This window comes from Arvicanthis niloticus, chromosome 6, assembly GCF_011762505.2.
Source record: "Arvicanthis niloticus isolate mArvNil1 chromosome 6, mArvNil1.pat.X, whole genome shotgun sequence".
Taxonomy (NCBI): domain Eukaryota; kingdom Metazoa; phylum Chordata; class Mammalia; order Rodentia; family Muridae; genus Arvicanthis; species Arvicanthis niloticus.
The window spans coordinates 27577868-27720020 of record NC_047663.1 but is presented as its reverse complement, the minus strand read 5'-3'; the positions used below and the strand labels follow the sequence as shown (position 1 = coordinate 27720020).

The 142153-nt window shown below is 46.1% G+C and overlaps 5 protein-coding genes and 1 long non-coding RNA gene across 8 annotated transcripts; 2 read left to right on the top strand and 4 right to left on the bottom strand.

The window, feature by feature from the left end:
* Positions 1–38482: 38482 nt before the first annotated feature.
* Positions 38483–77980, top strand: LOC143442694 (uncharacterized). 3 transcript variants are annotated; one of them, XR_013111090.1, is made up of 4 exons: positions 38483–38601; positions 39989–40149; positions 54668–54828; positions 69545–71818. It is a non-coding gene; the product is annotated as an uncharacterized LOC143442694 (long non-coding RNA). The 3 variants fall into 3 exon arrangements; XR_013111089.1 differs by lacking the exon at positions 38483–38601 and adding an exon at positions 76480–77980 and having other exon boundaries at positions 38954–40149; positions 69545–69705; XR_013111088.1 differs by lacking the exon at positions 38483–38601 and having other exon boundaries at positions 38958–40149.
* Positions 44572–50129, bottom strand: LOC117709866 (transmembrane protein 92-like). Its single transcript, XM_034504271.2, has 5 exons — positions 49781–50129; positions 47875–47897; positions 47312–47395; positions 46972–47170; positions 44572–46825 (listed from the first exon to the last, which is right to left on the bottom strand). Exons 1-5 carry the CDS (start codon positions 49859–49861, stop codon positions 46724–46726), a joined length of 489 nt encoding a protein of 162 aa, XP_034360162.1. The 5' UTR covers positions 49862–50129; the 3' UTR covers positions 44572–46723.
* Positions 59105–64991, bottom strand: LOC117709841 (transmembrane protein 92-like). The gene is made up of 5 exons (XM_034504235.2): positions 64673–64991; positions 62764–62786; positions 62201–62284; positions 61861–62059; positions 59105–61714 (listed from the first exon to the last, which is right to left on the bottom strand). Exons 1-5 carry the CDS (start codon positions 64751–64753, stop codon positions 61613–61615), a joined length of 489 nt encoding a protein of 162 aa, XP_034360126.1. The 5' UTR covers positions 64754–64991; the 3' UTR covers positions 59105–61612.
* A 1468-nt stretch (positions 77981–79448) lies between the features above and the next one.
* Positions 79449–95252, bottom strand: LOC117711987 (transmembrane protein 92-like). Its single transcript, XM_034507958.2, has 5 exons — positions 95172–95252; positions 81729–81751; positions 80482–80565; positions 80142–80340; positions 79449–79995 (listed from the first exon to the last, which is right to left on the bottom strand). The coding sequence occupies exons 1-5, from the start codon at positions 95250–95252 to the stop codon at positions 79894–79896; spliced, it is 489 nt and encodes a 162-aa protein (XP_034363849.1). The 3' UTR covers positions 79449–79893.
* An 18170-nt stretch (positions 95253–113422) lies between these two features.
* On the top strand, positions 113423–116995 carry LOC117710238 (transmembrane protein 92-like). The gene is made up of 5 exons (XM_076935199.1): positions 113423–113503; positions 115548–115570; positions 116045–116128; positions 116269–116461; positions 116609–116995. Exons 1-5 carry the CDS (start codon positions 113423–113425, stop codon positions 116678–116680), a joined length of 453 nt encoding a protein of 150 aa, XP_076791314.1. The 3' UTR covers positions 116681–116995.
* Positions 116996–137133: 20138 nt separating this feature from the next.
* On the bottom strand, positions 137134–141126 carry LOC117710236 (transmembrane protein 92-like). Its single transcript, XM_034504990.1, has 5 exons — positions 141046–141126; positions 138270–138292; positions 137729–137812; positions 137383–137587; positions 137134–137235 (listed from the first exon to the last, which is right to left on the bottom strand). Exons 1-5 carry the CDS (start codon positions 141124–141126, stop codon positions 137134–137136), a joined length of 495 nt encoding a protein of 164 aa, XP_034360881.1.
* Between the last annotated feature and the right edge of the window lie 1027 nt (positions 141127–142153).

Here is a 142153-nt window from a genome sequence, read left to right as displayed (position 1 = left end):
TGCCTCGAAAAATAAAACCAACCAAATAAACTAATACTCTGAGCCCCAAAGTTCTCTGAAGGCTGAGTACTGTGGTGTTTTGAAAAAGAATGGCCTCTACAAGCCCATTTTATTTGAATACTTAGTCATCAGGGAATGGCACCTTTTGAGAAAGATTAGAAGATGTGGCCTTGTTGGAGGTAGGGTGTCAATCCTGGTGGGCTTTGAGGTTTCAAGAGCTCACATGAGGCCCAGTGTTCTTTCTGCCTGTAGATCAGGATGTACTGTTTCAGGGCCATGAGTGCCACCATGCTCCCACCATGCTGATAATTGACTAACCCTCTGAAACTGTAAGCAAACCAACAATTCAGTGCTGCCTTTTGTAAGAGTTGCCTTGCTCATGGTGTCTTTTCACAGCAATAGAACAATCACGAAGACAGGTACTCTTTCTTTTCTCTTTCTTTGATGTATGACTTCCAAGCAAACATCAAGGACTTTATGGAAGAGCCAAAGGAACCTTAACCTCTCTATTTGACAAGTGATGCTAGGTATCAAACCTAGGTCCTAATGCTTGCTAAACATACACTCTACCTTTGATTTAAACGGCAGCTCTCAGGGACACAGCAAGGCATAAAGATAGGGTGTGTGTGTGTGTGTGTGTGTGTGTGTGTGTGTGTGTGTGTTTGCTGTAAAGCTCAAGCTGACTTCAAATTCACAATCCTGCTGAGCATTGGAATTACACATGCACCATCAAGCACCACATCTGACCCTGACCAGTCTGTAGAAAGCCATACAACCTGAATATTTCAGTGACGAATTAAGCCTGGGCATTCATGAACATAAAATGATGTTTGGAGGATTCAGCTATGAGCTACTGACAGCTAAGTCAAGCCAAGCCATTGCTTATACCTCACAGATAGAAGCTCTCAGCTCAAAGCTTGCAGCTTTGAGAATGGACACCATGGTACATACCAGTGACCATGGACAAGAGACCATGGCCCAGCAGAAGGCAGAGGAAGGAAAGGTTCTAGGTTCTTGGTGATCTCCTTGAAGCTACTGGATAAAACCTTTCCTGGAATGGCATCTCGGCCACACTGTTCAGCTAAGCACACAGGTAAGCTCTTGTTCAAGTTGTGTGTTGAGATTTCCATCCCTTCCAATGTAAGGATTATCCACAAATACAAGTGGGGACATTAATAGTTTTATCACCTTTTAAAATAAGAAGTTCAGTCTGTAAGTTGGAAAAATTTATTGGTGGAAAAAATTTTTTGTATAAATTAATGATTCCTTTCTTGACATATACCACTACATAAATATATAGCAAGAATTACTTATGAAAATATTTACAAGCTCATACTGCTATAATTGGTGTTTGAGCATTTCATTAATATTTAATTTTTCATCAACCAAATTAATATTTAATATTTCTTGAACTAATTTATTGGCATATTTTCAACATTCTCCCAAAGGCACATGACATAAATCATATTAATAATATATAGCATGAGAGCTTTTCATATTTCTTTTCTGAGCTATCATTTAAAAATAATTTTATCTGACAGGAAATTCTAAATGTACTATTTATTGAAGGTAGAACTCTTGTGATTGGCTTTAGCAACCAACAGGAACTACAATGTGATTTTAATTATAGCTATGTCTTGGTTTTTGACACAATGCTTTTTGTTTTTAACTCTTGTGAGGGATAACATTCCACGAAGTATTTCAACCGTCCATGACAGAACAGGCCAGAGCTTGAAGCTACAATAAAAGTACAGGAGACAGCTCATCAGATGAGACTGGATGTTCCCCTGTGGGAATGAGGGTAGGCTGTGTTTGTTGGAGTGGCAAAGACCTCAGTTTTTCAGGTGACCGATATTTCTGTTGTCACAGTGTCCTGCTCCATCTGTCACTTGATGGCTCTTTAAACAAGTCACACTTATCAATAAATAATTCAGAACTTCCATGTAGTTTTTTTCTTTTGTTTTTGTTATGTTATTAGTTTTTTGTTATTTTATCCCAGATAGGATCTTACTATGTAGCCCAGGCCGGCTTTTAATTCTTGATACTCTGGCTCCAGCCTCCAGATTAAAGGTATGCAACAATATACCTGGCCATTCATTTTTTCCTTTTCCTTTTTTTCTTTTTAGTGCAGAATTCCACCAGACTTTTCTTTTATTCTTATTTTTTAATTAATTAATTATTTTATTTGTTTATATTCCAAATGTTGCCCCATCTCTTGGTCCCCCCTCCTAGAGTTCTTCCTCACATGCCCTCCTTTCTGCCTCTTAGAGGGTACCCCAACTCTCTGGGCATCCCCCTTCCCTGAGGCATCAAGTCTCTACAGGATTAGGTGCATCCTCTCCCATTGAAGCCAGACAAGGCAGTCCTCTGCTATATGTGCTGGAGGCTGGCCATTCATTTTGGAAAATGGCTTTATGTGTGGGAAAAACAAAATGCGATTAGTCACCAGGAGCCTAGCTTTTCATGTCTGTTGTAAGTTAGAATGAAGAGGCAGAATTTTGACCACAACCAAACAGAACAGAACAAAAGCACTGCCTTTTAAAATACTTTAAAGTTCTACCAAAACACCGTGGCAAAGCACTTGGAGTGGATGTTAAAATTAAAGGCAAAACAACCCTGCTCCACTCTGATGCTCCTCAGAGAACACTCCAGATGCATTTGATTGCAGGTGATAAAATGCAACATACAAGGCAGTGGCCGTTGGAATACTCAAACAATGTCTATGAAATTACACAGTAAGAAAGAGAATTTTTCCTTGCCTGCATCCCATTGCCAGCCTGCAGGGACTCTTGAGGCTGAGATAACCTCAGGTTTCCTGTGCTGTTTGTTGGCAGCAGTCCCCTTTCCCTTGGAGCAAATTCACCCACTCCTAGCATTCCTGGGGGTGTTGTCAGTCTCTGCCCCTCCCCACCTCTCCACCCCACTCCCGATTCAGAGTCTACATGTGACCCAGGCTGTGCTATATCCTAACATCTGGATTCTTCCCTCCCATTCTAACATCTGGGTTCTTCCCTCCCACCCCCCAATTACTTGAATTTGCGAAGTCGCAGCTGCTCCCCGAAGCCAGAAGAGCAGAACCCACAAAGTCCCCCCGATGCTTAGCCTGCTCTGGGTCGAGAACAGCTTGGCACCACAGGGCCATCTGAGGGGCAGCTCCTGCTCCCTCCCAGGCTGTCTAAATGCACCCCCACCATCTGTCGGATGATTCACGCCCTGCTGGATACAAACTCGGCTCAATTTGGGTCTTTGGTTTTGAGTTCATTCTGAAATCAAAGGTGTCGTGAGCTTTGTCTGACAGGCTTGGTGGCCTCAACATCTCAGCCTCATTTTGGAAAATGAAGATGACGCATGTATCTTTCCACCTCCTGACATGCTTTACCATTCCCTGAAAAAGCAAAGCAACTTCAGAGGACCTAGAATGAGTCCCCTTGCCTCCTGGGCTATGCATCTCTGGACCAGACTGGGCACCCCTGGATGACTCCTGCTCACACCATCCTCCCCCCACTTCCTTCCATGCCCCATTTTCTTGATTCAGATGTGCAATCTGAATTCATTATGTGCCTCAGTTCATGGCACTGTAACTTCCATAGTCTACCTAGACGCCTCTTAGACGTGCAATTATTCTCTTTTTTCTGTGTACTTCATAGTACCTACCGGCTCCCCATTGTGGTGGTTTGAATAACATCTCCCATTTATTGCTATGTATTTGAATGTTTGGTCCCCAGTTAGTGGAACTATTTGGGAAGGTTTAGGAGGTGTGGACTTGTTGGAATAGGTGTGTGGCCTTGTTGAAAGAGATGTGTTACTGGGAGTGTGGGCTTTAAGGTTTCAAAACCCCATGCCAGGCCCAGTCTGCCTGCAGTTCAGGAACAATCTTAGCTATTGCGCCAGCATTATGCCTGTATGCTTTCCAGCCACAATGGTCATGAACTAATGCCTTAAAACTGCAGGCAAGCCCCTAGTTTAATTCGAGTTGTCTTGGTCATGGTGTCTCTCCACAGCAATAGAACTGTGACTAAGACATTGCTAGACACATGTCCTATTAGGCAAGTTTTTTGTTTGAATGTGCATTTGTTAAGAGTGCTGTTCACCCTGTGACAGACTTGTGTGGCCTTGAGCTCCTGGACACTACCAGTGTCTGCAGGAAATAATCTCACTCTTTCTCCTCAATTCTGGTCCTTTCAAGTTTAAGGCAGGCTCCTCTAGGCTGCAGTCTCTGGTAAAAGGATTTACCATTCTTCCCTTCCTCCCTCTCTACTCTCTTTCCTCACCTCTCTCTCTCTCTCTCTCTCTCTCTCTCTCTCTCTCTCTCTCTCTCTCTCTCTCTCTCTGTCCTTCTTTGGTGGTTGCATTATGATCCGTACAGAGCCTTAAGCAAGCCAACTGTCTGTTCCCACCCACAGCCTGCTTCCTACCTTTTATCATCCTGATCTTTCCTCTCTGTGACCCTACAAGTCTGTGTAAGGTGCAGCGGCAGGAGGCAACGTGGTGAACTTAATCTTTTTGGAAGGCTGTGGATGGTCCTGAGATGGAATGTTTCCTGTGCTAAGGGACGATATCAGCTTTAAATGTGTTTCAGGTCGCCAGAGAACATCACTATAGAGCCTTCCTACTTTTCCTCCTCTGTCTCTGTTCTTGACTGGGATCATATAGGAGAAGAAGAGGAGTCAGGTGAAGGACCTGGATACATCTCTGGCGTTGACTTCTTTGGCTAACAGAGGCAGGGATAGAGTTCACCATGGGAGGTTTTATCAGAAATAACACCTGACTAAGGGGAGGGGAGGGACTCTACTGTGTAGCAGGAGTGGGTAAGGATGTCTCTAGGCAGATTTTTGTTCCATGGTAAACTTAGACATATCTGAAATTCAATGAGTTTATTTGAGCATTCAGTGCCCATGAATCAAGCAACACCAGACAGAAAGTGTTCGGGCTCCCTGGAGCGGGTGGGCTGAGAAAGGTTTTAGAAGGGATTTGTGGAAACAAGACAAAGAGTATATTTGATTGATTTAAGTGGAAAAAAATCCCTTAGTTACAAGTTAGTGGGTGGCTTCTGATGGAGCAAATTTACACTGTATTGCTTTGGGTGTCTGTCTGCTTACCTGGGAGTCTAAGACATTGTAGGTGCCATAGCTACACCTCCCCTCCCAAACAGCTATTTTACAAATGAAAACAACAACAACAACAACAGCAACAAAAAACATTTTTTCTGTCCTTGAGTATAGGTCCAATGAAATGAGAGATGGTCTATGTTGGGGCAACTCCCGCAGAGAGATGGGAGAATTCCTAGGAGTTGGGATGAATCCTGCTTAAAGGAGTTTGGGGACAGTCCATTCCAGTCCCACCATCAAGGAGGAAGCAAGCATCTTGAACAAAGCCTCATGTATTTTTAGAGAAGGGATAGGACAGAAGACAGGAAAAAAAAAGAAGGTAGGAGTCTCAAGGGGTCAAAAAATCATTGGGAAAGCAAGGAGATGGCAGAGAAGGAGAGTTAGGGACACTTTCTGTATAGAGTCCTCTGGGCTGGGAAGGGTCTAGAGTTATCCCTGGTTATCAGCTTCCATTTTCCAGGAGAAAGGAAGTAGGAGGAAGTAGGAGGACATAATAGGAGGAAATGGGAGGAAGTAGAAGGAAATGGGAGGAAGTAGGACCTTTGTCAATCAGTGTATGTCCCAGGCTAAGGATGAACCTCCATTGGTTCATTGCAATGTGCAAAGCCCTGGGTTTGACCCCCAGCACTGCAAAAACTTGACATGGTGGCACATACCCAAAATCCCAACATCAAGGCAGAGGCAGGAGGACCAGGGGTTCGGCTACATAGCAACTTGAGGCCAGCTTAAATCAAGGAGACTATCTCTAAACAAATGAATAAGCAAGCAAACAAATAAAATGCCCATTGGCAAGCAAGGGGGTTCGGAGAACAGTCAGACTGACATAGCTCATCTTATTGTACCCCTCAAATACTGTGGTGGTGTCTTATTTTGCTCCCCTTCTCCTCCCCCAATTAGAGGGCTGACAGCACCCTGCGTGGGTGTCTGCCGATGTCTTTCTGATCCCAGGTGTTCTCTTTGGGTCTTAGTGACTCTCACAGAGTTTCAGAGTTTTCCATGATTGCTGTATTTATCACACTGACCTGCAATCAGTGATTTTTGAAGCGACCACAGTTGCTTTGGGGTGCTACAGACTGTGCTCACACCCGGCAGAGGAGTTAATGGATAATCACTCTGTGTGTTCTGACGGCTCCACCTACGGTTCCCTCCCCCTTCTTCTCTCCCTCCCCTTAGGCCTCCCCCATGCCAGACACAACAAAGTTGAAATGAGGTCGATTAATAACCCTATGGTGGCCTCCAAATGCTCAAGGGAAAGGAAAAGCCACACGTCTGTCACTTCAAATAAAAAGCTAGGAATGATTAGGCTTAGCGGGGAAAGCATACTGACGGTTCAGATATCCAGAAAGCCAGGCCTCTTATGCAAACAGCCTAGTTATGGGTACAAAGGAAGAGTTTGGAAGGAAATTAAGAATGCATTTCCAGTCAACGTGGCCACGATAAGAAAGTAGGACAGGCTTCTTGCTGATGAGTGAAAGCTTTAGTGGTCTGGGTGGGAGATAAAACCTGCCAGAACATTCCCTCGGTGTTCAAGCCTAATCCAGATCAAAGCCATACCTCTCTTCAGTTCCGTGAAGGCTGGGAGAGGTCAAGAAGCTTCAGAAGAAAAACCTGCTTCATGAGGTTGAAGCAAAGCAACTGTCTGCAAACAGAACTGAGCAAGGCAAGGCGGGAAGCCAATGGAGAAGCCTCAGCTCACTACCGGGAAGTTTCGGCTAAGAGTGTTGCTGCACGTGGCTGAACCACACCTCGGAATCTGGGGAGTATGTTCAAACCACGCTAAAATAACTTAAAAATATTTGAGATAAGGGCTTACTGCATAGCAGAGGCTGGCCCCAAACTTGGAATCCTCCTGACTCAGCCTCCCAAGCACTAGAATTACAGGTATGTGCACAGTTCTCTACTCAAAATACTCTCTCTCTCTCTCTCTCTCTCTTTTTTTTTTTGGACACAAGAGTCACTATATAGTCCAGGCTAGCCTCAAACTCTTGATCCTCCTGCCCCAGCCTCCAGAGTACTGGGATTATAGGCCTGTATACTTTCTTATTTCTTTCATATTATACTTCCAGTTAACACATGTGTGTGTGTGTTTGTGTGTAGTATATACAATGTATATATGTATGTATATATGTATATATGTATGTGTATGTATATGAAAAATAACCTTTAATCAGCACTGGAGCTGGGCAGATATCTACCCTCTATGCTATTATGGCTACTGTCCAGCCAATAACCCCTTGGGGGGGGGAGGTTACTTAGCATGGCTTGGGTCTAAATGAGAATCTCCTGGTCTCTGGGAGCAACCAGGGCCAATACTTAGCATTATGATAGATAGCAACAGACTGAAACATCAACAATCCAGAACATGCCCCATAGACCTGCCCACAGGCCAATGAATAGAGGCGACTCCACAGTTGACCTCCCTTCCCAGGGGACTGTAGTTTGTGACAACACAGTACAGGCTAACCAGCACTAATACCAACATCCCTGTAATATATTTTTAATGAATTTTGCGCTTTTTTTTCCCCCTAGACAAAATGCTGTTTCACACTTAGCTGACAACCGCGTGGCATGAGCAGGAGATTTGTTTGTTTTGTTTTAGGGAACAAAAACATTCATGTGGCTTATTTTACTATTTGCTTTACAGAGACTTGGAACAGACTCTCATTATCTCCTGGGTATGTCTGAATGTGTTTCCTCTCAGCTATCTGTAGCTCAAAATAATTCTTAGGCCCAAGAGACATACTGGAGGGCTTGCCTAGAAGCCCAGTATGCTGGGCTTGGGCCTCAGCTTGGGCGTGGCGGTGGGGGTGGGGGTGGAGGTGGGGGTGGGGGTGGGGGTGGAGGTGGGGGTAGGGGTAGGGTATACTCTATGATGATGCAAAGAAGCATCACCCCGATGGAGAACTGGTGCTTTTCTTCTTACGTTTCACAACTAACTAGATTCACAACTAGTTAGCTTTGTTTTGTGACCTGAAGGAATAGTGTAAGATAACCAGCCCGTGCCTGGGCTTTCAACCAAGATCTGGAAGAACTGACCTGGTAGAATGGAGAGGCAGTTAGCTAATGTAGCTATAGCATAGATGATGCCATTGGACAAAAAACTACCTGGTTCTTCATAATAACAAAGTGAAACAAGCCCTCCGTGAGACAGATCAGCTGTCCTCCTGTGCAGTTTAACAGAGGTTAAAGGGAACTACACCTTTAACAGGAAAAAGTATTAAGGCAGGCTGGGATGGTGGGAGCCTGCCTTTGTGTGTGTGCCTAAAGATAAACACAGCTGCTTTTAGATGAAGGTAAACATCACACACAGTGAAGAATGGAAGGCACCAGTGCAACAAGCCCAACAGTGCAGGGGAGAGTCCCTCCCGCCCCCCCGCCCCATCTCTACATGATCAAGGGGCCCCTTGGAGATTAAGGTTAAACCATCCTGTCAGCCACATAGAAGTGTGGGATGATTCTAGCAGAGACAGTCCCTCTCTGAGGGTGTTTAGATATAGTCTGTTGCTTAAAGAAATGTGGTTTGGGATTTTGCAGAGCAAGGTCAACACCTGTGTGTGAATCAGCTAAGTGGAATCTACCCAGAATGCCCTGGGCTAGGCTGGAGAAACCACTTCTTGTGGAGTGGTTGGGGTGGTCACCCAAAGTCTCCTCAGACTCCAGAGGTATAGCACATCAAACACTGATGCTGCGTATTTGTGCATTTCCAAGCTTTATAACCCTCCGTGTGTGTGTGTGTGTGTGTGTGTGTGTGTGTGTGTGTGTGTGTTCATATACGTGCATATACATGTATACTCCAGAACACCTGGAGGCCAGACCAGAGGTTGACTATTCATGGTTTTCTCCATTTTTCTCTGCCTTATCTTTTGAACCAAGATCTCTCACTGAACCTGGAGCTCACCAGTTCGGCTGGCCAGGCTGGCCAGTGAGCCTCGAGATCCTCTCTCTCTAGCACTAGTATTCCAGGTACACATTGCTATTCCTGGCTTTTCTCTGTGGGGTCTGGAGATCTAAGCCTAGGTCCTCATGCTTGTGCAGCAAACACTACTGACGAAGCCATCACTCCAGTGTGCCGCGTGTTTCTTTTTCATAGATTTTTAAAAACAGGTTCTTTTCCTTCCTTCCTTTTTTTTTTTTTTTTTTTTTTCCTTTTTTTTTTCTTTTTTGGTTTTTCGAGGCAGGGTTTCTCTGTGTAGCCTTGGCTGTCCTGGAACTCACTTGGTAGATCAGGCTGGCCTCGAACTCAGAAATCCGCCTGCCTCTGCCTCCCAAGCGCTGGGATTAAAGGCGTGCGCCACCACCGTCCGGCTCCTTCCTTCTTTTTAAGATTTATTTATTTTACATATATGAGTACACTGTCGCTATCTTCAGACACACCAGAAGAGGAGATCAGATCCCATTACAGATGGTTGTGAGCCACCATGTGGTTGCTGGGAATTGAACTCAGGACCTCTGGAAGAACAGTCAGTACTCTTAACCACTGAGCCATCTCTCCAGCCCCCTAGATTTTTTTTTTTTTTTTTAATTTTAAATTATGTGTGTCTATCTGCACATGAGTATGTACCCGTGAGTGCAGGGGCAGGCCAAGCCTAAAGTATCAAGTCCCCCAGAGCTGGAGTTATAGGCAGTCGCGAGCCACTCGAGAGCGGGGAACTGAACTAGGGTCCTCTGCTCTTAACCAGTGAGTTGTCTCTAGCTCTTTCTTTGCATGCATGTCTTAAGGTTTATTTTATTTTTATTTTATACGTATGAGTGTTTTGCCTGCATGTGTGTCTGTGCACTATATGTGTGGTTAGTGCCTGTGGAGGTCAGAAGAGGGTGTTGGATCCCCCCTAGAACTAACTATTGTGAGCTGCCATGAGGGTGCTAGGATTCAAACCCAGGTCCTCTGGAAAACCAAGTGCTTTTAATGATCTCTCTAGCCCACTTTTTCTCTCTTTGTAAGACACGGTTTTTCTCTGTAGCCCTGGCTGGTCCAGAACTTAGTGCAGCCTTGGAATTATGCCCATCCACTTGCCTCTCCTGAGTGCTGAGATTACAGGCACTGGCTACTGTGCATGCCCTGGCCTCTTTTCTTGAGGTTATCAGTTTGGGATCATTTTGGTGGCTTCTGAAACTTCGCACATGGCTGTCCCTGTCATCAAGAAGGGCAATGATCACATTGACATTCTAAGACAAAGCTCTTAAACCTAAAACCTTCTGATTGGAATGTAGTCATAACAGATGGAGCACAGGGGATTTTTAGGATAGTGAACTAGTCTGATACTATTCTGGTACACACCTGTCTATTGTCAAAATCAGTGAGAAGACTGGATTCTGAGTAAATCATTGACTTTGGTGGTAACAGTGTGTCAACACAGGATCAGCTGTAACAAAGGCTCCACACCTGGCATATTTGGAAAACTCCTTGCCTAGGATATGTGAGGCCCTGGGTTCAGTTCCCAGCAGTAAAATTATCTATCTATCTATCTATCTATCTATCCATATATTTATATACATTTTATATATACACACACATATATCACAAAGGGAAAATATTAATGAAAGAGGAATATGTGCATGAAGGTAAAGATATAGAGGGGATTATCTTTTCTTGCCACTAAATATTTCTGTGCCCTACTCTAAAAATAGCCTGTCTGGTGCTTTAAACACTACTTTAAATGTTGTCAGTTTAGTGACCTGAAACAAATCAATTTGTGTAAGAACATCTTCCTAGTCTCCTCCAATTATTATTTTTTACGATTAATATTATTTGTGTGTTCACACACGAATGTGCCATGGCATATGTATAAACACGGCTTTCCTTCTATCCACGTGGGTTCCAGGGATGGATCATAGGCTTGAAGGCGGGTGCCCTTACACACTGAGCCAAGCCTCTAACGCTACAACTATACATTTTTACAAAGAAAACCATCCACCATTCAGCACAAACAATACAAGTCACACTTCCACCACTGTTGAAATTCGTCCTGTACACACAAGCTTTGACAGACCCACACACTGGTCCCACATACCAGGAATCTTCCAAAGTTTACACTGTCCTCGTTTTCGCAGCTCCAACAATTCAATTATTTATTTTAGGAAAATGCCAGAGCCATATGGAGGAGCAGCTTCCCTTACGGGTTTCCATCTCTGGGTTGCCTCCTTCCCAGAGAAGGATGACATTCTCTGCCAAATAAGTCTTGACTCCACTTGAAAGAGAGACCATTTATAAACAGACAGCCGAGTGTTTCACGGGCTCCCACTGTTCTGAGATCTCAGCTGGAGTTCCTTCTCTCTGCCCTCTCACTGCAGGAGTCTCTGGGTCACACTCCAGGGTCTCTGCTCCAGCTTGTAGCAGGGGGCTTGAGGCAAGGAGAGGTAGCCCCTCTTGTAGCTTTGCCAAGATGGATGTCTGTGCCTTTTGTAGCCTGGGCTGGTACCTTGTCCTGTTCCCTTCTTGGTGGACCTTCCTGCTGCAGGTTGACACACAGATCCAAAGCTTATCAACCACTCTCCTATGTAACACGTTTTTTTTTTCTGCTGTAAGATTTTTATTATATATATATAAGTGTGTGTGTGTGTGTGTGTGTGTGTATGTGTGTATAACATTTTATACACACACACATATTATATATAACATTTTACACACACACATATATACATATATATATATATATGTTGTACACATTCAATGTCCAAGGAAGCCAGAAGAGAGAGAGTTGGATATTCAAGAACTGAAGTTCTGGGCACCATGAGCCACTGGACAGGATGCTAAGAGCTGAATGTGGGTCCTCTTGAATAGCAGTAAACACTCTTAACAGTTGAGCTATCTCTCCAGCTCCATAACCTTCTGATTTTAACAGCCACGGAGCTGTTTTTGCTGCTCTGTCTGTAAAACTTAACCCTGCTTTTCCTCCCAGCCACATAGTTACACTGCCACCAGACCGTCCTCTTCCAGAAACACAGCAGGCAGAGGAACTAGATCAATGGCCAGAGGGGTTGGAAGCCATTACACAGTCACATCCCATCCTGAATTCTCTTTCAGATTGGAAATTGAGGCCCAGAGATCATGTTCCTTCTCAGAAGCCCCAGGAGGTGTTAGCACTTATGTTCACTGCAGACTCAAGAGCACTTTCCCTCCGCCACAGCCTGGAGGACCACAAAGCATCCCATCCTGCTCTGAGTTCTGGAAGCAGACCTCCTGGCTCTTCCAATCTTCAAAGTCTTAGCTAACTAAGTTGGGGCCTTAGCTTCCGTGCCTGGTTATGCACCAGGAGATGCCTGCTCAGCACAAGGCTTGGCCTCTGCTTTAATGCCAGCCATTGGCAATCAGTATTCCCACTATATTCTTACTGGTTCTCAGGAACTCGCAGGAGCTACATGGTGCCTTGCTGGACTAGGGAACAGGGAAGCCTGGGCTGCTCCTCTGTTGCTCTATGTACCTCAGAACGTTGACACTCGCACCTAGGTTATTGCGGCTAGGACAAGCTCTTGACCCCTGAACTATGTCCCAGCTGTACTAGTCAGTTGCCAAGCGGAACAAATTATCTGACAGAAGCAACTTCAGGAAGGAAGGGGTTTCTTTGGCTCATAGTTCGAGGGTGCAGGTCATCATGGTGGAGAAGGCATGGCGGGAGTTTGAGGCAGCTGGCTGAGTGGCATCTGCAGTCGGGGAGCAGAGAGAGGTAGCCTGCCGCTCAGCTTGCCTTCCTTTTTCTATTCAGTCCTGGACTCTAATGCATGGGATGGAGAAATCCAAATTTAGGGTGAACCTTCTGACCTCAGTTAATTCCATCTCCAAAACTCGCAGTCATGGCCAGAGACGTGTTTCTAAAGTGATCCTAAATCCTGTCTAATTGACAAGATTAACCTTCACACCAGACCTCTTTTTTTAACTCCTGGTTTGGGTACAGAAGGGGGGGAAATATGCCTTAAAAAAGATTTCAGTTTTGTCCTATATTCTAATGCATTAACAGCACTTTTAGAAGGTTTAAAAAAAAAGGGGGGGGGGTCTTATGTAACCCAGGCTAGCCTTTACCTATAGCTGAGGATGACATTGAATTTTTGACCATCCTACCCTAAGCTCCTGAATGCTGGGAATACAGACATGCACCGCCATACCTGGTTTATGCCACGCTAAGGATGGAACCCAGGCTTTCATGCATGCTAGGCAAGCCTTCTACCAACCAAGCTACATCTCTAGCCCCAAGTAGGCACTTTAAATATCACTATAGTCTTCATACTCCATTTTCCCCATTAAAAAAAAAATTTGATAGACACACATAAATTTTTCATTTTACATCTAGGATGTAGAACATTTGCTAAGAATATTAAAACCCCGGCATTGGTCCCTAGCAACACACATACATACACCACACACACACACTACACACACCACACATACACACCAAACACACCACATACACATACACACACACACCACACATACCACACACACCACACACCCACACCACACACCCACATCACACCCACATACACACACACACACATACATACACACACACACCACACACCACATACACACACACCACACACACACACCACATAAACACACCACACACACACACCACATACACACACACCACACACACACACCACATAAACACACCACACACACACACCACATACACACACACACACTTCATCTTAACCACTTGGACATATGGGAGTTGGTGACACTAAAAACACCCATTGTCATGGCTGTCACCACCATCTCCCAGAACCTTTCCATCACCAGAAGGGAAACCCCATGGGCATCCCCAGCCCCGTCAACTTCAGATCCACCTTCTCTCTTCATGGATTCACCTCTTTGGGAAATTTTGTATAAATGGAGTCAGGTAATACATGACCTCTAGCATAGTGTCCCCAGGGTGCACCAGCATCCCCGCAGGGGTCAACTCCCCATTGCTTTGGATGAAATGACATTCCACTATACAGCTGGTGATGCATGTTGTTTTACTTACTTGTTGGAACTGGAGAGTATCTTTCCCCTACACTTTAAGCTATTGTGAACAGCATAGCTGTGAACACGTAGGGGCAAAATTTGGGGGAACACCTATTTTAAACTCTTAGTTAGGGTTTTACTGCTGTGAACAGACACCACGACCAAGGCAACTCTTATAAGGACAACACTTAATTGGGGCTGGCTTACAGGTTCAGAGGTTCAGTCCATTATCACCAAGGTGGGAACATGGCAGCATCCAGGCAGTCACAGTACAGGAGGAGCTGAGAGTTCTACATCTTCATCTGAATACGGGAAGCTAGCAGAATCATGGCTTCTAGGCAGCTAGGATGAGGGTCTTAAAATCCACAGTGCCATGCCTGCTCCAAAAGGGCCACATCTATTTGAACAGGGCCACACCTTCTAATAGTGCCACCCACTTGGGGGGAGCATATACCAACCATCACAAATTCCCTTTTTTGGTACAGATGGAGGCATGGAATTGCTTGGTCATGCAGTTATTCTGTATTTAGCATTTCCTAATATGGGGACAATTAGGCCCTTCCTCACTGCCTGCATGGTCCCCAGCTCTTGGAACCAAGCTTACTTCTGGACTGGAATGGCTTATCTCCTTTCTTCCAGGCTGTGAGCTATTTGTAGCAGACATTCTGTCCTCACTGTTTCCGAGGTACACTATCAGCATGGCACCTGGCACACTGGTAGTTCTTAGTCTATGTTTAGTTAGTTCATTTGCTCATGTATTAGTTATCTAGTTCATTATTTTGAGACAGGACCTCATTTTGTAGCCCAGGTTGGCCCAGAAGTCACTAGGTAGTTCAGGCAGGCCTTAAACTTATGACCCCTCCTACCTCACCCCACCCAGCTCAAGCCTACATTTTGCATCACCCTGTAAAGGATGACTGCATCATCCTGTAAAGCCACCTGGGTAAATTCTATTCCACGTGGCCTCTCTAGAGAGAAGTAAAGACACAGGAAAACGTGGGGCATTAGATGCTTGAGCACAAGAGTCCTCCCCACCAGCCATGTACCAGCCAGCAAGGTTGAGCTGGGTGCCAGCTCTTGGAAGAAACTCTCCCTTGCTAGAAACGCTTTCTGCAGAGCAGCGTTGCAAACACCCCAGAGAGATCTCCTACAACTCGGTGGCTCTGAATTAGAACCTTCCCATACAGCAGAGGAGAAATTCCAGCCAAATGCACATTGGAGGACCCCCAGAATCTCCCCCATTCCTTTCAGTCTGTCAGCAAACATTGATTTAGCATCTACAACCTGCTGGGCTCTGCACTCCACGCGCTACTCTTAAATGAGTTCTTGACCCAAGGGACGCACGTGTCCTGCTTTTATAGACCGCTGAGTTTGATGGATGAGAAGAACATGAACAAATGCTTATTCAAATAGAAACTGAATGCACTGTGCTAAATGTGACCAAAAGTGGGGACGCCAGGGTGCTGTAGGAAGAGAAATGCCAAGGGAGCCTACTCTAGGTTGGGATCAAGGAGAGCGTTCCTGGGAATGAACATTTCAGGCTGAGCCTAACGGTGGACGGGAATCATTGAGCAGGAGGGTAGTGTGTGAGAGCAGAAGGGCATTCTGGGAAGGCAGAGGACTTCAGCGAAGCTCTGAGAGTGCCCTGGTGCCTCAAGTCAATGAGTTGAGGGAGGCATGGGAGCAGGCCGTGAGGTGAGGCTGGGAGGCTCATGGAAAGCTCAGGGTGGGGTCAGATTGTACGGTGCTTTGGAGATTATATCAAGGTTTTGTCCTTTATTCAAGAGGCCATGGGAGACCCTGTTCATTTTTATGTGTGTGTTCCCAAGAAGACTTAATAAAGTGTCTGTCTGATCACTCACTGAGTCTCTCCTTTAAGTTTCATGGTTTTTTTTGTTTTTTTTATTTTTGTTTTTTTTAGAGTCATTGTCAATTAATGGAGCCTCCGAGATGGCACCCACCAATCCTTACTGCCTGGTGTTCTTACCCGTGGGGGAGTCGGCTCCCCACCTTCCCATTCAGGACTGGTCTGGGATATCAATAGAATATGGTAATACTGGTCATATGTCACTATATGCTAGGTCACAAAAGACTCCCATATTTATTTCTTTTGAGTTGTGTGCTGTTATCAGGACACCCAGGCTGCTTCCAGAAAGGCTCATGGTGAGAAACAGGGGTCTCCAGCCAGCAGCCATGAAGGAGTCTAGAGCCCTCCTGCTTTTCAATGGTCACAGCCTACCCCATGGCCAGACTATGACATGTTTTTTTTTTTGTTTGTTTGTTTGTTTTTGTTTTTTTTCTGAGACAGGGTTTCTCTGTGTAGCCCTGGCTGTCCTGGAACTTACTCTGTAGACCAGGCTGGCCTTGAACTCAGAAATCCACCTGCCTCTGCCTCCCAAGTACTGGGATTAAAGGCCACCACTGCCCGCCCGGCCAGACTATGACATCTTTAAAGACCCTCAGTCACACAACCAGTCTCAGCTTAAGCCATCCCAGGATGCTGACCTCAGAACCATGACAATATGATACACATTTGTTTTAAATTGCCAAATCTTATAGCACAGCAACAGCTAACATAGCTGCAAGTGTTTCCTACTAATTCAGGTTCTTTAGTTAACAACTGAACAACTGCTGCTACCAAAGAGAAATCACAACTAAGAGTTTTCTTTCTTTTCTTTTTTCTTTTTCTTTCTTTCTTTCTTTCTTTCTTTCTTTCTTTCTTTCTTTTTTTGACAGTGCCTCATGTACTCCAGGCTGGTCTCAAAATCTCTATGGTAACATTGAACTGCTGATTCTCCTGCATCTACTTCCTAAGTGCTGGGGATTACAGATATGGAACACTCTGCTGCATTTTTGTGGTGCTGGGCAATCAAACCCACAGTTCCAGAATACTAGGCAAGCACTGTAGCGACTGAATGACATTTCCAGCCCCTAACCTTTGATCTCTATTTAAAACTCTTAAGATATATTAACTAGGTTGATTTAATCATTCCATATTATGTTGTGTATTAGTCAAGGCTCTCTAGAGTAACTGAATATATATATATTACACACATATATATATATTACACACACATATATACATATATATGTATATATATATATATATTCCAACAATGGCTGACTGTGACTTCTGAAAAGTCCAAGAATACAGTAGTTGCTCAGTCCACCAGGCTGGATGTCCCAGCTGGTCTTCAGAATGTGCTGGAATCCTGAAGAAGTAGGCTCTAATGGCAGTGAAGGAATAGATGTGCTAGCAAGGCAAGGGCAAGTGGGCAAAGAGAAACTCCAAATACTCGTCCTGTAACAAAGCCACACCTCTTAATCCTTTTCTAGTAGCACCACTCCCTTATGACTAAGCATTCAAATATGTGAGCCTATGAGGGTCATTCCTATGCAAACCACCACACAGTGCTACTCACTCTTAAGATCATTTTGTACCTGCTGGGTATCCTAGTGCATATCTTATATCCCAGCACTTGAGGCAGAGGCAGGAGGATCTCTCTGAGTTCCAGGACAGTCTGGTCTACATAAAGAGTCCCAGGCAGCCAAGGCTACACAGTAAGACCCTAAACAAGGGACTGAAGGAGAAGACCCTTGGCTGCCTTTCCGGAGGACCTGAGGTTTGATTCCCGGCACCCACATGGAAGCTCACAACTGTCTCTAACTCCAGTTCCTGGGGTCTGATTCCCTCTTTCGGCCCCCATGGACACTGCATACATGTGTTCCACGTAGACAGAGCACCCATACACATAAAATAAATGTAAAAAAATAACACTTTATATTCCATAAATGTCTCCGTTTTGGAATTTACAATTTAAAAAAAAATTATACCTGTTTTATTTTTTCTATATGAGTGCTTTTGCCCATATGAATCCGAATCCGTGTGCACCATATGCGTGCCTGGTGACCACAGAGGTCAGAAGACAGCATTAGGTCCTTTGGAACTGGAGTTACAGATGGTTGTGAGCCACCATGTAGGTGCTGACAACTGAACCTGGAACCTCAGCAAGAGTAACAAGTGCTCTAAAAACTGTTGAGCCATCTTTCCAGACCCTTAAAAATAATTCTTAAGGGGTGGGGATGGAGCAGGGTGCTTGCCTAGCATGCAGAAGGCCTGGGTTCAGTCTCCAGCATCACGTGACCAAGGACGATGGCCAATGCCTGGTATCTCAGCACTCATATACAGGCAAAAAGATCAGAAGTTCAAGGGTCATCTTTGGCTACAGAGAAAGTTTAAAGCCTGACCCAGGACAAGATATGCGAGACAGACAGAGAGCAGAGAGAGAGAGAGAGAGAGAGAGAGAGAGAGAGAAAGAGAGAGAGCACATAGGCTCTAAGTTTGAGTCCCAACAGTTAAAAACAAAACAAAGCTATGTGTGGTGGCACACACCTTTAATCTCAGAACTTGGGAGGCAGAGGCAGGCAGATTTCTGAGTTCAAGGCCAGCCTGGTCTACACAGTGAGTTCCAGGGCAGCCAGGGCTACACAGAGAAACCCTGTCTCAGCCCCTCTACCCCCAACAAAAGAAAATTGAAAGAAAGAAAAAGAAAAATCAAAACAAAGAGGGTGTGGGGGCTACCATCTAATTTTTGTAAAAAACATGCATGCAGATGTGTACAGAAAATATTAGGGTGAGACTTCGCACAGCAAGGTGTCTATTGCTTTCTTGAGATTGTCCTATACTGTCTGAATCTCTCTTCTGTCGGTGTGTAGATGCTTTATAATGCTCTTCTACCACACCAGCTCCAAAACCATAATAGGGCTCTGAAGAGAGCTGTAGGCACAGTATTCAAAATGAACCCTTAACATTCTTTGCTTGGGGCTTTAGAACATGCTAGCTCAGTGCATACCCAGAGACTCCTGAGCCCTTGCCTTATTTATTTATTCATCATCATCATCATCATCATCATCATCATCATCATCATCATCATCATTTTATTGGTTTGCCAAGCAGGGCACCATAACCAAGGGCATGCACCTGGTGTGTAGGCGGTTCTACTACAGTCATACACGCAGTCCGTAAATCCTGAAATTCTCCCAAGTCTCCAGGTGCCCCAGAGGCTGCTGCTGCTGGTCCAAGGGTTTCACTAGGATCAAGGTTCAGAGGAGCCCTGGATTTAGATCTCAGGGTTCTGGGAGTAAATCCTGACTTTGTTCCTAAAGTATGGCTCAGCTCAACCTTGGGAAATGCACTTCTCTGCTTTGATCTTGGGTCTCTGTCTGCCGGGTGTGAAGACACAGGTAGAAGTGTTAAAATGTCCCCTAGGGCTTAGAGAAAAATGCTCCTGACAGGTCAGGAGCATTGGCTGCACTTCCTGAGGACCCAGGCTGGATTCCAGCGCCTGGTGGTGGCTCATTTTAACTCCAGTTCCAAGGGATCCAACGGCCTCTTCTGGCCTCTCCATACACATGGTGCATAGACAAACATGCAGGCAAAACACTCATACACATAAAACAAGAAAATAAAAAAAAATTAAAAAGGAACAATCCCAATATTTAAAAATAAAACAAAACCTTGATGTGACAGTGCACACCTTTGATGCCAGGGCTCAAGAGGCAAAGGCAGACAAACCTCTGTGAGTTCAAGGCCAGCCTAGTTTACATAGTGAGTTTCAGGACAGCCAGAGCCACATTGTGAGACCCTGAGAATCAATCAATCAGTCAGTCAATCAATCAATCCAGGTGGTGGTAGTGCATGCCTCCACGGGTGGAGCTCTGAGTTTATCTACTGGGGGAGTTCCAGGACAGCCAGGGCCACATAGAGAAATCTTGTCTCAAAAACTAAATTTAATTAATTAATTAATAGCCTCATGGTCCCTCAGCCTCTTTACACACTGAAAAGGCCCTTTAAATGGGTTTTTAGGTCATTCCCCTGAGGCTCACTCGCCGCCCCTGACTTATTCCTTGTTGAGTTCTCTGCTGTGTCTCTGTCATCCCTATTACCACCAGCAGATGGCAGCAGAGGACTACCAGGAGAGTCCCAGAGGGCGGCTTCTAGCTGATTTCTTGATGTGTGGGTATTTGTTATTTATTATGGTTAATATTTATTTGATATGTTTTTGCCTGTATGAATGGTCTGTGCACAATATGTGTGCATGGTACATTCAGAGGCCAGAAGATGGAGTTGGAGCAAATAGGTGGGTATTTGTAAAGTAAGTGTGTGTGTGTGTGTGTGTGTGTGTGTGTGTGTGTGTGTGTGTGTTTGAACCAAAGATTAAAAATAGGGCCTCTCACAACCAGGCAAGCCCTTTACTATTGAACTACATTCTCCAATCCTTTAAAAATATTTCAATTTGAGAGTTCACTAAGTTGCTGAGGTTAGCCTTGAACTGTGATTTCTGCTTCAGCTCACTAGAAACTGGAATTTCAGGTACGCGTATCAGTAAGCCTGACTTCTTTTCCTTTCTCTCATTCATTCCCGGACAGAGTTTCACTATGCACCCACACTGTCCACCAACTCTTGGTTAGTCCCGAGTAGCTGGGATTTCACACATGCACCACAACTAGCTATTAGCAAACAGTTTAAGCTCTCGTTTAGCAAGTTCCAAGACAAACTTCACCATTTCAAGTTCCCATTTGCTTTACTTGCGTAGGAGCTAGAATCCAGCGTTTCGGTGTTATGTTCCAGGCAGAGCTCGGAACTGAAAATAGGTCATTGTGAAGCACCGCAGTACATGTCTGCTGGAAGCAAATATTCTTGGTAACGCAAAAAGAAACACATGAACAAAGCGAAAGAAATTCATCAAGGCCATTGCTTTTTGTGAAAAGGGTACTGCGCAGCAGAAACCAGGCAGGCAACACACTGTGGCAGGAAGTTCCCTTAACTTTTGTTTCAATGCAGGCGATAACTTGTTTCTTTGTCTCATTGGCAGGGGTCTGACCTCACCGTCTTTTATGATTGGCTAGTTTTAATAGACTTGGCAGCCAGGGTTGGGGGTGGAGGTCTTAAATTCCTGTAGAGGTGGGGAGATCTCCGGGACTTCAACTTGGTCTGCATATCGATCTCTAGGACTGTGTCCAAGAAGGAGGTGGTGGTGGAGGAGGAGGAGGAGGAGGAGGAGGAGGAGGAGGAGGAGGAGGAGGAGGAGGAGGAGGAGGAGAGGCACAAAGGAAAAGAGTTGAGGACTCCAGGCCACTAAGTTTATCAAGTTCCCAGAATGGGGGAGGGGCTTTTCATAAACAACATTTTTTTTTCTCCAGGGTTTGGACTTCTTGTTTTGTATTTTGTTTGTGTTTTGAGTCAAGGTCTCTGTGTAGTTCTGGCTGTTCTGGGATTTTCTTTGTAGATTAGCCTGTCTTCAAACTCAGAGATCCCCCTGCCTCTGCCTCCCCAGTGCTGGGACTCATGTGTGCACCTCTACATACCCCTCTCCGACTTTTTACTTCAGTTACTTATCTATTGTTTGTTTGGTTTTGGTCAGGGAGATTCAAAGACTCAAATTCCTTTGCATAGAACTTTTACACAGGCCTGGAGAAATGGCTTAGTGGATAAGAGCACTGACTGTTTTTCCAGAGGTCCTGAGTTCAATTCCCAGCAACCACATAGTGGCTCACAACCATCTGTAATGGAATCTGATGCCCTCTTCTGGTGTGTCTGATGACAGCGACAGTATGCACATATACATAAAGTAAATAAATAAACCTTTTGAGGAAGAGAGAGAGAGAGAGAGAGAGAGAGAGAGTTTTACACAGTGAAGGATTTATGTACGGAATACTGGCCCTCAGTGGGGTAGCCATCTTTGATAGAAAAAAAAAACCTCATTTATCAAGACGTCTGTTATCCCATCACTCAGGAAGCTGAGGCTGGAGGATCAAGAGCTTATGGCCAACTTGGGCCATGTAGAGACTCTGTCTCAAAAGGTAGAACTGAGCAGTGATGGTGCAGCCTTTAATCCCAGCACTGGGGAGGCAGAGGCAGGTGATCGTTGTGGGTTCCAAGTCAGTTCTGAGACCCTGTCTCAAAACCCTACAAAGGCCTTATCTGGCACATAGCTCACTCTCAGGTGCTGACTTTAGTGTTCAAGTCTCTAAGAAAGTCAAACGAGAAGCACCCTGGGTATTAGAGCCTTTGAATCAGGCTGCAACTGAACCCACCTGTTTCTTTTACAGCCATGGTTACAATCTGAAGGGGGCAGAATCCTATTTTACACACGTGGAGATAAATCCACTGAGGCTGGCTTCATGGCACAGTCCTTATCTTGTCAAGTGACAGGGTAGGGGCTCCTGGAGTGAACTCCACATCCCTCTGCCTCCTGCTGAGTGGTCCTTGGTTTATTTCAGGCTGAAGACACATTCTCACAAGGGGGCAGTGTTTGCTTCCTTGGTTCTCCTGTCCCAGGGCCTAGCTGATCAAGAGTGTGTACATTAAGGTGACCTGGGGCCAGAATGATCAGTGGACTCTTAGACTGTCAGACATTGGACCCAGACAGACCACTGGTTTGGTGAGAGCTGAAGAAAACAGAAAACTTAGCATTTTTAGTGTTGGAGGTGGGATCAGAGCCTGTCTGTGCTAGGCAAGTGCTCTACCACCGAGCTACCCAGCCCCAAATGGAAATTAATTCACTGAGAGAAACTGCTCACAGGCCTCTGTTTCCGTCCTGCACCCAACCACACCAGGTCTGCTCCTGCTGTCCCTCAGTCTGTGGCACACTTCCTCCTCTCTGAGGTGGCCTCAAGCCTCTGCTCAGCAGACTGCCCAGACCACCATGTACCTCCCAGTTAGGCTAAGCGTGGACTACCTCTGTCTGTCAGCCTCTTCATGGTGTGAGTCACCCACTAACACGCTACATATCTGTTTGTTACACTTATATCTGTGGGTCCTATGTTGCTAAGATTGTAGTTCCTGTCTTGAACACAAGCTCTGCTTTCTTCATTGCTATACCCACAGAGCCTAAAGGAATGACTGTTGCAGTAGGAACTTAGTACTAGCCAGTCAATGGTCACATATGTCTTTAATCCCAGCACATGGGAGGCATAGGCTGGTAGATGTCCGTGAGTCAGAGACCAACCTGGTCTACAGAGTGAATTCCAGGACAGCCAGGGCTATATAGAAACACCTGGTCCCAAAAAAAACCTCAAAAAGCAAGAAGGGGGAGAGGGAGGAACTCACTACCGAATTAATGAGTGAATGAATGAATGAGTGAATGCACGAATGAACACACAAACTACCTTCATGGTTACAAGTCATACACAGACTGGACCTACATGGTAAATATTGTCCCACGGGTGAGTGAAAGTCAGGCCCTGACATGTGGAGACATGAGACCAATCATGACAGGCACTCTACCAAAATGTGACAGAACATGGAAGGAAGCATGCAACGTGCCAGCACACACATATAGTAAGTGATGGGATATACCACACATACAATGGAAATATTCAGGCAGTCCAGGTGAAGGGCGCTTCCCACTCTTCACCTGTGGGACCTCCCAAGCTCTTTCAATATTTATTTATTTTAGAGACACAGCCTCACTATGTAGTTCTGATTGATTGGCCTGGAACTCTCTATGTGGACCAGGCTAGCTTCAACTCACAGAGATCTGACTGCCTCTACTCTCTGAGTACTCGGATTAAAGGCGTGGTAGGTGCCTCCATGCCCAGTAGAGGCATCTTTGGGTATCGTTCACCTCAAACAGTGCTTGCTTTCCTTGGTCATTCTAGCTAAAAGTTTGCTAGTTTGTTTGTTTATTTACTTATTGGGGTTTTATTGTTGTTGTTGTTGTTTTGAGACAGGGTCTCTCCGTGCAGCCCTGGGTGTCCTGGAACTCACTGTGTAGACCAGGCTGGCCTCAAATTCAGAGATCCACCTGCTGGGGTTAAAGTTTTTGCTTCTTAATATTTAGTAGGTGAGATTGGGGATGAATTCAGTTGGCACATAGAGCTCTGCCTTTGATTCCTAGCTAGATGTGGTGGCACAAGCCTCTAATCCCACCATTTGGGAGGCTCCAGAGCTGTAGCCCAGCCTGGTGTGCAATGGTGTGCAGTGTTGTGGTGTGCAGTGGTGTACAGTGTTGTGGTGTGCAGTGTTGTGGTGTGCAGTGGTGTGCAGTGGTGTGGTGTGCAGTGGTGTACAGTGGTGTGCAATGGTGTGCAGTGGCGTGGTGTGCAGTGGTGTGGTATGCAGTGGCATGGTGTGCAGTGGCATGGTGTGCAGTGGTGTGGTGTGCAGTGCTGTGCAGTTGTGTGCAGTGGTGTGCAGTGGTGACTCATGAGTTTAATCACTCAGGAGGCAGAGGCAGGGGCTCTCTGAATCTAGGGCCAGCCTCCTACTGAGGGCTTTCCAGGACAACCGAGGCTGTTCAGTTTCAAACCTGGGACCCAGGGCTGAGGTGCTTATTTAACACATCAAAGGGAGCTGGCCTCCAGGCTCTCCCAGCATCCCTCAGTTCCTACTGTACAGGCTTTGGCTGAAGTACCCAACCCTTACCCAGAACTTTCCAGCCCAGGGGCTGGGCCGACCTTCCCCCAGAGGTTCTTCCTTATATAATCCAGGCATTTGATTACCTGCCCCTTTTTGAACCTTTGACCTCCTGGCTTCTGTACTTGTTTTTTTTTTCTCTTCCTTCTCCCCCCCCCCGCCCCCCCACGTTTCTCCACATGGCTCAGAGCCCTGACCACTCTGGACTCATTTGTTCCCCTCTGGCTATGCTCTCCCACATATCTATAATAAACTTTCTCCTCCGCCATACCTAAGAATAATTATGCCTCTCTCTCTCTCTCTCTCTCTCTCTCTCTCTCTCTCTCTCTTCTTCCTTCCTTTCTTCATTTGAAAGCTAAACAGAAAAGCCCTGTTTCAAAAAACAGTAACAACAACAAAAAATAGGTTTGGGAGGGTAGCACATGGCTTTAATTACATCACCCTTGGGAGGCAGAGGCAAGTGGATCTCTGTCAGTTAGGGCCAGCCTGGTCTGCATAGGGAGTTCCAGGACAGCGAGGGCTACATAGTGAGGCCCTGTTTAAAAAGCAAAAGAAAGGCCAGGCGGTGGTGGCACACGCCTTTAATCCCAGCACTTGGGGGGCAGAGGCAGGTGGATTTCTGAGTTCGAGGCCAGCCTGGTCTACAGAGTGAGTTTCAGGACAGCCAGGGCTACACAGAGAAACCCTGTCTCGAACAAAAAAAAAAAAAAAAAAAGCAAAAAAGCAAAAAAGCAAAAGAAAGAAAAAAAAAGATCAGAATCAGAACTTTGAGTTAAGGGAATCTTCAGAGTGGGCTTCAGGCCACTCTGGGACCCACAGGAAGGGAGGAGAAGCCCAGATGTACTGGGGCCTGTTGGGTAACCCACCCCACACATATTGTATTGACTGGCTATGAAGGTATGTGTAAGCAGCGGGTCCTTAACAGAGCTGACTCCATATTGTAATAGGAAAGAAAACAAGTCTGGACAAGTCCAGAAAACTAGTTTGGACATGTTTTAAAGTATTATGATAACCAAAAGTCCACCTGCAATGAAGTCATAGCCCACAGAAGTAACCCCAATTCAAGCATAAAAGAGGAGCCCCCGGCCGGAGCACTTCATCACACTGGTAGCCATGACTGGCTAGCGTGATCCTCTATTCAGGCCTCCTCTGCAGCCAAGAGACCGAGCATTCTGCAGCATGGATCATCAAAGCAGCAGTCGAGAGACCAACGCCCCTATCTTCGTGGTCAAGCACTCTCCAGACCTGAGCTGCTGGAAACTGCAGTCATTAAGGACTCAGGTCGTATAATTCATGAATAATGATGTACTTATTGCTATGCTTATTTCTTTGGTAATTAGCAACTTATTATTTATGTTTATTGTACTGACATTGATAGAGGCAATGCATAGGAAATGTGGCAATACCTCATTGTTACAATAGCTTTGGCATTGGTGATAATACATTGTTTGCTGTGTATTATTAAAGAGCAATTAAATATCAAAACTCTGTCTCTGGCATATTCTCTCCCCTCTGGTGGAACTGACAGTCTCACAGTCAATCCTGTATACGATTCCTGAGTGGAGAGGACCTGTCGCTCCTCTCCCCACGGGGACCCTAAAACCTCATCACAACCTACTCACGACAGATAACATACTGGGCTCTCGACAGTATGCCCCTGTGTTAATTGTTAATTGCTGTACTGGTGGTGCTAGACTGGCAGGATGTGTAAATGTCGCTTCCTCGAAGAAGCCAGAAAGAAAGGCAAGCTGCCATAGGGGAGGGATCTCTTCCACTGTACTAACTTTTTTGTATGGGTAAGAAGGGTGGGTGGTATTTGAGCAATAAAGTGCTGGCTGCTGATGCTGGGGCTGAAAGAGAACGAGAGAGGAGGGAGAGGGAGAGGGATAGAGACAGAATGGAAGCAGGGCAGAGAGAGCAGGTGGAGAGGGTAGCGACAAGGTGGCAGGGTAGTGCCTGTGTCTTTCTCATCAAAACACAAGCAGGACCCCAGAAAGCCCCACAACAAGGGCCCCTCCAGATGCTTAGAGTGCAACAGCTAGGGATGGTACAGCCCATCATACCATGCTCTGAGGTGAGACTGGACATTCCTTGGGGCCAGGCTTTGAGGCTGCCTCCCCAGGTTCCCTGCATCAGCACCATTATGTCTGGCTAGGAACTATCGGGACTAGAGCCTGTGGTTCCTGTGCATTCCTGGGTGGTCACCATGACAGTCTATCTGGCCTGGGTGAACACCTAGTAATAAGCATTTGACCACTGTGAGGAGGCTCACCTTGTGTCCCTCAGACACCTCCTTCTATTGGACACAATTCTCTCATGGGGTTGCAAAAGCTGCCTTTTTGGTGAGTCAGGCCTGGGAGTGCTCCACTCAGGCTGTGGCTGCGGAGGTGGGAAGACCTGCCCATGGTGGATGGAACCATTCCCTGGCTGAGATGCTGGGCTGTCTGCACTACAGCATGTATTCATTGCTCCTCCTATTTAACCCAGATACAGTGTGGCCAGCATCTTCAAGCCCCTGCTACCTTGACTACCACTATGATAGACTATACCTCAAACTGTGAAGCGAAAGAAACCCATCTTTCTCTGAGTTGCTTTTGTCAGAATATTCTATCATAACAGAAAAAATAGCTACGACATCTGGCCAATGCCTGAAGGACCGACTGCACCTCTCTGTTGCCCTGGGTTTTCAGGATGACTTGCGGCAGCCCTATTGGCATGCTGGGGGCACTGTAGGGAACCTAGAAGGAGGGCTGGGTCTAGCAAGTGAAGGAGTTGGGAGCAGGAGAGGTCAGGTGGCATCAGGTGCGGGAGCTAAGGGTACCTACAGGGAACTGCACAGTTCTGCAGACAAGACACCTGGCCTCTTCCATAAGCCATCTGATTTCTGTTCAAAAGGAACGGTGAACCCTGAGGTCAGCTAGGCGTGGGAATCCACAGGCAGCCAGCACCTGCATGTGTCTCTGATCTCTTTTTAGCTGTGCTTAGGAAGACCTTTATTGGCTCCATTTCATGTGACTCCTGCATGAAGGTTTTGCAAAAGAGGTAAAGACCCACTTTCCTGCTGTCTTCTTTGTGTGAGAGCAGGGCCACAAATGGAGAGTTCTGTCCTGCCTCACACAAGGTGGACATTATTCTCCATTTCCTGTTCCAATTCTCAGGTCCTGGGTCTCCAGTTATATTTCCATGGTTACTTTTTTTTTGTTTGTTTGTTTTTGTTGTTGTTGTTTTGTTTTGTTTTGTCTTTTGTTTTGTTGCTAGGAGGAAGTAGTTTAATCTGTAACCTCCAGACCTTAGTAGGTCCCCAGACCTTAGCACAACACACTCCATGATAGAAGTATCAGTCAGGCTGTGGAAAACACTGTCTGCCAAAACTAAAACAAAGGCCCAATCCATCAAAGTTTATATAATTCTGAAAAAGTCTCAAAGTGACTAACCTTGCATTTTAGCTTCTGCAGCTCCACTTCTAGCTAACTGTTCTTGTTAACTGAAGTATGTCAACCGAGAACATGGCTTTTGTGTTTAAAAGCTCACCCTGAGAAAGACTCATTGCTACACTGAGCTGGCTGGTGGTTCATAAAGACTTTCTATTGACTTAAACCCATGTCTGAGAATTTTTTTCCCCACAACATCTCTGGCGGTCCCACTGAGATCTCAGAGACCAGAACTCGAGATATTGTGGGCCTCAGAGCAACTTGGAGAAAGATCGTAATGTGGTGGTCAAGGGACTTCTACAGGGTGTGCAACCTGAGATGCTCCAGGTCCCAGGACTCCCTTTGATCAAGCAATGCCTAACATTTCAGAGGGGTCTGGCATCACCACCCCAAAAGGAAACAAATTAAAAAGGGGCCTGGTCTGTCACCTCAGGAGGTAAATCTGGTTAAGAAGCCTTCTGTTTGAATACCGTATTGGCTGGTTTTGTGTGTCAACTTGACACAAGCTGCAGTTATCACAGAGAAAGGAGCCTCCCTTGAAGAAATGCCTCCATGAGATCCAGCTGTAAAGCATTTTCTCAATTAGTGATCAAGGGGGGGAGGGGGGGGAAGGGCCCATTCCTGGGCTGGTAGTCTTGGGTTCTATAAGAAAACAAGCTGAGCAAGCCAGTGGAAGCAAGCCAGTAAGTAACATCCCTCCATGGCCTCTGCATCAGCTCCTGTTTCCTGACCTGCTTCAGTTATGGTCCTGACTTCCTTTAGTGAAGAACAGCAATGTGGAAGTGTAAGCTGAATAAACCCTTTCCTCCCCAGTTTGCTTCTTGGTTATGATGCTTTGTGCAGGAATAGAAACCCTGACTAAGAGAGATACATAGAAGAGGTTGAAGGGTCCTTGGAGGAGGATGCTGATACAGCATCTGGGATCCACGAGAGATGTTACTGGTGATCCCCCTATCTGTTCAGGTATATGAATGTGTGGTGACCACCTCTGGTTGTCTTTACTGTGTGTGTGTCTGTGTGTCTATGTCTCTGTTTGTTTGCCTGTATTGACCAGTGGCTTTCTCTGGTGTGAGAGCCTCCTGGATTAAGACCTGTGTCCCATTCTGTTGGGGACCTGAATCCTTTTGGCTCTGCCAGGTCACCCAGAGAATCAAACACACAAGCCTGTCCTACCTCAGGAGCAGGAGTCCTTCCTTACTTGTTTTGTTGCTTGACTCCTGCTCATAGTCAAGGTTGGTCCCTGGGTGAAGCTGGAGCGGGGCGGGGCCTCCCATCCAACACCCCAACACATCTAGGTGGAGTGCACAGAGAGAGGAGGAAATAGTTGCCTCAGGTGAGCTGTCCCTCCTCTGTGCCTGCTCCAAGCAGTCCCAGGGAAGGGGAAAAGTTCCCCTGGGATGAACCCTAAGGAAAAGAGAAAGTTCCACTCCTTTCTCCTTTCTCTTTCATAATTTATGTCTGTAAAACCCACCATTCTCTGAAATAAACAAACAAAAACAAACAAAGCAAAACCAAAAAGCCTTAAACACCGCCCCCCCCCCCCCCCCCCCCCGGGTCTGGGCAGGGGGATTGTTGTCTGACAATGCAGCCTGGACAGAACAGATTTTCCCTTCTGTCCAACACTGACCAAGGAGACTTTAAACAATTTCACAAGGTCCGTTAGAAAGAGCAAAGACAGCTGCTAAAATCAATTTCCCTTGTCACCCAGTCAGTCCCAGATATTAGGAGAAAAAAGTTACAAAAGTTAGAAAAATGTAAAGGTCTAAATAGGTCCCAGTTGCTAGATGTAGCTTAAAGGGTGGGTGGCAACAGAGACCTGACTGGGACTGATCTTTTGCACAAACTGAAAGCATAGTCACAGTCTCCCCGCAATTAGACTTACAGATACCCAGCAAAATTTTGGTGTCTCACTCACTCTGTCAGACGAAACCAACAGCCCAGGACTCACCACCCAATGCTAAGCACCTATAATTGTTCGACTAACCAGTTCAGTTCCCTCTGTCCAGATTAAACAATACCCAGTGACCCTGGGAACAGAAGGGGAAATTTCAGTCCATATTACCTAGGTTGAAGAGACAGTTATCATGGTGCCCTGTCAGTTATCCTGCAATCTACCTCACCTGCCTGTGAAGAAACCTGGGACCTCTGCTTCTCAGGAGTCTGATTCTTCCAGAGAAACAAGTGCATGCTGTTTCAGACCTGACAGATTTTTTTTTCAGCCTCCTAGAAACAGACTTGAACAGAGGCAAGTCAATCCATCTTTACTAGGCTGGGCAGTGGTGGCACACACCTTTAATCCCAGCACTTGGGAGGCAGAGGCAGGCGGATTTCTGAGTTCGAGGCCAGTCTGGTCTACAGAGTTAGTTCCAGGACAGCCAGGGCTACACAGAGAAACCCTGTCTCGAAAAACCAAAAAATAAAATAAAATAAAAAAATCCATCTTTATTTTTAAATGGACAGTCCCAGTGGGAGGTTCCAGTGTACAACATACCTGGACCAGGTTGCCCTAGGATTTAAAGACACTAAATGCAGATTTACTGCCCTTTCATCAGAAGTTTCCTGGGAAATAGATTTATCCAAGGGCCACTGAGAGATTGCTGTAAGAGTTACAGACCTTGGGCTACAAAATCTCAGCTAAGCAAGGCTAGCTTTGTACATCAGAGGCTACCTATCTTGGCTACCAGCTGAGGGAGCAGGATTGCTTCATCCTTCAGATCCCAACTCCAAAGACAAAGAGACAGGTTTAAGAGTTCCCAGAGGCAGCTGGGTAATGCTGCTTGTTTTGTTTTGGTTTGGTTTTTTTGAGACAGGGTTTCTCTGTGTAGCTCTGGCTGTCCTGGAACTCACTCTGTAGACCAGGCTGGCCTCGAACTCAGAAATTCACCTGCCTCTGCCTCCCAAGTGCTGGGATTAAAGGCGTGTGCCACCACTGCCCGGCTATACTGCTGCTTCTGAATGCCAGAGTTTGTGGAGTTACCAGTACCTCTATATATCAACATGGGAGGCAGACACTAAACCCCTAATTTGGATGAGACTAAACCAAAGACAAAAGAGGTTTTAACCCAAACTTTGGGGCCATGGAAATGCCCTGTGACATACCTGTCCAATTGATAGGACCCTGCAGCCACAGGATGGCCCACCTGGCTAAGAGCTGTGGTAGCTACTGCTAGTTTAATTAAGGAAAGCAAACAAGTTACCTCTGGGTTGTGATCTTATACTAGAAGCACCTCACAGCATGGTTGCAGCCCTCCTCTGAGGACCACAAGAACACTGCCTGTCTAATAACTGTGATCCTGTACCAGTCCTAGTCCTGATCTACCCTTGAATCCAGTTTGAAAAACCCACTGCCATCAATCCTGCTACCCTCTTGTCTGGTGATGCAGGTACTCATCCAAGACTGTTGAGATGGAAGATAAAACTAGGTACTCAGGAGAGGCAGTGGCTACTTTAATGGAAACAATTTGGGCCCAAGCCAGGTAACTCAGCCTAGAGAACAGAACTGATTGCTCTGACTCAGGCTCTCCCATGGAGGAAAGGTAAGTCCACCAACATATTCACAGACCAACACTCAGTTTGCTTTTAGTACCGGGCATGTCCACAATACAATTTGTAAAGAAAGAGGGAGTTTACAGTTGTATATATGCCTCCTGGCTGGATCCCTTGGTTGCCAAAAATTAGGAAGTTTTCATTGCAAAAATTGGGACTTCCTAAAAAACTGAGGCTTCAAAAAAAAAAAAAAGAATTATTTTATTTTAAAGGTGTTGGCATTTGGAAAACAGGAAAAACCTGGGGCATCAGACTCTATGTCACAGGAAGATTTCCTGAGGATAGTCAATCATTCCTAGGCAGAAATCAGCCAGGATTGCTGGTTATGCTTAGACACCTGGCTCCTGTACCGCACAGGGATAGAAACTAACCAGACTGTCAGGCCATTGACTAACCTAACTCACTGTGACTGTGGGCAGCCCAAATTAGTGTTAGAGAATTTATAAGGAGCTAAAACTTGTCTGCTATCCAAACCCTTTAACCTAAGCGCTTGCCCTTATTCCGATGCCTGCTATTCTGCCTTATGGGTTAACTCAGATGGATAACAACAATATGACTGGGCCTCTGAGACTACTTTGTGGGTATATACTAATGGTTTGACTAAATATGCATCTTCTGATGCTTTCCAAACTAAGTAGAAAGGCTGATCACGATCTAAAGGCATTAAAAGTTTCAGTTTCTGAATTAAAACAACAGTAGATCCCCTTGAAGGAATGGTCCTACAAAATTGGAGAGGCTTAGAGTTTTCCTGGATAAAGGAAGAGATGTGTGGTGGCTCACAATCATCTGTAACTCCAGTTCCAGGGGATCTGTACCCTTATAGACATACATGCAGGCATTGAGAGAAATGTGTTGTTTCTATGATTGATCAAGTGTAACTACAGAAAATCCTGCCATAAGAACCCTTATTAAATGTAGGTTGCAAAAGATTTCTGCCTACATCACTGGGAAATTTATGACTTGAGGCTGTCAAGTAGACTTGTAGACTTGAATCTAGCCTATAGTTGCTGAACTGAACCCTACGGAACCCAGGGCTTCCTCAGTGTCCACTGCTTCAGCTAGAAAGTGAAGATGTTCATCTACTTGACTAGTCTGAGCTCTTTGGGTTGCAAGTGTCAACAAACCAACTCAAACCAGCTGAAGCGAAGTGGAAGTGTGTTATTCTGGTTGCCAAAGAAAGGCAGAATAGCCTGGCTGTGGTTAGACAGTTAGATCCCAGGAACAATCTGAACCAGATGGAAGAATGCCATAGAACTTTCTCTCTCCTGTGTTTACTTGCCTCCAAAAATTGTCTGCCCTCCTCATTCAACCAGGCTAACAACATGGCTGCCTCTAGCTTTGGTTCTCCATCTGACAGACTATTTACAGGAGGCAGTATGGAGATTGACTGTTCTCAGGCCCTGAGCTGTCAGTATAAAAGGGATTTAGAAGGGATCATAAGTAGCCCAGGTTGGATTATTGCCAACTTTAAACCAGTCTACCATGACCAGAGAAGCAGAGCCACACTGCAACAGTGATGGCCATTGGTCTCCTAGTGATGTAAGGCAGCTGGGGATGCAGAGGAAGGCGAAGAAGACCGTGTGCTCTTATAGCAATCTCCAGACTGACTTGTCAAGGCCAGTTCTGCTACTGCTATGTCCAGTCTCTGAAGTGGAAACTTTAAGGGTTCTTTGGAGAGTCAGTTGTGTCATTGGATGGTGTTTTGCTGGGGCAAATATGAGAAGGAGTGTTTTCCTGAAGTGGGCCCAGGTGAAAGACTAAGGCAGACTTGTGAAGGAACATTTCCCTGAAGCAGACACAGGAGAAAAGATATTCTGCTAAAGCGAAGGACATATGATAAAGGATTCATTACTAGCAACACGCAAGGTATTGGTCTGCCTTACATTGCGCAGTTGGGCTCCATTTGTCAGGTCTCCTTAGACTCAGTTGATTGGATGCACATGCTAAGACAAGACCCATGCTGAAGCAAGGCACGTGGAGGACATGTGATGTTTAGAGGGTATAAACAGGACTCGATGGACAGTGATGGAGGCTGAGCTTGGCTTGCTGGTACAGCTAGCTGTGCAATACTTATGGGTCTCACATCTTCACTCTTCTTTGCTTCCATGAGAGAGGCACGGCTGAGAACTTCTCCTGGTGTTCCTGCCAGTCCCTCTTGCTGACTCGAGCCAAGGCTAAGGCCTGGCTGTCTCTGCTAGGTCATGCATGTCACCGCTGTTGCTAACCCGACTCTACCAAGCTGGACTGCTGGTGTATCCATGAGGTGTTTGCAAGTGGATCGAGCTATGCCACCTGCTAGCCTGTGAACTGAACTGCTGATTTCCAGACAACACAGACAGGAGCTGCTCTAAAGAACTTTTCTAAACAGATCCACTACTCCATATCCTTTCTTTTCCACTACCTCTGGTGGGTGGTGGTTACAAAGGAGGTTAAAGAGTTTAAGAACCATCATTAAAAATCAGATGAAGAAACTGAAGTTACAAGTCTCCAAGGGAAGCTTTTGACAGCCTCTCTCTGTGAAAATGGCAGGAAACCAATTGCATTTGGATTCAAGCATTCACCCGGACCAGCTAACACACATGAGTTTTCTCAAATGGGTAAAATTAAAATATAATCCCAGTTGAGCAAAGTAGTGCATGCCTGTGATCCCAGCTCTCAGAAGGTAGAGGCAAGAGAGTCACATGGGCACAGACCCTAACATGGGCAACACTGGGAGACTGCATCCTTAAAGAAGAGGAATTTCAGGGCTAGGGAGATTGCTCAGTTGGTAAGTGCTTGCCCTCAAGTGTGAGGACCTGAGCTTTGGCCTCAGACACACAGAAAAAAGCAAAGGACAGTAACACATGCTTGTAATTCCAGAACTTCTGGAGCTTGTTGGCCAGCCTTCCTAACCTACTTGCCCAAGGCTCCAGACCTCTCTCTCTCTCTCTCTCTCTCTCTCTCTCTCTCTCTCTCTCTGTCTCTGTCTCTTGTGCACACGCGCACAAGAGACACGGACAGAGAGAGAGAACTGGGTTGGGTACAATGGCAAATCCCTGTGATCTAAGTCCTCTGGAGGCTAAGACAAAAGGACAATGAATTTAAGGCTAGCCTGGGCTACATAGTGGGATTGTGTGTGTGTGTGTGTGTGTGTGTGTGTGTTCTCCAACTACATGGTGGTCCAGTGCCACCATCTCAGAGACTGAAGTCTTCTCTCCCCCAATCCTCTCTGGTGTGAGCAAGAGTCATGTGCCTAGACCTGAAGGTGAGTATAAATCCATTATCTTTCATTTATCTATGCAATGAAACATCAACTAATTCTCTCTGTGACACCAAAATTCCTACGATTTAAATAAAACACTTTCCTGACCAGGAGGAACAAGATCTGCATTCACTCAAATGGTCTTTGCTAGAATGAATAGCTCTTGAGCCCAATGGCAGAAAACTGAGTTATTAAAAACAGACTTTTAGGAGCTGGAGAGATGGCTCAGAAGTTAAGAGCACTGGATGCTCTTGCAGAGGACCTGGGTTCAATTCCCAGCACCGACTTGACAGTTCCCAACCATCTATAACTCCAGTTCCAGGGGATCCGGATTATCTTCTGACCTCCCTGGGCATCAGGCATGTGGTACACAGACATATGTATAGTCAAAATACCCATACACAGAAAATAATAATTATTATAACAGTAACAAAGCATTTTTAAAACTACTAATGTTTAAAGTCAGTATAGTGAAGCAAGTCATAAGACAGGATAACAAGCCAGCAGGTGACAGGACACACCTTTCACTTGGCTTTATTCCCACTATTCCATCTGAGAGGGCAGGATTGAGAATTCAAGGTCAAGCATCTGGACCTTGAGTAATCATGACCCAGCAGAGCTTGCTTTGGGGAAAAGTGTTTCCTGCACAACTGTGTGTGTGTGTGGGGGGGGTACTTTGGATTCCCAGCACCCAAGTAACAAACTGATCATGGTCACACAAATTTATTAACCCAGGTGGATCCCAGATTCTCCCTGTTCAGCCAGCTTATCTGAAATAGTCAACTCTGAATTCAATAAGAGGCCTTGTCTCAAAAATAAGTAAGTAAATAAATGTATCTAGATGGAAGAGAAGAGGGCATCTGGACAGCCCTCTGACCTCCACATGTAACCTTGAGTGGGCATACACATGCACAACACACATGTGCACTGTCCCAGCTTCACAGGCCGGTGCCTGAGCATCCCCATCTGGTTCCCGGAGCAATCCTGGACAGCTGCTGATCTTCAGTCAACCTGTGAAGCCAGAAGAAGCCAATTCTTCTGAATATCACTGAAGGAACCAGTACAGAGACAGCAACTGGGTAGATGAACTGCCCAGAGAGAGTGAAGGGCAAGAAGTATAAGGCAAAGCTTGTCTTCTTTCAGCTTTTTTTTTTTTAAATTTGGGCTGCTACAAGCAGGTGCCACTCCCATTTAGGGTGGGCCATCACCCTCCAATTAGTGTAAGACAAGTCCCATAGTCCCACCCACAGGCTAGTCTGATGTAAACAACCCTCTCTGAGGCTCCTCCCTGTGATTCCAGTCTATATCAGTTTGACAAAACTATCAAAAAATTATATACACTACACCCACACATACAACACACACACACACATATACAACACATATAGACAACATAGAGACAGCACATACACACATACAACATACATATATATACATACAAAATACACACATATACACACATAGTCCCAAGCTCCATTTGCCCAGCTTCTCCCACAGGTTACACACTTTTGGGGTGTCAACATCAGGAAACTACATGGCTACAAACTATCTATAATTCTACTTTATTTTCTGTCATATAGATCTCTCCCTACACACATCCTTTCTCTCTGTGTATTTGTGTGAATTGTGTTTGTTTCTTTGTTTGATGAAGGATCTCACTATGTGGCTCTGGCTAGCCGGAAACCTACTATGTAGACCATGGAGACCAGGTTGGCCTTGAACTCACAGAGATCCACCTGCCTCCCTTCCTCACTGCTGGAATTAAATGCATGTACCACCATGCTAGGATCACATCTGGAAACTTAGGTAACTGCTACAGCAATTAAAATACATGATGACAGAATGGTTCAGCACACAGAGCGAGTTCCAGGACAGCCGGCGTTACACCACACACACACACACACACACACAAAATGATTCAAAGCTGTCACACTTCCTCAAAGCTCTCTCTGGTACACATTCTGCCCAGTAGCACCCACTCCTCCACCTCTTAATAATGTCTCCTTCTCTGTCTCTTGGAGGAGTCTGAAGCCCAGCTCTCCCAGTGGCCACTGAGAATGAGGCAAGGCCACAGTCCACCCATGTCTCTGTGGAATGAGGAGAAGACAGCATTCCCTAGGGATGAGGGAAAGGAAGATGGGATTTTATGGTCCACTCACACAGGAAAGGGCTATATGACAGAAAAATAAAGTGGTTTCCTTGCTGTGGCCAGCTCTTCAGCTCAGGTGAGTCAGGTATTTTCAGAGTGAGCTGATTGCATTGTCCCTTCCCAGACTTATGTGAATGGGGAATGTTTCCACTAGCCCTTTGCAGGAGTCAGAGTTCTCTAGAGGAACAGAAATGATATAATGACTCTATATATTAAAAAGCAATTTATTGGAATGGCTTACAGGCTGGAGTTCAGCTAAGCTAACAATGGCTGTCTAGCAATGGGGAGTCCAAGAATCTAGTCAGTTCACAAGGCTAGATGTCCCTACTGGTCTTCAGTGTGTACCAAAACCCTGAAGAAGTAGAATTTAATGCCAATAAGGAAAGAATTTGTTCAGATTTAAGGTGCATCTTCCTGCCTCAAAAATATCTCTATTAGGGGTGGTTCTTACCACTTCGATTGATTTAAGGAAAAAAAAAAAAATCTCTCACAGGTGTATTCAGCCAGCTGGAATTTAATTAATCCTAGATGTAGTTGGGATTGATGAGTTGACAACCAAGAATAGCCATCATACTATAGGGATGGCAGAAGGTGAGGTGGGAATATACTTTTATTTTGTTTTTGTTTTTGTTTTTGTTTTGAGACAGGGTTTCTCTGTGTAGCCCTGGCTGTCCTGGAACTCACTCTGTAGACCAGGCTGGCCTCGAACTCAGAAATCCGCCTGCCTCTGCCTCCCAAGTGCTGGGATTAAAGGCATGCGCCACCACTGCCCGGCGAATGTACTTTAAAAAAAAAAAAAAGACATATTTATTTATTTTATGTATATGAGTACACTGTATCTGATTTTAGACACATGAGAAAGGGCATTGGATTCCATTATAGATGGTTATGAACCATCATGTTGTTGCCAGGAATTGAACTCAGGACCTCTGGAAGAGCAGTCAGTGCTCTTAACTTTTAAGCCATTTCTCCAGCCCGGAAAGGTACTTTAAGATATGCTGTTTTGGGTGTTCTTTTGGATCCTTAAGAGGTTTGCTTATTTTTATTTATGTAGATTCTAGCTTTTGCCCATGAAAGAGTTAAAAATCTTTTAAACTTTTCATAGATGGAGTCAAGAGTGCAGATCAGCTTGTTCTGCATTCTGGGTCCTAGGAAACAAGCTATCCACAAGACAAAATAGATGATAGATTGAATAGAGTTCAGAGCTGGGAGTTCAAGATAGCGTGACCAAGCGCTATGGGTACCAGGAACTAAAAATATGGTCATAAGATAGATTGAATAGGGTTTGAGCTGAGAGTTCAAGTTAGCATTCCTGTGCACCCTGGATACCAGGAGAGTTTGAGTTCTGCACCCTGGATACCAGGAGAGTTTGAGTTCTGCACCCTGGATACCAGGAGAGTTTGAGTTGAGAGTTCTCAGCGTGCCTGTACATCCTGGATACCTGGATACTTGGCTGATTATGTATAGGCTCTTAGAGAATAGCCTGTTCCTTGTGCCCTGTCACAAACTGAATAATGGGCTGGGACTTTCGACAGGTGCTCTCCAATAGCCCTCCCTTACTCCCCCTGTGTTGTGGTTCCCCCCCCCAGTTGTGGTTATGGGCTTTAAATTCTGTTTCCAAAGCTCCAGGGTCAGACCCCATTGCCCCTGCGTGGGCTACAGGTCTTGACCTCAGTATACTGATTAAAATATGCCTCTTGCTGATTTCATCAAGTTTGGTGTCTTGCAGTTATTGGGGTGGCCACGAATTCCCGAGGCTTGGGTGAGTTCCTCCATTCTTGGGGGCCTTACATCCACATGTGCATGTGAGCATCAAGTGCCTTGGGACTGGTACAGAGAATTAAACATATGCTCTTAACCACTGAGCCATCTCTCCAGCCAGCTAAAGTCCTTGTCAAAAATATCCGGATGTAACTTCTTTTCTTCTCCTTCTCCTCGATTCTTCCTCCTTCTTCCTTCTTTTCCTTGTTCCTTCTTCTTCTTCATCCTTCTTCTACCTTCTTCTGCCTTCTTCTTCTTCCTCCATCTCTCCAGCCTCATTTTCTCACTTCTTTAGCTCCTTAAATTGCTCCCTGAAAGCTCAGGATGAGACCTCTCACGTGTGATAAGTCATCTGTTATGTGACACTGTTCTTGGGGATCCATAAGCAAACATCTACTTTTCTCAGATAGAGAATTGAAGTAAGGACACCACCAAAGACCAGCTTGGCAAGCCAATTAGTTTTATGGTGGTTACTGACAGAAGTCGGGATGAGGGATGATTTATAGGAGCAGAAATGGCTCAAAGACAGCTGCATTACCTGAAGTCCACCCCAACATTGTAATGGCTCACAAAGGCTGGAAACCTGTAGCCCAGTGCACATGATGTGTGCAGCTCAGCAGGTTAGAGAGTGTCTCTGTCAGGGTGCTCAGCTGCTGGACTGAGCCTCTCTCTTCAGGTAGCTTTGCTGGTCTGAAAGCAACTTTCAGTTGTCCTTCCTGCTTACCCATGCTTAAGGAGGAAGAGTCCAGTGAATCTTGTCACTTTCCAGGACTTTCTGAAGCCTTTCAGTTGTTTGCTTCCCTGCATAGAAATTTCTCTATCTTAAAAAGCTTCCAAGCAGAGGCCTAACTTAAAGGAAACTGCCACACAACAGGGTCCTTGTATTAAGTAATTAACAGGAGGATCTGGTTGGGGTTGAGAACTCAGTGCTTGTAGAATGTCCTTATCAGACAGATTTTGCAAGGTCAAAGGTAGAGGTTTGAGGACAGTTCCCAGCTCAGGGACAGGAAGGATTGGCTGGCCACCACTCCCAGAGTCTCTGAAAGGAGCAACCAGGGCAATACCTTCATGCCACACCTCTGCTGCTCAGAACTGAGAAAGCAAGCCCTTTGATAAGGATTCTGGGGTTCTGAGGCCAGTCTCCTCCAGGTCTTTGCAAACCAACTTTGACCCTGGTTCTTTGCATGACACACTCTGCTTCTCCTCTTCTATAATTAGTTCAGTGTTACTTCCTCAAAGAGAACAGGCCTGGCCTCCTTATCTAAGCAGTCTCAAGCCCCACCCCCTCCAGGCAAGCTCTCTAGAGTCACCTGTTTGGTCCTTTTGTCCTAGAGCTCAGCATGCACTAGAAGCAGACTCCCTTGTTGGGTTGTGTGTGTCTTTCACAGGGACAGGAATGGTGTCTGCTTGAGGTACCTCCTACCCTGCAACCACCACTGCTCCCCTACAGTGTCTGGTATTTTTGGAGGGGCTCACTGAGAACTGACTGAAGAAATGAAGGAGGAAGAAGAAAGAGGAGGAGAAAGTGTGCTTGCACATGCAGTGAAAGGTGAGTGACTAAAGAGCCCCAGGCTTGAAACTCCAGACTCATCAAGAAGACTGAACACCCACCTGACAAGAGTATCAACATAGAGATAAGACCTGAGGCACTGAGGGGTTCTGAGAAGAAAGTCAACCCTTGAGAAAGACCTTGTCTGGCATTTTACAACCATTTTACTCCAGGAAACAGATCTGTAGATGGAATTTTCCTACATCAAAAGTTTCCTTTCTTTTCTGCCCTCTAAAAGCCTCAAGCCCCCTGTGCCTCTGCACTGAGTCTCCCCTGCCACAGGGAAACTGCTGCCCTTCAGGTTCTGATTAGTAAACATCAGCTTCCAATAAAGGATGGGGTCCCGCCCCACTTTTTTTATTTCCATGTTACTTCCATCCGTCCCCTCCTCATGACTGGGGACCAAAGTTATAGATGGTACCAGGTGTCTCCAGAGCCATTTCCCCCACAAGACATTTCTGGCTTTTCTTTTGAGTTGCTCATGGCTGCTATGCTCCACAAGAAGTTAATCATCAAGGTATGATACCCACCATGGACTGGTAATACCTAGTAATGACTCTGGACTGCCTTGTGACAGTGGTGGGTCCCTCCTTGAGAGAGCTTGGGTGCAGAGTGGATAAATACTCAAGACAACACAAAGCAAGGCAATTTTAGAAAGAGATGGGGCTCCTTTCTCTGCAGATGAAGAGAGGTCTCTCAGAGAGGGAGTTAGGGGGGCCTGGATGATGGAGAAAAGCCCCCTGGGTAGATCCAGTGCTAATAGGGAGTGAGTTCAAGTTTCAGCAAAAGATCAAATCCCCAGAGGCAAGCTATGACCAGTGTCACTTCAGTTGAGAAAGAAGCCAGACTGAGGCTGGAAGGGAGAGACCTCTTTTAAGTACTGCTTGCCATGGGCAGAGGTGTGCTGTGTGCCCCAAGGGAGGGGTTGGGCACACCACAGGACTGACCACTGAATCTAAGCTAAAGAAGGATAGCCTCAGGAATCTGCTCAGATGTGTTTGGTTAGCACACTTGAGGCCAGAGGCTCAGTCCCCAGCAGTGTGTGTGTGTGAGGGGATGGGGGAGTGGATAGCCAGGCTTGGTGGGCCATACTTGTAATCTCAGTAGTTAGGAAGCTGAGGCAGGAGGGTCTCTCTGAGTTCAGTGCTATCCTGGGCTACACAGTGAGTTCTAGGCTAGTATGTGTGTGCTCCCAGTGTTGAGATCTAGTCTCCAATTTCTAAAAAGGGAAGGCCACCCTTAGTGTAGTGCACAGCATGACCTGCAGGGGGCAGGATGGAGATTAGAGCAGAGGCAGAAGTCTGCTCTTGTCCCAAACACAGCCTAGAGACAGTCCTCAGCATAGCCTGGAGTGGCCTGCTATGGAGTGTGACCCTGAAATAGGGAGAGTTAGATGTGGGTCTGCTTTGGGTACCACTAAGAAGGGTAAGAGAAGGAGGAAAGAGAAACCAGAAATCACCTCTGCTGTTGTTTGTTTTTAACCTGAACAGCTAGGTTTTTGATGCCCCATTTACCTGTGACATCAGGAAGGATGCACAGTGGAAGGGCAAGAAGAAGCCAGAGCTCACTTTTGGCCTTGAGGTCCTCCACTGGCTCCAGGGGGCGGAGCTGTGTGGTGAAGTCTGTCTAGTGTGTAGCTGCCTGAAGCCAAGAATCAACTGGGTTCACCTGAAAGGGGGGCTGGGAATGAAAGTGGACAGAGAGTGCAGGAAGAGATGAAACCAAGACAAAGTTCTCTGATCCAGGCTCAAAGCTTTAATCTTCAGCTCTCAATTTAAAGGTGAAGGCCCAACCCTGAACCCCTCCAGGTTTCAGCCGGAGATGGGTGGGATAATCCATAATCTGTTCTTGGTCTGGGCCGGAGATATCTCAAGGCAAGCCCAGAGGCAGTTCTTCTTCTAAGTTCCAGGCAGCCAAGATGGGTAACTCCACCTAGAGCCTATCACTTGGTCTGTTGTGGTAAGCAAGGTCTCACTGGCCTGCTCAAGGCTGGGGGAAGGGCACATAGAGTTCAACAGGGAAGGCTTGGCCAGAGATGAAGATCCCAGAGTCAACAAACAAAACAGTCTGTGATGTAGGAGGAACTGAACAGTATACAATGATGTTAAATATCTCCTCACTCAGAACATAGAAGTGGATTTGTCTACAGGAGCACTGGAGGCCGGGCTGTATAGTAACCAGGCTCCTTAGAACCCAAAGGCACAAAGAATGGGTGTGTCTAACTTAGTAAATTTAGTCTCAGAGTGAAACTATGAGCCAGTGGCGAGTGCAGTGAGAAAACCGAGGCAGAGAAGAGATAGACTGCATCTCAGCAGGCAGGGGCCTCCAACAGTTCCTTGGGATGAAGCTTAAGTACATGAAGGGGTGTCGGGGGCAGGGAAAGCGAAAGCGGGGCAGTGGTGGTTTACACCCTTAATCCCAACACTCAGGGAGCAGAGGCAGGTGGGTATCTTGAGTTTGAGGCTAGCCTGGTCTTCCAGGACAGCCAGGGCTACACAAAAAGAGAAACCCTATCTAGAGGAGCTGGGGGAGGGGGACATGCACCTACACAGAGGCCGCTACCAGGAAGTTACAGTTATGGTTTGACTTTAAACAGGGTGGGTCCTTTCTGATACCCCAGCATATTGTTTCGACATGTGAACCAGACTGGTCAGGTTGTGACCAAGAATTATGTATGGGTTAGGGTCTATTACCAGGTATAGCCTGACTCAATTCCTCATTACCGGAGGCTATTACCCAACATTTCTGTTCAGGGCTGGTTTCCTCTTGTATAGTAGCCAGAACTAGTCACCTGGTATAACAGTTTCCTTTATTATCTCTTGTTATCTCTAAGTACTCTGACTGATTTCTCACTGGGGAAGTTAATTAGTTCTGTGACAAAGTCACAGGAGGTATGACAAGCACTGTGGGAGTGAGCACAGATTAGGACAAAGAGCCTCAGGTCCACTGTCACTCAGAAGTGACAGAGGAGGTGGAAGATGCAGCCAGTGCAGTAGAGGAAAGCGAGGCAGAGTGGACTCAGACATGTATAGGGGAGTTGTTGGAGCAGGAACACTGGTCATGTGGGTCAGATGCCACTGAGACATGAGATCAGGATACAGACATTGGCTTCATCAGAATGGAGGTCACATGACCAGGATGGAAGTGATGTCCTGGAATAGTGGGAACAGAAGGGGAGAAAAGATGGAGAGGGGAGGTAGGCCAGCAGGACAGGGGACCGAGGTTTTCAGAGAGGTTAGTGCAGTTCCTCCTCCCTCTGTCCCTGGAGAACGCTGGCTCCCTTAGCTCTCCTCACTGTGTCTCCCCAACATCCTTGGGCAACTCCTATGAAGGAGATCCCTATGTCAGCTCAAAGGGCTGCTCCTAGTGCCAACTAAGCTGCAAGATTCTGCACAAACACTTAGTGGAGGATCTCATTCACAACACAGGCACACACACACTTCCTCCTTCCTTCACTGACTGTCATTCATCATTCATTCACAAGTTTGATCTACTCAGTCTCCATAAAGGATGATTTGTCAGTCATTGGTAAACAGCTCACCCAGCCCCCAGCTAACCAGGCTGCAGCTCAGTTTCTCCTCCACTCTGTACCCAGAGCTCATGAGTCTCAGAGGCTGAGAACATGGGCACCAATGTTTTGCCTATGTCCCCAGACATCCGGGCCTTTCCATAGACACTGCTTACTTATTCCTCAGCATGGTATAGATGCCATGTATGCCACCCAGCCTTCTTACTTATCTGTCTTCATAACAGGGCTGGAAACTCTACCAGTTGTCCTTGTTCAAATTTCACTTGGTATTTTTTTCTATTGCTAATGTTTGAAGCCAGAGCCTTGAACATGTTAGACAGGACAACTGAGTTGTATCTCCAGCCCTTCATAACCTACATCTGCCTATAAACAAATACTATAAGCAAAGCCATCAAACCTACAAAAACAAGGCTTATTCATTGGGGAAAAATACCTCAAGCAATGCTAAAGCATAGAAAATATAAAGTTTGGGCTGGAGAGACGGTTTAGCATTTGAACACCGGCCACTCTTCACAGGATCCAGGATCAACTCCCAGCACCCAGTGTGTCTCTTAACTGTTGGAGCCCAAGTTCTAAGAAACCTGATGTCACTCCAGCCTCCTAGGGTATGAAATGCACATTGATATACAGATACACATGCAGGCAAAGCATTAATGTAGATTAAATATAACTTATATTTAAGCCGTGCAGTGGAGGTGCACAGATTTAATCTCAGCAGTTTGGAGGCTGAGGCAGGTGGATCTCTGAGTTTGAAGTCAGCCTGGTCTACAGAGGGAGTCCAGGACTGCCAGGGCCACAAAGAGAAACCCTGTTTTGAAAAGATTTTTTTTTAAATCCTCTCAGTAAACCACCTGCTTGCTGCTCCCAATAGATCTCACCCCCTCCTAGAATTTTTGGGGCAGCCACTGGGGACTTAACTCCGGGTCTTTCACATCCTGGGCAAATTCTCTACCACTGAGCTACATTCTCCATCCCCACCATGGCTTTAACTCATTGTGACTCAGATCTGTCATCCTCCTGCCTCACATTCCTGACTAACTTGAACTACACCACAGCACCTGGCTCTTCTAGATCAGAATGGGCATGCAGAGAAACACAGACACACATTTATAAAAATGTAACTATGAAGTTTATTTTACAAAACTTTTCTTTCCCCCCTATAAGAGAGACACAACATAGGTTGTCATGACAGATCCTTCATTCTTAGGGAATGGGTATACAGTGTGGGTGCCTGTCTGACAGAACAAGCTCCCAGAGGGCAGTGGACCAGTGTTTCACACCCCACGGTTCATTGCATCAGAAGATGCCCATCTGCATCTTTGTGAGCTTTGGTGTGTGGGCCTCTCTGCAGGCTTATCTTCAAAAGTGGCACTGTACCTGATCCTATCCTGGATACTCAGGACAGGAAGACTAGAGTAGCAAATTTAACAACATTGGTGGAATGAGCAGTGCAAGGTCACCTCTGAAATCTGTGACTCTCACCCACTGTAATGACTACACTGAGTGGGAATAAAATCACTCAGAAGACTGGAGAGATGGCTCAGTGATTGAGAACACAGGTAGCTCTTCAGGACCTGGGTTCAATTCCCAACTCCCACGTGGCTACTCATACACCAGTTCAAGGATCTGACCCCTCACAGAACACTGATGCACATTTTAAATATAATAAAATATTTCATCCACTGACTGTCAGAAAATCCACTCTCTGTAGGACATGACACTGGAGTAAAAGCCCTATACCATCTTCAATGTCTGGTAGGTGACAAGCAGGCTGAGGTGACTTCCTCCTACAGGGAAAAGCCCAGCTCTCAGAGCCCAAATCTAGGTGGAATCTCTGTCTTGCCATCCTCTGTGGTAGCCCAGGAATTCTGGGGATTCTTGAGGATCCCCAGTTTGAAGCCAGCCTGGTCTACAGAGGGAGTCCAGGATAGCCACACCTGCCCTGCCTGCACACCTAAGCACTGAGTTTTGGTAGTGTTGTCTGTCTGAAGGGAAATGTTGGCCTTCAGCCCTCTGCAGCACACACAGTAAAGACAAGGATAAGGTGCCAAGGCATTGGCACCAGGAACTGTCTTCAATGTCCTGTCTCCTGCACAGTCCAGGCTCCAAGCTGTACTCAGTCGCCCAGTCACAGGACAAAACCTTCTTCATTCAGGAGTTAATGGTCAGGGATGGGCTGTAGAGCCTGGATCCCAGGCTTAGAAGGAGGAGCAAGGCTGGGTCTGCCTCCCCTCCCCCTGCAGGGAATTCCTGGAAAGGAATGAGGAAGGAAATGTTCCCTGGCCTGACTCCACACAAGTCTAACCATGGCTGCTTCTCCAGGTTTTCTCCCCACCCTACCTTCTCCTAGAAGGCTGTTTTCTGGCTTGGATCTCTAATAGGAGTCCCATGCTTCATCAAAGTTTGGTGTCCCAGGAAAGCAGGTCCCAGGACTAGAACAGGATCCCAGGGGCTTTTCAGTTCATGTCTTTGGTGGGCCCAAGATCCAAGGAAGCTGAAGGTCTAAGCATTCATTCCCATCTGGGATGCTCAGTGCTCCCAACAGGTGGGCAGTGCAGTCAGTCACCACTGGAAGAAGCTGCAAGTGTTTCCTGAGCCTCTGAACTTGTCTCCATCACCACTTAGCAGCCAGCCATTGAAACTCAGTGCCTGTGTTGTTTGCATTGCTATAGAGGTCCAGCCAGGTCCTCTCTGCCCAGGTATGGATGGAAGATGACTCAGAGTCTGTGCAGGTCAGTCTTCAATCTCTTCCAGAAACAGAAGTGCTTCTGTAGGATGGCAGAGGGAGCTGTCCAGGCAAGATTGGCAGTCCACTAGCAATGATCTCTCTACATTCACTAAGGCATCCCCAAATCTTATAAAAATTCCAATGGGCTTTAGTGTGGGTCAGAGACCACGGATCCAACAACTCAGCTCTCATGACAAAAGGGGAGAGGGCAGCAGTATATAAAAACAATAAATTAAATCAAAGGACAAGAGACATGATGGGATAGGCAGTCATTCCTGGGTCCTGTATTGATCCAAGAGGTTTGTGTGTGAGGTAGCTCAAAGCGTATCATAGCCAGCTCCTCTCATCTGGACAGCAGGGCCCTCAGGGCTGAGGCTGTAGGGAGGCGGTGGTTCTATGGGAGTTGACTTCAGTACAACCTGCAGGAGAAAAGGGGTACTTGTGTTATTTAGGGTCTGGGTAAACAATGACAAATATGGTTGTCAGAGCCCTCCCCAATCCATTATTTAAACAGGTTGGACAGCCAGCTTTGAAACACATTAGGTATTAGGACAGAAAGAGGCACCTGACTGTAGGGTGGTGGGGGATCCAAGGATGTGACCCAAATGCTCTCTAGAGGAGCAATGGAGGGTGGGTCTGGAGGTGCCTGATGATCTGATGTCCTGACATCATGCTGTAGTTTTCTGCAGTTGGGACAGAAGCGCCTCACTAGGCCACAGATGCACAAGAGAGGGAGCATGATCAATAGGATGATTAACATGATCCTACGGAGAAGGGGGATGGTTTGTGATAAGTGCCCAGGTCATGCTCTCTTGTCATACCTCCTCCATCACCCACCCCCACCCTGTTTCAGGTGAACCCAGACCTCAGTGAAGGATGTCCAAAAATAGTGACCTTGGGCTTACCTGAAGGGTTCATTTTCAGGATTCCAGACCTTTTTTTCCAGACAGCATTCATTGTCACAGCATAGGACTCCTTTGGGACAGTTTCTAGAAATACACATAGGCATAGGGAGAAACTGATGGCATTAGAGTGTCCAAACAAAGGGTCCCTGCTCTCCTAGACACTTAGATCCTCAGGTTGCCAACCACCCTTAGTGGGTGTGAGGTTTAGATCCATCCTGGGTTTACTGGGAGGAATTGGGGTCTGGACTTGAGACCTGAGTTCACAGTTCATCAGAGCAGTATGCCATTGTTCCTCAAGCAGAATGGTCATAATGCTGATCTTACATGGGAGGCAGGAGTGGGACATCGCTCATTTGACTCTCCCTCCTACCCAAGCAGTGAAAGGTTGGGGATTATGAGCATACAGATCCTGTAGACTCTGAGGCTGGGTAAGTTGAGAAGGACTATGTTTTCAGCAAAAGTGATATAAATTAGGTGTCTGTACCCTTATCCATGGCAAAATCTGAACACACACACCCATTCCCTGCCTTTACTGATAATTATTGACAAAGTCTCATACTTACAAGATGTCACATGTGTTTAGAGTCTGTGGAAGGAAAAAGACAAAAGTTAGAGCTCCAAGCCTGGGAGTTGGGTCTCAGAGGTTAGAATGCTTGTCCAGCATGGCAACAAATCAGGTAGGGGTGTGTAAACCAGTGGTGCATGTCCATCAGGACAGAACTCCAGAGAAGGCAGAACTCTTCAAGGCTGTATAGCCAGTTTGAGGCCAGATTGGGAACAAGAAACTCTGTCTCAAAAAGAACTGGAGGCTAGTCTCTGCTCAGTCATTGTCCAGTGGGGCTCAGATTCTACCTCCTTCCAACTACCATCCATGCCTAGGTTCAACAACTGGAGCCTACTGGAGCCTACCCCTTCCTCCCCAACTGCTGGGATTAAAGGACAGATTGCTAAGGAATTTCCTTCACCTTTTTTCTTTTCTTTCTTTTTTTTTTTTTTTTTTTTAAACTGAGACAGGTAAGGTTCTCACTGTATTGCCCTGGATAGTCTAGAATTCAGAGTTTTACCTGTCTCTGTCTCCAGACCACTGGATTAAATATGTAGACCTCTATATCTGGCAGGCACACACACACACACACACACACACACACACACACACACACACACACACAAAATTTCAGAATGGCCTAGGAAGGCACCTTTAGTGGATCCTTAGCTTCAGAGTCCCCCAGAAAGCAACCTAAGCACCCACTTTCCCTACAGCCATGACCCAGTGTCATAGGTAGAGACAACTCTGGGAGTTCACTAAACAGACTCAGGTCCTATTCACTCTCAGGTCAATGATGGAAACGCCCTGCCTGGTAGCCTTCAGTGTTTGGAGGCACCCAAGGTCTGCATACAGCATTCCATGCTATTGATAACAGTACTGTCTAAGCTCTTAATTAGGACTCTCTTCCCCCAGGCATCAAGACATTGCCCTCTCTGGCTACTTCACTTAAAATTACAACCAATGCCAGGGGTGATGGTGCATGCCTTTAATCTCAGGACTCCATAATTTCTAGGGTTCCAGAAGTAGACACTGTCTCAACAAATAAGGTATAGGTTTTGGCTTTGCTAAAGAACCTTACAATAGCATTTCTTTTGCTAAAGAAAAGAGAAAGGACAAGTGACAGTCACAGCTGGGATCATTCCTTCTCTTTGCTCACAGTAGCTCAGATGCATAGGTACATAACCACTTAGCTATCTCTCGAGTCCCCAAGATTGTTAATTTAACTGCTGAGTTGAGGCCAGCCTGGACTATAGAACTCTAGGATAGCCAGGGCTGGAGAAACCCTGTCTCAGAAAAACAAAACAAACAAAAATATATTGTGTTTAAAAGGCTTGTTCTGACCACCTCAGGAAAACCTGCCAACCCAACACACTTAGAGTTTGAATATGAACAAGAGGTCCAATCCTGCCTCCCAGGGATCACAACATGAGGCCACCCAGCCCAGGCAGCCAGGTCTATCCCAGATCAAATTGGAACTAATCAGAGGAGTGAAAGCCTCCACTTCCCTGGTACACAAAGAGATAAGTCCCAGAGAGGGTCAATAAACTACACCCCAAGGTCACCAGCCATGGAGGAAGAGGGAAGGAGAGACCTTAACCCACACAAGCAAGACCTCAGGTTCCTCAGCCTGACTCAGAGCTTAATAAGACATGCCAAGATTAAAGCAGGGGTCAAAGTTCCTATTCAGGGCTGTGGTTGGGGCCAGTTCCCAGTTAACAACACAACTCTGCCAAGACCTGGGCCCAGGTTTCCCCAGGGCCTCACTCTGAGGTCCCTTCTTCCACTATCCCCAAACAGAACAGAAAGGAAGTTACCAATTGGCTGTGGTTAAGGGAATTCCTGACAAGTTAAGGTGGGCACTGGGTTCCTAGACAAGCCTCTGCCCCATAGGGTTCTCCAAAATAAACAGAAGTCTTACTTACCTCATTGGTGCTTACTCCTTGGAGACTGGAAAGCAGACCAAAGATCAAGGTGAGTGCACCCAGGACCCAGGTGTCCTGCATCCTGGCAAGGGAGCCACTGAGCTTCTGTGTGTAAGGACAGAGTGACAAGGCAAAACCTTTCCAACTTCTCTCCACCTATAGGGCCCAGCCTCAGGATAGGGGCGGAGTTAAGACACAGGAGTTGGGCAGGACCAGGGCTTTGAGCCAAGCTGGAGTTCTGGGAAGAGAAGTGGGGAAGAGCTGGCCTTGCTTGAGCTTGAGGAATTGGGAATCCAGAGGTTAGAAGACAATTGGTTTACCAACTCTGTAAGTTGGACACATTGGAGCACTCTGGAAGTCCCTCTGCTGGGCTGAGTTTAAATAGTGGTTAGAGGAGGGCGTGGTGACACAACCTTTAATCCCGTCAAGGAGAAGGCAGACCTCTGTGAGTTCAAATTAGTATGATATAATTAGTGACATTTTGGCTAGCCAGGATTAAATTAATAATAATTAAAAAAAAAAAAAAAAAAAGCCAGGTGAGGAAGCACAACCCTCTAAATCCCAGCACTCAGGAGACAGAGGCAAGTGGATCTCTGAAGCTGCCTGGTCTACAGAGGGAGTTCCAGGACAGCCATGACTACACAGAAATCCTGTGGGGGTCTGCAGGCACCATAGTTGGGGAGGTGACTTAGAAGTTAAGAGCTAACTGGATGATCTCCTGGCCTCCCTGGACGTCAGGCACTTGGTGCACAGGGGTATGTGTAGTCAAAATATCCAAACACAGAAATAGTAATTATTTTAATGGTAACAAAGCATTTTAAAAACTACTAATGTTTAAAGTCAGTATAGTGAAGCAAGTCATAAGACAGGATAACAAGCCAGCAGGTGACAGGACACACCTTTCACTTGGCTTTATTCCCACTATTCCATCTGAGAGGGCAGGATTGAGAATTCAAGGTCAAGCATCTGGACCTTGAGTAATCATGACCCAGCAGAGCTTGCTTTGGGGAAAAGTGTTTCCTGCACAACTGTGTGTGTGTGTGTGTGGGGGGGGGGGTACTTTGGATTCCCAGCACCCAAGTAACAAACTGATCATGGTCACACAAATTTATTAACCCAGGTGGATCCCAGATTCTCCCTGTTCAGCCAGCTTATCTGAAATAGTCAACTCTGGGTTCAATAAGAGGCCTTGTCTCAAAAATAAGTAAGTAAATAAATGTAGCTAGATGGAAGAGAAGAGGGCATCTGGACAGCCCTCTGACCTCCACATGTAACCTTGAGTGGGCATACACATGCACAACACACATGTGCACTGTCCCAGCTTCACTGCTGTGATAATTACCCTGACAAAAGGCATCTTGGAGGACAAAGGAGTTTATCCTGCTCACAGCTCAAGCTTAGGGTCCATCCTGTAGGGAGGCTACAGTAGCAGGAACTTGAAGCAGCTGCTCCCCTTCACAGCCAAGAGCAGAGAAAGGATTGCAGGTATGGACCATTCACACATTTACTTGCTCAGTCCATGGGGCTGGTGCCTGAGCATCCTCATCTGGTTTCCAGAGCAATCCTGGACAGCTGCTGGTCTTCAGTCAACCTGTGAAGCCAGTGATATTCTTCTGAATATCACTGCAGGAGCCAGTACAGAGGCAGCAACTGGGTAGATGAACTGCCCAGAGAGAGTGAAGGGCAAGAAGTATAAGGCAAAGCTTGTCTTCTTTCACCTTTTTTAAAAAATCAGGGCTGCTACCTGATGGTGCCACTCCCATTTAAGGTGGCCTGCATCCTCAAGTTAATTTAAGACAACTCCCATAGTCCCACCCACAGGCTAGTCTGATGTAAACAATCCTCTCTGAGGCTCCTCCCTGTGATTCTAGGCTATATCAAGTTGGCAAATCTAACAAAAAATTATATACACTACACCCACACATACAACATAAACATATACAACACACACAACACATAAATACATACAACATATATACATATACATACAAAATACATACCTATACACACAGAGTGCCAAGCTCAGTTTGCCCAGCTTCTCCTACAGGTTACATTCTTTTGTGGTGACTGAGGGTTACATGTTGTGTAAAATACCAACATCAGGAAACTACATTGCTACAAACTATAACTTTATTTTATGTCATATAGATCTCTCCCTCCACACATCCTTTTGTTTTGTACTTGTGTGAGTTGTGTCTTTTGTTCCTTTGTTTGAGGAAGGGTCTTACTATGAAATCCTGGGTGGCCTGGGACCTACTATGTTGTCCATGTAGCCCAAATTGGCCTTGAACTCACAGAGATCCACCTGCCTCACCTTCCTAACTGCTGGAACTAAATGATCACATCTGGAAAGTTATGTAACCACTGCAGCAATGAAAATACATGATGACAGGATGGTTCAGCATATAGAAGAAGTTCCTTGAAAGCCAGGGCTTCTCTCTCTCTCTCTCTCTCTCTCTCTCTCTCTCTCTCTCTCTCTCTGATTCAAAGCTGTCACACTTCCTCAAAGCTCTCTCTGGTACACACTCTGCCCAGTAGCACACACTCCTGCACCTCTTAATAATGTCTCCTCTGTCTCTTGGAGGAGTCTGAAGCCCAGCTCTCCCAGTGGCCACTGAGAATGAGGCAAGGCCACAGTCCACCCATGTCTCTGTGGAATGAGGAGATGACAGCATTCCCTAGGGATGAGGGAAAGGATTTTATGGTCCTCTAACACAGGAAAGCACTGTATTACAAAAAAAATAAAGTGACTTCCTTCTGTGTCCAAGTCCTCAGGTCTTCAGCTCAGGTGAGTTATTGATTTTCAGGGTAAACTGATTGCATTGTCCCTTTCCAGACTTACGTGAATGGGGAATGTTTCCACTAGCTCTTTGTAGGAGTCAGAGTTCTCTAGAGGAACAGAATTGATATAATGATTCTATATATATAGAAAAGGGATGTATTGGAATGGCTTACAGGCCTGAGTTCAGCTAAGCTAACAATGGCTGTCTACCAATGGGGAGTCTGAGAATCTAGTAGTCAGTCAGTTCACAAGGCTGGATGTCTCCATTGGTCTTCAGTATGCACCAGAATCCCAAAGAAGTAAAACTCTAATGCCAATAAGGAATGAATTTGCCCAGATTAAAGGTGTATCTTACTGCCTCAAAATATCTACATTAAGGGTGGGTCTTACTACTTCAATTGATTTAAGAAAAAATTTCTCACAGGTGTACCCAGCCAGTTGGATTGTAATCAATCCCAGATGTAGTTGAGTTGACAACCAAGAATAGCCATGGGGATGGCATGAGGTGGTGTTGGAATATATTTTGAGATGTGCTGTTTTGGGTGTTCTTTTCCGTCCTTAAAAGGTTTACTTATTTATTTTAAGTGAATTCTATGTTTTGACCACATACACATCTAGGCATCATATACCTTGCTACTGGTGCAAAGAATCAAACTGAAGACAGGGGAAAGAGCAACAGGTGCTCTTAACCACTGAGCCATCTCTCCAGCTAGATAAAGTCCTTTTTTCTCTTGTCGGGAATATCCAGTGGTTTATGCTTTTCCTCCTGCTCCTCCTCCTCCTGGTCCCCTTCCTCTTCCTCCTCTCCTCCTCCTCCTTCTTCTTCAAATTATTTATTTATTTTATGTATAGGAGTAGATTGTCACTGTCTTCAGATGTATCAGAATAGAGCATTGGATCCCATTACAGATGGCTGTGAGCCACAATGTGGTTGCTGGGAACTGGACTCAGGACTTCTGGAAGAGCAGTCAGTGCTCTTAACTTCTGAGCCATCCCTCCAGCCCCATTTTGTCACATTTTTAGCTCTCTAAATATCTCATTAGAGACTTAGGATGAGATCTCACTTGTTATAAGTCATCTGTTATATGACACTGTTCTTGGGGATCCATAAGCAAACATCTACTTTTCTCAGATAGAGAATTGAAGTAAGGACACCACCAAAGACCAGCTTGGCAAGCCAATTAGTTTTATGGTGGTTACTGACAGAAGTCGGGATGAGGGATGAGCAGAAATGGCTCAAAGACAGCTGCATTACCTGAAGTCCACCCCAACATTGTAATGGCTCACAAAGGCTGGAAACCTGTAGCCCAGTGCACATGATGTGTGCAGCTCAGCAGGTTAGAGAGTGTCTCTGTCAGGGTGCTCAGCTGCTGGACTGAGCCTCTCTCTTCAGGTAGCTTTGCTGGTCTGAAAGCAACTTTCAGTTGTCCTTCCTGCTTACCCATGCTTAAGGAGGAAGAGTCCAGTGAATCTTGTCACTTTCCAGGACTTTCTGAAGCCTTTCAGTTGTTTGCTTCCCTGCATAGAAATTTCTCTATCTTAAAAAGCTTCCAAGCAGAGGCCTAACTTAAAGGAAACTGCCACACAACAGGGTCCTTGTATTAAGTAATTAACAGGAGGATCTGGTTGGGGTTGAGAACTCAGTGCTTGTAGAATGTCCTTATCAGACAGATTTTGCAAGGTCAAAGGTAGAGGTTTGAGGACAGTTCCCAGCTCAGGGACAGGAAGGATTGGCTGGCCACCACTCCCAGAGTCTCTGAAAGGAGCAACCAGGGCAATACCTTCATGCCACACCTCTGCTGCTCAGAACTGAGAAAGCAAGCCCTTTGATAAGGATTCTGGGGTTCTGAGGCCAGTCTCCTCCAGGTCTTTGCAAACCAACTTTGACCCTGGTTCTTTGCATGACACACTCTGCTTCTCCTCTTCTATAATTAGTTCAGTGTTACTTCCTCAAAGAGAACAGGCCTGGCCTCCTTATCTAAGCAGTCTCAAGCCCCACCCCCTCCAGGCAAGCTCTCTAGAGTCACCTGTTTGGTCCTTTTGTCCTAGAGCTCAGCATGCACTAGAAGCAGACTCCCTTGTTGGGTTGTGTGTGTCTTTCACAGGGACAGGAATGGTGTCTGCTTGAGGTACCTCCTACCCTGCAACCACCACTGCTCCCCTACAGTGTCTGGTATTTTTGGAGGGGCTCACTGAGAACTGACTGAAGAAATGAAGGAGGAAGAAGAAAGAGGAGGAGAAAGTGTGCTTGCACATGCAGTGAAAGGTGAGTGACTAAGGAGCCCCAGGCTAGCTTGGGATTCCGGACTCATCAAGAAGACTGAACACCCACCTGACAAGAGTATCAACATAGAGATAAGACCTGAGGCACTGAGGGGTTCTGAGAAGAAAGTCAACCCTTGAGAAAGACCTTGTCTGGCATTTTACAACCTTTTTACTCCAGGAAACAGATCTGCAGATGGAATTTTTCTACACTAAAAGTTTGCTTTCTTTTCTGCCCTCTAAAAGCCTCAAGCCCCCTGCACCTCTGCACTGAGTCTCCCCTGCCACAGGGAAACTGCTGCCCTTCAGGTTCTGATTAGTAAACATCAGGTTCCAATAAAGGATGGGGTCCCGCCCACCTTTTTTTATTTCCACGTTACTTCCATCCATCCCCTCCTCATGACTGGGGATCAAAGTTATAGATGGTACCAGGTATCTCCAGAGACATTTCCCCCACAAGACATTTCTGGCTTTTCTTTTGAGCTGCTCATGGCTGCTATGGTCCACAAGAAGTCAATCATCAAGGTACAATACCTACCATGGACTGGTAATACCTAAGAACAACTCTGGACTGCCTTGTGACAGTGGTGGGTCCCTCTTTGAGGGAGCTTGGGTGCAGAGAGTGGACATAGTCCATAACACACATGACAAGGGGCTAGAAAGATATCTCAGCAGTTAAGAGCACTAACTGCTCTTCCATAGGTCCTGAGTTCAATTCCCAGTTACCACATGGTGGCTAACAACCATCTGTAATGGGATCTGATGCCCTCTTCCAGTATGTCTGAAGAGAGCAACAGTGTACTCATAAAAATAAAATAAATAAACATTAAAAACAAAAAAACCACACATGACAACACAAAGCAAGGCAATTTTAGGGCTCCTTTCTCTGCAGATGAAGAGAGGTCTCTCAGAGAAGGAGAAAGTGGGGCCTGGATGATGGAGAAAAGCCCTCTAGGTAGATCCAGTGCTAATAGGGAGTGAGTTCAAGTCTCAGCATAAGATCAAATCTCCTGAGGCAAGCTATGACCAGTGTCACTTCAGTTGAGAAAGAAGCCAGACTGAGGCTGGAAGGGAGAGACCTCCTAATAAATCCTGCTTGCCAAGGGCAGAGGTGTGCTGTGTGCCCCAAGGGAGGGGTAGGGCACACCACTGGACTGACCACTGAATCTAAGCTAAAGAAGGATAGCCTCAGGAATCTGCTCAGATGTGTTTGCTTAGCACACTGGAGGCCAGAGGCTCAGTCCCCAGCAGTGTGTGTGTGTGAGGGGATGGGGGAGTGGATAGCCAGGCTTGGTGGGCCATACTTGTAATCTCAGTAGTTAGGAAGCTGAGGCAGGAGGGTCTCTCTGAGTTCAGTGCTATCCTGGGCTACACAGTGAGTTCTAGGCTAGTATGTGTGTGCTCCCAGTGTTGAGATCTAGTCTCCAATTTCTAAAAAGGGAAGGCCACCCTTAGTGTAGTGCACAGCATGACCTGCAGGGGGCAGGATGGAGATTAGAGCAGAGGCAGAAGTCTGCTCTTGTCCCAAACACAGCCTAGAGACAGTCCTCAGCATAGCCTGGAGTGGCCTGCTATGGAGTGTGACCCTGAAATAGGGAGAGTTAGATGTGGGTCTGCTTTGGGTACCACTAAGAAGGGTAAGAGAAGGAGGAAAGAGAAACCAGAAATCACCTCTGCTGTTGTTTGTTTTTAACCTGAACAGCTAGGTTTTTGATGCCCCATTTACCTGTGACATCAGGAAGGATGCACAGTGGAAGGGCAAGAAGAAGCCAGAGCTCACTTTTGGCCTTGAGGTCCTCCACTGGCTCCAGGGGGCGGAGCTGTGTGGTGAAGTCTGTCTAGTGTGTAGCTGCCTGAAGCCAAGAATCAACTGGGTTCACCTGAAAGGGGGGCTGGGAATGAAAGTGGACAGAGAGTGCAGGAAGAGATGAAACCAAGACAAAGTTCTCTGATCCAGGCTCAAAGCTTTAATCTTCAGCTCTCAATTTAAAGGTGAAGGCCCAACCCTGAACCCCTCCATGTTTCAGCTGGAGATGGGTGGGATAATCCATAATCTGTTCTTGGTCTGGGCCAGAGATATCTCAAGGCAAGCCCAGAGGCAGTTCTTCTTCTAAGTTCCAGGCAGCCAAGATGGGTAACTCCACCTAGAGCCTATCACTTGGTCTGTTGTGGTAAGCAAGGTCTCACTGGCCTGCTCAAGGCTGGGGGAAGGGCACATAGAGTTCAACAGGGAAGGCTTGGCCAGAGATGAAGATCCCAGAGTCAACAAACAAAACAGTCTGTGATGTAGGAGGAACTGAACAGTATACAATGATGTTAAATATCTCCTCACTCAGAACATAGAAGTGGATTTGTCTACAGGAGCACTGGAGGCCGGGCTGTATAGTAACCAGGCTCCTTAGAACCCAAAGGCACAAAGAATGGGTGTGTCTAACTTAGTAAATTTAGTCTCAGAGTGAAACTATGAGCCAGTGGTGAGTGCAGTGAGAAAACCGAGGCAGAGAAGAGATAGACTGCATGTCAACAGGCAGGGGCCTCCAACCGTTCCTTGGGATGAAGCTTAAGTACATGAAGGGGTGTTGGGGGCAGGGAAAGCGAAAGCGGGGCAGTGGTGGTTTACACCCTTAATCCCAACACTCAGGGAGCAGAGGCAGGTGGGTATCTTGAGTTTGAGGCTAGCCTGGTCTTCCAGGACAGCCAGGGCTACACAAAAAGAGAAACCCTATCTAGAGGAGCTGGGGGAGGGGGACATGCACCTACACAGAGGCCGCTACCAGGAAGTTACAGTTATGGTTTGACTTTAAACAGGGTGGGTCCTTTCTGATACCCCAGCATATTGTTTCGACATGTGAACCAGACTGGTCAGGTTGTGACCTAGAATTATGTATGGGTTAGGGTCTATTACCAGGTATAGCCTGACTCAATTCCTCATGACCGGAGGCTATTACCCAACAATTTCTGTTCAGGGCTAGTTTCCTCTTGTATAGTAGCCAGAACTAGTCACCTGGTATAACAGTTTCCTTTATTATTATTTTTTATCTCTAGGTACTCTGACTGATTTCTCACTGGGGAAGTTAATTAGTTCTGTGACAAAGTCACAGGAGGTATGACAAGCACTGTGGGAGTGAGCACAGATTAGGACAAAGAGCCTCAGGTCCACTGTCACTCAGAAGTGACAGAGGAGGTGGAAGATGCAGCCAGTGCAGTAGAGGAAAGCGAGGCAGAGTGGACTCAGACATGTATAGGGAAGTTGTTGGAGCAGGAACACTGGTCATGTGGATCAGATGCCACTGAGACATGAGATCAGGATACAGACATTGGCTTCATCAGAATGGAGGTCACATGACCAGGATGGAAGTGATGTCCTGGAATAGTGGGAACAGAAGGGGAGAAAAGATGGAGAGGGGAGGTAGGCCAGCAGGACAGGGGACAGAGGTTTTCAGAGAGGTTGGTGCAGTTCCTCCTCCCTCTGTCCCTGGAGCACGCTGGCTCCCTTAGCTCTCCTCACTGTGTCTCCCCAACATCCTTGGGCAACTCCTATGAAGGAGATCCCTATGTCAGCTCAAAGGGCTGCTCCTAGTGCCAACTAAGCTGCAAGATTCTGCACAAACACTTGGAGGCAGATCTCACCCATCCCACCCCCAAACACAGACTTCCTCCTTCCTTCACTGACTGTCATTCATCATTCATTCACAAGTTTGATCTACTCAGTCTCCATAAAGGATGATTTCTCAGTCATTTGCAAACAGCTCACCCAGCCCCCAGCTAACCAGGCTGCAGCTCAGTTTCTCCTCCACTCTGTACCCAGAGCTCATGAGTCTCAGAGGCTGAGAACATGGGCACCAATGTTTTGCTTATGTCCCCAGACATCCGGGCCTTTCCATAGACACTGCTTACTTATTCCTCAGCATGGTATAGATGCCATGTATGCCACCCAGCCTTCTTACTTATCTGTCTTCATAACAGGGCTGGAAACTCTACCAGTTGTCCTTGTTCAAATTTCACTTGGTATTTTTTTCTATTGCTAATGTTTGAAGCCAGAGCCTTGAACATGTTAGACAGGACAACTGAGTTGTATCTCCAGCCCTTCATAAACTACATCTGCCTATAAACAAATACTATAAGCAAAGCCATCAAACCTACAAAAGCAAGGCTTATTCATTGGGGAAAAATACCTCAAGCAATGCTAAAGCATAGAAAATATAAAGTTTGGGCTGGAGAGACGGTTTAGCATTTGAACACCGGCCACTCTTCACAGGATCCAGGATCAACTCCCAGCACCCAGTGTGTCTCTTAACTGTTGGAGCCCAAGTTCTAAGAAACCTGATGTCACTCCAGCCTCCTAGGGTATGAAATGCACATTGATATACAGATACACATGCAGGCAAAGCATTAATGTAGATTAAATATAACTTATATTTAAGCCGTGCAGTGGATGTGCACAGATTTAATCTCAGCAGTTTGGAGGCTGAGGCAGGTGGATCTCTGAGTTTGAAGTCAGCCTGGTCTACAGAGGGAGTCCAGGACTGCCAGGGCCACAAAGAGAAACCCTGTTTTGAAAAGATTTTTTTTAAAATCCTCTCAGTAAACCACCTGCTTGCTGCTCCCAATAGATCTCACCCCCTCCTAGAATTTTTGGGGCAGCCACTGGGGACTTAACTCCGGGTCTTTCACATCCTGGGCAAATTCTCTACCACTGAGCTACATTCTCCATCCCCACCATGGCTTTAACTCATTGTGACTCAGATCTGTCATCCTCCTGCCTCACATTCCTGACTAACTTGAACTACACCACAGCACCTGGCTCTTCTAGATCAGAATGGGCATGCAGAGAAACACAGACACACATTTATAAAAATGTAACTATGAAGTTTATTTTACAAAACTTTTCTTTTCCCCCTATAAGAGAGACACAACATAGGTTGTCATGACAGATCCTTCATTCTTAGGGAATGGGTATACAGTGTGGGTGCCTGTCTGACAGAACAAGCTCCCAGAGGGCAGTGGACCAGTGTTTCACACCCCACGGTTCATTGCATCAGAAGATGCCCATCTGCATCTTTGTGAGCTTTGGTGTGTGGGCCTCTCTGCAGGCTTATCTTCAAAAGTGGCACTGTACCTGATCTTATCCTGGATACTCAGGACAGGAAGACTAGAGTAGCAAATTTAACAACATTGGTGGAATGAGCAGTGCAAGGTCACCTCTGAAATCTGTGACTCTCACCCACTGTAATGACTACACTGAGTGGGAATAAAATCACTCAGGAGACTGGAGAGATGGCTCAGTGATTGAGAACACAGGTAGCTCTTCAGGACCTGGGTTCAATTCCCAACTCCCACGTGGCTACTCATACACCAGTTCAAGGATCTGACCCCTCACAGAACACTGATGCACATTTTAAATATAATAAAATATTTCATCCACTGACTGTCAGAAAATCCACTCTCTGTAGGACATGACACTGGAGTAAAAGCCCTATACCATCTTCAATGTCTGGTAGGTGACAAGCAGGCTGAGGTGACTTCCTCCTACAGGGAAAAGCCCAGCTCTCAGAGCCCAAATCTAGGTGGAATCTCTGTCTTGCCATCCTCTGTGGTAGCCCAGGAATTCTGGGGATTCTTGAGGATCCCCAGTTTGAAGCCAGCCTGGTCTACAGAGGGAGTCCAAGATAGCCACACCTGCCCTGCCTGCACACCTAAGCACTGAGTTTTGGTAGTGTTGTCTGTCTGAAGGGAAATGTTGGCCTTCAGCCCTCTGCAGCACACACAGTAAAGACAAGGATAAGGTGCCAAGGCATTGGCACCAGGAACTGTCTTCAATGTCCTGTCTCCTGCACAGTCCAGGCTCCAAGCTGTACTCAGTCGCCCAGTCACAGGACAAAACCTTCTTCATTCAGGAGTTAATGGTCAGGGATGGGCTGTAGAGCCTGGATCCCAGGCTTAGAAGGAGGAGCAAGGCTGGGTCTGCCTCCCCTCCCCCTGCAGGGAATTCCTGGAAAGGAATGAGGAAGGAAATGTTCCCTGGCCTGACTCCACACAAGTCTAATCCATGGCTGCTTCTCCAGGTTTTCTCCCCACCCTACCTTCTCCTAGAAGGCTGTTTTCTGGCTTGGATCTCTAATAGGAGTCCCATGCTTCATCAAAGTTTGGTGTCCCAGGAAAGCAGGTCCCAGGACTAGAACAGGATCCCAGGGGCTTTCCAGTTCATGTCTTTGGTGGGCCCAAGATCCAAGGAAGCTGAAGGTCTAAGCATTCATTCCCATCTGGGATGCTCAGTGCTCCCAACAGGTGGGCAGTGCAGTCAGTCACCACTGGAAGAAGCTGCAAGTGTTTCCTGAGCCTCTGAACTTGTCTCCATCACCACTTAGCAGCCAGCCATTGAAACTCAGTGCCTGTGTTGTTTGCATTGCTATAGAGGTCCAGCCAGGTCCTCTCTGCCCAGGTATGGATGGAAGATGACTCAGAGTCTGTGCAGGTCAGTCTTCAATCTCTTCCAGAAACAGAAGTGCTTCTGTAGGATGGCAGAGGGAGCTGTCCAGGCAAGATTGGCAGTCCACTAGCAATGATCTCTCTACATTCACTAAGGCATCCCCAAATCTTATAAAAATTCCAATGGGCTTTAGTGTGGGTCAGAGACCATGGATCCAACAACTCAGCTCTCATGACAAAAGGGGAGAGGGCAGCAGTATATAAAAACAATAAATTAAATCAAAGGACAAGAGACATGATGGGATAGGCAGTCATTCCTGGGTCCTGTATTGATCCAAGAGGTTTGTGTGTGAGGTAGCTCAAAGCGTATCATAGCCAGCTCCTCTCATCTGGACAGCAGGGCCCTCAGGGCTGAGGCTGTAGGGAGGCGGTGGTTCTATGGGAGTTGACTTCAGTACAACCTGCAGGAGAAAAGGGGTACTTGTGTTATTTAGGGTCTGGGTAAACAATGACAAATATGGTTGTCAGAGCCCTCCCCAATCCATTATTTAAACAGGTTGGACAGCCAGCTTTGAAACACATTAGGTATTAGGACAGAAAGAGGCACCTGACTGTAGGGTGGTGGGGGATCCAAGGATGTGACCCAAATGCTCTCTAGAGGAGCAATGGAGGGTGGGTCTGGAGGTGCCTGATGATCTGATGTCCTGACATCATGCTGTAGTTTTCTGCAGTTGGGACAGAAGCGCCTCACTAGGCCACAGATGCACAAGAGAGGGAGCATGATCAATAGGATGATTAACATGATCCTACGGAGAAGGGGGATGGTTTGTGATAAGTGCCCAGGTCATGCTCTCTTGTCATACCTCCTCCATCACCCACCCCCACCCTGTTTCAGGTGAACCCAGACCTCAGTGAAGGATGTCCAAAAATAGTGACCTTGGGCTTACCTGAAGGGTTCATTTTCAGGATTCCAGACCTTTTTTTCCAGACAGCATTCATTGTCACAGCATAGGACTCCTTTGGGACAGTTTCTAGAAATACACATAGGCATAGGGAGAAACTGATGGCATTAGAGTGTCCAAACAAAGGGTCCCTGCTCTCCTAGACACTTAGATCCTCAGGTTGCCAACCACCCTTAGTGGGTGTGAGGTTTAGATCCATCCTGGGTTTACTGGGAGGAATTGGGGTCTGGACTTGAGACCTGAGTTCACAGTTCATCAGGGCAGTATGCCATTGTTCCTCAAGCAGAATGGTCATAATGCTGATCTTACATGGGAGGCAGGAGTGGGACATCGCTCATTTGACTCTCCTTCCTACCCAAGCAGTGAAAGGTTGGGGATTATGAGCATACAGATCCTGTAGACTCTGAGGCTGGGTAAGTTGAGAAGGACTATGTTTTCAGCAAAAGTGATATAAATTAGGTGTCTGTACCCTTATCCATGGCAAAATCTGAACACACACACCCATTCCCTGCCTTTACTGATAATTATTGACAAAGTCTCATACTTACAAGATGTCACATGTGTTTAGAGTCTGTGGAAGGAAAAAGACAAAAGTTAGAGCTCCAAGCCTGGGAGTTGGGTCTCAGAGGTTAGAATGCTTGTCCAGCATGGCAACAAATCAGGTAGGGGTGTGTAAACCAGTGGTGCATGTCCATCAGGACAGAACTCCAGAGAAGGCAGAACTCTTCAAGGCTGTATAGCCAGTTTGAGGCCAGATTGGGAACAAGAAACTCTGTCTCAAAAAGAACTGGAGGCTAGTCTCTGCTCAGTCATTGTCCAGTGGGGCTCAGATTCTACCTCCTTCCAACTACCATCCATGCCTAGGTTCAACAACTGGAGCCTACTGGAGCCTACCCCTTCCTCCCCAACTGCTGGGATTAAAGGACAGATTGCCAAGGAATTTCCTTCACCTTTTTTCTTTTCTTTCTTTCTTTTTTTTTTTTTTTAAACTGAGACAGGTAAGGTTCTCACTGTATTGCCCTGGATAGTCTAGAATTCAGAGTTTTACCTGTCTCTGTCTCCAGACCACTGGATTAAATATGTAGACCTCTATATCTGGCGCGCGCGCACACACACACACACACACACACACACACACACACACACACACACACACATAATTTCAGAATGGCCTAGGAAGGCACCTTTAGTGGATCCTTAGCTTCAGAGTCCCCCAGAAAGCAACCTAAGCACCCACTTTCCCTACAGCCATGACCCAGTGTCATAGGTAGAGACAACTCTGGGAGTTCACTAAACAGACTCAGGTCCTATTCACTCTCAGGTCAATGATGGAAATGCCCTGCCTGGTAGCCTTCAGTGTTTGGAGGCACCCAAGGTCTGCATACAGCATTCCATGCTATTGATAACAGTACTGTCTAAGCTCTTAATTAGGACTCTCTTCCCCCAGGCATCAAGACATTGCCCTCTCTGGCTACTTCACTTAAAATTACAACCAATGCCAGGGGTGATGGTGCATGCCTTTAATCTCAGGACTCCATAATTTCTAGGGTTCCATAAGTAGACACTGTCTCAACAAATAAGGTATAGGTTTTGGCTTTGCTAAAGAACCTTACAATGGCATTTCTTTTGCTAAAGAAAAGAGAAAGGACAAGTGACAGTCACAGCTGGGATCATTCCTTCTCTATGCTCACAGTAGCTCAGATGCATAGGTACATAACCACTTAGCTATCTCTCGAGTCCCCAAGATTGTTAATTTAACTGCTGAGTTGAGGCCAGCCTGGACTATAGAACTCTAGGATAGCCAGGGCTGGAGAAACCCTGTCTCAGAAAAACAAAACAAACAAAAATATATTGTGTTTAAAAGGCTTGTTCTGACCACCTCAGGAAAACCTGCCAACCCAACACACTTAGAGTTTGAATATGAACAAGAGGTCCAATCCTGCCTCCCAGGGATCACAACATGAGGCCACCCAGCCCAGGCAGCCAGGTCTATCCCAGATCAAATTGGAACTAATCAGAGGAGTGAAAGCCTCCACTTCCCTGGTACACAAAGAGATAAGTCCCAGAGAGGGTCAATAAACTACACCCCAAGGTCACCAGCCATGGAGGAAGAGGGAAGGAGAGACCTTAACCCACACAAGCAAGACCTCAGGTTCCTCAGCCTGACTCAGAGCTTAATAAGACATGCCAAGATTAAAGCAGGGGTCAAAGTTCCTATTCAGGGCTGTGGTTGGGGCCAGTTCCCAGTTAACAACACAACTCTGCCAAGACCTGGGCCCAGGTTTCCCCAGGGCCTCACTCTGAGGTCCCTTCTTCCACTATCCCCAAACAGAACAGAAAGGAAGTTACCAATTGGCTGTGGTTAAGGGAATTCCTGACAAGTTAAGGTGGGCACTGGGTTCCTAGACAAGCCTCTGCCCCATAGGGTCCTCCAAAATAAACAGAAGTCTTACTTACCTCATTGGTGCTTACTCCTTGGAGACTGGAAAGCAGACCAAAGATCAAGGTGAGTGCACCCAGGATCCAGGTGTCCTGCATCCTGGCAAGGGAGCCACTGAGCTTCTGTGTGTAAGGACAGAGTGACAAGGCAAAACCTTTCCAACTTCTCTCCACCTATAGGGCCCAGCCTCAGGATAGGGGCGGAGTTAAGACACAGGAGTTGGGCAGGACCAGGGCTTTGAGCCAAGCTGGAGTTCTGGGAAGAGAAGTGGGGAGGAGCTGGCCTTGCTTGAGCTTGAGGAATTGGGAATCCAGAGGTTAGAAGACAATTGGTTTACCAACTCTGTAAGTTGGACACATTGGAGCACTCTGGAAGTCCCTCTGCTGGGCTGAGTTTAAATAGTGGTTAGAGGAGGGCGTGGTGACACAACCTTTAATCCCGTCAAGGAGAAGGCAGACCTCTGTGAGTTCAAATTAGTATGATATAATTAGTGACATTTTGGCTAGCCAGGATTAAATTAATAATAATTAAAAAAAAAAAAAAAAAAAAGCCAGGTGAGGAAGCACAACCCTCTAAATCCCAGCACTCAGGAGACAGAGGCAAGTGGATCTCTGAAGCTGCCTGGTCTACAGAGGGAGTTCCAGGACAGCCATGACTACACAGAAATCCTGTGGGGGTCTGCAGGCACCATAGTTGGGGAGGTGACTTAGAAGTTAAGAGCTAACTGGATGATCTCCTGGCCTCCCTGGACGTCAGGCACTTGGTGCACAGGGGTATGTGTAGTCAAAATATCCAAACACAGAAATAGTAATTATTTTAATGGTAACAAAGCATTTTAAAAACTACTAATGTTTAAAGTCAGTATAGTGAAGCAAGTCATAAGATAGGATAACAAGCCAGCAGGTGACAGGACACACCTTTCACTTGGCTTTATTCCCACTATTCCATCTGAGAGGGCAGGATTGAGAATTCAAGGTCAAGCATCTGGACCTTGAGTAATCATGACCCAGCAGAGCTTGCTTTGGGGAAAAGTGTTTCCTGCACAACTGTGTGTGTGTGTGTGGGGGGGGGGTACTTTGGATTCCCAGCACCCAAGTAACAAACTGATCATGGTCACACAAATTTATTAACCCAGGTGGATCCCAGATTCTCCCTGTTCAGCCAGCTTATCTGAAATAGTCAACTCTGGGTTCAATAAGAGGCCTTGTCTCAAAAATAAGTAAGTAAATAAATGTAGCTAGATGGAAGAGAAGAGGGCATCTGCACAGCCCTCTGACCTCCACATGTAACCTTGAGTGGGCATACACATGCACAACACACATGTGCACTGTCCCAGCTTCACTGCTGTGATAATTACCCTGACAAAAGGCATCTTGGAGGACAAAGGAGTTTATCCTGCTCACAGCTCAAGCTTAGGGTCCATCCTGTAGGGAGGCTACAGTAGCAGGAACTTGAAGCAGCTGCTCCCCTTCACAGCCAAGAGCAGAGAAAGGATTGCAGGTATGGACCATTCACACATTTACTTGCTCAGTCCATGGGGCTGGTGCCTGAGCATCCTCATCTGGTTTCCAGAGCAATCCTGGACAGCTGCTGGTCTTCAGTCAACCTGTGAAGCCAGTGATATTCTTCTGAATATCACTGCAGGAACCAGTACAGAGGCAGCAACTAGGTAGATGAACTGCCCAGAGAGAGTGAAGGGCAAGAAGTATAAGGCAAAGCTTGTCTTCTTTCACCTTTTTTTAAAAATCAGGGCTGCTACCTGATGGTGCCACTCCCATTTAAGGTGGCCTGCATCCTCAAGTTAATTTAAGACAGCTCCCATAGTCCCACCCACAGGCTAGTCTGATGTAAACAATCCTCTCTGAGGCTCCTCCCTGTGATTCTAGGCTATATCAAGTTGGCAAATCTAACAAAAAATTATATACACTACACCCACACATACAACATAAACATATACAACACACACAACACATAAATACATACAACATATATACATACAAAATACATACCTATACACACAGAGTGCCAAGCTCAGTTTGCCCAGCTTCTCCTACAGGTTACATTCTTTTGTGGTGACTGAGGGTTACATGTTGTGTAAAATACCAACATCAGGAAACTACATTGCTACAAACTATAACTTTATTTTATGTCATATAGATCTCTCCCTCCACACATCCTTTTGTTTTGTACTTGTGTGAGTTGTGTCTTTTGTTCCTTTGTTTGAGGAAGGGTCTTACTATGAAATCCTGGGTGGCCTGGGACCTACTATGTTGTCCATGTAGCCCAAATTGGCCTTGAACTCACAGAGATCCACCTGCCTCACCTTCCTAACTGCTGGAACTAAATGATCACATCTGGAAAGTTATGTAACCACTGCAGCAATGAAAATACATGATGACAGGATGGTTCAGCATATAGAAGAAGTTCCTTGACAGCCAGGGCTACTCTCTCTCTCTCTCTCTCTCTCTCTCTCTCTCTCTCTGATTCAAAGCTGTCACACTTCCTCAAAGCTCTCTCTGGTACACACTCTGCCCAGTAGCACACACTCCTGCACCTCTTAATAATGTCTCCTCTGTCTCTTGGAGGAGTCTGAAGCCCAGCTCTCCCAGTGGCCACTGAGAATGAGGCAAGGCCACAGTCCACCCATGTCTCTGTGGAATGAGGAGATGACAGCATTCCCTAGGGATGAGGGAAAGGATTTTATGGTCCTCTAACACAGGAAAGCACTGTATTACAAAAAAAATAAAGTGACTTCCTTCTGTGTCCAAGTCCTCAGGTCTTCAGCTCAGGTGAGTTATTGATTTTCAGGGTAAACTGATTGCATTGTCCCTTTCCAGACTTACGTGAATGGGGAATGTTTCCACTAGCTCTTTGTAGGAGTCAGAGTTCTCTAGAGGAACAGAATTGATATAATGATTCTATATATATAGAAAAGGGATGTATTGGAATGGCTTACAGGCCTGAGTTCAGCTAAGCTAACAATGGCTGTCTACCAATGGGGAGTCTGAGAATCTAGTAGTCAGTCAGTTCACAAGGCTGGATGTCTCCATTGGTCTTCAGTATGCACCAGAATCCCAAAGAAGTAAAACTCTAATGCCAATAAGGAATGAATTTGCCCAGATTAAAGGTGTATCTTACTGCCTCAAAATATCTACATTAAGGGTGGGTCTTACTACTTCAATTGATTTAAGAAAAAATTTCTCACAGGTGTACCCAGCCAGTTGGATTGTAATCAATCCCAGATGTAGTTGAGTTGACAACCAAGAATAGCCATGGGGATGGCATGAGGTGGTGTTGGAATATATTTTGAGATGTGCTGTTTTGGGTGTTCTTTTCCGTCCTTAAAAGGTTTACTTATTTATTTTAAGTGAATTCTATGTTTTGACCACATACACATCTAGGCATCATATACCTTGCTACTGGTGCAAAGAATCAAACTGAAGACAGGGGAAAGAGCAACAGGTGCTCTTAACCACTGAGCCATCTCTCCAGCTAGATAAAGTCCTTTTTTCTCTTGTCGGGAATATCCAGTGGTTTATGCTTTTCCTCCTGCTCCTCCTCCTCCTGGTCCCCTTCCTCTTCCTCCTCTCCTCCTCCTCCTTCTTCTTCAAATTATTTATTTATTTTATGTATAGGAGTAGATTGTCACTGTCTTCAGATGTATCAGAATAGAGCATTGGATCCCATTACAGATGGCTGTGAGCCACAATGTGGTTGCTGGGAACTGGACTCAGGACTTCTGGAAGAGCAGTCAGTGCTCTTAACTTCTGAGCCATCCCTCCAGCCCCATTTTGTCACATTTTTAGCTCTCTAAATATCTCATTAGAGACTTAGGATGAGATCTCACTTGTTATAAGTCATCTGTTATATGACACTGTTCTTGGGGATCCATAAGCAAACATCTACTTTTCTCAGATAGAGAATTGAAGTAAGGACACCACCAAAGACCAGCTTGGCAAGCCAATTAGTTTTATGGTGGTTACTGACAGAAGTCGGGATGAGGGATGAGCAGAAATGGCTCAAAGACAGCTGCATTACCTGAAGTCCACCCCAACATTGTAATGGCTCACAAAGGCTGGAAACCTGTAGCCCAGTGCACATGATGTGTGCAGCTCAGCAGGTTAGAGAGTGTCTCTGTCAGGGTGCTCAGCTGCTGGACTGAGCCTCTCTCTTCAGGTAGCTTTGCTGGTCTGAAAGCAACTTTCAGTTGTCCTTCCTGCTTACCCATGCTTAAGGAGGAAGAGTCCAGTGAATCTTGTCACTTTCCTAGGACTTTCTGAAGCCTTTCAGTTGTTTGCTTCCCTGCATAGAAATTTCTCTATCTTAAAAAGCTTCCAAGCAGAGGCCTAACTTAAAGGAAACTGCCACACAACAGGGTCCTTGTATTAAGTAATTAACAGGAGGATCTGGTTGGGGTTGAGAACTCAGTGCTTGTAGAATGTCCTTATCAGACAGATTTTGCAAGGTCAAAGGTAGAGGTTTGAGGACAGTTCCCAGCTCAGGGACAGGAAGGATTGGCTGGCCACCACTCCCAGAGTCTCTGAAAGGAGCAACCAGGGCAATACCTTCATGCCACACCTCTGCTGCTCAGAACTGAGAAAGCAAGCCCTTTGATAAGGATTCTGGAGTTCTGAGGCCAGTCTCCTCCAGGTCTTTGCAAACCAACTTTGACCCTGGTTCTTTGCATGACACACTCTGCTTCTCCTCTTCTATAATTAGTTCAGTGTTACTTCCTCAAAGAGAACAGGCCTGGCCTCCTTATCTAAGCAGTCTCAAGCCACACCCCCTCCAGGCAAGCTCTCTAGAGTCACCTGTTTGGTCCTTTTGTCCTAGAGCTCAGCATGCACTAGAAGCAGACTCCCTTGTTGGGTTGTGTGTGTCTTTCACAGGGACAGGAATGGTGTCTGCTTGAGGTACCTCCTACCCTGCAACCACCACTGCTCCCCTACAGTGTCTGGTATTTTTGGAGGGGCTCACTGAGAACTGACTGAAGAAATGAAGGAGGAAGAAGAAAGAGGAGGAGAAAGTGTGCTTGCACATGCAGTGAAAGGTGAGTGACTAAGGAGCCCCAGGCTAGCTTGGGATTCCGGACTCAGCAAGAAGACTGAACACCCACCTGACAAGAGTATCAACATAGAGATAAGACCTGAGGCACTGAGGGGTTCTGAGAAGAAAGTCAACCCTTGAGAAAGACCTTGTCTGGCATTTTACAACCTTTTTACTCCAGGAAACAGATCTGCAGATGGAATTTTTCTACACTAAAAGTTTGCTTTCTTTTCTGCCCTCTAAAAGCCTCAAGCCCCCTGCACCTCTGCACTGAGTCTCCCCTGCCACAGGGAAACTGCTGCCCTTCAGGTTCTGATTAGTAAACATCAGCTTCCAATAAAGGATGGGGTCCCGCCCCTTCTTTTTTATTTCCATGTTACTTCCATCCATCCCCTCCTCATGACTGGGGATCAAAGTTATAGATGGTACCAGGTATCTCCAGAGACATTTCCCCCACAAGACATTTCTGGCTTTTCTTTTGAGCTGCTCATGGCTGCTATGGTCCACAAGAAGTCAATCATCAAGGTATGATACCTACCATGGACTGGTAATACCTAAGAACAACTCTGGACTGCCTTGTGACAGTGGTGGGTCCCTCTTTGAGGGAGCTTGGGTGCAGAGAGTGGACATAGTCCATAACACACATGACAAGGGGCTAGAAAGATATCTCAGCAGTTAAGAGCACTAACTGCTCTTCCATAGGTCCTGAGTTCAATTCCCAGTTACCACATGGTGGCTCACAACCATCTGTAATGGGATCTGATGCCCTCTTCCAGTATGTCTGAAGAGAGCAACAGTGTACTCATAAAAATAAAATAAATAAACATTAAAAACAAAAAAACCACACATGACAACACAAAGCAAGGCAATTTTAGGGCTCCTTTCTATGCAGATGAAGAGAGGTCTCTCAGAGAAGGAGAAAGTGGGGCCTGGATGATGGAGAAAAGCCCTCTAGGTAGATCCAGTGCTAATAGGGAGTGAGTTCAAGTCTCAGCATAAGATCAAATCTCCTGAGGCAAGCTATGACCAGTGTCACTTCAGTTGAGAAAGAAGCCAGACTGAGGCTGGAAGGGAGAGACCTCCTAATAAATCCTGCTTGCCAAGGGCAGAGGTGTGCTGTGTGCCCCAAGGGAGGGGTGGGGCACACCACTGGACTGACCACTGAATCTAAGCTAAAGAAGGATAGCCTCAGGAATCTGCTCAGATGTGTTTGCTTAGCACACTGGAGGCCAGAGGCTCAGTCCCCAGCAGTGTGTGTGTGTGAGGGGATGGGGGAGTGGATAGCCAGGCTTGGTGGGCCATACTTGTAGTCTCAGTAGTTAGGAAGCTGAGGCAGGAGGGTCTCTCTGAGTTCAGTGCTATCCTGGGCTACACAGTGAGTTCTAGGCTAGTATGTGTGTGCTCCCAGTGTTGAGATCTAGTCTCCAATTTCTAAAAAGGGAAGGCCACCCTTAGTGTAGTGCACAGCATGACCTGCAGGGGGCAGGATGGAGATTAGAGCAGAGGCAGAAGTCTGCTCTTGTCCCAAACACAGCCTAGAGACAGTCCTCAGCATAGCCTGGAGTGGCCTGCTATGGAGTGTGACCCTGAAATAGGGAGAGTTAGATGTGGGTCTGCTTTGGGTACCACTAAGAAGGGTAAGAGAAGGAGGAAAGAGAAACCAGAAATCACCTCTGCTGTTGTTTGTTTTTAACCTGAACAGCTAGGTTTTTGATGCCCCATTTACCTGTGACATCAGGAAGGATGCACAGTGGAAGGGCAAGAAGAAGCCAGAGCTCACTTTTGGCCTTGAGGTCCTCCACTGGCTCCAGGGGGCGGAACTATGTGGTGAAGTCTGTCTAGAGTTCAACAGGGAGGGCTTGGCCAGAGATGAAGATCCCAGAGTCAACAAACAAAACAGTCTGTGATGTAGGAGGAACTGAACAGTATAAAATGATGTTAAATATCTCCTCACTCAGAACATAGAAGTGGATTTGTCTACAGGAGCACTGGAGGCCGGGCTGTATAGTAACCAGGCTCCTTAGAACCCAAAGGCACAAAGAATGGGTGTGTCTAACTTAGTAAATTTAGTCTCAGAGTGAAACTATGAGCCAGTGGCGAGTGCAGTGAGAAAACCGAGGCAGAGAAGAGATAGACTGCAGTCTCAGCAGGCAGGGGCCTCCAACTGTTCCTTTGGGATGAAGCTTAAGTACATGAAGGGGTGTTGGGGGCAGGGAAAGCTAAGCGGGCAGTGGTGGTTTACACCCTTAATCCCAACACTCAGGGAGCAGAGGCAGGTGGGTATCTTGAGTTTGAGGCTAGCCTGGTCTTCCAGGACAGCCAGGGCTACACAAAGAGAGAAACCCTATCTAGAGGAGCTGGGGGAGGGGGACATGCACCTACACAGAGGCCGCTACCAGGAAGTTACAGTTATGGTTTGACTTTAAACAGGGTGGGTCCTTTCTGATACCCCAGCATATTGTTTCGACATGTGAACCAGACTGGTCAGGTTGTGACCAAGAATTATGTATGGTTAGGGTCTATTACCAGGTATAGCCTGACTCAGTTCCTCATGACCGGAGGCTATTACCCAACAATTCTGTTCAGGGCTGGTTTCCTCTTGTATAGTAGCCAGAACTAGTCACCTGGTATAACAGTTTCCTTTATTATCTCTTGTTATCTCTAGGTACTCTGACTGATTTCTCACTGGGGAAGTTAATTAGTTCTGTGACAAAGTCACAGGAGGTATGACAAGCACTGTGGGAGTGAGCACAGATTAGGACAAAGAGCCTCAGGTCCACTGTCACTCAGAAGTGACAGAGGAGGTGGAAGATGCAGCCAGTGCAGTAGAGGAAAGCGAGGCAGAGTGGACTCAGACATGTATAGGGGAGTTGTTGGAGCAGGAACACTGGTCATGTGGATCAGATGCCACTGAGACATGAGATCAGGATACAGACATTGGCTTCATCAGAATGGAGGTCACATGACCAGGATGGAAGTGATGTCCTGTACTAGTGAGAACTGAAGGGGAGAAAAGATGGAGAGGGGAGGTAGGCCAGCAAGACAGCGGTTTTCAGAAACATTGGTGGCAGGGCAAGTTATAAAGTGTCTAAGCCTCCATATGGCAATGAAATCACAGGAGTGAGTCCTGGGAGGGAGTTGGGAATGGGAGGGGCACCCAGGTGCCAGCTGGGTTCCAGGGCAGCATATCTGTGCAGGTTGGGGCAGAAATTACATAGCCTTGGTGAGATAGTTTTCTTTGTTTGGTTTGTTTTGTTTTGAGACTGGATGGGTTTTCCTATATATAGCCTTACCTTGCCTTGAAGTTGATGTGTAGACCAGGCTGGCCTCAAACTTTCAGAACTGCCTGCTCCTGGCTCTTAACTCTTGGGACTAAAGAAGTGCACTATCAGACCAAGATGACATCCAGGCTAAGATGAATTTGAGACTGGGGTACAAGAGGCCTGAGAAGGCAGGTCTGGATGAGTTGCCTTGAGAGACTCTGGAGTGTGTTGGAGAAGTGGGGGCCTCGGGGTACACCTGGACTGGATTTGAAAGTGAGTCTACTTACTCAGGTGTACTGGTTCTTGGGCAAAAGACCAATTCATCCAGAGTCTGGATTCTTCCTAGATGAGCAGGATGGAGGAAGAGTCAGGAAGACTTTAGATGTTGGACAGTTGTAGTTACAATGAGGTAAGCGAGCTGACTCTCAAGGCATGAAGGTGGGGGTCTGGAGGTCTTGGAGAACAGACAGTATGGAGGTTGACTCACCTAGACCATAGCAGCAGATGGTGCTCACAGTAAGAGGTAGGAGGTTAGAAGGATGTCCTAGTTAGGGTTACTATTGCTATGATGAAACACCATGACCAAAAGCAAGTTGGGAGGAAAGGGTTTATTTGATTTACATCTCCATGTTATAGTCTATCGCTGAAGTGTTGGGAGCTGCACTAGCCCCACGTTCAGGTGGCCAAAAATGTCTCGGCCCCGAGCAAAATGTTGAGGCCCGGGCTGCCCCACGTTTGGCGGCCACTGTATCCCGGTCCAAGCTGCCACTCCGGTTCGTGGGTCAGGGTACAGCAAGAGAGAGAGAGTGAGGACGGACTCGAAGAATGGAGACCAGACAGAGTGTGTTTCAATCCCGTTTATTCTTCAGTCTCTCTTCCTCTAAGTGTCTCCTTCTCTACCGGCTGCCTCTGCCTTTTATATGTCTCACTTCTAAGCCATGCCTTTTGGTCACACCTTTAATCATGCCCTTAGGTCTTGTCTCTAAATCTGCTCTCTACACTTCTAAATCATACTCTTAAGTTACACACCTTTAATCTCACACACCTTTAATCTCACACACCTTTAATCTCACGCACCTTTAATCTCAAGGTATCTAAACCAAGATTATCGGAGTGTGCTCAGCTGTTGTAGGCTATTGTAATCCAAGTCTCATGTCAGGGTATATGGCTCAATATGGCTGCAAAGCTGATAGCCGCTTTCTGCTAAAAGTCAGCCCCCAACACTGAAGGAAGTCAGAACAGGAACACAGACAGGGTATAAACCAGGAGGAAGGAGCTGATGCAGAGGCCATGCTGGGGGTGCAGCATACTGGATTACTCTTTATGGCTTTTTCAAAGTTCTCTCTCTCTCTCTCTCTCTCTCTCTCTCTCTCTCTCCCTCCCTCCTTCCTTCCCTCCCTCTCTCCTTCCCTCTCTCCCTCCCTTTTTCTCTTGTATGATGGAGGAGGACGTCCACTATAGACAAAAAGTAAAGCATAGACAGAGATAGGAACATCTGGGAAAGTCCAGAGTCAAAGTGACCCTGAGCCATGTGGGGATGGTGACAGAGACAGGGGAGCAGAGCACCAACACAGGACAGGAGGAGGAATAGGTGAGTCAGCCAAGAGGAGAAAGGTACAAAAGAATCTGGTAACTAAAATGGCTGGATTATAAAGGAAGAACGTCTGGAGGAAGTGCAGCCCAGCTCTGCACAGCAGAGTTCAGGGCAGAGGGCTGGGTACCAACCACACCCTGTAACAGTAGGGACTAAGGCATGCTGGGAGAGCCTGAAGGCCAGCTCCACATTAATACATTACATAGGCACCTCAGCCCTTTGTCCCAGGTTTGAAACTTAACACTTCTCTACTGCCCTCCCCCTCAGACTGGGTTTCTCTGGCTGTCCCAGAGCACTTGGTTTGAGGCTGGCCTTGAACTCACAGAATCGCTGGCCTGCCTCTGTCCCTGGTGCTGAGATTAAAGGTATGTGCCACCATGCCAAGCTCAAATTGATGTTTTTGTTTGGTTTGTTGTTTGTTTGTTTGTTTGTTTGTTTGTTTTGTTGAGACAGGGTTTCTCTGTGTAGTCCTGGCTGTCCTAGAACTCACTCTGTAGACCAGGCTGGCCTCGAACTTAGAAATCTACCTGCCTCTGCCTCCCGAGTGCTGGGACTAAAAGGCGTGTGCCACCACTGCCTGGCTCAAATTGATTTCTTATAGAACTCAGGACCACCAGCCCAGGGATAACCTCACTGGCAATGGGATGGTGTTGCGGCCCGAGCTGCCCCATGTTGGACACCAAAAATGTTGCGGACTGCTCTATCAGTGTTGGAACTTGCACTGCCAAAAGCCTTGGGGGCTAAGTTGTTAGGGCCTGCACTGCCCCCAAGCTGCTCAGGTCCACGGGTCAGGGTTCAGCAAGAGAGAGAGTGAGGACGGACGGGAAGAATGGAGACCAGACAGAGTGTGATTCAATCCCATTTATTCTTCAGTCTTTCTTCTTCTCTCCAAGTCCCAAGTCTTGAGTTCCTAGTCCCTAGTGCCTCCAAGTTCCAAGTTCTTTCTGCCAAGTGCTAAGTGCCTAATGCCTAATTCTCTGTTCTTCCTCCAAGTGCCAAGTGCCTAATAACTACTAAGTCTTCTTCCTCAATGCCTAATTCCTACTCCAAGTTGTACTCTCTAACCTAATTCCTAGTTCCAAGTTGTACTGCCTAATGTTTAATAACTAACTCTCTGTTTCAAGTTGTACTCTAAGTTGTACTCTCTAACCTAATTCTTAGTTCCAAGTTGTACTGCAAGTTATTCTCTTTTGCCTGCCTCTCGCCTTTTATATGTCTCACTTCTAAGCCATGCCTTTAAGTCGTGCCCTTAGGCCTTGTCTCTAAATCTGATCTCTAAGTCATGCCCTTGAGTCACTCACCTTTAAGTCTCACACACCCAAGGGAACATCCTGGGTATCTAAAGCATGATGTTATCAGAGTGTGCTCAGCTGTTGTAGGCTCAAGTCTCTTGTCAGGGTATATGGTTCAAGATGGCTACAAGGATGATAGCCACATTCTGTCAGCTCCCCACAGGCTGGGCCCTCAATCGATTTATTTTTTTAAATGTCCTATAGGCTTGCCTACAGCCAGATGTTACAGAGGCATTCTCTCAACTGAGACTCTTTCTGACAATTCTAGATTGTGTCCAGTTGACACAAGTGAGGGGCACAGGAAAAGTTGCTAGGCTTAAGGTGATTGCCACATCCTCCCACACAGCCATTCTCAAAATAAAATCACAAAAGTATATTCTTAGCTGGGTCTGGTTACACACCTTTAATCCCAGTACTCAGAAAGCAGAATAAGGTGATTTCTGAGTTTGAGGATAGCCTGGTCTACAAGTGAGTTTCAGAAGAGCTAGGGCTATACAGAGAAACCTTGTCTTGAATAACAGAGAGGGTTGGGGTCAAAGATAGAGAGGGAGGGATGGAGGGAGAGAGAGAAAGATATAATCTATCAGAGACATGGAAAGGGGCTAATTGCTAATCTTTTTCCTGCACAGTGGGAAAACAGACCTGGTGGTGTTTGCTGCAGGAAGTAAGCAGCAGAGCCCTGGATCTCAGCCCTTCCTGCTGCTGTCCTCTCTCCCCTTTCCCAGCTGCACCAGTTCCTCCCCACTCTGTCCCTGGAGCACGCTCACTCCCTTAGCTCTCCTCACTGTGTCTCCCCAACATCCTTGGGCAACTCCTATGAAGGAGATCCCTATGTCAGCTCAAAGGGCTGCTCCTAGTGCCAACTAAGCTGCAAGATTCTGCACAAATACTTGGAGGCAGATCTCACCCACCCCACCCCCAAACACAGACTTCCTCCTTCCTTCACTGACTGTCATTCATCATTCATTCACAAGTTTGATGTGCACATTCTTCATAAAGGATGATTTCTCAGTCATTGGCAAACAGCTCACCCAGTCCCCAGCTAACCAGGCTGCAGCTCAGTTTCTCCTCCACTCTGTACCCAGAGCTCATGAGTCTCAGAGGCTGAGAACATGGGCACCAATGTTTTGCCTATGTCCCCAGACATCCGGGCCTTTCCATAGACACTGCTTACTTATTCCTCAGGATGGTATACACACCATGTGTGCCACCTGTCAGTCTTACTTGTCTGTCTTCATAACAGGGCTGGAAACTATAGCAATCGTCATGGATCAAGCTTCACTGATTTTCTTTCCCCGTGCTAGTGCTAGAGGCCTTAGCCTTGAACACATTAGACACTCTACCACGGAGCTGTATCCCCAGCTCTTCATAAACTAAATCTGCCTATAAAAGCATTCTGTAAACACATCCACCAAATTTCCAAAAGCAAGATTTGTTCACTGGAGAAAAAAGCCTCAAGCAATGCTAAAGCATAGAAAATAGAAAGTTTGGGCTGGAGAGATGGTTTAGCATTTGGAACATTGGCCACTCTTCATAGGACCCAGGATCAATTCCCTGCACACACAAAGTGTCTGGAGGCCAAGGTCCAGGGGATCTGATGCCCACTCCAGCCTCCTAGGGCACTGCATGCACATTGGTACACAGATACACACACAGGCAAAACACTAATATAGATTAAAAAATAAACTCTTCAACTGGGCAGTTGTGGTGGATAGCCCTAGCCTCTTGTTGTCATGGTAACTCCACTCCTGGGAGGGGCTGCGAAGGAGGAGTGAATCTTGTAAACCTTCTGTCCAATCAAACTTGTTAAATAAAGGCTACAGCCAGTGATTGGGCAGTGGAAGAGGAGTGGGAGGAGCCAGAGGCAGGAAAAGAGGAAGACGAGGAGAGCCGGAGGAGAGAAGGCGGCGCGGCGCGGAGTGGGCAGTTGGCCAAAGCTAGAGGGCAGTTGGTCGAGAGAGAGAGAGAGAGAGAGAGAGAGAGAGAGAGAGAGAGAGAGAGAGAGAGAGAGAGAGAAGACGAAGAAGACCTTGACCTAGGAAACCGCAAGTTGTTAAGGGATCTCATAGCCGGGGAATAGTGTAGTTTAATGGTAAATCTGCCCAATCTAGGCATGCAGCATTCATTTGATACTTATTGACTTGTGTCGTTATTCTCTGGACTCCCTGTGGGCAAAAGATTTACCGCAACAGGCAGTGGTGGTACACACCTTTAATCTCAGCAGTTGGGAGGCTGAGGCAGGTGGATCTCTGTGAGTTTGAAGCCAGCCTGGTCTACAGAGGGAGTCTGAGACAGCCAGGGCTACACAGAGAAACCGTGTCTTGAGAAGAGATTTCTACCATGGCTTTAACTCATGGTACCTCAGGCTAGACTCAGATCTGTAATCCTCCTGCCTCACATTCCTGACTAACTTGAAACTACACAACAGTATCCAGCTCTTCTAGATCTTAATAGACATGCAAAGAAACACATACATTTATAAAAAAAATCTAATGATTAAGTTTATTTTACAAAACTTGCCTTTTCCATAAGACAGACACAATGTAGGTTGGCATGACAGATCCTTCATCCTTAGGGGATAGGTGTTCAGTGTGGGTGCGTGTCTGACAGAACGAGCTCCCAGAGGGCAGTGGACCATTGTTTCACACCCCACAGTCCATTGCATCAGAAGATGTGCATCTGCATCTTTGTGAGCTTTGGTGTGTGGGCCTCTCTGCAGGCTTATCCTTAGAAGTGTCACTGCACCTGGTCTCATCCTGGATTCCCAGAGCAGGAAGACTAGAGTAGTGGTGTTATAAATATAGACATTTATAACAATGGACACTACTGCCGGGCGGTGGTGGCACATGCCTTTGATCCCAGCACTTGGGAGGCAGAGGCTGGCAGATTTCTGAGTTCGAGGCCAGCCTGGTCTACAGAGTGAGTTCTAGGACAGCCAGGGCTTCACAGAGAAACCCTGTCTCAAAACAAAAGAAAACAAAACAAAACAAACAAACAAACAAACAAAAAAGAATGGACAGTGCTAGATCACTTTTGAAAACCTGACTCTCATACACCATAGTGACTACAATGAGTGGGAATAAATTTACTCAGGGGACTGGAGAGATGGCTCAGTGGTGAAGAACAGACTGTACTTCCGGAGCCCAGTTCAATTCCCAACACACACATGGCAGCTCATAACCATCTAGAACACCAGTTCTAGGACCTCATCCCTCACAGTACCTTGATGCACATTTTAGATATAATATTTCATCCACTGACAGTCAGAATAGCCACACTCTGCAGGCCATGCCACTGAATTAATAGCCCTACACCATCTTCAATGTCAAGTAGGTGACAAGCAGGCTGAGGTGACCTCCTCCTACAGGGAAAAGCCCAGCTCTGGGACTTTATTTTGAAAGCCACCCACATCAACACAAACACCTGTCTGCCCACCCTGCCTCCATTATGACTGTATTCCTTTCCCTGAAGAGCACCCTCCTGCCAGCACCCACTTCTCTCCCTCTAAGCATTCATTCCCATCTGGGATGCTCAGGGCTCCCAGCAGGTGGGCAGTGCAGTCAGTCACCACTGGAGGAAGCTGCAAGTGTTTCCTGAGTCTCTGAACTTGTCTCCATCACCACTTAGCAGCCAGCCATTGAAACTCAGTGCCTGTGTTGTTTGCATTGCTATAGAGGTCCAGCCAGGTCCTCTCTGCCCAGGTATGGTTGGAAGATGACTCAGAGTCTGTGCAGGTCAGTCTTCAATCTCTTCCAGAAACAGAAGTGCTTCTGTAGGATGGCAGAGGGAGCTGTCTGGCCAAGAATGACATTTCACAACAATGATCTCTTTAGATCTACTACAGGCACCTCTAAATCTTCAGAAATTCCAATGGGCTTTAGTGTGGGGCAGAGACCATGGATCCAGGTCAGCTCTGATGACAAAGGGCACGAGGTAGCAGTATATAAAAACAATAAATTAAATCAAAGGACAAGAGACATGATGGGATAGGCAGTCATTCCAGGGTCCTGGACTTGATCCAAGAGGTTTGTGTGTGAGGTAGCTCAGAGAGTTGCATAGCCAGTCCCTCTCATCTGGACAGCAGGGCCCTTAGGCCTGAGGCTGTAGGGAGGCGGTGGTTCTATGGGAGTTGGCATCAGAACAACCTGCAGGAGAAAAGGGGTACTTGTTTTATTTAGGGTCTGGGTAAACAATGACAAATATGGTTGGCAGAGCCCTCCCCAATCCATTATTTCAACATGTTGGACAGCCAGCTATGAAACACATTAGGTATTAGGACAGAAAGAGGCACCTGACTGTAGGGTGGTGGGGGATCCAAGGATGTGACCCAAATGCTCTCTAGAGGAGCAATGGAGGGTGGGTCTTGAGGTGTCAGATGATCTGATGTCCTGACATCATGCTGTAGTTTTCTGCAGTTGGGACAGAACTGCTTCACTAGGCCACAGATGCACAAGAGAGGGAGCATGATCAATAAGATGAGGAACAGGATCCTAGGGAGGAGGGGGATGGTTTGTGATAAGTACCTAGGTCATGCTCCCTTGTCACACCTCCTCCATCACCCACCCGCACTTTATTTTAGGTGGACCTAGACCTCAGAGAAGGATGCCCTGAAGTAGTGACCCTGGGCTTACCAGAAGGGTGCATTTTCAGGATTCCAGACCTTTCGGTCCAGACAGCATTCATTGCCACAGCATCTGAATCCTTTGGGGCAGCTTCTAGAAGGACTAACAGGATGGGGAGTAACTGATAACATCAGAAGGTCAAACCAAAGAGTCCCTGCTTCCCTCGAGACTTAGACCCTCAGGTTGCCAGCCACCTTTAGTGGTTGTGCGGTACAGATCTGTTGTGGTTAATATTTTTAAAAGGCAGCTGGTGCAGGCTGACTATATAAGCGGCAGTGGCTCTGCTTAGCTCAGGCTCTGTGGTCCTCAGCCAGAGCCAAGCACACCACAGCTGGAAGCCCACAGTGGCTTCATGCGCCAAAACTAGACCTGGGAGATCACTGCTTGGGCAAGCCAGAAGCACTGGTCCTGGCACCCAGGAGATGCCATCGTGATTGCCATCAGCCAATCCACCATGCAGTTGACAATGCTTGGCTGAGCCCAGATAATACCCGACATCCCACGGTACCCGGTAGAATGAAGACTTTTTCAAGACAAGGTTTCTCTGAATAGCCCTGGCTGTCCTGGAACTCATTCTCTGTAGACCAGGCTGGCCTGGAACTCAGAAATCCGCCTGTCTCTGCCTCTCAAGTGCTGGGATTAAAGCCGTGCACAACCACTGCCCGGCAGAATGAAGACTCTTAATACTTAACGGCTATCCAATTAGTAGATGTATTTGGAAATGCTCAATTAACAAGATGCCCACACAATTAGAATCATAAACCCAATTAACTAACCTAGATTACAAATAATTACCCGAGACTGCTAAAGACACCGGGATGTCTCCAGCCATCTTCTCTCCTGCTACTCCCACAAAGCTCCTCCCCAATCACCATGCTTTATTGCCAATAATGTAGCAGCAGCACGAAACCATCCTGCTACACAGATCCATCCTGGGCTCACTGGGAGGAATTGGGGTCTGGACTTGAGACCTGAGTTCAGAGTTCATCGGGGCAGTATGCCATTGTTCCTCAGGCAGAATGGTCATGATGCTGATCTTACATGGGAGGCAGGAGTGGGACATCACTCATTTGACTCCCCCTCCCCAGCTATGAGAGATTGGGGATTAGCAGCAGTTATGAACAGACAATGGTTTCAGCAAAAGTGATATGAACTAGGTCCTATTATCTAGGCCAGAATCTGAGCACACATCCAACTCCAACCCCCCCCCCCCCCCCCCGCTTTACTGACAATTATTGACAAAGCCCCATACTTACAAGATGCCACATGTGTTTACAGTCTGTGGAAGGAAAAAGAGAGAGGTCAGTGCTCCAAGCCTGGGAGTTGGGTCTCAGAGGTTAGAGTGCATGGCAATAAATCAGGTAGGGGTGTGTAAACCAGTGGTGCATGTCCATCACAATAGAATTCAAGAGAAGGCAGAACTATTCCAGGCTGCATAACCAGTTTGTGGCCATATTGGGAGCAAGAAACTCTGTCTCAAAAAGATCTGGAGGCTAGTCTCTGCTTAGACATTGTTCCAGATAGTGGGCCTCAGATTCTCCCTCCCTTCAACTACCATCCATGTCCAGGGTCAACAACTGGAGCCTACTGGAGCCTACCTCTTTCTCCCCAAGTGTTGGGATTAAAGGCACAGATTACCAAGGAATTTCTTTCACTTCCTTTTATTTATTTATTTATTTATTTATTTATTTATTTATTTATAACTGAGACAGGTTAGGGTCTCACTGTGTTGCCCTGGTTAGCAACGAAGGTTAGAATTCGAAGTTCTACCTGTCTCTGCCTCCAGACCCCTGGATTAAAGGTGTAGGCCTCTATACCTGTCTCCGTCCCATACAAACACAATTGGAGATTGGCCTAGGAAGGCACCTTTAGTGGATCCTTAGCTTCAGAGTCCCCCAGAAAGCAACCTAAGCCCTCACCTTTTCTAAACCCATGACCCAGTGTCATAGGTAGAGACAACTCTGGGAGTTCACTAAATATACTCAGGTCCTATTCACTCTCAGGTCAGTGATGGAAACACCCTGCCTGGTAGCCTTCAGTGTTTGGAGGCGCCCAAGGTCTCCATACAGCATTCCATGCTATTGATAACAGTACTGTCTAAGCTCTTAATTAGGACTCTCTTCCCCCAGGCATCAAGACATTGCCCTCTCTGGCTACTTCACTTAAAACCTTTGGCAGGTGTGGTGCTGCATGCCTTTAATCTCTGGACTCAACACTTTCTAAAGCAGCCAGAACTGGACCCTCTCTCAGCAAACAATAGGAAGCCAGCTTTTGGCTTTGCTAAACATCCTTACAACAGCATTTCTTTTGCTAAAGAAAAGACAAAAGGGACTCCCGGCCTGGAACACTGGTTCCTTCCGGTCTGGGCCAGAGCACTGAGCAGACCTTGGGTGGCAGCTCTGCCCCCAACATCCAAGAACCCAGAGGAAGCAGGGATCCCAGGCGCTCTAATTTGGACAGTGTCTTAGAAACTAGTTCTCAGATCTGAGGCCTAGATCAGACTTCTGCCAGGTCTGCTGTTGTGTGGACCCCGGATTCCACCTGAGACATACTGGAAGTTCCACTCAATCCAGATCCACAGAGGAACAAATGAACTCAGAGCTTCAGACAACGTTTCCTGAGATATTCTAGAGGAGACACTGCACCCAGAACAGCAGACACCTAGCTGGACTACTACCTTGGAGGCACCATATCCTGAGGCATCCTAGAGGTACCACTATAATCAGTGCAGCTGGAAAAGATCACAGAGACATCTGGACCCCTAGGAGATCAGACACAAGCTAGATAACTAGAAAGACAGGCTTCAGTCAGAGACAGCAAGTACAGGCAGCACTAGAGTTAACCAGATGGCAAAAGGCAAGAGCAAGAATGTAAGCAACAGAAACCAAAGTTACATGGCATCATCAGAACCCAGTTCCCCCATCAGAGCAAGCCCTGAACACCCCATCACACCAGAAAAGCAGGAATCAGAATTAAAATCACTTCTCATGATGATGATAGAGGGCTTTAAGAAAGACATAAATAACACTCTCAAAGAACTTAAGGAGAGCACTGGTAGACAGATAGAAACCCTTAAAGAGGAAACACAAAAATCCCTTAAGGAATTGCAAGACAATGCAACCAAACGGGAAAAGGAATTAAACAGAACCATGCAGGATCTAAAAATGGAAGTAGAAACAATAAAGAAATCACAAAGGGACAATACCCTGGAGATAGAAAACCTAAAAAAAACGATCAGGAGTCATAGACACAAGTATCACCAACAGAATACAAGAGATGGAAGAGAGAATCTCATGTGCAGAAGATACCATGGAAAACATTGACACAACTGTCAAAGAAAATGCAAAATACAAAAAGCTACTAACCCAAAATATACAAGAAATCCAAGACACAATGAGAAGGCCAAACCTAAGGATAATAGGTATAGATGAGGGGGAAGACTCCCAACTAAAAGGACCAGTAAATATCCTCAACAAAATTATAGAGGAAAACTTCCCTAACTTAAAGAAAGAGATGTCCATAAATATACAAGAAGCTTACAGAACTCCAAATAGTTTAGACCAGAAAAGAAATACTTCCCGCCATATAATAGTCAAAACATCAAATGTACAAAACAAAGAAAAAATACTAAAAGCAGTAAGGGAAAAAGGCAAAGTAACATATAAAGGCAGACCTATAAGAATTACACCAGACTTCTCACCAGAGACCATAAAAGCCAGAAGATCCTGGACCGATATCATACAGACCCTAAGAGAACACAAATGCCAGCCCAGACTACTATACCCAGCAAAACTCTCAATCATTATTGATGGAGAAACCAAAATATTCCATGACAAATCCAAATTTACACAGTATCTCAACACAAATCCAGCACTTCAAAGAATAATTGGTGGAAAACTCCAACACAAGGAGGGAAACTACAACCTAGAAAAAGCAAGAAAGTAATCTTCCAAAAACCCCAAAAGAAGAGAGTTACACAAACATATCTCCACGGATGTTAGCCCAAAAGCTTGGATTATCGAAGACTCAACCCACAGACCACATGAAGCTCATGAAGAAGGAAGACCAAGAGGGGATGCCTCAGTTCTACTTAGAACGAGAAATAAAAAATGCTCAAGGGAGCAAATAGGGAAACAAAACATGGAACAGAAACTGAAGGAGGGGCCATCAGGAGACCTTTCCACCTGGGTATTCACCCCATGTACAGCCACCTAATCTAAACACTATTGTGGATGGCTGGAAGTGCATAATGTGAGGAACATGATATAGCTGTCTCCTTAGAGGTCAGCCAAAGACTAAAACACTCAGAGGACAATGTTCACAATTAACCACTGATATGATCAGGGGTTTCCCAATGGAGAACTTAGTGAGAGGACTGAAGGAGCAGAAAGGGTTATTGACCCCAGGTGGAAAGCAACAATACCAAACAACCAGAGCCCCCCAGGGTCTAAACCACCAGCCTGGGAACACATAGGGAGGGACCCAAGACTCCAGAGGTATATGTAGGGGAGGATGGCCCTGTCAGACATAGGTGGGAGAGGAGTTTCTTGGTCCCATAAAAAAAAAATGAATGAAAAATGAATGAATGAACACACAGTGGGGGGGGATGTGAGGGCGGGGAGGGGATAGTGAGGGGGGTAGGTGTGGTCACTGCCTCATAGAAGCATGAGGAGGGGGATGGGATAGGTTTCTGGGTGGTGGGAGGAAGTAGGCTAAGGGGATAAAATCTGAAACGTAAATACTACAACCAATTTTAAGAAGCGGGGGAAAAAAAAGTCTTCAGAACCAACATCTTTAAAAAAAAAATGTCAGCGCCCTGGGGGTGGAAATTTTTTTTTTTTCTTGATACTAAAACTTGTTCTGAGAATTGTATATTGCAGAATACACAGCCTTGGTGTATCTACTCATCAAGCATACTGAGCAGACCTGCCCAAACCTCTGATGTCCTGGAATTCCATCTGGATTCAGTGAAGACACAGCATCAGAGGCTTATCAACTTACTCTCCCCCCCACCCCTCTTCTAAAATCTCAACGCCCTTAATCAGCTTGAAGAAGTTAAAGAAGAGTCAGCGCCCCTATTCCCTGAGCTTGGGGACTAATGTGGTTAATAATGGTCTGTCTTTCTAGGGACAAGTAGTGGTTTTGTTGGAACAGGGGGGATTAGCTAGGACTTACTGCATAGCCATAACCTACTGGTAGAAATCTGTATACTTATTATCAAGATGAAGTTATAAATTCTTAAATGGTACAAAATTTACTTTGATCTCAAATTTAAGGTTTTCATTGGTACGAGCCTCTTATTAATATAAAAATGAGATGAATATTGATACACTCATGGGCATTGTGCCTGTATAACACATTTAGGAATACAATGCCTAGACCCAGCCCTTTTTTAACTTTTTTAACTGATTTGGGATGGTTAACCTATGAGTTAAGGGACTATAGCAAATTCATATCTTAGAGTTTATTGTTAGGGTGCTTTCCATATTTTACTTAGAAATAGCTGAGAGGAGTTAACAGAAAACAGTCCAGGTTACCTTACATGGATAGTTGGTTTTCAAAACATCAGAAGTCCATAGAACTGATGCTACAAATATTTATATATTAATGTTCATATTGATTAGAGACCTGTCTGCTCCTGAAAGCTTCCTGTCGTGGATTCTAAGAAGAAATTGAGCATCCTTGGAGTTACTCCAGTTGTGTGGTAACAGCGACTAGGCAAGAATTGCCTCTCTCCATCTACAGACAAATTACTGTCCAGAAAAGGACACACATGCAGAATAGTCGACTGATTATATCTGCCTAGACAGAGTAATCAGTCCTTAATAATCCTGCATCACCAAGGTCTGTCAGATGATTCTGGGCCAGAAGGCTGAAGATTTGATGCTCCAACGTTCGGTAGTATAGGGGCTTTTCAGGTGTTCAGAGGTCTCTATAAATTGACTAAGTTTTAGAAGCTATGCTTTGTGCTTCCCACAATTATAGTTAACTCAGTCATTCTGGATTTCTGACGGGGTTGAAAACTTATAGCTATTTACCGTAAGAGAAAAGATTTGAGTGGATGGTAGTCAGCTGACATTCATCCTAAAGCCAGGTTCAGAACTAAATGTTTTAGTTAGGATAGATGACAGAGGTGCTGGTTAGTCAACAAAATGATGGACTGGATATTAGGACTATCTTGTACCTCACTGGTACAAATTGGCATAATTATGCTCTAATTGTATTTTGAGAGAAAAGTTTCATTTTAACAGGAAGGGTGATGTGTAGGAAGAGCTAAGGTAGGAGGAGTACTGAGAGCAAGAAAAGGAGTAAGAAGAGGAGGAGAAGAAGGATAGGAGAAGCTAGGTGATGAAAGAGAGAAAGAGGGGGGAGACAGGGAGGCAGATACTCATGTATCTCCACCAGTCAAAGATAGTTGTTATATCTAGGTCGGTCAGTGGGTTACACCTCTGATTGAACAATTCCAAACTTATAACGCTTATGATTAACATTATTTAAAAAAAATGTATAAATGCAAAAAGGAAAAGGGGGCATCTGATAGGGGTTTTCTAAGGGGGGTGGGGGGGGAATGGGGAAAGGGGATGGCATCTGAAGTGTAAATAAAATATCTAATAAAAAAAAGAAAAAAAAAAAAGAAAGAAAAGACAAAAGGACAGGTGACAGTCGCAGCTGTGATCATTCCCTCTCCATGCTCACAGAAGCTCTGTTCATTGGTAAGGATGGGTAGGTACAATAAGCTAAAGAAACAAGGAGCACAGGATCTCTCTCTCTCTCTCTCTCTCTCTCTCTCTCTCTCTCTCTCCTCCCCCCCCCATCTTCCAAGTATCAGACTCTTGTCTTGGACCATATTTGTATTTTTAACAGTGTTTCTCTGAGGATTCCTGGCTGTCTTGAAACTGTCTCTATAGACCAGGCTGGCCTTGAACTCAGATCTACCACTTCTGCCTCCTGATTGCTGGGAGTAAAGGTGTGTGCTGCTAATACTACTGGGCTCCTAAACTAACCACTTTTTTTGGCCAGGCAAGGTGATTCCTGCCTTTAATTCCAATGTTGAGGTCCCAAAGGAGATCTGTGTTGAATTCAAGATTACTTTAATCTATATAGTGAGACCCTGTGTCAAAAACAGAAAACAGAAAACAGTTGACAAGACTGATAAACTGAACCAGGATTATTCCCTGTCCCATCTTTAAAAGGAGGTTGGATGTTTGGGAGCCTGAGTTTTAGTAAACATGGATTTATTAGATCTGATTGGGTGGATTGGCAGTACCTACACTTGGGACTGTAGACATATATGTCATACACAGATGCAGAGTCCCAGATGGGACGTGTCTTGGCCCTTGGTTCACTCCTGCATGGCCTTGGATGGGGAACTACAGGTTCCAAACAGTGGACACTGTACTGGGGAGCAGACCTGGGACTTCACTTACCACCTCCACCATCGCCCATAGCAGATTCCCAATCAAGAGTGTAAATTTAATCTCTGTGTAGCCGCCCGTGGCCACAAGTCAACTGGATTCACCTGAAAGGGGGGCTGGGAATGAAGGGGGAAGGAGGGCGAGAAGAGATGAGGCCAAGACAAAGTTCTCTGATCAAGGCCCAAAGCTTTAATGTTCGGCTCTCAATTTAAAGGGGAAGACCCAACCCACAACCCCTCCTGGTTCCAGATGGGTGGGATAATCCATAGTCCATTCCAGGTCACGGCCGGAGATGTCTCAGGGCAAGCCCAGGGGCAGTTCTGCTGTGTTCCGGGCAGCCAAGGTGGGTAACTCCACCTAGATCACTTGACCTTGCTGTGGCAACCAAGGTCTCTTCAGTCCTGCTCATGGTGGGGGGGAAGGTACAGTTTCCCCCGTTTTAGTTAACTTAAAAAGAAAAGAGAGAGGTGAAGCAGGAATAGGGTCGTCGTGGTGGTATCTGGCTACTTCCTGCTGACATTGGGGGCGACGTGTCTCTAGGGGGAACCTAGAAGAATGGGTATGGGGGATGTAGGAGAGTTGGCTGTGTCCTGCTGTCCAGGGTTTATGGAGCCCATCTGAGGATAGGTCAGGAGGAACAGGTCCAGTAGAAGCAGCTGTGTGAGGTACACGATTTCGTCCCATCTGAGGTACCGAGTAGCCGGGCTTGTTGGGAGAGATCTTTGTGTGAAGGCAACTTATCTGCTTGAGACACAAGGTTCAAACGTTAACAGCAATATAATTATCCAAGCCAGAGTAGGAAATAAGGTTGAAAATGGAACTGTTTTAGTATCTAGTCCAACTGCTGGTTGACAGGGATCAGATACAAAGTCTATGACTACTCAGGCTGGTAGATTTCAACAAAAGCTGTCTGTTTACAATAATTTATAGCCCTCTGTTTCAGTGTTTTTCCATGGAGACCTAAGACTCTGAGCGGGCAAATAAGCCAGGCCTATTGCTGAATTTTAGGCTTATAGCTGATTTTAGGCCTTCAAAGTTAAGCAGGGCTGTCCCTGAAGTCTCCTCTCTTTTCCAATTATAGAAGGACCTTGGCAATTCTAATCTTACCCAGGCGGGGATAGAGGCCTGACATCCAGTAATTAAAGGGAACCTTGTAATGGCTCCAGTCCTCCTGTCGTTGTCCAGTAAGGCCTGAGGGCCATACCCGTCCAGATGTCTTTTTCCTGGAGAGGGGATACTTTTGACATCAACCCCTATGCAGTCAGGCTTGTCCCTCAGGGAACCCAGAAACATATTTTTAACTTTTATTTATATTCCCTTGCAGTGCTTAGCCTCGCAGCCTTAGCAAGAATTCAGATTGCCAGACAGAGGGGGTTCTGGGTGGTCCCTCTCTGCTTGGTCTAGGGGCGGAAGTCCCCTCTTTTAGGTTGGATGGAGATGAGACTTGGGAACACCCTGGATAGAGTAACAACCTTATCTAGAGTCTTCGGTCCTCCATGGCTAACACATGGTAATGTGTCTGACTAAATTTTGTCATCAGATTCTTCATTATCAGAATCATAATTATTAGGCTCAAGATCTTCGTCCACTTGACGGACCAATCTTTCAGGCAGCCATCAGGCTCCATTTTCTTTTTCTGAGAAAATACAGACTGATCCACGACCCCAAATTAAGACAGGGTCAGGACCATTAGTTAGGGGGTCTCTCCATTAGACCCTGGAAGTGACTGGATGCCAGTGGCAATCTGCTGCAGACTGACCTTTAACATCAGTTTGCAGAAAATTTAAAAGAAATAACACAAAAGCAAGATGTGCTTTTGGTGACCTTGGAGGGTATAATTCTCCCCCCCTTTTTAGTTTAAAAAGCCAACCTTTTAGAGTTTTTGTAAAATCAGGGAAGAAGCACCAATAGCTGTTTTTCCCACACTCAGAGAGTTATAAAGATATTAAGGTTTTATAATCTCTTTCACAATTTGTCCTTGAGGATAATAAGGAATTTCAATATTAAATTGTCAACAAAACATCTCAAATGTTTGACTATAGTCAAATAACTGTAATAGCCAGTTCCTGTCTTAGTCTGGTATGGAACACCAAGCACAGGAAAATAATATAGGCAATAACTAATTATATTTTTAGTTGCTTCTCTTGTTAAAGTAGTTGCAACTAGAAAGTCTAAAAAGTGTCAAGTCACATACATGTACATATTTTAATTTTTAAAAATCAAAATGAGTAACATCTATTTGCCAAAATTGATTACATATAAATCTAAGGTTTAACACCATTATGAAAAAAAAAATTGAAAATACTGAAAACAAGTTTTTGCAATTTAACTTGCACACCTTTTAGAAATGCCAAATTATTGTATCAAGCTATTACTATTTTGATGCTGTAAAGAATAAGATAGTATGGCCAATTATTTGCAAGGCCTATAATCTGCCTAGTATACAAATCTGCTCTGGCATTGCCCTGGGGTTCAGGCAATCCAATGAGCTTTTAAATGTTTTATAAAGTTCAGAGACAGTACATGTTTTAAAAATTAAGCTGTATTTTTATAAATAACTATAAAATTTGAGAATTAGCAATATCTAAAAAAGGAACAATTTTAAGCAATTATAAATTATGAGCCATTTACTGGCTATAAGTATATAAATTGAAAGCTTGATTTTCTAGTATTTTAAACAGTGACTACAACACATAATTTAATTATTTGTGCTCAAGTAGAGAAAACTCAAGAAAATAAACATGTGATCTAAATATGTGATCTAATTACATATACTGCCTTCTCAATAGATGAGGCATCTGTAAATACAGTAAATGTCTTTTCTATGAGCTGCATGCGTAGTAAATTTCAGGAAATATAAAAGCATGCAGAGAAAAACTGTAACAACTTATCTTTTGGATAGTGATCACCAAATTTGCTTAAAATGTTTGCCATAATAGGCCAAATATCATTTTTCAATAACCAATTTAATTGCTATTTGGAATAAGGAATATTTTATCAAAAATGTTCTTAGAATTCTATTTTACAATCTTTTATTAACACAAACTTTACTTTAGATGAAGAAGGATGAATCTACATTAACTAACGGTTTCTTTTGCCAAAGGGCTGCTGTGGGCATATGAGTAATAATAACACAAACAGCCAACAATTTTTCATAGTCTATATAATGTCTGTTGATAACTAACAGCTTACTCTACTTTCTGCAAAGCTATTTTTCCTTTAGTTAATTGTCAAGGGGAATTAGGACTTGTATCTCCCTTGAGAATATCAAGCAGAGGTTCAAATACTCTCATGGTAAGCTTAAGATGAGGTTTTAGCCAAATAATATCTCTTAACAAATTTTGAAAATCATTAAATGCAAATGAAATTAAAAGCAAACCTTTCCAATAATGTGAGAACCTTGGATTCTCAATTACCAGCAAATCTACTAAATGCAAACCTAACGCCTTACCAGAAATGTAAAGGAATGGTATAAAAACAATCTTCTAGATCTATAATAATTATATACATATTTACTGAAATGGCAGCTGGAGTAGGCAAGTCAGGCTGTAATGCCCCATTAGTCTTATGAATCTTAAGTTTAAACTTTGTTTTGGATTAATTCAATAACCAATCTATTTTAGCAGAGTGAGAGTATCAGATGAATGCCAAGCTGAAGGCAACCTTCTAATTGTTACAGAATTTGAGATTAGGTCTCTTGCTAGTGATAGACTGAACCCAATATATATTAGAGGAACCAAAGCCATCTTGTCCTTTCTCTTTCTTAACAATTTGGAAGGAACTAGATGCAAAGGAACAAGTTGAACAATTCTTTTTCCAGCAGGTAGTTACAATGCCATGGGCGGAGCAGCCATTATTTAGATTTCTCCAGCATAATCATTATAACTCTTGGCCCTGAAGCTGACCTTTCCAAGGAACAAACAAGGCAATAAACAAATTCCAGAAAACACCCTTCAAGGGGCTGGTCAGGATGACCAAGGCAAAAAGTATTTGTCACACAAACTTCTGCTGCACCCATTGTATATCAACTTAATTCAAATGTAAACGTTTTTAATCTTGGCCTATATCCTGAGGCCTGGCCCAGAGATTATCTTTCCTGCACCAAGGACAAATGTGTCATGTGACTGGATTATTTGCCAGTGCCTGTTTTTGAGACAGTCATTTTAAAAATGACTTGAATCTCCACATTTAAAAACATCTTTTATCTTTACGGTTCTGTGCAAGCATTGCTTGTACAGTGGTCCCTTGTAAGGCAGACAGACCCTGATGGTAAGAGGGCCCAATTTTAGCGCAAAGACGAAGTCTCCATGTAAATCTGTCTTTGCTTTGTGCAACAGGCTGCATTAGCATTCTCATAAGCCAAATGAGTAACAAAAGGAATTCCTGTTTGAGGATCTCCAAAAATTCTACCAACTGCTTTCAGCAGCCTGTCTATGAATTTCTGGAATGGTTCCTCAGAACCCTGTTTAATACTGAATAAATTTCCACTAAGATCCCCTTTAGTAGGTTTCAAGCACAGCAGGCAACCATTGCAACCTATGTATGCAATCCTGTAGGCAGTTTAACCTGATTTAGCATTACCTTCACATTAACCTTCTCCTAGAAGCATGTTAAGATCCCAATCTGCATTGCCTACCTGGGCAATCATCATGGTGGTTTTCTTACTGGTATCACGCCATTTTGAGCTCCAAAGCAAGTAATCTCCTCCTAACAAAGTAGCCTTACATATAGCTTTCCAATATTTGAGCATTAAATTTGCTTCTACCACAGTATCCAATAAAGCTTGTGTGAAGGGGTCAGTAGACCCATATTGTGCCACAATTGTTTTTTAACTCTTTTTTTTAACTCTACCTGCTATAGCCTTTCTTCTATAAACATAACCGAGTCAAAAAGTTTTCAAGCTCACAATTCAACTGCCTGTCAGCTGCAGCCAAAGGAATGTTGGCAATTAACCACATTTTTAAGTTTCCTTTGCAATATTAGCATATAACCATAATTTTTGGAAACAAAACCAATTTTTAACAATGTAAGCAATCTATTTTTCTCTAAAATCAACACCAAGTGGATTACCTTACAAAGTTTGTCTGCAGTTCTTATATATGAATGCACAATAGTGCAGCCTTTAATATCTCACTAAATAGACATTGCTTTTATATCTTTTATACATCTGGTTTTTGAATGACTAACCCTGTGTTACCAGTTTTAAGCCAACTTTTTGTTAACAAAGTTGTAAATCTTTAACCAAACCCAATAACTTTAGGCCAATGATTTATAACCAAGACATGAACATATTTGTACCTTAAAAACAATTACAAACAAAAATGAAGTAACAACACATCTTATATATTTAAACCAAACAAAATTTCTCGCTTTTTCTAGCCACAATTCTAAAATAAAAGCACCTTGTCACAGAGATTCTTCCAGGACAAACAACTCTTAACTTCCTTATTTAATCCAAGAAACCTGCCTGTCCCTTTAAAAGCAGCCTTTCCAGCTCAGCTCAGCTCCCAAACTTTTAGCTACAGGTGTTAAGCAAACTTATCCGGTGCTCTGCATATTAAAACTGCCTTTGAAAACCAAGTTAAACTAGACCAAGTGTTGAATCAAGCAATTTTAACGATCTTTTAAACATTAAACATAGAACATGAAACATAGACGACCAATCATTCATACAACGAGGCATGTGGACAGAAAACACAATGAGACACACGTGGACATTGGTGCACCAAGGACAAGACAAACAAAGAAAGCAGAACTAAGAATTTCTTAGTTTCTCTTAGTCTAAAACATCTCCGGAATTTTCTCTTGTTCCTAGGAGAGCTCCGAAACAGCCTTTCCATTCTTTTTGCTGGCATAACCCAGAGAGAGAACAACTGCTTTTCAAAACCCGTTCTCTCTCTGAAGTTTAAGATCTAACACTTTATCCCTTTCTTTAGGAGATGGCTGTGGCTGCTTTTTTAGTTTTCCAATTTCTTCTAACCCTGCTCTTTCTCGTCTGAGGCAGCTCTTGAAGGCTGCGGGCATCTGCCGGTCTCCTATCCCGAATTCACTGTCACCCCTAGGCAAAGTAGGCATCGGGTCAACACCTATTTGACCTAGACCTATACCTATCCCTCACAACGCACTTCCTGCAAACATGGCCTCCCAAACTTACCTAGCGCTAGATTCAATACTGTTTGCTACTTCCTAAGTGCGCGGGATACATTCTTTTATTACCTTTTTCCCGTGGGGCCCCACCTAAGACAGTGTTTCCTCAGCTGGTCCCCGTTTTCAAGCCCCACGATGGCGCGCCAATCTGTAGCCGCCCGTGGCCACAAGTCAACTGGATTCACCTGAAAGGGGGGCTGGGAATGAAGGGGGAAGGAGGGCGAGAAGAGATGAGGCCAAGACAAAGTTCTCTGATCAAGGCCCAAAGCTTTAATGTTCGGCTCTCAATTTAAAGGGGAAGACCCAACCCACAACCCCTCCTGGTTCCAGATGGGTGGGATAATCCATAGTCCATTCCAGGTCACGGCCGGAGATGTCTCAGGGCAAGCCCAGGGGCAGTTCTGCTGTGTTCCGGGCAGCCAAGGTGGGTAACTCCACCTAGATCACTTGACCTTGCTGTGGCAACCAAGGTCTCTTCAGTCCTGCTCATGGTGGGGGGGAAGGTACATCTCTGTGTTGTGGCTAGCCTGGACTATAAAGCTCTAGAATAGCCAGAGCTAGAGAATCCCTGTCTCAAAAACAAAACAAACAAACAAACAAAAAAAAAGATTGACTGTTCAAATGGCTTCTTTTGACCACCTCAGGAAAACCTGCCAACCCAACACACTTAGAGTTTGAATATGAACAAGAGGTCCAATCCTGCCTCCCTGGGATCACAGCATGAGGCCACCCAGCCCAGGCAGCCAGGTCTATCCCAGATCAAATTGGAACTAATCAGAGGAGTGAAAACCTCCACTTCCCTGGCATACAAAGAGATAAGTCCCAGAGAGGGTCAAGCTTAATAAGACATGACAAGACTAAAATGGGGGGTGGGGGGGGAATTCAAAAACCCTATTCAGGGCTGTGGTTGGGGCCAGTTCCCAGTTAACAACACAACCCTGCCAAGACCTGGGCCCAGGTTTCCCCAGGGCCTCACTCTGAGGTCCCTTCTTCCACTATCCCCAAACACAACAGAAAGGAAGAAGTTACCAATTGGCTGTGGTTAAGGGAATTCCTGACAAGTTAAGGTGGGCACTGGGCTCCTAGACAAGCCTCTGCCCCATAGGGTCCTCCAAAAGCCACAGAAGTCTTGCTTACCTCATTGGTGCTAACTCCTTGGAGACTGGGAAGCAGGCCAAAGATCAAGGTGAGTGGGACCAGGACCCAGGTGTCCTGCATCCTGGCAAGGGGGCCACTGAGCTTCTGTGTATAAGGACAGAGTGACAGGGCAAGACCTTTCCAACTTCTCTCCACCTATGTGGCCCAGCCTCAGGGTAGGGGCAGAGTTAAGACACTGGAGTTGTTCAGGACCAGGGCTTCAAGCTGAAGAGGAGCTCAGGGAAGAGAAGTGGGGAGGAGCTGGCCTTGCTTGAGTGTGAGGAATTGGGAATCCAGAGGTTAGAAGACACTGATTTACCAACTCTGTAAGTTGGATGTAACAGAGCACTCTGGAAGTCCCTCTGCTGGGTTGAGCTTAAATAGTGGCTAGAGCAGGGCGTGGTGACACAACCTTTAATTCAATCAGGGAGAAGGCAGATCTCTTTGAGTTCAAAGCTAGTGTGATATAATTAGTGAGATACAGGCCAACTAGGATTAAAAGAAAATGCCAGGAGTTGGTAGCACAAGCCTTTAAATCCCAGCACTCAGGAGACAGAGGCAGGTGGATCTCTGAGAGGAAAGCCTCTTCTAAAGAGCGAGTTCCAGGACAGCCAAGACTACACAGAGAAACCCCATGGGGGTCAGGAGGCATAACAGTCCGGGGAGATGACTCAGAGATTAAGAGCAGTTGTCCTTGGACCTGGATTGGGTTTCAGGCTTCTGTATACAAGATGGCACTGAAGCATCTGAACTCTAGTTCTGGTGATTCCCTCTGCTGACCTCTGAGGGCATCAGGCATGCACACTGTGCACATTCATCTATGCAATAAGTATGCATACACATAAAATGAAGTGAATAAATTTTAAACAAAACCAAAGCAAAACCAGGAAGGCCAGCCAGGTGATTCAGGAGGCAAACGTACTTACCACAAGCCTGAAAACCTGGATTGTGTTGTGTTTTCTTTGTTGGTTTTACTGTTTAAGGCAGGGTCTCTCTACATAGCCCTGGCAGTCATGAAACTCACAACATAAAATAGGCTATCCTCCAACTCGCAGAGATCCCCCTGTCTCTGCCTCCTGAATACTGTGATTAAAGGCGTGTGCCACATCTTGGATTTGATCTTCGGATCCCTTTAGATCCTTCTGGATGACTTGGGTTCTTCCATGTAGTGAAAGGAGAAAGTCAACTCCATGCACTTGCCCCTAAATACACAGAGAGAGAGAGAGAGAGAGAGAGAGAGAGAGAGAGAGAGAGAGAGAAAGAGAGAGAAAGAGAGAGAGAGAATGAAAAATGAAATTAAAATATCATTTATGTTTTTGTTTTTCAAGACAAGTTAGGGTTTCTCTGTGTAGTTAAGGCTGAACTAGAACTCACTCTGTAGACCAGGCTGGCCTTTCAACTCAAGAGACCCACCTCCCTCTGCACCCAGAGTACTGGAATTAAAAGTGTGTGCCTCCAGCATCTGATAAAAAATACACTTTAAAATAAACATTTAAAATTCAAGGCAAGCTGTGGTAACACACAGCTTTAACCCAGAACATGGGAGGCAGAAGCAGGCAGATCTGTGAGTTCAAGGCCAGCCTGGTCTACACAGTGAGTTCCAGGACAGCCAAGTCTACTCAGAGAAACTCTGTCTCAAAAAAATCAAAATTAATAAATAAAATTTGAGAGAGCACCGGGCAGTGCCTTTAATACCAGCAGTTGGGATGCAGAGGCATGTGGATTTCTGAGTTCCAGGCTAGCCTGGTCCACAGAGTGAGTTCCAGGACAGCCAGGACTACACAGAGAAACCCTGTCTTGAAAAACAAAAAAACAAAAACAAACAAAAAATTTGAGAGAGCAGCTCAACCCTGGCGGGGTCCTGTATTTGCCCAGACACAAGAGAGGCATGCAAAGAGAGGGACACAGAGATTGTGGGAAAGGCAGGCCAAGGACAAGAAGGATCATGGTGTGTGTGTGTGTTTCATACAAATGGTGCCATTCCTTTGTGCTTTGTCCAAGAGGGGAGGAGAAGACCCTGAACTGGGGAGGAAAATCTTTGGCACAGCGTTCCCCACAGTGCTGGGATATTAGAGTCCCCTCCATTTTTACAACTTGGTGGGGGAGAAAGTGCTGATACTGAAAGGGTTAAAAAATTTCAAAAACTCCTAACAGACTGAACAGAACCAAGAGTGCAGGTCAGCTTGGTCGTGAGCTCTGTGTTTCAGGAACTTGGCTGACCACAAGATAGATGGCTGATTACGAATAGGCTCTTAGAGAATAGCCTATACAAAATGTTCCCCATGACTGTTCCTTGTACCCTGTCACAAACTGAATAATGGGCTGGGACTTTCCACAGGTACTCTCCAATAACCCTCCTTCACTCCCCATAGGTTATGGTTCCCCCCTCCCCCCCGTTGTGTTTTTTTCCTTGTGGTTTTGCCTTTAAATTCTCTCTGTCTCCAAAGCTCCGTGGTCAAACCCCACTGGCCGTGTGTGAGTCATGGGTCTTGACCTCAACATGTTGATCTAAATATACCTCTTGCTGATTACATCACGTTTGCAGTCTTGTGAGTTACTGGGTGGCCGCGAATTCCTGAGGCTTGGGTGAGGTCCTCCCTTCGTGGGGGCCTTACAATACAGTTACTTTATAAATAAAGAAAAACCAAGGCTAAAGTATTGTCCACTGTGGCCAAAAAAACCATTAGCCCTCAAGGGGATGAGCAGCCCAGGTGGGATTTATGGAAGGACTCAGGCGGTCAGAGGATGGCCGCCAGGTGGCAGCATCGGCCAGCGCAGATGTGCCCACAGGGCCCGGGATTAGACTGGAGAGGTTCTGGGGCCCCTTGCAGGAAAGGAGGCTGGACAGATGGATGCATGGTGACTGTGGGGGGGGGGGGGGAGGGAAGAGAGATGTAGTGCAGCCAAACTTAGGGAACGGACACAATGAGGTAGTGGCTAGGTCGCTGTCTGGTCTGGGGACACAGGAAGGTCGCCTTGTGTCGACTCTGGAGTTAGTGTGAGCTGCATCTCACATCTCCTGTTACTTTTCAACACTAAATTGGCTACTGGGAATCAGGAGGCTGCTTGAAGACCTTCCCTGAATTCTGGTCCCATTTTTCCTTGTCATACTGAGAGACTCTCCTCTTGCCTTTTCTCCCAGTCTCTGATTTCCAATTTCAGTGTTTCCCCATCTCCAAAGACAACAATTTTTGGCCTCTCTGGTTTTCCTACAGATTCTCTCTATCACCTACTGTAGGTCAGTGGAGCCAGACTGTTTTGGTTTTGGTTTTGCCCACATTTCCATGACTGCTTTGGTCCCTGCACTCCTGTGGTTCAGGGACCCTCCAGCTCCCTCACTCTCCTCCAAGGCCTCTGGTCTCTCTCCCACTTTCTGCCTCTGTTTCTCATTATCCCTTGGCCCCTCCTAGCATTTAAAAAGAGAACCTTCCAGAGCCAAGCCAAGTGCAATTGGGATCTGGCCCCAGAGAATCCCCTCTGTACTTGCAATCTCTGATGACTGAGTCTAGGGAGAGAAAAGGGGGAAGGGGGAGTATGCCTCCAGACAAAACCCCTATAGATACTAAGGTGAAAAGACTAAATTAATTGCATTGACAAAGGAAGACTCAAAAAAGCCCAGCAGAGACTTTGTTCACCGGTTAAGTCTCATGCAGAGCACTTTGAATAAGCAAAACAAGCTTAGAAAACAAAAATACAAAATATATGATTCAAGTATTATTGGGGCACTAGGAAGTGAAATCCAGCTGAAGCCTGTGCTCAAGGATATTAAATTGAATTTGAGGGAGTGGTGACCTTGGCCTAAGATGCTACCCATCTAAATTTCCATCCAGGTGTGGTGGTACACACCTTTAATCCCAGCCTTACAGGAGGCAGAGCCATGCAGATCTCTTAGGTCAAGGTCAATCAATACAGCACATTCAAGGAAAGCCAAGTTTAGGCAGAGAGGATGATGGGAAATAGAAAGCTGGTCACAGAATAAGGGGAACCATGTTCCAGTTATTGCAAGCAGAACTCTATAGGTTCAGCCATGTGGCTCTGGCTTTAGAGTAAAAAATAGAAAGGACTACTGGGACAATTGATGCTGGTTAGCTGAAGCTATTTTAGCCTTGAGATTAGCATCACTGATGTGAGTGGAATTGTTTCCAAGAGCACAAAGAAACTGTGTTCCAGAGATAGCCAAGGTTGTACCTACCTTTTACTGCAGCTGTACTTTGTAATCTGTAAGAGTCACCCAGGTGGGACTGGTTTTGAAGGCAGGAAGGGGTCATGAAGAGCAGCTGAGGCTTGGCACTGTGAGAGGCCAGGGAAGGCCATTGGTGAAGGTGCAGCCTCAGTTGTAGTTGATGGCCCTGGGTTGAAGGGATCATGCAAAACAATTGAGGCTTGGCACCATGAATAGAGCCTCTGAGAGGCTATTGGTGAAGCCTAGTTGCAGCAGAAGACGCCAGCATATTGGAGATGCCAGTACCATGGGATGATGACCAAGAACAGCAGCAGCAGTGGAGTGGATCAACCAGAGCTTAGAGTGTTGCAGAGGGCAGAGCTGGAGAAGTGAAGCAAGACATTTGGAGGAGCCCAGGAGATCATGTGTGGATCCCAGACATTAAAAGGAGAAGCTGTAACATTGCATATGCCTTGGAGACCCGCAAGATATTTCAAGATGGCAGAGCCATAGTGTATTTCCTGAGGAAACCTGCTAACAGGGAATGGAACCAGACCAGGAAAAGAATCTTGTTGCAGTCAACAAACATGAAAAAGGAGTTTACTGTAAACATATGTAACATCTTGTAACTCTGGGACTTTGTCAGTAACTGTCAGTAAAGGCTTCGGGGATGGGTATGTGATCAGATTCTGCCCAGGATGAGGGGACAGACACCTAATTCATAGCACTTTTTCTGAAACCATTGTCCCTTTCAGCTTACCCAACCTCGGGATCTTCTAGTCTGTAACTGCAGAGGGTCTGCTGTTGTTCAGAGAGACAAGGGGCCTACTGGAGGACTGAAGGCCCACTCCACCCAGTGAGGTAGCCCTGAGAGGGTGGCACATACATGCATGGATATCCTCTTGCATGCTGGGAAGCAGAGGCAGGAAGACCCAGAGAACTTCTGAAGTCTTTGTGGCACTCACTATCCTACACCAAATTCCAGCCTGAGTTTCCCCACATAGACAAAGTCCTCATGCCTTCTGTATACCCACTTTTCTTTGCTAAAAAAGTCAATTGTCTGTTGGGCAGTGGTGGCACATGCCTTTAATCCCAGCACTTGGAAGGCAGAGGCAGGTGGATTTCTGAGTTCAAGGCCAGCCTGGTCTACAGAGTGAGTTCCAGGACAGCCAGGGCTACACAGAGAAACCCCTGTCTCAGAAAAAAAAAAAAAAAAAAAAGTGGATTGTCAATGGTGCTCATAGGGTCTGGCTATAAGGGCCTGGAGGTCAGCTGACCACCCACGCCTTCTCAGAGAAGGCAGCTGAAGTCCAGAGGCCAGGAAGGCCAACTCACAGAGGGCATGAGGGCTGAGTCACAATTATGACTGCAGGTTCTAAAACACCACTTGAGGCTCAAGTGACTACATCTCAGTTGAGAGGGGGGCTGAGGCTTTCCTGAAGGAACACCCAGCTAGGGATGGGAGGAGAAAGACCTTGCCTATACCTGCCTTGCAGACCCTGGGGAGGCAGATGGGCTGTGTTATGTTTCATCCCTTGGCATTTTATCATAATAGCACTGGGCTATGGCCTCTTCCAAGGAGGGGGGAATACTTGGTTTTAGTGGGGTTCTACCTATAGGGGCAGTATTGAGTAATCTTAACAGATAAGACACTTCTGGCTGGGTAGCTGTGTGACCATAACCCCTGCAGTCTCTAACACTTTCTAAATTCATTCATTTGCAAAAGAAGGACCAATGAATCAGAGACTAATGAAATGACACACAGACTGTGAAAGGATAACATGAATTGTTTCTTGATACGGAGTGATCTTATACAAAACTGAACACAACTCACTTCTCCCTACACTACCTTCTCCTAGAAGGCTGTCTTGTGACTTGTATCTCCCTAAGAGTCCCATGCTTCAATTCTAGTCTCAAAGGAAATCAGGTCCCAGGACTAGAAGAGGATCCCAGGAGCTTTGCAGTTTGTGTCTTTGTTGGGCCCAAGATCCAAGGAAGATGAAGGTCTAAGCATTCATTCCCACCTGAGGATGCTCAGTGCTCCCAGCAGGTGGGCAGTGCAGTCAGTCACCACTGGAGGAAGCTGCAAGTGTTTCCTTAGCCTCTGAACTTGTCTCCATCACCACTTAGCAGCCAGCCATTGAAACTCAGTGCCTGTGTTGTTTGCATTGCTATAGAGGTCCAGCCAGGTCCTCTCTGCCCAGGTATGGATGGAAGATGACTCAGAGTCTGTGCAGGTCAGTCTGCAATGTCTTCCAGAAACACAAGTGCTTCTATAAGATGGCTTGGGAACTGTCCAGGCAAGATTGGCAGTCCACTAGCAATGATCTCCCTACATCCACTACAGGCACTGCCAACCCTTAAAAATTTCATTGGGCTTCAGTGTGGGTCACCGATTGTGGATGCAAATCAGCTCTCGTGACAAAAAAGGGAAGTGCACCAGTATATATAAAAATGAATTTAATCAAAGGACAAGAGACATGATGGGATAGGCAGTCATTCCAGGTTCCTGGACTTGATCCAAGAGGTTTGTGTGTGAGGTAGCTCAAAGCATTGCATAGCCAGTCCCTCTCATCTGGACAGCAGGGCCCTCAGGCCTGAGGCTGGAGGGAGGAGGTGGTTCTGTGAGATTTGGCATCAGAAAAACCTGCAGGAGAAAAGGGGTACTTGTGTTATTTAGGGTCTGGGTAAACAATGACAAATATGATTGGCAGAGCCCTCCCCAATCTATTATTTTAACATCTTGGACAACCAGCTATGAAACACAGTAGGTATTAGGACAGAAAGACCCACCTCAAAGTAGGGTGGTTCGGGATCCAAGGAGGTGGTGCAAATGCATTGTTCACCTAGGTGAACACTGGAGGGTGGGTCTTGAGGAGCCTGATGATATGATGTTCTGACATCATGCTGTAGTTCTCTGTTCTTGGAACAAAAGTACCACACTAGGCAGCCAAAGTACAGAAGGAGTAACTGGATCGATAAGATGATGAACAGGATGCTAGGGAGGAGAGGGATGGTTTGTGATAAGTACCCAGGTCATGCTCCCCTGCCACACCTCCTCCATCACCCACCCCAACCCTATTTGAGGTGGACCCAGACCTCAGTGAAGGATGCCCTCAAGTAGTGACCCTGGGCTTACTTGAAGAGATCATTTTGAGGATTCCAGACCTTTCTTTCTAGACAGCATTCATTGTCACAGCATCTGAATCCTTTGGGGCAGCTTCTAGAAGGACAAACAGGCATGGGGAGACTGATGGCATCAGAGTGTCCAAACAAAGAGTCCTTGCTTCCCTAGACACACTCAGGTTGCCAGCCTCCCTTATTGGGTGTGTCCATCCTGTGTTCACTGGGAGGAATTGGGGACCTGAGTTCAGAGTTCATCAGGGCAGTGTGCCATTGTTCCTCAGGCAGAATGGTCATGATGCTGATCTTACATGGGAGGCAGGAGTGGGACATCGCTCATTTGTCTCCCCATCCCCAGCTATGAAAGGTTGGGGATTAGCAGCAGTTACAGATCTGCAGATTGCAAGGTTGTGTAAGCTGAACGGACAATGGTTTCAGCAAAAGTGATACGAATTACATGTTTGTCCTCTTATCTAGGCCAGAATCTGAGCATACACTCAACTCTTCCCCCTAGCCCCCATGTACTGACAATTATTGACAAAGCCCCATACTTACAATATGTCACATGTGTTTACAGTCTGTGGAAGGAAAAAGACAGAGGTCAGAGCTCCAAGCTTGGGAGTTGGGTCTCAGGTGTTAGAGTGCTTGTCCAGCATGGCAATAAATCAGGTAGGGGTGTGTAATCCAGTGGTGCATGTCCAATCAGGACAGAACTCAGGAGAAGGCAGAACTATTTGAGGCTGTATAACCAGTTTGAGGCCAGATTGGGAACAAGAAACTCTGTCTCAAAAGAACTGGAGGCTAGTCTCTGCTCAGACATTGTTCCAGATAGTTGGTCTCAGATTCTCCCTCCCTTCAACTACCATGTCCAGGATGTCTGCCTCCCCAAGTGCTGGGATTAAAGGCACAAATTATCAACCAAGCTCTTTCACCCCATTTATTGAGACAGGCAAAGGGGTCTCACAGTGTTGCCCTGACTACCTTAGAATTTGGGGATCTACCTGTCTCTCCCTCCAGATCTTTGGATTAAAGATGTGGACCATCTAGCTCCCTTACACACACACACACACACACACACACACACACACACACACACTGGAGATTGGACTAGAAAGTCACCTTTAGTGGACCCTTAGCTTCAGAGTCCCCCAGAAAGCAACCAAAGCCCCCACTTTCCCTACAGCCATGACCCAGTTTCAGAGGTAGAGACAACTCTGGGAGTTCACTAAACATACTCAGGTCCTATTCATCCTCAGGTCCCTGATGGAAACGACCTGAACTGAATCCTTCAGCATTTTGAGGCACCCAAGGTCTCCATACAACATTCAATGCTATTGACAGCCTTAATGTCTCATCTGTTAATTAGGGCTCTGTTCCCTCAGGTATCAAGGCATTGCCCTTTCTGGCTACTTCACTTAAAAGCATTGCCAATGGGGATGGTGCATGCCTATAAGGTCAGGACCCCACAGTTTCCATGGCAGCCAGAACTAGCCCCTTTATCAACCAATAAAGAATAGGAAGCCAGCTGGGCATGCAATGGTGGCACAGGCCTTTAATACCAGCACTTGGGAGGCAGAGGCAGGCGAATTTGAGTTCCAGGTCAGCCTGGTCTACAGAATTCCAGGACAGTCAGGGCTATACAGAGAAACCCTGTCTCAAAAAAAAAAAAAAAAAAAAGAATAGGAATCCAGCTTTGGCTTTGCTAAAGATCCCTACAATAGAGTTTCTTTTTACTAAAGAAAAGACAAAAGGACAGGTGACAGTCACAGCTGAGATCATTCCTCTCTGTGCTCATAGCAGCTCTGTCCTTTAGTGAGGATGCTTACAGTAAGCCTAAGACACAATGGGCCAGGAACTTAAAAACTAAGTCTCTCTCTCTCTCTCTCTCTCTCTCTCTCTCTCTCTCTCTCTCTCTCGTTCTCTCTCTCATAAGGCTATAAGGCTCTTGTCCTGGACCATAATTGTTTTTCAAGAAGTGGTTTATCTGTAGATGTCTGGCTGTTCTAGGACTGGCTCTGTAGACCAGGCTGGCCTCAAACTCAGATCCACCTCCCTCTGCCTTGTCAGTGTTGGGATTAAAGGTGTGAGCTGCTAACACCACTGGGCTCCTGTCCTAACTATATTTAACCCTTGATTACACCAGAAATGGTGCACTCACACCTTTAATCCCAATGCTGAGGTATCAAAGCAGGTCTCTTGTTGAATGGAAGCTCAGTATAATCTATATAGTGAAACCCTGAGTCACAAAAAAAAACAAAAACAAAAACAAACAAACAAACAAAAAAACTGACAAGTTTGATAAAATGAACCATTATTATTCCCTGTCCTGTCTTAACCATGTGGTCTGATCAGGATGGTTGGGAGCCTGTGTTTTTAGAAAACATGGCTTTATTAGATATGATTGGGTAGATTGACAATGTCTATACTTGGGGCATCAGAGAGGGATCAACAAAAGAAACAGAGGTCCCAGATTGGAAGTGTCTTGACTCTGGGTCGCACATGCATGGCCTTGCACGGAGAACAACAGGTTTCAAAGAGCCAGTGGACACTGTACTGGGGAGCAGACTTAAAACTTCCCTTACCCCTCAATCCCTGTAACAGATTCTCAATTAAGACTGTAAATTTAATCTCTGAGTGGAGGCCAGCCTGGATATCAAGAACTAGAAAATCCCTGTCTTGAAAAACAAAAACAAACAAACAAAAAGATTGACTGTTCAAATGGCTTCTTTTGACCACCTCAGGAAAACCTGCCAACCCAACACACTTAGAGTGTGAATATGAACAAGAGGTCCAATCCTGCCTCCCTGGGATCACAGCATGAGGCCACCCAGCCCAGGCAGCCAGGTCTATCCCAGATCAAATTGGAACTAATCAGAGGAGTGAGAACCTCCACTTCCCTGGTACACAAAGAGACAAATCCCAGAGAAGGTCAATAAACTACACCTCAAGGTCACCAGCCATGGAGGAAGAGGGAAGGAGAGACCTTAACCCACACAAGCAAGACCTCAGGTTCCTCAGCCTGACTCAGAGCTTAATAAGACATGACAAGAGTAAACTGGGGGTCAAAGACCCTATGCAGATTGTGGTTGAAGCCAGTTCCCAGTTAACAACACAACCCTGCCAAGACCTGGGCCCAGGTTTCCCCATGGCCTCACTCTGAGGTCCCTACCTCCACTTTCCCCAAACACAACAGAAAGGAAGAAGTTACCAATTGGCTGTGGATAAGGGAATTCCTGACAAGTTAAGATGGGCACTGGGCTCCTAGACAAGCCTCTGCCCCATAGAGTCCTCCAAAAGTCACAGAAGTCTTACTTACCTCATTGATGCTTACTCCTTGGAGACTGGGAAGCAGGCCAAAGATCAAGGTGAGTGGAACCAGGACCCAGGTGTCCTGCATCCTGGCAAGGGGGCCACTGAGCTTCTGTGTGTAAGGACAGAGTGGCAGGGCAAGACCTTTCCAACTTCTCTCCACCTATGTGGCCCAGCCTCAGGGTAGGGGCAGAGTTAAGACACTGGAGTTGTTCAGGACCAAGGCTTCGAGCTGAAGAGGAGCTCAGGGAAGAGAAGTGGGGAGGAGCTGGCCTTGCTTGAGTGTGAGGAATTGGGAATCCAGAGGTTAGAAGACACTGATTTACCAACTCTGTAAGTTGGATGTAACAGAGCACTCTGGAAGTCTCTCTGCTGGGCTGAGCTTAAATAGTGGTTAGAAGAGGGCGTGGTGACACAACCTTTAATTCAATCAGGGAGAAGACAGATCTCTGTGAGTTCAGAGCTAGTGTGAGATAATTAGTGAGATCCTAGCAAACCAGGATTAAAAAAAAAAAAAAAAAAAAAAAAAAGCCAGGAGTTGGTAGCACAAGCCTTCAAATCCCAGCACTCAGGAGACAGAGGCAGGTGGATCTCTGAGAGGAAAGCCTCTTCTACAGAGCAAGTTCCAGAACAGCCAAAACTACACAGAGAAACCCCATGGGGGTCAAGAGGCACAAGAGTCAGGGGAGATGACTCAGAGACTAAGAGCAGTTGTCCTTGGACCTGGATTCAGTTTCAGGCTTCTGTATACAAGATGGCTCTGAAGCATCCGACCTCTAGTTCTAGTGACTCCCTCTGCTGTACTCTGAGGGCATCAGGCGTGCACACTGTGCACATTCATCTATGCAATAAATATGCAGACACATAAAATGAAGTGAATGAATCTTTTTTTGTTGTTGGTTTTTGTTTTGTTTTGTTTTGTTTTGTTTTGTTTTGTTTTGTTTTGTTTTGTTTTTCGAGACAGGGTTTTTCTGTATAGCCCTGGCTGTCCTGGAACTCACTCTGCAGACCAGGCTGGCCTCAAACTCAGAAATCCACCTGCCTGTGCCTCCCAAGTGCTGGGATTAAAGGCGTGTGCCACCACTGCTCTCTGGCTGTTGTTGTTATAATATGCACTTTAAAATTAAAATTCAAGCAATCAGTGGTGACACACAGCTTTAATCCCAGATCTTGGGAGGCAGAAGCAGGCCAATCTTGAGTTCAAGGCCAGCCTGATCTACAGAATGAGTTTCAGGACAACCAAGACTACTAAGAGAATCCCTGTGTCCAAAAATCAAAATAAATAAAGAAAATTTCAGAGAGCAGCTCAACACTGAAGGGGTGCTGTACTTGCCCAGACACAAGAGAGGCATGCAAAGGGATGAACGCAGAGATTGTGGGAAAGGCAGGCCAAGGAACAAGAAGGGTTATGGTGTGTGTGTGTGTCACATAAATGGTGTCATTCCTTTGTGGTTTGTCCAAGAGGGGAGGAAAAGACTCTGATTTGGGGAAGAAACACATTGGCACAGGATTCCCCACAGTGCTGGATATTAGTGTCCCCGATGTTTTGCAACTTTTTGGGAGAGATATGGGTCACTTTCTTTCTGACAAAGAAAAAAAATCAAGGCTAAGGACTTTGTCCACTGTGGACAAAAAGTCATTAGCCTTCAAGGGGATGAGCAGCCCAGGTGGGATTCATGGAAGGACTCAGGCGGTCAGAGGATGGCCGCCAGGTGGCAGCATCGGCCAGCACCAGTGTGTGCACAGGGACCTGGGACTTGACCTGAGAGGTTCTGGGGTCCCTTACAAGAAAGCAGGCTGGACAGGTGGATGCATGGTGACTGTCAAGGGCCAAAGAGAGATGTAGGGCAGCCCAGCTTGGGGAAAGAGTGCAATGAGGTAGTGGCTAGGTCCCTGTCTGGTCTGGGGACACAGGAAGGTTGCCCTGGGAGACTCTGGTGTTAGTGTGAGCTGCATCTCACATCTCCTGTTACTTTTCCACACTAAATTAGCTACTGGGAATCAGGAGGCTGCATGAAGGCCTCCCCTGACTTCTGGTCCCATTGTTCTTTGTCATAAGGAGAGATTCTCCAATCCTCCCTTTTCTCCCAGTCTCTGTTTTCCAATGTCACTGTCCAAATGGGGGCCACCTCCAAAGGTTCTGTTTTTCCTCCCATTTCTATCACCCACTGTAGGTGAGTGGAGCCAGGCTGTTTTGGTTTTGCCCACATCTCCATGACTGCTTTGGTCCCTGCACTCCTGTGGCTCAGGGACCCTCCAGCTCCCTCACTCTCCTCCAAGGCCTCTGGTCTCTCTCCCACTTTCTGCCTCAGTTTCTCATTATCCCTTGGTCCCTCCTAGCATTTAAAAAGAGAACCTTCCAGAGCCAAGCCAAGTGCAATTGGGATCTGGCCCCAGAGAATCCCCTCTGTACTTGCAATCTCTGATGACTGAGTCTAGGGAGAGAAAAAGGCAGAGGGGAGATTATGCTTCCTGACAAACCCCCTGTAGTTAGCAATGGAGACTTAGTGAGGCCCTATCCCCCCAGCTGAGGTGGAACCTCCTTACTACAGTGCTGAAACTTCCCAAGGACACTCACACTTCTGCCCTCTTGAGTGAAATTGTTGCTAACTTGGACTTCTGGCACTCCTGCTTCTGCACAAGCTCCTCTGTCTTTGTCTGCGTCCTGAGATGTACTTCTGTGGTTGTCTATGCTCTTCTTCCTGCCACCCTGTCAAGGCTGGTCTGGAGCCCCCTCTAGAATTATGTCTCAGGAAAGAGGAGAAGGCTATGCACTTGGCAGTTAAGAAAGAGAGTTGGGGATGGGATGGCTGGAGGACCTAAAGGAAGTACCTAGTACCAGAGGCCTTGATGGGCAGAATGTGGCTTCTGTTAGTTCTTTTGATTCTCTGGCATCCATCTAATCCAGATGTATTCTTGTCAGAAGAAAGAGGGGTGGATTAAAGCTATATTCAGATAATACAAGTTTCCTTGTGTGATGGTTTGTATGTGGTTGACCCTAAGGGTGGCACTATTGGAAGGTGTGGCCTTGTTGGAGTAGGTGTGTCACTGTGAGTGTAGGCATTGAGACCCTCATCCTAGCTGCCAGGAAGCAAGTATTCTGCTAGCAGCCTTCAGAAGATGTAGAACCCTCAGCTCTGCCTGTACCATGCCTGCCTGGATGCTGCCCTGTTCCTGCCTTGATGATAATGGACTGAACCTCTGAACCTGTAAGCCAGCCCCAATTAAATGTTGTCCTTATAAGAGCTTCCTTGGTCATGGTGTTTGTCCACAGCAGTAAAACCTTAACTAAGACAGAAGTTGGTACCAGGAGTGGGGTATTGCTGTAATAGGCCTGGCCATACTTTTGTTTGGAAGAATGTGGATTTGAGGACTTTGGATTAGGAAAGCAGTAGAGTGCTTTTAATGGGGATTAATGGCCCATCCTAGTAGGAAGACTTTGTTACTGAGAGTGATTTCAATTGTGGGGACCTAGCCCAAAAGTTTGAATGTTAAACAGTTAAAAAAAAGTTTCTGCCTGGCTTTTTTGAATCTTCCTTGTCAATGCAATTAATTTGAGTCTCTTCACCTTGGTATCTACAAGGATGTTGGCAGGTGGCATACTTCCCCTCCCCCAACCCCTCTTCTCTCCCTAGACTCAGTTACCAGAGATTGCAAGTACAGAGCGGATTCTCTGGGGCCAGATCCCAATTGCACTTGGCTTGGCTCTGGAAGGTTCTCTTTTTAAGCTTTAGGAGTGGCCAAGGGATAATGAGAAACAGAGGCAGAAAGTGGGAGAGAGACCAGAGGCCTTGGAGGAGAGTGAGGGAGCTGGAGGGTCCCTGAGCCACAGGAGTGCAGGGACCAAAGCAGTCATGGAAATGTGGGCAAAACCAAAACCAAAACAGTCTGGCTCCACTGACCTACAGTGGGTGATAGAGAGAATCTGTAGGAAAACCAGAGAGGCCAAAATTGTTGTCTTTGGAGATGGGGAAACACTGAAATTGGAAAACAGAGACTGGGAGAAAAGGCAAGAGGAGAGTCTCTCAGTATGACAAAGAAAAATGGGACCAGAATTCAGGTAAGGTCTTCAAGCAGCCTCTGATTCCCAGTAGCCAATTTTGGGTTGGACAGGTAATGGGAGATGTGAGATGCAGCTCACACTAACACCAGAATCTCCGAGGAGGACCTTCCTGTGTCCCCATACCAGACAGTGACCTAGCCACTACTTCATTGTGCCACTTCCCTGAGCTTGGCTGCCCTACATCTCTCTTCCCCCCTTGACAGTCACCATGTATTTACCTGTCCACCCTACTTTCTTGTAAGGGGCCCAAGAGCCTTCCAAGTCAATTGCCAGTGCCTTGTGCCACCTCTGCACTAGCTGATGCTGGCAGCCATCCTTTGACCGCTTGAGTTTTTCCATGAATCCCACCTGGGCTGCTCATCCCCTTGAGGGCTAATGGTTTTTTGGCCACAGTGGACAAAGACTTTGGTCTTGATTTTTCTTTGTTTAGAAATGAACTGTCCATGTAAGGTAATCTGGACTGTTGCCTGTTTACTCCACTCAGCTATTTCTACATAAAACATAGAGAATACCCTTATAATAAACTCCAAGTCATGAATTTGCTATAGTCCCTTAACTCACAGGCTGATCATCTCAAATCAGTTAAAAAGAGTTAAAGAAGGACTGGGTCTAAGCTTTGTATTCCTAAATGTGTTATACTGGTACAATGCCTATGAGAGTAACAATATTTGTCTCACTCTTATATCATTAAGAAGCTCATGCCAATGAAAACCTTAAAATTTGTAAACAAAGTAAATTGGTGCCATTTAAGAATTTATATCTTCATCTTGATATTAATTATACAGATTTCTACTAATAGGTTATGGCTATGCAATAAACCCTAGCTAATTCTCTCTATTCTGACAAAACCACTACTTTTCCCTAGAGAGACTGCCCAACATTTACCACCTTAGTCCCCTAGCCCAGGGAATAGGGGCGCTGACTCTTCATTAGCTTCTTCAAGCTGATTATGGGTGTTGAGATTAGAAGAGGAGTTGGGGGGAGAGCAAATTGACAATCCTCTGATGCTGTGTCTTCGCTGCCTCCAGATGGAATTCCCGGACCTCAGAGGTTTGAGCAGGTCTGCCCAGCTTGCTTGTTGAGTAGATACACCAAGGCTGATCATTCTGCAATATACAATTCTCAAAACAAATTTTAGTATAAAGATAGTTTTTTTATTTTTAAGAGGGCTGACATTTTATTAAGATTGTTGGTTCTACTCGCTTTTCTATTTTTTCCCCTCTTTTATTGGATATAATATTTACATTTCAAATTTTATCCCCTTACCATATTTCCCCCACCACCCAGGAACCCCTTATCCCATCCCCCCTCCTCCTGCTTCTATGAAGGTGTTTCTGAAGTGTAAATAAAATATCTAAAAAAAACCAAAACAAAACAAAACAAAAGAACTGTCCCAGCATTCTCTCCCCACAGAGTTGTAAAAATGAAGGGGGCGCTAATATCCCAGTGCTGTGGGGAATGCTGTGCCAATATTTTCCCTCCCTAGCTTGGGGGCACCCCTCCAGTGTTAGCCTGATCTCTCAAATTTTATTTATTTACTTTGATTTTTTGAGTCAGACTTTCTTTGAGTAGCCTTGGTTATCCTGGAACTCACTCTGTAGACCAGGCTGGCCTTGACCTCAAAGATCTGCCTGCTTCTGCTACCCAAGTTCTGAGATTAAAGCTGTATGTTATCACCACTTGGCTTGAATTTTAAATTATTATTATTATTATTATTATTATTATTATTATTATTATTATTTTGGTTTTTTCGATACAGGGTTTCTCTGTGTAGTTCTGGCTGTCCTGGACTCACTCTTTAGACCAGGCTGGCCTCGAACTCAGAAATCCACCTGCCTCTGCCTCCCAAGTGCTGAGATTAAAGGCATGCGCCACCACTGCCCAGCAAATGTTTATTTTAAAGCATATTTTATATCAGAATATGGAGGCACACACTTTTAATCCCAGTACTCTGAGTGCAGAGGGAAGTAGATCGCTTGAGTTGAAGGCCAGCCTGGTCTACAGAGTGAGTTCCAGGACAGCCAGAGCTACATAAAGAAACCCTATCTTGAAAAACAAAAACAATAACAAATGATATTTTAATTTTATTCATTCATTCTCCCTCTTTCTCTGTCTCTCTCTGTGTGTCTCTCTCTCCCTCTCTTCCTTCGCGTGCGCTCTCTCTCTCTCTCTCTCTCTCTCTCTCTCTGTGTGTGTGTGTGTGTGTGTGTGTGTGTCTGTGTCTGTGTATTTGGGGGCAAGTGCATGGAGTTGACTTTCTACTTTCACTACATGGAAGAACCCAAGTCATCCAGAAGGAGCTGAGTGTTCCAAAGATCAAATCCTAGATGCGGTGGCACACGCCTGTAATCACAGTATTCAGGAGGCAGAGACAGGGGGATCTCTGTGAGTTGTAGGATAGCCTATTTTATGTAGTGAGCTCCAGGACAGCCAGGGCTATGTAGGGTGACCCTGCCTTAAACAATAAAACTAAAAAAGAAAACAAAACACAATTCAGGTTTTCAGGCTTGTGGTAAGTACATTTGCCCACTGAATCACCTGGCTGGCCTTCCTGGTTTGTTTGTTTTGCTTTAGTTTTGCCTACAGTTTCTTTATTTCATTTTATGTGTCTGAGTATTTATTGCATACATAGATGAATGTGCACAGTGTGCATGCCTGATGCCCTCAGAGTTCAGCAGAGGGAATCACTAGAACTAGAGTTCGGATGCTTCAGAGCCATCTTGTAAGCCAGGCGGTGGTGGCGCACGCCTTTAATCCCAACACTTGGGAGGCAGAGGCAGGTGGATTTCTGAGTTTGAGGCCAGCCTGGTCTACAGAGTGAGTTCCAGGACAGCCAGGGCTACACAGAGAAACCCTGTCTCAAAACAAAACAAAACAAAAAAGCCCAAAAAACAAAACAAAAAACCAAAATAAAACAAACAAACAAAAAAAACATCTTGTATACAGAAGCCTGAAACCAAATCCAGATCCAAGGACAACTGCTCTTAATCTCTGAGTCATCTCCCTGGACTTTTGTGCCTCCTGACCCCCACAGGGTTTCTCTATGTAGTCTTGGCTGTCCCAGAACTGGCTCGGTAGACCAGGCTAGCCTCAGAGATCCACTGGCTTCTGTCTCTTGAGTGCTGAGTGCTTGGATTTAAAGGCTTGTGCTACCTCCAACTGGCTTTAAAAAAAAATTTAATCTTAGTTGGCCCAGAGCTCACTACTTATATCACAGTAGATTTGAACTCACAGAGATCTGCCTTCTCCCTGATTGAATTAAAGGTTGTGTCACCACGCCCTGCTCTAGCCACTATTTAAGCTCAGCCCAGCAGAGAGACTTCCAGAGTGCTCTGTTACATCCAACTTTAGAGTTGGTGAATCAATGCCTTCTAACCTCTGGATTCCCAATTTCTCAAGCTCAAGCAAGGCCAGCTCCTCCCCACTTCTCTTCCCTGAGCTCCTCTTCAGCTCGAAGCCCTGGTCCTGAACAACTCCAGTGTCTTAACTCTGCCCCTACCCTGAGGCTGGGCCACATAGGTGGAGAGAAGTTGGAAAGGTCTTGCCCTGTCACTCTGTCCTTACACACAGAAGCTCAGTGACCCCCTTGCCAGGATGCAGGACACCTGGGTCCTGGTCCCACTCACCTTGATCTTTGGCCTGCTTCCCAGTCTCCAAGGAGTAAGCATCAATGAGGTAAGTAAGACTTCTGTGACTTTTGGAGGACTCCATGGGGCAGAGGCTTGTCTAAGAGTGCAGTCCCCATCTTGTCAGAAATTCTGTTAACCACAGCCAATTGGTGACTTCTTCCTTTCTGTTGTGTTTGGAGAAAGTGGAGGTAGGGACCTCAGAGTGAGGCCCTGGGGAAACCTGGGCCCCAGGTCTTGGCAGGGTTGTGTTGCTATCTGGGAGCTGGCCCCAACCACAACCTGCATAGGGTCTTTGACCCCCATTTTAATCTTGGCATGTCTTAAGCTCTGAGTCAGGCTGAGGAACCTGAGATCATGCTTGTCTGGGTTAGCCTTCCCTCCTTCCCTGTTCCTCCATGGATGGTGACCTTCGGGTATAGCTTATTGGCCCTCTCTGGGACTTATCTGTGTACCAGGGAAGTGGAGGTCTCACTTCTCTGATTAGTTGCAAGTATATCCTTGAGTAGACCTGGCTGCTTGTGTTGAGTGGCCTCATACTATGATCCTAGGGAGTAGGGTTTTTTGTTTTTTGTTTTTTTTTTTTTGTTTGTTTGTTTGTTTGTTTTGAGACAGGATTTCTCTAATCATGGCTATCCTAGAGCTCTTTAGTCCAGGTAGGCCTCAACTCAGAGATTAAATTTACCCTCTTAGTTGAGAATCTGCTGATGGGGGTGGGGGTGGTGGTAGAGGTGGTAAGTGAAGTCACAAGTCTGCTCCCCAGAACAGTGTCCCCTTTTTGGAACTTATAGTTCTTCATCCTGCAAGGCCATGCAGGAGTGAACCCAGGGTCAAGACACTTCCAATCTGGGACTTCTGCATCTTTTGTTGACACCTCTCTGAATCCCCCAAGCATAGACATTGTCAATCCACACAATCAGATCTAATAAATCCATGTTCCCATAAACGCAGGCTCCCAAAGATCCTGATCAGATCACCTGGTTAAGAAGGGAGAGGGAATAATCAGGGTCCATTTTATCAAACTTGTCAGCCTTTTTGTTGTGACTCAGGGTCTCACTATATAGAATATACTGACCTTGAATTCAACAGAGACCTGCTTTGGTACCTCAGCATTGGAATTAAAGGTGTGCATACCACCATTCCTGGTATAACCACAGCTTAAATGTAGTTAGGACAGGACCCCAGTAGTTTTAGCAGCTCACACCTTTAATCCCAACACTGACAAGGCAGAGGGAGGTGGATCTGAGTTTGAGGCCAGCCTGGTCTATAGAGACAGTTCTAGAACAGCCCTAATTAACAGATTAGACAGTACTGCTGTCAATAGCGTGGAATGCTGTATGGAGACCTTGGGGGCCTCAAAACACTGAAGGCTACCAGGCAGGGCATTTCCATCACTGACCTGAGAGTGAATAGGACCTGAGTATGTTTAGTAAACTCACAGAGTTGTCTCTACCTATGACTCTGGGTCATAGCTGTAGGGAAAGTGGGGGCTTTGGTTGCTTTCTGGGGGACTCTGAAGTTAAAGGTGCCTTCCTAGGCCAATCTCCAATTGTGTGTGTGTGTGTGTGTGTGTGTGTGTGTGTGTGTGTGTGTGTGTAAGGGAGCTAGGTGTAGTTAGTGGTCCACATCTTTAATCCAGAGATATGGAGGCAGAGACAGGTAGAACTCCAAATTCCAGGCTAGCCAGGGCAACACAGTGAGAAACTTGCCTGTCTCAGTAAAAATGGGTGAAGTAGCTTCCTTGGATTGTCATGTCTTTACTCCCAGCACTTCGGGTGACAGACATTCAGTTGTTGACCCTGGACATGGTAGTTGAAGGGAGGAAGAATCTGAGCCCCAATATCTGGAACAATGACTGAGCAGAGACTAGCCTCCCAGTTCTTTTTGAGACAGAGTTTCTTGTCCCATTCTGGCCTCAAACTGGCTATGCAGCCTTGGATAGTTCTGCCTTCTCCTGAGTTCTGTCATGATGGACATGCACCACTGGTTTACACACCCCTACCTGATTTATTGCCATGCTGGACAAGCACTCTAACCTCTGAGACCCAACTCCCAGGCTTGGAGCTCTGACCTCTGCCTTTTTTTCCCCACAGACTGTAAACACATGTGACATCTCGTAAGTATGAGACTTTGTCATAAATTATCAGTAAAGGCAGAGGAATGGGTATCTGTTCAGATTCTGACCTGGATAAGGTGACAGACACCTAATTCATATCACTTTTGCTGAAACCATTATCTGTTCACCTAACCCAACCTCCGGATCTGCAGGTCTGTAACTGCTGAAAATCCCCAATCTTTCATAGCTGGGGAGAGGGAGTCAAATGAGTGATGTCCCACTCCTGCCTCCCAAGTAAGATCAGCATCATGACCATTCTGCCTGAGGAACAATGGCATACTGACCCGATGAACTCTGAACTCAGGTCTCAAGTCCTGATCCCAATTCCTCCCAGTGAACCCAGGATGAATCTGTACCCCACACCCACTAAGGGTGGCTGGCAACCTGAGGGTCTAAGTGTCTAGGGAAACAGGGACCCTTTGTTTTGACACTCTCATGTCATCAGTTCCCCCCCATTCCTGTTTGTCCTTCTAGAAACTGCCCCAAAGGATTCAGCTGCTGTGACAATGAATGCTGTCTAGAAAGAAAGGTCTGGAATCCTCAAAATGATCTCTTCAGGTAAGCCCAGGGTCACTACTTGAGGGCATCCTTCACTGAGGTCTGGGTCCACCTCAAATAGGATTGGCTGGGTGATGGAGGAGGTGTGGCAGGGGAGCATGACCTGGGCACTTATCACAAACCATCCCCCTCCTCCCTAGCGTCCTGTACATCATCCTATTGGTCATGTTACTTCGTTTGTTCTACGGCTGCCTAGTGTGGCAGTCCAAGAACAGAGAACTACAGCATGAGGTCAGAACATCAGATCATCAGACACCTCCAGACCCACCCTCCATTGCTCCCCTAGAGAGCATTTGCACCACCTCCTCGGATCCCGAACCACCCTACTTTGAGGTGAGTCATTCTGTCCTAATACCTAATATGTTTCATAGCTGGTTGTCCAAGATGTTGAAATAATAGATTGGGGAGGGCTCTGCCAACCATATTTGTCATTGTTTACCCAGACCCTAAATAAAACAAGTACCCCTTTTTCTCCTGCAGGTTGTTCTGATGCCAAATCCTACAGAACCACCTCCTCCCTCCAGCACCTCCTCCCTCCAGCCTCAGGCCTGAGGGCCCTGTTGTCCAGATGAGAGGGACTGGCTATGCAATGCTTTGAGCTACTGTGCCCTTCCCCCATGCTGCCAACCTGTCCAGGTTGAGCAGGCCAGAACACACTGTTTACCCCTAGAGACAAAGGACCTGGGAAGCTGCCTGCATTGGAGACCAAAGTCTGCCACAGGAGTTGAGTTGAATAGACTGCCTGCTGAGCTAGCTCCCTACACCATTAAGGATGCACACCCCTCACCCAAGCTGCTGAGATGAAGTGCCAGAGAAGACTCTTCTTGTGGGGGTGGGGCTTCCCCTTTATATGTGAAAGCAAATTATTAAACTTGAGGCTTTGATCAGAGAACTTTGTCTTGGCCTCATCTCTTCTTGCCCTCCGTCCCCTTTCATTCCCAGCCCCCCTTTCAGGTGAACCCAGTTGACTTGTGGCTGCGGGCGGCTACAAGCTACTTCACACACAAACCTCTTGGATCAAGTCCAGGACCCTGGAATGACTGCCTATCCCATCATGTCTCTTGTCCTTTGATTAAATTTATTGTTTTTATATACTGCTGGCCTCTGCCCTTTTGTCATGAAAGCTGAGCTGGATTCATGGTCTCTGTCCCACACTAAAGCTCATAGAAATTTTTAAAGATTTTGCAGTGCCTGTACTGGATGTAGAGAGATCATTGCTAGTGGACAGCCAATCTTGACTGGACAGCTCCCTCTGCTATCCTACAGAAGCATTTCTGTACCTGGAAGAGATTGAAGACTGACCTGCACAGACTGAGTCATCTTCCAACCATACCTGGGCAGAGAGGACCTGGCTGGACCTCTATAGCAATGCAAACAACACAGGCACTGAGTTTCAATGGCTGGCTGCTAAGTGGTAATGGAGACAAGTTCAGAGGCTAAGGAAACACTTGCAGCTTCCTCCAGTGGTGACTGACTGCACTGCCCACCTGCTGGGAGCACTGAGCATCCCAGATGGGAATGAATGCTTAGACCTTCATCTTCCTTGGATCTTGGGCCCACTAAAGACATGAACTGGAAAGCTCCTGGGATCTTCTTCTAGTCCTGGGATCTGCTTTCCTGGGAGTCCAAACTTTGAAGAAGCATGGGACCCATATGGAGATACATGCCACAAGACAGTCTTCTAGGAGAAGGTAGAGTGGGGAGAAAGCCTAGAGAAGCAGCCATGGTTAGACTCCTGTGTGGTGTATGTCCAGGGAACATTTCCTTCCTCATTTCTCTCCAGGAATCCCTTGCAGGGGGAGAGGAGGCAGACCCAGCCTAGTTCCTCCTCCTAAGCCTGGTTTCCAGACTCTACAGCTCAGCCCTGCCCAAAGTTAACTCCCGAAGGGAAGAGGGTTTTGTTCTATGACTGAGGGACTGAGTACAGCTTGGAGCTTGGACTGTGCAGGAAGCAGGACATTGAAGACAGTTCCTGGTGCCAAGGCATTACCCCTGTCTTTACTGTGTGTGCTGCTGAGGCCTGAACATTTCCCTTCAGACAGACAACACTTCCAAAATTCAGTGCTTAGGTGTGCAGGCAGGGCAGGTATGGCTATCCTGGACTCCCTCTGTCGACCAGGCTTGCTTTAAACTCAGAATTCACCTTTGTCTGTCCCCATTCCCCCAATTGCTGAGATTAAAGCTGTGCATCACCACTGCCCAGTTAAGATCTTATTTCTCATCTATATTAGTGTTTTGCCTGTGTATGTATCTGTACCAATGGTCATACAGTACCCTATGAGTCTGGAGTAGGCATCAGATCCCCTGGAACTTGGGGTCCAGGCAGTTAAGAGTCACATAGTGGGTGCTGGGTGTTGATCCTAAATCCTGAGCAAGAGTAGGCAATGTTCCAAAGTGTGAACCATTTCTCTACCCTAAACTTTGTTTTCTATGCTTCAGCCTTGCTTGAGATTTTTTACCCCCTAGTGAATAAGCCTTGCTTTTGTAGATTTGATGGATGTGTTTACTGAAACTGTTTATAGGCAGATATAGTTTACGAAGGGCTGGGGATACAGCTCCGTGGTAGTGCCTAACATGTTCATGGCTCCAGCTTCAAACATTAGCACTGGAATAAACATACTATGTAAAGTGATCTATGATGACTGCTATGGTTTCCAGCCCTGTTATGAAGACAGACAAGTAAGACTGACGGGTGGCACACATGGCATCTATACCATCCTGAGGAATAAGTGAGCTGCATCTATGGAAAGACCCAGATATCTGTGGGAAAAACATTGAATGGCCCTCTTCCCAAAGGCCTCCTTCCTGTGTGCCTCTGCCTCCAGATGCTCCTGCTATGGGGATAGTGGTTATAGATCTCAGAAAGGAGTTACAGGACAAATTTATTTTCCTTAAACAACAAATAGAGTTAGAGGAAGTACAGCAGGACTTAATTAATCAGCTACAAAAGTTAAAGACAGGAAACATGTTTCAAGAGGGCAAGTCCACCCCCAAAAATCTTCTGGGTGTTACTCTATGTGGAGTCCAAAAATGGCCCCTGCCCTCTGGCTTTATTTCAGCCACAGATCGCCCAGAGGAGGGAGAGGCTGAGGCTTTCCCTGTCTCAGAGACCACAGATGCTCAAGCGGTTTCTTGGAGACATCACACAGGGTTTAATTTTCAAATCATTAAAGAATTAAAAAATGCAGTGTCACAATATGGTGGCACTGCTTTCTTTACTCTTGCAATCTTAGAGTCTGTCACAGAGGAGTGACTGACTCCTGGGGATTGAAATACTCTAGTGAGAGCAGTTCTTAGCAGTGGTGACTATCTTATTTGGAAATCAGAGTATTGTGAGAACTGTAAAGAGACAGCTAGGTAATCATTATCCATCAGACAAATTGGTTGAGTTTTTCCATCTCGAACTACCCATGCAGCTATAAAAAAAGTATTACTAGTTTTCACTGATGGTTTCTCATCAGGAGCAGCTGCTTATGCCTTTAAAGATCAAGTAATCTCCTTTGCTATATCACCTGTGTCAACTCAACTGGTTGAATTACATGTTATTGCGGTGTTTCAAGCATTTCCAAATCAAACCATTAACATTTATACAGATAGCTCATATATAGCTCAGTCTATCCCTCTGCTAGAAACTGCTGCACAAATAAAGCATTCCTCAGAAGCAGCTGATTTGTTTTTACAGTGCCAACAATTAATTTTGGGAAGAAAGTGTAAATTCTTTATAGGACACCTGAGAGCCCACACCTGACTACTAGGTCCCCTCTGAGGGAAACACCAAGGCAGAGCTAGCCACTGGTGTAGCTGCAGTGACTTTCTCAGATCAGCTATCTAACTTGGATCAGGCAATAAAGGCTCATTAGTTACATAATCTTTTTTTGTTTTGTTTTGTTTTTGTTTTTTGTTTTTCGAGACAGGGTTTCTCTGTGTAGTCCTGGCTGTCCTGGAACTTACTTTGTAGACCAGTCTGGCCTCGAACTCAAAAATCCACCTGCCTCTGCCTCCCAAGTGCTGGGATTAAAGGCGTGCGCCACCACTGCCCGGCAAGTTACATAATCTTAATTCTCAAACTTTAAAGATCATGTTTAAAATTACCAGAGAACAAGCTAGACAAATCGTTAAACAGTGTCAATTATGTGTTACACTTTTACCAGTTCCTCATTTGGGTGTAAATCCAAAGGGACTGATACCAAACAGTCTCTGGCAAAGGGATATTACTTATTATATTGAATTTGGAAATCAAAAATATATACATGTATGTGTAGATACATACAGTGGTTTCATTTATGCGACATTACAAACTGGAGAAGCAAGCAAGCATGTGATCACTCATATGCTTGCTACAATTGCTGTATTGGGTGTGCCTAAACAGATAAAGACTGACAATGGCCCAGGTTATACAAGCTCCAGTTTCCACCAATTCTGTGAAAAATTGGGAATACTACATAAAACGGATATTCCATAAAATCCACAGTGCCAAGGTATGGTGGAAAGGGCACATCAAACCATTAAATGTCAATTTGAAAAAAATTAAAAATGGGGAATGGCAGCCTACCAAGGGATCCTCCTGAAATATCCTTCATCACACACTCTTTACTTTACATTTCTTAAACTTTGGATTCTGAAGGAAAATCTGCTGCAGATAGGTTTTCGCATCCTGATACCAAAAAGAATTTTGCAACAGTCCTCTGGAAAGACCCATTAACCGGAACCTGGAATGGGCCAGACCCAGTGCTTCTCTGGGGAAGAGGTTCTGCCTGCATATATTCCCAAACAGCAGATTCAGCACGCTGGCTGCCAGAGAGACTGATTAAACAAATAGACAATAATAACAAATCCAGGGAGGAGAAGCCCCCTGAGAACCCTATTTTTTTCTTTGCAGGAAACATGAAGATCCTTTCACAATTGCCTTCAAACTAAAACAGATCAACCAGCATATGCCATATAACTTGACTTGGAAAGTCCTCAGTGCTGAAGGAGACTTCATCACCAGCACCTTCAAGGTGGCTCCATTGGACTTTTGGTTCCCTGACTTACGGTTTAGTGGGGTACATTTTTGGACCCAGGAGAGAACCCATTAACACAGTTACTGTAGCTGTCCTTTTGGGTTTGGGATTGACTGGGGCAGGGACGGGGATTTCCTGGCTTGTTTTGCAAGATCAAAGCTATGATCAGCTCCGAGTACTTCTATAGATTTAGATCTAGAAAGAATCCGATATATCAGATTTGCCAAATTCATTATCCTCCTTAGCTGAAGTAAAGCTACAGAATAGAAGAGGCTTAGACCTTTTACTCCTCCAATGGGGGAGGGGGAGGTTGTGTGCCGCCCTTAAAGAAGAGTGCTGCTTTTATACCAGCCTGCTTTCTGTAAGTTTTCCCAGCCTTTCCTTTTGAAAAAATTAAAACGGGGGACCTTTTGGTAGCCGACTCCTAGCAGAAAGCGGCTATCATCTTTGTGCCATATCCAGCCTTACATTTGAAGGTTGATACATTTCCACCCTGACAAGAGACTTGTTTTTCTTTCTTTTTTCTCTTTCTTTCTTTCTTTCTTTCTTTCTTTCTTTCTTTCTTTCTTTCTTTCTTTCTTTCTTATTTTTGTTTTTTGCTTTTTTGAGACACGGCTTCTATTTATAGCACTAGATATCCTGGAACTCACTCTGTAGACCAGGCTGGCCTCAAACTCAGAAATTGCCTGCCTCTGCCTTCCAAGTGCTGGGATTAAAGGCGTGCGCCACCACTGAGACTTGTTTTTCTAGCATATTTTTGTAAGCAGCCCACAACAGCTGAGCACACTCTGATAAACATCTTGATTGCTCAGGCATATCCTGGACTTGTTGTTTAGAGCCCCCAGTTGCAAGGCACTCATGGTTAAGTGTCTCCAGCTGCAGTCCCCTGCTTGTGCTTATATACCCATAATTGCGTTTTCAATAAACGAGACTTGATCAGAAAACAGTCTTGTCTCCATTCTTCATGTCTCTTGCCCCCTCCATCCCCACTCTCTCTCTTGCAGATCCTGTTGAGTGACCCGCAGGCCGGTTCACTTTCTTTCCCCCATGCCACAAGACAGGGCTTCTCTGGATGTGCTTGATGTGATTGAGGGTGTCCTTGAACTCACAATCCCCTGCCTGCCTCTGTCCCTGGTGCTGAGAGGATGTGAGACAATGGAGGTGTCAAATTGCTTTTTTAAAGAACCCAGGACACCAGCCCAGGGATGGCCTCATTCATAATGAGCTGGGCCCTCAATCACTTTATTTTAAAGCCTTATAGTCTTGCCTACAGCCAGATGTTACCAAGAAATTTTCTCACCTGAGACTCTTTCTGATGACTCAAGATTGTGTCAAGTTGCCATAAGTTGAGGGGACACAGGAAAAGTTGCTGGGCTTAAACAGATTGCCACATCCTCCTACCCAGCCCTTCTCAAAATGGAATCAGAAAAGTATGTCCTAACTGGGCATGGTGGTACACCTTTAATCTCGGCATTTAGGAAGCAGAGGCAGGAGATCTCTGAGTTCCAGGTCAGCCTGGTCTACAGAGTGAGTTTCAGAACAGCTAGGGTTCTACAGAGAAACCTTGTCTTGAGACAGAGTGAGAGAGAGAAAGAGAGAGGTAGGGAGGGAGGGGGGTCAGAGAGAGAGAGAGGGAAGGAGATATAATTCATCAGAGACATGGAAAGGGGCTAATTGCTAATCTTTTTCCTGCACAGTGGGAAAACAGACCTGGTGGTGTTTGCTGCAGGAAGTAAGCAGCAGAGCCCTGGATCTCAGCCCTTCCTGCTGCTGTCCTCTCTCCCCTTTCCCAGCTGCACCAGTTCCTCCCCACTCTGTCCCTGGAGCACTCTCACTCCCTTAGCTCTCCTCACTGTGTCTCCCCAACATCCTTGGGCAACTCCTATGAAGGAGATCCCTATGTCAGCTCAAAGGGCTGCTCCTAGTGCCAACTAAGCTGCAAGATTCTGCACAAACACTTAGTGGAGGATCTCACCCACCCCACCCCCAAATACAGACTTCCTCCTTCCTTCACTGACTGCCATTCATCATTCATTCACAAGTTTGATCTGCACATTCTCCATAAAGGATGATTTCTCAGTCACTGGCAAACGGCTCACCCAGCCCCCAGCTAACCAGGCTGCAGCTCAGTTTCTCCTCCACTCTGTACCCAGAGCTCATGAGTCTCAGAGGCTGAGAACATGGGCACCAATGTTTTGCCTATGTCCCCAGACATCCAGGCCTTTCCATAGACACTGCTTACTTATTCCTCAGGATGGTATACACACCATGTGTGCCACCCGTCAGTCTTACTTGTCTGTCTTCATAACAGGGCTGGAAACTATAGCAATCGTCATGGATCAAGCTTCACTGATTCTTTCCCCGTGCTAGTGCTAGAGGCCTTAGCCTTGAACACATTAGACACTCTACCATGGAGCTGTATCCCCAGCTCTTCATAAACTAAATCTGCCTATAAAAGCATTCTGTAAACACATCCACCAAATTTCCAAAAGCAAGATTTGTTCACTGGAGAAAAAAAGCCTCAAGCAATGCTAAAGCATAGAAAATAGAAAGTTTGGGCTGGAGAGATGGTTTAGCATTTGGAATATAGGCCACTCTTCATAGGACCCAGGATCAATTCCCTGCACACACAAAGTGTCTGGAGGCCAAGGTCCAGGGGATCTGATGCCCACTCCAGCCTCCTAGGGCACTGCATGCACATTGGTACACAGATACACACACAGGCAAAACACTAATTTAGATTAAAAGTAAACTCTTCAACTGAGTAGTGGTGGTGCACACCTTTAATCTCAGCAGTTGGGAGGCTGAGGCAGATGGATCTCTGTGAGGTTGAAGCCAGCCTGGTCTACAGAGGGAGTCTGAGACAACCAGGGCTACACAGAGAAACCCTGTCTTAAGATTTTTTTTTTTTAATTTCTTCTCAGTTAGGCACCTGCTTGCTGCTCCCAGTAGCTCTGACCCCCTCCTAGAATTTTTGGGGCAGAAACTGGGGACTTAACTCCGGGTCTTGCACTGCTTGGCAAATTCTCTACCACTGAGCTATGTTCTCAGTCACTCTCCTCACCATGGCTTTAACTCACTGTGACTCAGGCTAGACTCAGATCTGTCATCCTCCTGCTTCACATTCCTGGCTAACTTGAAACTACACCACAGTATCTAACTCTTCTAGATCTTAATAGGGATGAAGAAAAAAAAACACACACACATACACACACATTTATAAAAATATAACGATTACATTTATTTTCCTAAACTTGACTTTTCTCCCTCTAAGACAGACACAATGTAGGTTGGCATGACAGATCCTTTATCCTTAGGGGATGGGTGTTAAGTGCGGGTGCCTGTCTTATGGAACAAGCTCCCATAGTGAATGGAGGTGGGCCATTGTTTCACACCCCAGGGTCCAGTACAGCAGAAGATGCCCACCTGCATCTTTGTGAGCTTGGTGTGTGGGCCTCTCTGCAGGGTTATCCTTAGAAGTGTCACTGCACCTGCTCTCACACTGCATTCCCAGAATGGGAAGACTAGAGTAGTGGAGTTATAAATATACACATTTATAGGAATGGACAGTGCAAAGTCACCTCTGAAACCCTGACTCTCACCCACAGTAGTGACTACACTGAGTGGGAATAAACTCACTCAGGGGACTGGAGAGATGGTTCAGTGGTTAAGAACACAGACTCCTCTTCAGGACTCCAGTTCAATTCCCAACACACACATGGCAGCTCATAACTATGTGGAACACCAGTTCTAGATTTTAAACCCTCACAATACCCTGATGCACATTTTAAATATAGTAAAATATTTCATCCACTGATCGTCAGAATAGCCACACTCTGCAGGCCATGCCACTGAATTAATAGCCCTACACCATCTTCAATGTCAAGTAGGTGACAAGCAGGCTGAGGTGACCTCCTCCTACAGGGAAAAGCCCAGCTCTGGGACTTTATTTTGAAAGCCACCCACATCAACACAAACACCTGTCTGCCCACCCTGCCTCCATTATGACTGTATTCCTTTCCCTGAAGAGCACCCTCCTGCCAGCACCCACTTCTCTCCCTCTAAGCATTCATTCCCATCTGGGATGCTCAGTGCTCCCAGCAGGTGGGCAGTGCAGTCAGTCACCACTGGAGGAAGCTGCAAGTGTTTCCTTAGCCTCTGAACTTGTCTCCATCACCACTTAGCAGCCAGCCATTGAAACTCAGTGCCTGTGTTGTTTGCATTGCTATAGAGGTCCAGCCAGGTCCTCTCTGCCCAGGTATGGATGGAAGATGACTCAGAGTCTGTGCAGGTCAGTCTTCAATCTCTTCCAGGTACAGAAATGCTTCTGTAGGAGAGCAGAGGGAGCTGTCCAGTCAAGATTGGCAGTCCACTAGCAATGATCTCTGTACTCCAGCACAGGTACTGCAAAATCTTCAAAAATTTCAACCGGTTTAACGTGGAAAGAGATCATGGATCCAGGTCAGCTCTCATGACAAAAGGGGAGAGGTCAGAAGTATCTAAAAATAATAAATTTAACCAAAGGACAAGAGACATGATGGGATAGGCAGTCATTAAAGGTTCCTGGACTTGATTCAAGAGGTTTGTGTGTGAGGTAGCTCAGAGAGTTGCATAGCCAGTCCCTCTCATCTGGACAGCAGGGCCCTTAGGCCTGAGGCTGTAGGGAGGAGGTGGTTCAGTGGGAGTTGGCATCAGCACCACCTGCAGGAGAAAAGGGGTACTTGTTTTATTTAAGGTCTGGGTAAACAATGACAAATATGGTTGTCAGAGCCCTCCCCAATCCATTATTCAAACAGGTTGGACAGCCAGCTATGAAACACATTAGGGATTGGGAGAGAAAGAGGCACCTGACTGTAAGGTGGTGGGGAATCCAAGGATGTGACCCAAATGCTCTCTAGAGGAGCAATAGAGGGCAGTTCTAGAGGTGTCTGGTGATCCACTGTGCTGTCCTCATGCTGGAGTTCTCCCTTCCCAGAACAAAAGCACCACACCAGGCCACAGAAGTACGAAAGGAGTAACGAGATCGGCAAGATGATGAACAAGATCCTAGGAAGGAGGGGGATGGTTTGTGATAAGTACCCAGGTCATGCTCCCTTGCCACACCTCCTCCATCACCCAGCCAATCCTATTTGAGGTGGACCCAGACCTCAGTGAAGGATGCCATGAAGTGGTGACCCTGGGCTTACCTGAAGGGATCATCTTGAGGATTCCAGAGCTTTCTTTCCAGGCAACATTTATTGTCACAGCATCTAAATCCTTCGGGGCAATTTCTAGAAGGACAGATAGGAATGGGGGGAAACTGATGACATGAGAGTGTCCAAACAAAGGATACCTGCTTCTCCAGACACGTAGATTCTCAGGTTGCCAGCCTCCCTTAGTGGGTGTGGGGTACAGATTCATCCTGGGTTCACTGGGAGAAATTGGGGGTCTGAACTTGAGACCTGAGTGCAGAGTTAATCAGGGCAGTATGCCATTGTTCCTCAGGCAGAATGGTCATGATGCTGATCTTACATGGGAGGCAGGAGTGGGACATGGCTCATTTGACTCCCCCTCCCCAGCTATGAGAGATTGGGGATTAGCAGCAGTTACAGACCTGCAGATCCCAAGGTTGGGTTAGGTGAGGGGGGCTATGGTTTCAGCAAAGGAGACATTAATTAGGTGTTTGTCACCTTATCCAGGCCAGAACCTGAGCATACACTCAACCCACCTGCCTTTACTGACAATTATTGACAAAGCCCCATACTTACAAGATGTCACATGTGTTTACAGTCTGTGGAAGAAAGAAAGACAGAGGTCAGAGCTCCAAGCCTGGGAGTTGTGTCTCAGAGGTTAGAGTGCTTGTCCAGCATGGCAATAAATCAGGTAGGGGTGTGTAAACCAGTGGTGCATGTCCATCAGGACAGAACTCAGGAGAAGGCAGAACTAACTATTCAAGGCTGCAGACCAGTTTGAGGCCAGATTGGGAACAAGAAACTCTATCTCAAAAAGAACTGGAGGCTAGTCTCTGCTCAGTCATTGTTCCAGACAGTGGGTCTCAGATTCTCCCTCCCTTCAACTACCATGTCCATGGTCAACAACTGAAAGTCTGCCTCCCCAAGTGCTGGGATTAAAGACATGAAAATTCACGGAATCTCCTTCAGCTTTTTTCTTTATTGAGACAGGCAAGTTTCTCACTGTGTTGCCCTGGTTAGCCTGGAATTTGGAGTTCTACCTGTCTCTGCTTCTAGATCTCTGGATTAAAGATGTGGACCACTAACTACACCTAGCTCCCTTACGCACACGCATGCACAATTGGAGATTGGCATAGGAAGGCGCCTTTAGTGGATCCTTAGCTTCCGAGTCCCCCAGAAAGCAACCTAAGCCCCCACTTTCCCTACAGCCATACCCAGTGTCATAGGTAGAGACAACTCTGAGAGTTCACTAAACATACTCAGGTCCTATTCGTCCTCAGGTCCCTGATGGAAACGCCCTGCCCTATATCCTTCAACATTTTAAGGCAACCAAGGTCTCCATACAGCACAGCATTCCAACCTGTTGACAGGAGTATGCTTTAAGCTCTTAATTAGAACTCTGTTCCCTCAGGTGTCAAAGTATTGCCTGCTCTGGCTACTTCATTTAAAATTTAAAATCATTTTTAGGTGTGGTAGTGCATGCCTATAACCTCGGGATCCCAGATATATATATATATATATTTTTTTTTTTTTGGTTTTTGGTTTTTGGTTTTTGGAGACAGGGTTTCTCTGTGTAACCCTGGCTGTCCTGGAACTCACTCTGTAGACCAGGCTGGACTCCAACTCAGAAATCCACCTGCCTCTCCCTCCCAAGTGCTGGGATTAAAGGCGTGTGCCATGACCGCCTGGCAGAATAACTTTTCTTTTGCTAAAGAAAAGTCAAAAGGACAGATGACAGTCACAGCTTGGGTCTATCCTGCTTCATACTCATAGTAGCTCTGTGAAGAGATTGGATACAGTAAGCCTAAAACACAGTGTGCCCTGGATCCCCAAACTCTCTCTCTCTCTCTCTCTCTCTCTCTCTCTCTCTCTCTCTCCCTCTCTCTCTCTCTCTCTCTCTCTCCCTCTCTCTCTCCACTCTTCCATACATCAGACTCTTGTCTTGAACCATATTTGTTTTTCAAGAAAGGGTTTCTCTGTGGATCCCTGGCTGTCCTAGAACTGGCTCTGTAGACCAGGCTAGCCTAGAACACAGATCCACCTGCCTCTGCCTCCTGAGTGCTCAGATTAAAAATGTAAGCTGTTAATACCACTGGGCTCCTGCTTAAGCAGCTTTAAGCAGTGGTTAGGCCAGGCATGGTGACATCTGCCTTTAATTCCAATGCTGAGGTACCAAAACAGATCTCTGTTGAATTTAAGGTAATTATAATCTTTTTGTTTGGTTGGTTGGTTTTGCTTTGTTTTGTTTTTGAGACAGGGTTTCTCTGTGTAAGCCTGGCTGTCCTGGAACACACTCTATAGACCAGGCTGGCCTTGAACTCAGAAATCCACCTGCCTCTGCCTCTCAAGTGCTGGGATTAAAGGCATATGCCACCACTACCTGGCAGGTATAATCTTTATACAGAGACCCTGTGTCAAAAACAGACAACAGTTGACATGTTTGATAAACTGAACTAGGAATATTCCCTGTTCCATCTTATAAAGGTGACTTCATCAGGATATTTGGAAGCCTGAGTTTTAGTAGACATAAATGTATTAGATCTGATTGGGTGGATTGCAGCTCCTATACTTGGGGATTCAGACATAAATCATCAAAAGATGCAGAGGTCCCAGATTGGAAAGTGTCTTGAATGTGGTCACTTGAACCAGATACCTTAGTGACAATGTCACCTGATTCATGACCTTAGATGGAGAACTACAGGTTCCAAACAGTGGACACTGTACTGGAAAGCAAACCCGGGACTTCACTTACAACCTCACCACAGCCCATAGCAGATTCCCAACCAAGAGTGTAAATTTAATCTCTGAGTTGTGGCCAGCCTGGATTAAAGATCTCTAGAATAGCCAGAGCTAGAGAATTCCTGTCTCAAAAAACAAAACAAACAAACAAAAAGATTGACTGTTCAAATGGCTTCTTTTGACCACCTCAGGAAAACCTGCCAACCCAACACACTTTAGAGTTTGAAAATGAACAAGAGTTCCAATCCTGCCTCCCTGGGATCACAGCATGAGGTCACCCAGCTCAGGCAGCCAGGTCTATCCCAGATCAAATTGGAACTAATCAGAGAAGTGAGAACCTCCACTTCCCTGGTACACAAAGAGTTAGATCCCAGAGAGGGTCAATAAACTACACCCCAAGGTCACCAGCCATGGAGGAAGAGGGAAGGAGAGACCTTAACCCACACAAGCAAGACCTCAGGTTCCTCAGCCTGACTCAGAGCTTAGTAAGACATGACAAGATTAAAGCAGGGGTCAAAGACCCTATGCAGGTTGTGGATGGGGCCAGTTCCCAGATAGTAACACAACTCTGCCAAGACCTGGGCCCAGGTTTCCCCAGGGCCTCACTCTGAGGTCCCTACCTCCACTTTCCCCAAACACAACAGAAAGGAAGAAGTTACCAATTGGCTGTGGATAAGGGAATTCCTGACAAGTTAAGGTGGGCACTGGGCTCCTAGACAAGCCTCTGCCCCATAGAGTCCTCCAAAAGTCACAGAAGTCTTACTTACCTCATTGATGCTTACTCCTTGGAGACTGGGAAGCAGGCCAAAGATCAAGGTGAGTGGGACCAGGACCCAGGTGTCCTGCATCCTGGCAAGGGGGTCACTGAGCTTCTGTGTGTAAGGACAGAGTGGTAGGACAAGACCTTTCCAACTTCTCTCCACCTATGTGGCCCAGCCTCAGGGTAGGGGCAGAGTTAAGACACTGGAGTTGTTCAGGACCAGGGCTTTGAGCTGAAGAGGAGCTCAGGGAAGAGAAGTGGGGAGGAGCTGGCCTTGCTTGAGCTTGAGGAATTGGGAATCCAGAGGTTAGAAGGCATTGATTCACCAACTCTAAAGTTGGATGTAACAGAGCACTCTGGAAGTCTCTCTGCTGGGCTGAGCTTAAATAGTGGCTAGAGCAGGGCGTGGTGACACAACCTTTAATTCAATCAGGGAGAAGGCAGATCTCTGTGAGTTCAAAGCTAGTGTGATATAATTAGTGAGATCCAGGCCAACTAGGATTAAAAGAAAAAGCCAGGAGTTGGTAGCACAAGCCTTTAAATCCCAGCACTCAGGAGACAGAGGCAGGTGGATCTCTGAGAGGATAGCCTCTTCTACAGAGCGAGTTCCAGAACAGCCAAGACTACACAGAGAAACCCCATGGGGGTCAGGAGGCACAAGAGTCAGGGGAGATGACTCAGAGACTAAGAGCAGTTGTCCTTGGACCTGGATTCAGTTTCAGGCTTCTGTATACAAGATGGCTCTGAAGCATCTGACCTCTAGTTCTGGTGATTCCCTCTGCTGAACTCTGAGGGCATCAGGCATGCACACTGTGCACATTCATCTATACAATAAATACACAGACACATACAATGAAGTGAATAAATCTTAAAGAAAACCAAAGCAAAACAAACCAGGAAGGCCAGCCCGGTGATTCAGTGGGCAAATGTACTTACTACAAGCCTGAAAACCTGAATTGTGTTTTGTTTTCTTTGTTGGTTTTACTGCTTAAGGCAGGGTCTTTCTACATAGCCCTGGCTGTCCTGGAGCTGACTACATAAAATAGGCTATCCTCCAACTCACAGAGATCCCCCTGTCTCTGCCTCCTGAATACAGTGATTAAAGGCCTGTGCCACCACATCTAGGATTTGATCTTCGGATCTCAGATACCTTAGATCCTTCTGGATGACTTGGGTTCTTCCATGTAGTGAAAGTAGAAAGTCAACTCCAAGCACTTGCCCCCAAAGACACACACACACACACACAGAGAGAGAGAGAGAGAGAGAGAGAGAGAGAGAGAGAGAGAGAGAGAGAGAGAGAGAGAATTAAATTATTGTTTGTTTTTGTTTTTCAAGATACGGTTTCTCTAAGCAGCTGTCACTCTGTCCCTCTGTATAGACTGAAGGATTAAAGCATTGCTGCCCCTGAATGGCTCAGCAGCTCCCTCTGCTGTCCAGCACTTGTTCTGCACCATCGCGAAGGTCAAGTCAAAAAGGGTAGAGCAATTACCTGTCTGGGAGGTTAACTGGCACTGACCCCTCCCACACATGGCAGGAGGTGACACTGGGATAGAACCCTGAGATATGTCTCTCTGTCTCTCTCTATCTGTGTCTGTCTGTCTGTCTGTCTGTCTCTCAAGTAAATAAATAAAAAGGAAAGGACATGACAGCTGTTGGTGCGATGGAGAAGAAAGTTCATTGTAGACAAAAGGTTGAGCATAGGCAGTGATAGGGACATCTGGAGAAGTCCAGAATCAAAGTGATCATGAACCATGATGGTTGGTGATGGAGACTGGGGGACAGAGCCCCAGGGCAGGACAGGAGGAGGACTAGGGGCAGTGGCCAAGAAGACAAACATACAAAAGAATCTGCTAACAAAACTGGTTGGATTATGTAGGGAGGAGCATCAGGAGGAAGGGCAGCCCAGTTCTGTGGTGCAGGTCAGGTCAGTGGGCTAGGTACCAGCCATATCCTGTAACAGGTAGGAACTAAGGGATGCTGGGAAAGCCTGGAGGCCAGCTCCACTTTAATCTGTTAAAGAAGCACCTCAGCCCTTTGTCCCAGGTTTGAAACTTAACACTTTTTCTACCCTCTTCCCCTCACTCCACAAGACAGAGTTTCTCTGGCTGTCCTTGAACTCATAGAATCACCTGCCTGCCTCTGTCCCAGGTGCTGCCTGTGAGATCATGGAGGGCTCAAATTGCTTTCTTATAGATCCCAGGACCACCAGCACAGGAGTGGCCTCATTCAGAAAGAGCTGGACCCTCAATCAGTTTTTTTAATGCCCTATAGTCTTGCCTACAGCCAGATGTCCCTGAGGCATTTTCTCAAGGGAGACTCTTTCTGCAAATTCTACATTGTGTCAACTTGGCATAAATTGAGAGGCCACAGAGAACATTGCTGGGATTAAAAAGATTGCCACATCCTCCTACCCAGCCGTTCTCAAAATGGAATCAAAAAAGTATGTCCTAGCTGGGCCTGTTGGTACACACCTTTTTTTAAAATTTATTTTTTGATTTTTTTGAGACAGGGTTTCTCTGTGTAGTCCTGGCTGTGCTGGAACTCACTCTGTAGACCAGGTTGGCCTTCAACTCAAGAGACCCACCTCCCTCTGCACCCAGAGTACTGGGATTAAAAGTGTGTACCTCCAGCATCTGATAGAAAATATGCTTTAAAATAAAAATTTTACATTCAAGCCATGCCGGGCGGTGGTGGCTCACGCCTTTAATCCTAGCACTTGGGAGGCAGAAGCAGGCCTGTCCTACAGATCTACAGAGTGAGTTCCAGGACAGCCAGGGTTACACAGAGAAACACTGTCTGGAAAAAACAAAAAACAAAACAAAAAAAAAAAAAAAAATTCAAGCCACACTGTAGTGACAGACAGCTTTAATCCAGAACGTGGGTAACAGAGGCAGAAGAATCTGTGAGTTCGAGGCCAGCCTGGTCTACAGAGTGAGTTCCAGGACAGCCAAGGCTACTCAGAGAAACCCTGTCTCACAAAATTGACATAAATAAGACTCAGCTTAACTCTGGAGTGCTGCTGTACTTGCCCAGACGTAAGGGAGACATGCAAAGGGAGGGATGCAGAGATTGTGGGAAAGGCAGGCCAAGGCACAAGAGGGTCATGGTCTGTGTGTGTCACATAAACAGTTCCATTCCTTTGTGCTTTGTCCAAGAGGGGAGGAAAAGACCCCGAGCTGGGGAGGAAAACCTTTGGCACAGCGTTCCCCACAGGGCCGGGATATTAGCGTCCCCTCCATTTTTACAACTCTGTGAGGAGAGATTGCTGGTACAGTTACTTTATAAATAAAGAAAAATCGAGGATAAGGACTTTGTCCACTGTGGCCAAAAAGCCATTAGCCCTCAAGGGGATGAGCAGCCCAGGTGGGATTCATGGAAGGACTCAGGCGGTCAGAGGATGGCCGCCAGGTGGCAACATCGGCCAGCACCAATGTGTGCACAGGGACCTGGGACTTGACCTGAGAGGTTCTGGGGTCCCTTACAAGAAAGCAGGCTGGACAGGTGGATGCATGGTGACTGTCAGGGGGCAAAGAGAGATGTAGGGCAGCCCAGCTCGGGGAAAGGGCACAATGAGGTAGTGGCTTTGTCCCTGTTCTGGGGACACAGGAAGGTCGCCCTGGGAGACTCAGGTGTTGGTGTGAGCTGCATCTCACATCTCCTGTTACTTTTCCACACTAAAATGGCTACTGGGAATCAGAGGCTGCTTGAAGACCTTCCCTGAATTCTGGTCCCATTTTTCCTTGTCATACTGAGAGACTCTCCTCTTGACTTTTCTCCCAATCTCTGTTTTCCAGTTTCAGTGTTTCCCCATCTCCAAAGACAACAATTTTGGCCTCTCTGGTTTTTCTACAGTTTCTCTCTATCACCCACTGTAGGTGAGTGGAGCCAGACTGTTTTGGTTTTGGTTTTGCCCACATATCTATGACTACTTTGGTCCCTGCACTCCTGTGGCTCAGGGACCCTCCAGCTCCCTCACTCTCCTCCAAGGCCTCTGGTCTCTCTCTCACTTTCTGCCTCAGTTTCTCATTATCCCTTGGCCCCTCCTAAAGCTTAAAAAGAGAACCTTCCAGAGCCAAGCCAAGTGCAATTGGGATCTGGCCCCAGAGAATCCCCTCTGTACTTGCAATCTCTGATGACTGAGTCTAGGGAGAGAAAAGGGGGAAGGGGGAGTATGCCTCCAGACAAAACCCCTATAGATACTAAGGTGAAAAGACTAAATTAATTGCATTGACAAAGGAAGACTCAAAAAAGCCCAGCAGAGACTTTGTTCACCGGTTAAGTCTCATGCAGAGCACTTTGAATAAGCAAAACAAGCTTAGAAAACAAAAATACAAAATATATGATTCAAGTATTATTGGGGCACTAGGAAGTGAAATCCAGCTGAAGCCTGTGCTCAAGGATATTAAATTGAATTTGAGGGAGTGGTGACCTTGGCTTAAGATGCTATCCATCTAAATTTCCATCCAGGTGTGGTGGTACACACCTTTAATCCCAGCCTTACAGGAGGCAGAGCCATGCAGATCTCTTAGGTCAAGGTCAATCAATACAGCACATTCAAGGAAAGCCAAGCTTAGGCAGAGAGGATGATGGAAAATAGAAAGCTGTTCACAGAATAAGGGAACCATGTTCCAGTTATTGCAAGCAGAACTCTATAGGTTTAGCCATGTGGCTCTGGCTTTAGAGTGAAAAATAGAAAGGACTACTGGGACAATTGATGCTGGTTAGCTGAAGCTATTTTAGCCTTGAGACTAGCATCACTGAGGTGAGTGGAATTGTTTCCAAGAGCACAAAGAAACTGTGTTCCAGAGATAGCCAAGGTTGTACCTACCTTTTACTGCAGCTGTACTTTGTAATCTGTAAGAGTCACCCAGGTGGTACTGGTTTTGAAGGCAGGAAGGGGTCATGAAGAGCAGCTGAGGCTTGGCACTGTGAGAGGCCAGGGAAGGCCATTGGTGAAGGTGCAGCCTCAGTTGTAGTTGATGGCCCTGGATTGAAGGGATCATGCAAAACAATTGAGGTTTGGCACCATGAATAGAGACTCTGGTGAAGCCTAGTTGCAGCAGAAGACGCCAGCATATTGGAGATGCCAGTACCATGGGATGATGACCAAGAACAGCAGCAGCAGTGGAGTGGATCAACCAGAGCTTAGAGTGTTGCAGAGGGCAGAGCTGGAAAAGTGATGCAAGACATTTGGAGGAGCCCAGGAGGTCATGTGTGGATCCCAGACATTAAAAGGAGAAGCTGTAACATTGCATATGCCTTGGAGACCCGCAAGATTTCTCGAGATGGCAGAGCCATAGTGTATTTCCTGAGAAAACCTGCTAACAGGGAATGGAACCAGACCAGGAAAAGAATCTTGTTGCAGTCAACAAACATGAAAAAGGAGTTTACTGTAAACATATGTAACATCTTGTAACTCTGGGACTTTGTCAGTAACTGTCAGTAAAGGCTTCGGGGATGGGTATGTGATCAGATTCTGCCCAGGACGAGGGGACAGACACCTAATTCATAGCACTTTTTCTGAAACCATTGTCCCTTTCAGCTTACCCAACCTCGGGATCTTCTAGTCTGTAACTGCAGAGGATCTGCTGTTGTTCAGAGAGACAAGGGGCCTACTGGAGGACTGAAGGCCCACTCCACCCAGTGAGGTAGCCCTGAGAGGGTGGCACATACATGCATGGATATCCTCTTGCATGCTGGGAAGCAGAGGCAGGAAGACCCAGAGAACTTCTGAAGTCTTTGTGGCACTCACTATCCTACACCAAATTCCAGCCTGAGTTTCCCCACATAGACAAAGTCCTCATGCCTACTGTATACCCACTTTTCTTTGCTAAAAAAGTTGATTGTCTGTTGGGCAGTCGTGGCACACGCCTTTAATCCCAGCACTTGGAAGGCAGAGGCAGGCGGATTTCTGAGTTCGAGGCCAGCCTGGTCTACAGAGTGAGTTTCAGGACAGCCAGAGCTACACAGAGAAACCCTGTCTCGAAAGAAAAAAAAAAAAGTGGATTGTCAATGGTGCTCATAGGGTCTGGCTATAAGGGCCTGGAGGTCAGCTGACCACCCATGCCTTCTCTGAGAAGGCAGCTGAAGTCCAGAGGCCAGGAAGGCCAACTCACAGAGGGCATGAGGGCTGAGTCACAATTATGACTGTGCAGGTTCTAAAACACCACTTGAGGCTCAAGTGACTGCATCTCAATTGAGAGGGGGGCTGAGGCTTTCCTGAAGGAACACCCAGCTAGGGATGGGAGGAGAAAGACCTTGCCTATACCTGCCTTGCAGACCCTGGGGAGGCAGATGGGCTGTGTTATGTTTCATCCCTTGGCATTTTATCATTATAGCACTGGGCTGTGGCCTCTTCCAAGGAGGGGGAATACTTGGTTTTAGTGGGGTTCTACCTATAGGGGCAGTATTGAGTAATCTTAACAGATAAGACACTTCTGGCTGGGTAACTGTGTGACCATAAGCCCTGCAGTCTCTAACACTTTCTAAATTCATTCATTTGCAAAAGAAGGACCAATGAATCAGACTAATGAAATGACACACACACACAGACTGTGAAAGGATAACATGAATTGTTTCTTGATACAGAGTTATCTTATACAAAACTGAACACAACTCACTTCTCCCCACACTACCTTCTCCTAGAAGGCTGTCTTGTGACTTGTATCTCCCTAAGAGTCCCATGCTTCAATTCTAGTCTCAAAGGAAATCAGGTCCCAGGACTAGAAGAGGATCCCAGGAGCTTTGCAGTTTGTGCCTTTAGTGGGCCCAAGATCCAAGGAAGATGAAGGTCTAAGCATTCATTCCCACCTGAGGATGCTCAGTGCTCCCAGCAGGTGGGCAGTGCAGTCAGTCACCACTGGAGGAAGCTGCAAGTGTTTCCTTAGCCTCTGAACTTGTCTCCATCACCACTTAGCAGCCAGCCATTGAAACTCAGTGCCTGTGTTGTTTGCATTGCTATAGAGGTCCAGCCAGGTCCTCTCTGCCCAGGTATGGATGGAAGATGACTCAGAGTCTGTGTAGCTCAGTCTTCAATCTCTTCCAGAAACACAAGTGCTTCTATAAGATGGCTTGGGAACTGTCCAGGCAAGATTGGCAGTCCACTAGCAATGATCTCCCTACATCCACTACAGGCACTGCCAACTCTTAAAAATTTCATTGGGCTTCAGTGTGGGTCACAGATTGTGGATGCAAATCAGCTCTCATGACAAAAAAGGGAAGTTGCACCAGTATGTATAAAAATGAATTTAATCAAAGGACAAGAGACATGATGGGATAGGCAGTCATTCCAGGTTCCTGGACTTGATCCAAGAGGTTTGTGTGTGAAGGAGCTCAAAGCATTGCATAGCCAGTCCCTCTCATCTGGGCAGCAGGGCCCTCAGACCTGAGGCTGGAGGGAGGAGGTGGTTCTGTGAGATTTGGCATCAGAAAAACCTGCAGGAGAAAAGGGGGTACTTGTGTTATTTAGGGTCTGGGTAAACAATGACAAATATGATTGGCAGAGCCCTCCCCAATCTATTATTTCAACAACTTGGACAACCAGCTATGAAACACAGTAGGTATTAGGACAGAAAGACCCACCTCAAAGTAGGGTGGTTCGGGATCCAAGGAGGTGGTGCAAATGCATTGTTCACCTAGGTGAACACTGGAGGGTGGGTCTTGAGGAGCCTGATGATATGATGTTCTGACATCATGCTGTAGTTCTCTGTTCTTGGAGCAAAAGTACCACACTAGGCAGCCAAAGTACAGAAGGAGTAACTGGATCGATAAGATGATGAACAGGATGCTAGGGAGGAGAGGGATGGTTTGTGATAAGTGCCAAGGTCATGCTCCACTGCCACACTTCCTCCATCACCCACCCCAACCCTATTTGAGGTGGACCCAGACCTCAGTGAAGGATGCCCTCAAGTAGTGACCCTGGGCTTACTTGAAGAGATCATTTTGAGGATTCCAGACCTTTCTTTCTAGACAGCATTCATTGTCACAGCATCTGAATCCTTTGGGGCAGCTTCTAGAAGGACAAACAGGCATGGGGAGACTGATGGCATCAGAGTGTCCAAACAAAGAGTCCTTGCTTCCCTAGACACACTCAGGTTGCCAGCCTCCCTTATTGGGTGTGTCCATCCTGTGTTCACTGGGAGGAATTGGGGACCTGAGTTCAGAGTTCATCAGGGCAGTGTGCCATTGTTCCTCAGGCAGAATGGTCATGATGCTGATCTTACATGGGACGCAGGAGTGGGACATCACTCATTTGACTCCCCCTCCCCAGCTATGAAAGGTTGGGGATTAGCAGCAGTTACAGACCTGCAGATCCCAAGGTTGTGTAAGCTGAACGGACAATGGTTTCAGCAAAAGTGATACGAATTACATGTTTGTCCTCTTATCTAGGCCAGAATCTGAGCACACACTCAACTCTTCCTCCCCCTGCCCCCATGTACTGACAATTATTGACAAAGCCCCATACTTACAAGATGTCACATGTGTTTACAGTCTGTGGAAGGAAAAAGACAGAGGTCAGAGCTCCAAGCTTGGGAGTTGGGTCTCAGGTGTTAGAGTGCTTGTCCAGCATGGCAATAAATCAGGTAGGGGTGTGTAATCCAGTGGTGCATGTCCAATCAGGACAGAACTCAAGAGAAGGCAGAACTATTTGAGGCTGCATAACCAGTTTGAGGCCATATTGGGAACAAGAAACTCTGTCTCAAAAGAACTGGAGGCTAGTCTCTGCTCAGTCATTGTTCCAGATAGTGGGTCTCAGATTCTCCCTCCCTTCAACTACCATGTCCAGGATGTCTGCCTCCCCAAGTGCTGGGATTAAAGGCACAAATTATCAACCAAGCTCTTTCACCCTATTTATTGAGACAGGCAAAGGGGTCTCACAGTGTTGCCCTGACTACCTTAGAATTTGGGGATCTACCTGTCTCTCCCTCCAGATCTCTGGATTAAAGATGTGGACCAGTAACTACATCTAGCACACACACACACACACACACACACACACACACACACACACACACACACACAAATGGAGATTGGCCTAGGAAGCCACCTTTCGTGGACCCTTAGCTTCAGAGTCCCCCAGAAAGCAACCAAAGCCCCCACTTTCCCTACAGCCATGACCCAGTTTCAGAGGTAGAGACAACTCTGGGAGTTCACTAAACATACTCAGGTCCTATTCATCCTCAGGTCCCTGATGGAAACGACCTGAACTGAATCCTTCAGCATTTTGAGGCACCCAAGGTCTCCATACAACATTCAATGCTATTGACAGCCTTAATGTCTCATCTGTTAATTAGGGCTCTGTTCCCTCAGGTATCAAGGCATTGCCCTTTCTGGCTACTTCACTTAAAAGCATTGCCAATGGGGATGGTGCATGCCTATAAGGTCAGGACCCCACAGTTTCCATGGCAGCCAGAACTAGCCCCTTTATCAACCAATAAAGAATAGGAAGCCATCTTGGCAGGCTGTGGTGGCACACGCCTTTAATCCCAGCACTTGGGAGGCAGAGGCAGGCGGATTTCTGAGTTCCAGGCCAGCCTGGTCTACAGAGTGAGTTCCAGGACAGTCAGGGCTATACAGAGAAACCCTGTCTCAAAAAAAAAAAAAAAGAATAGGAAGCCCCAGCTTTGGCTTTGCTAAAGATCCTTACAATAGAGTTTCTTTTTACTAAAGAAAAGACAAAGGGAAGGTGACAGTCACAGCTGGGATCATTCCCTCTCTGTGCTCACAGCAGCTTTGTCCTTTAATGAGGATGCTTACAGTAAGCCTAAGACACAATGGGCCAGGAACTTAAAAACTAAGTCTGTCTCTCTCTCTCTCTCTCTCTCTCTCTCTCTCTCTCTCTCTCTCTCTCTCTCTTTCTCTCTCTCTCTCTCTCTCATAAGGCTATAAAGGCTCTTGTCCTGGACCATAATTGTTTTTCAAGAAGTGGTTTATCTGTAGATGCCTGGCTGTTCTAGAACTGGCTCTGTAGACCAGGCTGGCCTCAAACTCAGATCCACCCCCCTCTGCCTTGTCAGTGTTGGGATTAAAGGTGTGAGCTGCTAACACCACTGGGCTCCTGTCCTAACTATATTTAACCCTTGATTACACCAGAAATGGTGTGCTCAAACCTTTAATTCCAATGCTGAGGTACCAATTCAGGCCTCTTGTTGAATGGAAGTTCAGTATAATCTATATAGTGAGACCCTGAGTCAAAAAAAAAAAAAAAAAAAAAAAAAGGCTGACAAGTTTGATAAAATGAACCATGATTATTCCCTGTCCTGTCTTAACCAGGTGGTCTGATCAGGATGGTTGGGAGCCTGTGTTTTTAGAAAACATGGCTTTATTAGATATGATTGGGTAGATTGACAATGTCTATACCTGGGGCATCAGAGAGGGATCAACAAAAACAGAGGTCCCAGATTGGAAGTGTCTTGACTCTGGGTCACACATGCATGGCCTTGCACGGAGAACAACAGGTTTCAAAGAGCCAGTGGACACTGTACTGGGGAGCAGACTTAAAACTTCCCTTACCCCTCCACCCCCATAACAGATTCTCAATTAAGACTGTAAATTTAATCTCTGAGTGGAGGCCAGCCTGGATATCAAGAACTAGAGAATCCCTGTCTTGAAAAACAAAACAAACAAAAAGATTGTAATGTTCAAAAGGCTTGTTCTGACCACCTCAGGAAAACCTGCCAACCCAACACACTTTAGAGTTTGAAAATGAACAAGAGTTCCAATCCTGCCTCCCTGGGATCACAGCATGAGGCCACCCAGCCCAGGCAGCCAGGTCTATCCCAGATCAAATTGGAACTAATCAGAGAAGTGAGAACCTCCACTTCCCTGGTACACAAAGAGTTAGATCCCAGAGAGGGTCAATAAACTACACCCCAAGGTCACCAGCCATAGAGGGACAGGGAAGGAGAGACCTTAACCCACACAAGCAAGACCTCAGGTTCCTCAGCCTGACTCAGAGCTTAATAAGACATGACAAGATTAAACTGGGGGTCAAAGACCCTATGCAGGTTGTGGATGGGGCCAGCTCCCAGATAGCAACACAACCCTGCCAAGACCTGGGGCCCAGGTTTCCCCAGGGCCTCACTCTGAGGTCCCTACCTCCACTTTCCCCAAACACAACAGAAAGGAAGAAGTCACCAACTGGCTGTGGATAAGGAAATTCCTGACAAGTTAAGGTGGGCACTGGGCTCCTAGACAAGCCTCTGCCCCATAGAGTCCTCCAAAAGTCACAGAAGTCTTACTTACCTCATTGATGCTTACTCCTTGGAGACTGGGAAGCAGGCCAAAGATCAAGGTGAGTGTGACCAGGACCCAGGTGTCCTGCATCCTGGCAAGGGGGTCACTGAGCTTCTGTGTGTAAGGACAGAGTGGTAGGACAAGACCTTTCCAACTTCTCTCCACCTATGTGGCCCAGCCTCAGGGTAGGGGCAGAGTTAAGACACTGGAGTTGTTCAGGACCAGGGCTTTGAGCTGAAGAGGAGCTCAGGGAAGAGAAGTGGGGAGGAGCTGGCCTTGCTTGAGCTTGAGGAATTGGGAATCCAGAGGTTAGAAGACACTGATTCACCAACTCTAAAGTTGGATGTAACAGAGCACTCTGGAAGTCCCTCTGCTGGGCTGAGCTTAAATAGTGTTTAGAGGGGGTGTGGTGACACAACCTTTAATCCCATTAGGGAGAAGGCAGATCTCTGTGAGTTCAAAGCTAGTGTGAGATAATTAGTGAGATCCTAGCAAACCAGGATTAAATTAAAAAAAAAAAAAAAAAAAAAGCCAGGAGTTGGTAGCACAAGCCTTTAAATCCCAGCACTCAGGAGACAGAGGCAGGTGGATCTCTGAGAGGAAAGCCTCTTCTACAGAGCGAGTTCCAGAACAGCCAAGACTTCATAGAGAAACCCCATGGGGGTCAGGAGGCACAACAGTCCGGGGAGATGACTCAGAGACTAAGAGCAGTTGTCCTTGGACCTGGATTCAGTTTCAGGCTTCTGTATACAAGATGGCTCTGAAGCATCTGACCTCTAGTTCTAGTGATTCCCTCTGCTGAACTCTGAGGGCATCAGGCATGCACACTGTGCACATTCATCTATGCAATAAATACGCAGACACATAAAATGAAGTGAATGAATCTCTTTTTGTTGTTGGTTTTTTTTTTGTTGTTGTTGTTTTGTTTTTTCAAGACAGGGTTTCTCTGTATAGCATTGGCTGTCCTGGAACTCACTCTGTAGACCAGGCTGGCCTCAAACTCAGAAATCCACCTGCCTGCGCCTCCCAAGTGCTGGGATTAAAGGCGTGTGCCACCACTGCTCTCTGGCTGTTGTTGTTATAATATGCACTTTAAAATTAAAATTCAAGCAATCAG

What these genes read in the sequence shown, in the direction of transcription:
- LOC117709866 (XM_034504271.2), bottom strand. Translation starts at nt 49,861, where the DNA reads ATGCAGGACACCTGGGTCCTGGGTGCACTCACCTTGATCTTTGGTCTG. An exon ending in CTAAACACATGTGACATCTT is followed by an intron (nt 47,396 to 47,874) that starts GTAAGTATGAGA and finishes GTGTATTTCTAG; the next exon opens with AAACTGTCCCAAAGGAGTCC. An exon ending in CCCCACCACCCTACAGTCAG is followed by an intron (nt 46,826 to 46,971) that starts GTGCCTCTTTCT and finishes TTTCTCCTGCAG; the next exon opens with GTTGTACTGAAGTCAACTCC.
- LOC117709841 (XM_034504235.2), bottom strand. Translation starts at nt 64,753, where the DNA reads ATGCAGGACACCTGGATCCTGGGTGCACTCACCTTGATCTTTGGTCTG. An exon ending in CTAAACACATGTGACATCTT is followed by an intron (nt 62,285 to 62,763) that starts GTAAGTATGAGA and finishes GTGTATTTCTAG; the next exon opens with AAACTGTCCCAAAGGAGTCC. An exon ending in CCTGAAAATGAACCCTTCAG is followed by an intron (nt 62,060 to 62,200) that starts GTAAGCCCAAGG and finishes CCTTCTCCGTAG; the next exon opens with GATCATGTTAATCATCCTAT.
- LOC117711987 (XM_034507958.2), bottom strand. Translation starts at nt 95,252, where the DNA reads ATGCAGGACACCTGGGTCCTGGTCCCACTCACCTTGATCTTTGGCCTG. An exon ending in AAGGAGTTAGCACCAATGAG is followed by an intron (nt 81,752 to 95,171) that starts GTAAGCAAGACT and finishes TTCCTTCCACAG; the next exon opens with ACTGTAAACACATGTGGCAT. An exon ending in CCTGAAAATGCACCCTTCTG is followed by an intron (nt 80,341 to 80,481) that starts GTAAGCCCAGGG and finishes CCTCCTCCCTAG; the next exon opens with GATCCTGTTCCTCATCTTAT.
- LOC117710238 (XM_076935199.1), top strand. Translation starts at nt 113,423, where the DNA reads ATGCAGGACACCTGGGTCCTGGTCCCACTCACCTTGATCTTTGGCCTG. An exon ending in CCTCAAAATGATCTCTTCAG is followed by an intron (nt 116,129 to 116,268) that starts GTAAGCCCAGGG and finishes CCTCCTCCCTAG; the next exon opens with CGTCCTGTACATCATCCTAT. An exon ending in CCGAACCACCCTACTTTGAG is followed by an intron (nt 116,462 to 116,608) that starts GTGAGTCATTCT and finishes TTTCTCCTGCAG; the next exon opens with GTTGTTCTGATGCCAAATCC.
- LOC117710236 (XM_034504990.1), bottom strand. Translation starts at nt 141,126, where the DNA reads ATGCAGGACACCTGGGTCCTGGTCACACTCACCTTGATCTTTGGCCTG. An exon ending in AAGGAGTAAGCATCAATGAG is followed by an intron (nt 138,293 to 141,045) that starts GTAAGTAAGACT and finishes TTCCTTCCACAG; the next exon opens with ACTGTAAACACATGTGACAT. An exon ending in CCTCAAAATGATCTCTTCAA is followed by an intron (nt 137,588 to 137,728) that starts GTAAGCCCAGGG and finishes TCTCCTCCCTAG; the next exon opens with CATCCTGTTCATCATCTTAT.